General features: G+C 33.1%; 9 protein-coding genes across 17 annotated transcripts in view; 2 read left to right on the top strand and 7 right to left on the bottom strand.

Annotated features, from left to right (window-relative positions):
* Positions 1–838: 838 nt before the first annotated feature.
* Positions 839–2,952, bottom strand: LOC128180691 (uncharacterized). Its single transcript, XM_052848823.1, has 3 exons — positions 2,679–2,952; positions 2,137–2,326; positions 839–1,376 (listed from the first exon to the last, which is right to left on the bottom strand). The coding sequence occupies exons 1-3, from the start codon at positions 2,740–2,742 to the stop codon at positions 1,241–1,243; spliced, it is 390 nt and encodes a 129-aa protein (XP_052704783.1). The 5' UTR covers positions 2,743–2,952; the 3' UTR covers positions 839–1,240.
* Positions 2,953–4,097: 1,145 nt separating this feature from the next.
* LOC128180689 (uncharacterized) lies at positions 4,098–11,450 on the bottom strand. Its single transcript, XM_052848820.1, has 10 exons — positions 11,296–11,450; positions 11,007–11,122; positions 10,743–10,897; positions 10,370–10,519; positions 7,944–8,073; positions 6,343–6,465; positions 6,015–6,129; positions 4,665–4,733; positions 4,474–4,574; positions 4,098–4,276 (listed from the first exon to the last, which is right to left on the bottom strand). Exons 1-10 carry the CDS (start codon positions 11,389–11,391, stop codon positions 4,156–4,158), a joined length of 1,176 nt encoding a protein of 391 aa, XP_052704780.1. The 5' UTR covers positions 11,392–11,450; the 3' UTR covers positions 4,098–4,155.
* Positions 11,451–15,116: 3,666 nt separating this feature from the next.
* LOC128180690 (uncharacterized) lies at positions 15,117–24,837 on the bottom strand. Of its 2 annotated transcripts, none has more exons than XM_052848821.1 (10): positions 24,628–24,835; positions 23,130–23,245; positions 22,866–23,020; positions 19,224–19,373; positions 18,044–18,173; positions 17,463–17,585; positions 17,141–17,255; positions 16,878–16,946; positions 16,682–16,782; positions 15,117–16,289 (listed from the first exon to the last, which is right to left on the bottom strand). In XM_052848821.1, exons 1-10 carry the CDS (start codon positions 24,721–24,723, stop codon positions 16,169–16,171), a joined length of 1,176 nt encoding a protein of 391 aa, XP_052704781.1. In that variant the 5' UTR covers positions 24,724–24,835; the 3' UTR covers positions 15,117–16,168. The 2 variants fall into 2 exon arrangements, with proteins under 2 accessions (XP_052704781.1, XP_052704782.1); XM_052848822.1 differs by lacking the exon at positions 15,117–16,289 and adding an exon at positions 16,329–16,498 and having other exon boundaries at positions 24,628–24,837.
* Positions 24,838–33,537: 8,700 nt separating this feature from the next.
* On the bottom strand, positions 33,538–38,678 carry LOC128182490 (retinol dehydrogenase 11-like). Of its 2 annotated transcripts, none has more exons than XM_052851125.1 (7): positions 38,510–38,678; positions 37,582–37,762; positions 36,975–37,214; positions 36,039–36,128; positions 35,421–35,594; positions 34,897–35,006; positions 33,538–33,780 (listed from the first exon to the last, which is right to left on the bottom strand). In XM_052851125.1, the coding sequence occupies exons 2-7, from the start codon at positions 37,739–37,741 to the stop codon at positions 33,595–33,597; spliced, it is 960 nt and encodes a 319-aa protein (XP_052707085.1). In that variant the 5' UTR covers positions 37,742–37,762; positions 38,510–38,678; the 3' UTR covers positions 33,538–33,594. The 2 variants fall into 2 exon arrangements, with proteins under 2 accessions (XP_052707085.1, XP_052707086.1); XM_052851126.1 differs by lacking the exon at positions 38,510–38,678 and adding an exon at positions 38,116–38,249.
* A 2,436-nt stretch (positions 38,679–41,114) lies between these two features.
* On the bottom strand, positions 41,115–54,251 carry LOC128182489 (retinol dehydrogenase 12-like). Of its 2 annotated transcripts, XM_052851123.1 has the most exons (7): positions 54,132–54,251; positions 45,725–45,897; positions 45,193–45,432; positions 44,653–44,742; positions 42,743–42,919; positions 42,242–42,351; positions 41,115–41,456 (listed from the first exon to the last, which is right to left on the bottom strand). In XM_052851123.1, exons 2-7 carry the CDS (start codon positions 45,882–45,884, stop codon positions 41,271–41,273), a joined length of 963 nt encoding a protein of 320 aa, XP_052707083.1. In that variant the 5' UTR covers positions 45,885–45,897; positions 54,132–54,251; the 3' UTR covers positions 41,115–41,270. The 2 variants fall into 2 exon arrangements, with proteins under 2 accessions (XP_052707083.1, XP_052707084.1); XM_052851124.1 differs by lacking the exon at positions 44,653–44,742.
* Positions 54,252–68,096: 13,845 nt separating this feature from the next.
* Positions 68,097–109,098, bottom strand: LOC128179749 (phosphatidylinositol 3,4,5-trisphosphate 5-phosphatase 2-like). Of its 6 annotated transcripts, XM_052847314.1 has the most exons (30): positions 108,964–109,098; positions 104,243–104,364; positions 93,143–93,322; positions 89,006–89,069; positions 88,232–88,373; positions 86,834–86,920; positions 86,047–86,188; positions 85,420–85,560; positions 85,046–85,145; positions 84,812–84,886; positions 84,194–84,337; positions 82,530–82,659; positions 80,042–80,257; positions 79,724–79,923; positions 79,351–79,468; positions 79,053–79,149; positions 78,063–78,201; positions 77,024–77,123; positions 76,747–76,838; positions 75,296–75,377; positions 74,520–74,665; positions 74,249–74,306; positions 72,859–72,950; positions 72,649–72,739; positions 72,366–72,465; positions 72,102–72,160; positions 71,782–71,993; positions 71,228–71,350; positions 69,961–70,107; positions 68,097–68,741 (listed from the first exon to the last, which is right to left on the bottom strand). In XM_052847314.1, exons 3-30 carry the CDS (start codon positions 93,274–93,276, stop codon positions 68,553–68,555), a joined length of 3,420 nt encoding a protein of 1,139 aa, XP_052703274.1. In that variant the 5' UTR covers positions 93,277–93,322; positions 104,243–104,364; positions 108,964–109,098; the 3' UTR covers positions 68,097–68,552. The 6 variants fall into 6 exon arrangements, with proteins under 6 accessions (XP_052703274.1, XP_052703275.1, XP_052703270.1 ...); XM_052847315.1 differs by lacking the exon at positions 104,243–104,364 and having other exon boundaries at positions 108,964–109,073; XM_052847310.1 differs by lacking the exons at positions 104,243–104,364; positions 108,964–109,098 and adding an exon at positions 100,741–101,186.
* Positions 109,099–109,187: 89 nt separating this feature from the next.
* On the top strand, positions 109,188–123,336 carry LOC128179750 (autophagy-related protein 16-1-like). Its single transcript, XM_052847317.1, has 17 exons — positions 109,188–109,409; positions 109,715–109,829; positions 112,762–112,849; positions 113,011–113,084; positions 113,178–113,268; positions 113,748–113,908; positions 115,439–115,510; positions 115,732–115,810; positions 116,127–116,232; positions 116,654–116,724; positions 117,172–117,243; positions 118,233–118,353; positions 118,958–119,131; positions 119,746–119,830; positions 120,077–120,124; positions 120,832–120,930; positions 121,339–123,336. Exons 1-17 carry the CDS (start codon positions 109,310–109,312, stop codon positions 121,430–121,432), a joined length of 1,650 nt encoding a protein of 549 aa, XP_052703277.1. The 5' UTR covers positions 109,188–109,309; the 3' UTR covers positions 121,433–123,336.
* Positions 123,337–128,019: 4,683 nt separating this feature from the next.
* LOC128180759 (uncharacterized) lies at positions 128,020–139,028 on the top strand. Its single transcript, XM_052848910.1, has 16 exons — positions 128,020–128,299; positions 130,064–130,148; positions 130,247–130,387; positions 130,540–130,791; positions 131,030–131,138; positions 132,189–132,302; positions 132,908–132,951; positions 133,420–133,900; positions 134,050–134,185; positions 134,453–134,598; positions 134,924–135,068; positions 135,220–135,398; positions 135,945–136,409; positions 136,711–136,791; positions 137,152–137,277; positions 138,098–139,028. Exons 2-16 carry the CDS (start codon positions 130,122–130,124, stop codon positions 138,289–138,291), a joined length of 2,640 nt encoding a protein of 879 aa, XP_052704870.1. The 5' UTR covers positions 128,020–128,299; positions 130,064–130,121; the 3' UTR covers positions 138,292–139,028.
* Positions 139,029–143,697: 4,669 nt separating this feature from the next.
* Positions 143,698–144,179, bottom strand: part of LOC128182153 (uncharacterized) — an 8,013-nt gene continuing 7,531 nt past the window's right edge. The window contains exon 12 of the mRNA XM_052850764.1: positions 143,698–143,726. Coding sequence (XP_052706724.1) covers positions 143,698–143,726 — 29 coding nt within the window. The remainder of the gene's footprint in view (positions 143,727–144,179) is intronic.

Genomic DNA, 144,179 nt, shown 5'->3' with positions numbered 1-144,179 from the left:
AAGAATTCTGTACCTTGAACCCGATTGAAAAAAGCTAATTCGCATGTTGTGGAAGTCTTTTATATGGATATCCTAATATCTGTAGCCAGTGGGTAAACCCTTTTGCTCGATCGATAGAATGCAGATAGCTCTTTGCGCGTGTCTGTTGGGGGTTATGGTGTTTATCCACGCATGCTGCTGCAGCTATATTAATATGTCAGAGGACTAACATGGGTTCAAACCCCAGCAGAGGCAATATAGTTGTCCATGTTAAGGTGCGGTCACACGATACAATTTTCCATCGACTTGCTCAGGTAAGTCGACTGAAGTCGATTGTTGAGGAGGTCACACGAAACGATTTTACAATCATTTTTCGATTTATAAAACCAATTCAATATATATTTTTGTTGTACGGGGAATGTCATTGTGAAGTCACGGTTTTTGCCAGAGAGTCGATTGAAAATCGGACGCACTTCAGATTTTCAATCGACTTCAGACTGCGCTTTCGACTTTTGACTTAGGTGGCCACACGGTACGATTTCTAATCGGATGAGAAAATCTGTTGGAAAATCGTATCGTCTGACCGCACCTTTACACCATAAAATTGGTGTCCCTGCGTTCCACTTAAAAAAACAAAAAAAATAGAGATGAATTTTTTTTTCATTTTATATAAAGATATTCATCAATTATCAAGTACAATTACCAATAAATAAAGAAATAATGATGAATATAATAATAAATAGGAACAACTTATAATAATAAATAGGAACAACTTATAATAAATACTGTAGTACAACATCATTAAAATGATGTTTCCCATCTCGCCATGGCCAGTTATTTCCTTTAAATTAAAACTACCCAATTCAATTCAATTTATTTCACTCAAACCATCAACGTGACGGTACATGAAGTACATTTACATGCACACAATTCAAATTGTACAGGTGTATGAACACTTATTATTAAAACTTAAATCTAAAATGGAAGAATAAAATACACATGTAAATACCTAAATTTATACAGTTCTGAGAATTGAAAGATATTTTCGATCGTGTCCTATGCCGTGAAACATTATCATATTGCGCATACTGTCTTTGTGAACATTTCTGTATACACCATTGAAAATACACATCATCAAACGTCAATGGTTACCAGAATGAGTACAATTTTACATATGATCTGTAAATAATGTACACAAACATGAGATAGTTCAACACATTGTTTAAGAAAACACAGACGCTCGTGAACACTCGGGCTTCTTCTATATGGCGTATTTCTTCATCAGCCGTTTCCGGTCCTCGTCCTTCACACAGCACGGACCTCGGCAGCAGCAACAGCATAGGCCGCAACCTGTCAGCACAAAGATGATCGCGATGGCGATCAGTATCGGGGCCCAGCTGAAAAAATAAGAATGAAATCTAAAAGATAAAAAAAAAAAAAAGCAAATGGCGACTCCAGATTTAATGATGTTTTCCACAGGCTCTGTACGTATTCTGAATAAGACAGGTGTTTCTTTAACATTAATAAGCGCAATTCCTCCCCGAACCAATCATTGTCTCAAGTCATGGTCCGGAGTCTGCACAGCTCTCTTCTATATAGATGGGAGAGGATCGGACATACTGGCCGTGGGTTGCGACGATGAGGGTCCATTTACATATATCTTTCTATTCCTTAATAAAGATATTACAGCTAGAACATTCTTAGTCGACATTCAGGGTCAGCCGGTGGAGTAACTTTGCTAACATTGAGATAGGGAGGGGTGGGCGAGAATCGATTTTCACTGTTAACATGTTCACCCACTATTTTCCCACAATACTTGTTTTTGTAATAATAAAAGATCACCCTATACTATATCCTGAAATGTTATTTTTGAAACAATTAAGTGCTTGTACTTTTTTCTTTACTGCCATTTGATCTGGGAAATGGGGGGGGGGGGGGCTTCGGTGGTATCTGCCCCCGTTGTATCTGCAAAGTTTATAAACTGACCTCGCCCTCCATACTAGTAATGTATACAACATTGTTTTCGCCTTTGAGGACAATTTTGTGCTTTCCACAAGTCTTGTTGAAAAATTGGGGCCTGAATTCTTTTTAAAGGGTGTGGGAGGTAAGAGAAGGAATTGAATCCGCCCCTTAATTTGCGATTGTGTGTGTACGTACACATTTTCTGGCGCTGAGAACCATTGTCTGCAGAAACTGGATCTGTTTCCCTCTCCCGCTCTCTTGGCACGGTCATTGCAGCAGTATGGTTGTGTGTCAAAACAACAGTAGTCGCTGCACCACACCGCTTCTTGACTCTCCGACTCGGTGTAGTGGGCCCTACAGCACTCCCCTCCCTCCACCGTGGAAACTACAAACACACAAAAACACGGATATTCTATCGTAAAGACGTAAATCTTTAAAAACGAGCAGAGATTATGAGTCATCTTGAAACTATGTGTTAATACAGAAACATTGGTTTGATTTAGTAGCATGAACTATAAAGTTCTTCGCGGTTGAATTACCGAACTATAGGTATTTGTGAAAGTTAACTTGGTATCAAAGATATTTGAGAAATGCAGTGGTGCGTGAAAGCGACCGAAAATAGGCAGCTTTTCTGAGCTAGCTGTGTGTGTTTACACTTGCCGACTCTATAAATATTCTACATTATTAAGCGTAAACAAGACAGCCAAAAGTTTTAATATCGCTATAATCAAACTTACCAATACATTGAAAGAATATAACAAATCCGAACAAAAACAATGGAGATACGGCACGTAGAGACATTTTTCGTCTTCGCTATTAAAACACAGCGACTGGGAGATCAAAGAGCCATGAATGAATGGCCCGGAGTGTAAAGGTGCGGATCCTAATTGCCTATCCCCGCGAGTAAGTCGTCGTGATAAATGAAGCACAGTACAGGCACGTGCTTAGCGTTTGCAGTAGTGATACAGTAGTGATAGGAACTCCTGTAGGCAGGTGCTCGCTGTCTGAGGTAATCGGTGTTGTCATCGGGCATGAATCTGAAACACTCCCCACCCACGCAAAAAGAGTTCATCGTAAAGGCAGCAGCCGGGTAAAAAATGTGGACTCGTTCTGCTAATACATTACACTAAATATAAGTTTATAAATTAATAACTTCTTTAAATCTAGAGAAGAAATTAATTAACGCTCGTCTCACGTTATATTAAATGTTGTTTGATGCTTTGAGAAAATAACAAACTACAATTAAGACGTTAACCATGAGAGAGAGAGAGAGAGAGAGAGAGAGAGAGAGAGAGAGAGAGAGAGAGAGAGAACTATTCATACGTGTAAATATTGAAATAGATAGAAATATTGTTACAAGTTCAGTGATTGTATTACTCCCCAAATCAAGCATCTTCGCTAGCCAAGGGTGATGATCCGCTCCTCTAGAAGAGCGGATGGTCACCTCTGGCTAGTGAAGAGGATAACACTCTCTTCGAAGTGAAGTGATAGAACAGATCGATACAGATAAGGAACACTAATTAATACTTAATAGAGAGGTTTAGCAAACTAACGTATACGCGTACGTGTAGTTGTAGAAAGGAAAATATGTGCAATACGTTATCAGTTTGTGTAATGACGAATTTCTACACGTATGTACCCGAATGAACATACGTGTATATTGCAAATTACCCGTTAGATCGAACTTGTAGCTTCTGTTTTCCTGTTGGCTATTTATATTAAAAAAATGTTTATTTTTCTTAAACCTGAATATATAATGCGAATACTGATATCAACAAATATGAATTTTCATGAAAAATTTTAAATATGTTATTGAGCTCTTCCTTCAAAACATGCAATGGTCCTGGTATTTTTTTTTCATCTGTGATAAATAAAAATATACATTCATAAACAATGATGAATAATAAAATAAACACATGCAGATTTCTCAGTTTTCGACTGTGACTAAAATTCTCAGCTTAGTAGGAGAGTATATCTAGAATTTCATTAAAACATTTACACGTACATGTACAGGTAAACGTTACAACCGCTAAACAAGAGAAGTAATTGAGCTGGTACGCGTAGTTCTTACTTGTAACCTACACGTACAAGTACACGTGCCCGTTGGTCTGCTAAATCTCATCAATTAATGCTGAGAGAGAAAAAAAACAACAACACCATGCAAGTATTTTTTATTTTCATTTTAATTATCCATGTATTTCCCCCACAAAATGATTAAACATCGTACGATCGAAGGAGTTCGGACAGTTTATCCATTCCTTGTTCAATTTTATCGCGAGGAATGACACTGATGGAGATGCGGATAAAATTCTTGTAGTTTCCACACATCGACGCCCTAGAAATTAAAATATAAAAAATTTATGAAATGAAAACGAGTCCATTTTAACTATGAAGAAACAACAGGACACAACCCGCATGCGCAAATCTAAAGTACAGTTCAGTACCTCCTCCCCTAAAAATTTAGACTTATTATAAAGTTTCACCCCCTCCCTCAAAGAAAATTCTGGATCCGCGCATGTACGCATCACTTACTGTGAACCGGCCATAACCAACAGATTTTCTGCTTTGGCCTTTTCTTGGAATTCCTCCCCATTGATATTTTCTGGAAGTTTTAACCATAAAAAGAAACCACCCTGTAAATAGAAAAAATTTACGCTAGATAAAAGAAAAACGCCCATGATCGATTTATTATGTCATAATAATGAAGAGAAACAAAAACCCACCTTGGGCTCCATGAAAGAAACAGGGGTCTGATTTTCTCGAAGTCGGCGACAGGCTGCTCGGATTTTTTCCTGAAAATTATATGATGCAGCAATTATAACACCCCTTTTAATTAACCCGCCTGCCCACAGGCACATCACTTAGCTGGTACATGCATCTAAATACGTGTTACGTAGGCCTAAGCAGTATAATGCCAGGACGTATAATAATGTATTACATGTATATATAGGCGAACGTCTTATTTCAAAACTGCACGGTATTCGAGCTCGTAAAATAAAATTTAGAGAAAATCGGATGCAGTGAGTTCACCCTTTTCCATATACATGTATAGGGTACCGAAAAATACCTATTATATGCATTATTTACATACAGAAAACATTGAATATGATTTTTAAATGTACAGATACACAGCTAGGGGAAAAAGGAAGACACAACTATATCACCCCTGCGAATGTTATTGTCATTTAAATTTTAGACCACGTGATTTTATTTGACCCTTTCAGTTTCGCAGTTGCCTCGTGTTTATAGTCTATTTCATAGAATCTAGGTACTTGTTTTCAAATATAACATCTAGAGGTTTATTGATTTTAAACGTTATCTTCATTAATTGGTGGATAAAACGTGTTCTAGAAATAAATGCGACAATACAAAAAATAGTTTTTGTCTGCTGTTGCAACAATTATAACATGCATGTAGAGACCCCCCCCCCCCCCCGGAATAATTTTCGATCCGCGCCTGACCTAGTAATAGCATCAATAGTGAAACAGACTATACTATTTTATGCAGAATGTTTTTAGTAATAATCTTGAAAATGGCTCGATATACGAAGTTTTTATGCAAAACAGAACCAATTATTTGTCTAAAAACATGGTATTGCACACCACAAGCATCAAACATGGCTATTATTTTATTAAGCAACCCACTGTTTATATTTTCAACCATTCTTCACGTGGTTGAACACGAACGATAACTCTGTTCTGAATATTATCGTTTAATTCAAATAACCGCTAGATGATGAAATAAGACATACATCTTAAAAGATTTTCATGTTTTAAAATAAATCCATAAATCCAAAGTACTAACGTATTTTGAGAAAAGTATACGAACACTTATACTTCCGCTCGACATTTCACAGGAACTGAACATCTCGATGAAGTCTCGTGAACTTTCATTTGAGCACCTCTGGATTTATTACATATTTAGCAACGATAAAGAAAACATTCCGAACACATTCGCAGGGGTGTATATAGGAGTAACGAGACATGCTGATAGAATAATTATCAAAGTTTGTCAGAAATTCTAAACGCAGACTGAGTATAAGTTGCCTCTGAGTAAATAATCTACTACCATACCCCGTACAACTTCCGCAGCCCGGCTAGATTGGTCTGCACAAGGCCTAGTTCTAATGCTTTCCCGACCACACGGGACACGTAATGGTTAAAGCAAAATCCGCTTGCGGTCGTATAACTGTGTGAAATGGACGCATTAATTGGCCGTTATTGCATGACCATCAAGAGAGGGCATCTTTGAAATGATGTATAATAAAAGCAGTATGAGAAAAAATCCTTTATATTTTCACGTTGTAAATTTTGAGATTAAAAATATGAGGAGTTTTGTATTAACACTACACCAGTAAAATCAAAAGTTACATTATCACAAAACAAATGTATAATTACAAACCAATCTCTCAACATTTGTATGATTCGCGGTGATGTTTCAATCCAACCTAATCGCAGCCCCGGAGAAAAGATCTTGGAGAACGTGCAGTTAGATATTGTGTGACCTCTGTAATCCGGATCCTCTCTATAACAGAAATATCAAGTGAATAAATAGATGAAACAAGGTAGAAACAAGTGAAAAGCTGTCAATGTGACAGCAAACCGGGTTTTCTTTTATGTAAACTGTATCCATAATCCATGTCAACCCTTATCCAGTGAAATGGAGTACCCTACATGTATATGCAACATTTTGCCAAAAAATGACTAAGTTCAAAAGCTAGTATTTTTTTCATAAATTATCGGAAATCAAAATCCTAGCAATATGCACACCTCTGATATATGTACAATTGATCTGCAAAAGAACAACTTCCTATCGAGGAGTTATCCGTTCAATGAGGGTACCCTATATGCAATATTTTGCCAAAAAATGACTAAGTTCAAAAGCTGGTATTTTTTCGATAAATTATCAGAAATCAAAATCCTAGCAATATGCACACCTCTGATATATGTACAATTGATCTGCAAAAGAACAATTTCCTATCTTGAAAACTGTAGGAGGAGTTATCCGTACAATGAGGGTACCCTATATGCAATATTTTGCCAAAAAATGACTAAGTTCAAAAGCTGGTATTTTTTCGATAAATTATCGGAAATCAAAATCCTAGCAATATGCACACCTCTGATATATGTACAATTGATCTACAAAAGAACAACTTCCTATCTTGAAAACTGTAGGAGGAGTTATCCGTACAATGAGGGTACCCTATATGCAATATTTTGCCAAAAAATGACTAAGTTCAAAAGCTGGTATTTTTTCGATAAATTATCGGAAATCAAAATCCTAGCAATATGCACACCTCTGATATATGTACAATTGATCTGCAAAAGAACAACTTCCTATCTTGAAAACTGTAGGAGGAGTTATCCGTACAATGAGGGTACCCTTTTGGCAGCCGCCCGCCCGCCCGCCATCCGCCCGCCCGCCATTTTCACCATTTTAATAACCGGATTTTTCCGTTGGAAAACCCGGTTAAAAATCAATAAATATAAAAATAAATGTAAAATTGTGTCCCTTATGGCATGCGCCTCTCGTACAAATCTATAGTACAAAAGTCCTCACTCCAAAAGCCACTGAACATTGGTGAAAAATATTTTTAAACTGCTCCTTAGTACCAAATGCCTATTTTGAAAACGCAAAGGTAACAAAATGACAATCACCTTATAATATTTTACTCAGTTTTCCATCATGTATAAAATAGCTACAGAAATTTTTATGAAATGCTGTATATATAACAAATATATATGTTTCGCGTGATCTTATTTCCTTGTAAATATATACAGTTCTGTATTCATATCACTTTCGCAATTCGTTAATCAAAAGGTTTTTATGTACTTTAAAGAACAATTCCAATAGAAAAAAAGTTTATAATTGTCTTGAGAGCGAGCAACCCTTAATTAACTTTGTCGTAAAAGCCTTCGGGCTTTATTGGATTTGATCACGCCCCGACCGAAATTATCACCTCATAATACTCAAAGAATGATTCATTATTCCTTGAATATTACTTGTTGTCGTAGGCTAGGAGCCTGAGGGGAGGGACCCCATCCTCTGTGTAGGTCAGTAGATCGTACACATCCTCCCCAAACAGAAGCACATCGTACTTCCGGGCCAGATACACGAGGCGCCGACATTTCTCTGGAATTACATTAGACAGAACATTGATAGGACTGTTTTGGAAAATCAATCTGCGTACAGTTTTATACGAAAGACGAATAGGGCCACACGAAAAATATATTTATCTCGTAATAACGAGAAAAAAATCTCATTATTACAAGTTATTTATCTCGTTATTACGAGAAAAGATCTAGTTATTACGAGTTGATTATCTCGTTTTTACGAGAAAAGATCTCGTCATTACGAGAAAAAATCTCGTAATAATGAGAAAAGATATCGTTATTACGAATTAATTTTCTCGTTATTACGAAAAAAAGATATCTTCATAACGAGAAAAGATCTCGTTAATACGAGGAAAGATCTCGTTATTACGAGTAATTTATCCCGTTATTACGCGAAAAGATCTCGTAATAACGAGGAAAGACCTACATAAAATGGCGCGTTTCATTGTTCTACTTGTACTCTTTGAGTCTTTTTATGTAAAAGGATTAACATATATGTTCATTCAATTATTCATTTAATTAATTAATTCATTCATTTAATTAGTGAAAGAAATTTCAGAAGAAATTTCAAAATTTCAGAAGAAATTTCAAAATTTCAAAGAAGTTTCAGAAAAAGGAGCAAAGCAGATTTATTAATAAATCAATCGACCAATTTATTAAAATGAAGGATAAATTTTTGTCAGACTCCAAAATGTTAATGTACAAAAACAATTATTTTCAATATACATGCATGTAGGTAGTGTATGAATATATAAAACATAATCCATGGTAAATCCCGTAAATCCATGATTGAAACTGTATAGTTATCTTTAAAGGGACTTAGACACGATTTGACTTAAAATTTTTAAATTTTATTTTTCCATTTTCAATGTTTATGATGATAAATATAGAAGTTTATAATGCTATGTCAAAATTTGAAAGTCAAATATCAAGTTATAAGCAAGATACATAATTCATTAGTCTTTGTTTTGTAAACAAAGTTCAAATATTGCCATTTTTACATATGTGTTGTATTGGTGCAAGTTTTGATAAAATGTATCTATCTTATTTTTGATAATAGTATTTATGAAGATATTGAATTAGTTTAAATTGTTTTTTACATGTCATTTTGTCTAAGAAATTTCAATTCTCTACAATACATTTTTTGTCAACAACTACATGTATAAGACTTGAGCTCTGTTTACATAACAACAAATTCTTACCTCTGTATCTCGATTGTAACTTGACTTTAACATTTAATATTTTGGTCAATCATATAAAATGCACCAGTAAACCATTTTATACATAAAAAATGAAAATAAAATTTTTGATCTCAAATCGTGTCCAAGTCCTTTTAAATAATTGAATTCTGGTTGTAACGCGGCATTTGATTGGATAGAAAATTTAGTAAAATTTGTATAGCCTGGTTTGCACGTCACAAGACACATCACAATGCACCAACGCCAAAAATGTACTAATCTGATTTGAATTTTGAACAGATTAATATCATTTTTAATAGTAAAACGGACTCAATTTGTACAGCAAATTACAGAAAATTAAATTGTTAAAGAAATGAACTCAATGTCTACCCAAGTTATACGAGTATAACCTTGTTTGGGGCAATTTACGCTTTTTTATAATCCGCTTCGGGGATTATAAAGCGTAAATTGCCACAACCAAGGTTATACTCGTATAACTTGGGTAGACATTGAGTTCAATTCTTAAATAATCAAAATTGAATTAACGATTTTGAAAAGAAAACATATAGACTGAAAGGGTGAACCAATCGTTTGGGAGCTCTGGATCTGATGAACGAGGAACACTTATCATATATATGTATTTTTTTCACAATAAAAAATCAAATAATAAATACTATATGTATTTTATTATAACAAGATTTTTTTCGTAATTATGAGATAACTCATAATAACGAGATCTTTTCTCGTTATTATGAGATCTTTTCTCGTAATAACGAGATAATTTACATGAATAACTCGTAATAACGAGATCTTTTCTTGTAATTACGAGATAAAAATATTTTTTTGATGTGGCCCTATTCGTCTTTCGTAGTTTTTTTTCCCCATTTTGTTATTGTTGTCTCAAAAAGCCACACATTAATGATTTGCTTCGATATTCAAAAAAATCATATTAAATGAAATGATTTGTTAATATATTTATGCACTTGAACACAACAAAGTATAACAAATTTTTGACGATTTTGTATGATTTGACCATAGAATATCCTTCTCAATATCATGAAAATATAGGTTTAAGTCACTGGATGTATGTATACAATAAAAGTGATAACATGAGACTGAGTTTTCATCTATCCTCACCTGGCGGGAGACAAGACCCCTTGGGATTGTGGTGGACGGTCATCACATACAACATCCGACGGAAGGGGTATTTAGTTTCTGTAGGCGAGGGGGTTTCCTGTAACAGCCTCTCAAAAACATCAAGGTCGATTCCATCGTCATCCGTTTGAACTGAAAAAAAAGAACTTTAACAGGAAACGGAGTTCGTCCCAATAACAAAAGGGAGGATGATTATATAAAAGCACAAGAAAAAGATAACAAAATTATAAAGCATTTTCTTGCAATTGTATTCTTCAAATATAAAAGGAAAGTGCAGTTATATTTAAAAGACCAAAGAGATCTTTTTATTTCATTTCAGTGGTATAAATGAATATGATGATTGAGTTGTACTAACCAGGGATAACTCGGCGTTCATAGTCCCTTTGAAACATCCCATGAGCAATGAAAAATGTTGGATCCTCCACAAATATAGGGGCATCTTTGCTCATAAGTACCGTGGTTGCTAGGTGTATTCCTTGTGTGGCGGCGGCGGTGATGAACAAATTATCGCTGAGATTTAAATATAGATAGTATTAAATAAAAGAACAAATCTCTAAGCATTGGCCCTAAACTTTGATCAACTGGCCGCTCAACCGTTTGATTAGTTGCATTAACTCACCTCTCTACATTATCGTTATACTGAATTTTCAAAAATTCTGCCAACTGGTGCCTGACCTCAGGATCCCCCACTGCAGGTCCATAATCAAACAACGCATGTTCGTCGACATCGTTCGTCTGAAAAGTATCCACTTTTAGAATTAAAAAAAAGCAACGAAAACTAAAGAATATGTGAAATTACGTGCTTCCATACATTGTAATGTACAGAAGCATAACTTACATTCAATTGATTTTTTTTTTAAATTTAGAAACGATAATGTCATTGAAAGTTCGTAGCGTAGTTTACCTACAAGAAGAGCCTGTGTTGCCTGTAAGATGATGTCTTTACAACCTGCCAGCGATTCTTTGCCAGGTCCACCAAACAACAGATCATAAACTTCCGCCATCTTCGAATCAAATAGAACTGACCAGGGGAATATTATTTATCGACGAGAACAGCTGATTTCTGTATTTGGTGAAAAGATAAAAAAAAAGTGTGCTAATGCATGTCGACCTATTCATAATACTACATATATATACATATAGGACGTTCCGTGACCCACTGTACGACACGCTTTTAGTGATAAACGATCCACTCTTCCGAGAGGGGCGGATCGTATATTATTGTTGCACAATATCAATCTCGTTTTGTTTGTAACGAAGAAAAACTATAGGAGCAAGAGATAGAGAAAAAGTAACAAGATGGTTCTAAGACAATTTGCACCAAGCAAACAAAGAGCATGGACTCAGAATGAATTACTTAACCCCCCCCCCCCGGGCCCTTACTCCAAAAAAGAATGTAGAGAGTATCGTGTATCATGTAGATCAACATCGAAAATAAATACATGTAACAATAACATAACACAGATGGAAACAATGAATATTTATTGCCACGCGTTGAGCAAACACTTTATTCTAGTATATTTCGTTATCCACATTCGCCCAGAATTCGTTCCGTTGTTTCCCCCAGTTTTTTTGGCCAGCCCTATGTCATACGCACATTATAGGACCCACATGGTATGGTAATACAGAGTACAGTCCATGTTTCAGTTTCAGTTTATTTATTCCTTCCATGTAGTAGCCCCCGGTCTGTACAGAGGCACCCAGGGCACAGAAAATGCCTAGGACAAGTTGGGTGCCGTCCGCCAGTGACTATACTAAAAAACAAACCCCAAAACATCTTTATGTATTTTGAAAGCATATAAAGTATGCACTTTGTCTTTCCATGCATAATGCATGAAACTTGTTATTGTTGTTACGCAATATCAATCTCGTTTTGTTTGTAATGAAGAAAAGTTATAGGTGCAAGAGATAAAGAAAAAGTAACAAGATGGTTCTAACACAATTTGCACTATGTAAACAAAGAGCATGGACTCAGAATCAATTACTTTACACACACACACCCCCCCCCCCCCCCCCCAACCCCCCGGGCCCTTACTCCAAAAAAGAATGTAGAGAGTATCGTGTATCATGTAGACCAACATCGAAAATAAATACATTTAACAATAACATAACCCAGATGAAAACAATGAATATTTATTGCCACGCGTTGAGCAAACACTTTATTCTAGTATTTCGTTATCTACATTCACCCAGAATTCGTTCCGTTCTTTCCCCTAGTTTTTTGGCCAGCCCTGTGTCAACGCACATTTTTGGACCCACATGGTATGATCATGTAGAACACAGTCCATGTTTCAGTTTCAGTTTATTTATTCCTTCCATGTAGTAGCCCCCGGTCTGTACAGAGGCACCCAGGGCATATGCAGAACATGCCTATGACAGGTTGGGTGCCCTCTGCCAGTGATTATACTAAAAACACAAACCCCAAAATATCTTAATGTATTTTGAAAGCATATAAAATACATGTATGCACTTTGTCTTTCCATGCATAATGCATCAAACTTGTTATAAAAATACATTACTTGTAATTCAGTTATTCACTATCACATTCTCTTACTATGGTGCTCCGTTGGGATTATACATGTATGACGGAAATGCAAGGGTAGAAGAGAGTTTACATTTGTAAGTGAAGGTCATGGTGAAAAGAAAACGAAGAAACGAAATCAGATCCTTGATCCGCTCCCTTTTTTATTGTAGCTAGGAGCGGATCAAGGATCTGATTTTAATTAGATTAGAAAAAAAGTTTTTCTTTATAAAATATTGACATTTAACTAATAGGAAGAACTGCTTGTTGAAGTGAATTCTGTAATAGAATAACGTAAAAAAAAAAATCAAAAATTCACAACATACACTGTTTCTGTTCCTACATGTTATTTAAGTAAGCAATCAAACTAATTGAACCTTTCAGCAATATTTGGTACTAAAATTGCTTATGCTATTGCAAAAAAAATAAATTTGCATAGATGGGAAAAGCGACGTGATGCATAGATGCGGAAGCAAAATTGATACGAATCGTATGCAAGCGTGCGTTACTGTAATAAGCTGTCCTTACTAACTACCATTGGTCGTGTAACTTTGAATTTGAAACTTAAGAATAGCTTCAGATACAGAGTTTGATTTAAACTATCAAGGATGCTTAAAAACTCCCATCTCACTAAAACTTGCTTGATGGATATGTTTGTTCTTAAATAATATAACATGATTCCTATGATATTGTATTGTATAATAATATGATTTGACACAACATTGTATCATATAATAAGATACAAAATCATATGAAACAATACCATGCGATACTAATGATTCTTTCTTTATGACGAGTGTAGGGGGGGGGGTGAAATTCCACCGAAGAAACAAGATTCACCGGCTAGGACGTAGCTCTGCCGAGTCCTAGATCGTGAATCTTAGCCCCGAGGTGGAATTTTACTATCACACACGAGTATATAATGAATGATTATTTTTCTCGCATTATTTTACATTATAAAACAATATATGACAACTTTCTGTTATGACGTTCAAACGGTTACTCTCGGTTTATCCCTCCGCGTGCTTCAAATAACTAGTGCAAGTAAAAAAGAGCGTGCGACAGGTTTTTTTTCATTAAAAATATGGTAAATCGTAATTGATTAAGCAAGCCATTTACTAAATGGATAGTCGCAATCCATCATTTTGCATTTCACTACAGCAGACAACGTTTCTTTACGTTCTAAAGAGGCTTAGTAACACACAAAGTATGACTGAAAAATCTCACACTGCTGTCTCACACTGGACAAACAGATTCCACACCGCTGATAATGCGAGAAAATAATATATTGTATAAAACAATATCATATTATACTATATCGTATCATATAATATTACATTGTAAGATGTTATATGATACAATATGACATTGTATCACTTGTTTTGTACATTATGATACACTATTGTATCATTGCATATGTTCTACGTATGATATTGTATCATATGACATGGTATTGTACAATATGATATTGAATTATACAAGATATCATTGTATCAATCGATATTGTATCATATGATATGTTGTATCAAATTATATTGTAACATATGATACAATTTCATATCGTACATAATACATGCTACAATATCATATCATTCAATACAATAGCATATGATACAATATCATAATTTATAATATCATGCAATTACTTATACTGTGATTTCATTAATATTGAAGGGCAACAATTATCATGAATAAAGTGAAAATCACAGTTTCAAGGATACGTAAATTCGTGGCCAATGATCCAAAATACAATACAAAATGTATATAGAAATGGCATTTCAATGAACATTTAATTTTGTGGATCAACTTATAAACGAAATCTTCGAAAATTGGTATTCAACGAATATAAATGAAACCACAGTATTTGCGTTTTACCCCTTTACCCCTTACTTCAGATATATATTGCATCCAAAAATAAAGTTCCAACTGTAATGTATTTTTTTTTTAATTTGCATAGATTTTCAAGACTGTATTTGTTAACAGAATAAATGATATATTGAATCAGTAATTTCTTTTAAAATTCTAATACAAGAAATCTTTTAAATATGAAATAGAGAAGTATATTTCACGTGTTTGTATTATGTTTACAGTATAGGACTATTTCATATTTGACAAGGAAAATCATGAATTATTTTGTTTATTTTTTTAAATTTATTTAATAAGATAAAATGTCTACACGTTTTTATTTGTTTAGTGTCTATCTTTCTTGTGCATTTCCAAGGATGTTGATGAAACATAAATAGACTGCAAAATTCCCCTAACAGTAGTGCCAGTTCGAAATATTACTACGCTTTCCTGTTTAGGAACAGTTTTCTTTCTAGTTTAGATTCGTTATTATCCTTGACAATTGAATTTTGTAGAAATAAATATTAAAATCAAACAGTTTTGTTTTATTTTGGTATATTTTTTACATACAACAATAAACAACATAACTGAGTAAAAATAAATATGAATAAAACTAAAATACCTTGTATTTAATTTTAAACTTCAGATGATTAATATGAATATACATGTATTTGTTATTAAAAATATTCAATATATAAACTAGCAAAAAATCAAAATACAGTTAAAGATAATTCGCTACCTTAAAGTCTGTAATGTACATGCAGTTGCAGATATAGACAAAGCAATTGCTACATGTATAGTAGAAAAATAAATGTAGCTCTTTGGTGTGGTCTTATAGTAGGAACAGACAATGGATATGCAAATATGATAAGTTACAATACTGTATAATATGATAGAGGAAATATATCAATCATAGTATATTATATCATATACTGTGTTATGACATAAATTTTATTATGTGACATATTATGTATAACACGATACAAAACCGTATAATATCATATGATACTATTTCATATGACATAATATTATATAGTAGAGGATGATATGTTGTATTCTAAAGTAAAGTATTTATAAACATTGTATCATACAATACCATATGGAATTTACATATAATATGATTATTATACAACTTTTTATCATATGATATACGATATTGGGTCAAACCACACTGCAGTATCCATGAATATCCAAGATCATTAACCATGATTTTCAGTATCCATGAATATCCAAGATCATTAACCATGATTTTCAGTATCCATGAATATCCAAGATCATTTACTATAATTTCCCATAAAATATAATAAAGGTGGTCTCATAAAAGTGATGCCTCGTAAAGTTTGTCTCGATGATCTTCGTCATCTAAGATTACTTATATTTTTTTAAATATCCTTGTATTTTCCCTCACAAAATGATTATGCATCGTACGATCGAATGAGTTCGGACAGTTTATCTATTCCTTGTTCAATTTTATCGCGAGGAATGACACTGATGGAGATGCGTAAAAAATTCTTGTAGTTTCCACTCATCGACGCCCTAGAAAAAAAATGTGAAAAGTTTATAAAATATATGACCTCTGAAGAAACAACTGAACATAATCCACATGAGCAATGTGGAGTAAGGGTCTGTACCACCTCCCTATAAACTTCAGATTACTGTATACAGGGTAATTTCCACCCTTACTTATTTTCGCTTTCCTTTACTCGCAAACGCTTTGGCCCCGTCTTAAATTCGCCCAGACATAGCTGTTTTTAAAGAGACAATATAATACATTAGAATTCGCCCAGTCTTAAATTCGCCCGCTGACAATGAGGACGAATGAGGCGAAAATAAAACGGGGACGAATTTTCCCCTGAATACAGTATTTCAGATTTTCACCCTCCCCCTTAAAGAAAATTCTGGATCCCCGCTTATTTTGCACCACTTACCGTGAACCGTTCATAACCAACAAATTCTTTGCTTTAGCATTCTCTTGGAATTTTTCCCCGCTGATGATTTCAGGGAGTTTTAACCATAAAAACAAACCACCCTGTAAAATAGAACAAAGGCTAGATTTAAAAAAAAACCCGTTCATTGTCGATTTATTATGTCAAGATGATGACGGGGAAAAACAATCAAATACACCTTGGGCTCCACGAAACAAACAGGGGTCTGATTTTCTCGAAGTCGGCGACAGGCTGCTCGGATTCTGTCCTAGAATTATATGATACAGTGATCATAACATACTCATACATACATCTTACGTACCGTGTAACATGGACCAATATGCATGCAGAATAGTGCCAGGTAATAACGACTAAAGAGATATGCTGCTAGAATATCAAAGTTTGATAGAAATTCTAAATTCTCAGACTGAGAGTAAGTTGCTAATTGATATACTCTCCTACCCCGTACAACTTCCGCAGCCTAGCTAGATTGGTCTGCACAAGGCCTAGTTCCAATGCTTTCCCGACCAAACGAGACACGAAATGGTTAAAGCAAAACCCGCTCAACGTCGTATAACTGAGTAAAATGGACACATGAATTGCTCATTATAGACCATCAAGAGAAGGCATCTTTGAAATGAAGTATTATAAGAGCAGTGTGAGGAAACATTTTACATATTATCACGTTGTAGATTTTGAAATTAAAATATCTGAAATTTTGTATCAATACCAAACCAGTAAACGAAAGAGTTACAATATCACAATATAAATTTTCATATCAAACCAGTCTCTCAGCATTTGTATGATTCGCGGTGATGTTTCAATCCAACCCAACCGCATCCCCGGAGAAAAGATCTTGGAGAACGTGCAGTTAGATATTGTGTGACCTCTGTAATCCGGATCCTCTCTATAACAGAAATATCAAGTGAGTATATAGAAGCAAGCTTATATAAAGATAACTGAAAAATTGTGTCCCTTAAGACATGCGTCCTTTCGTACAAATCAATTGCAAAAATATTTACTTAAAAATGTTAAATGGCTTCTGAGAACTAAATATTCATTTTGAAAACGCTGTCTTAATAGGAGCGAATAACCCAAAATGAACTTTGTCGTAAAAGCAACCCTCAATATAACTTTATCGATATAAATATTTCATGAATAAAAAATATTAAGAGTATTAAATCATCCTGTATGCTGAAAGTTGATAATCTATATTGATTTCTCAATTTTATAAAAAAAAGAAGAAAAAAGAATTGGCCATTTTGAAAGTCCATTCATATTCCCCTCTTATTTATATAACTTGTTGTCGTAGGCACCTCATAAAAAACCTAGTTCTTTTTTTATTCTCCCATTTATCAATATTACTTGTTGTCGTAGGCCAAGAGCCTGGGTGGCGGGACCCCGTCCTCTGTGTAGGTCAGTAGATTGTACACATCCTCCGCAAACAGAAGCACATCGTACTTCCGGGCTAGGGACACGAGGCGCCGACATTTCTCTAGAATTACGTTAGACTGTTTACAGTAACATTTTTTAAAAGTCAAACTGCGTACACTTTTATTTTTGCCAATTTTTTTTTGTCGCAACAAACCACCTGTCAATGAATTGCGACAGTTATAATTTTAACCCTCCGTAAAAGGCACATTTTCTTTTATTATACTGAATGTCTTAATTAAAAAAACTTTACTGCTTTTATATAGGAATGACGTGAATTCTACAGCGAACCGTACGCGCATTATTTACGCGCATGTAACAATTCGTTTGATTATACTTTCATGTTAAATACTGAAATCTGATTGGTTTATACGCAATTGATAATCTGTTCTATTACCCTCAGCGTTAGCAACACACTTGGCAACGGGTAACACAATGAATTGTTACATGCGCGTAAATTATGCGCCTTCGGTTCGCCGTAGAATAAACGTCATTTGTATATAAAAGAAGTAATAATTTCCCTAAAATAAAGACATTCAGTATAATAAAAAAAAAATTGTGCCTGTTTGGAAGGATAACAGTTGAAATAACAGTTGAAATTGACACCCCTCGAAAAACATTGCCAACCTCCGCTTCGCGTCGGTTGACAATGGTTTTCTCGGGGTGTTAATTTCAACTGTTACCCTCTCAAACAGGCACTTTTTATATAGTGTTATCATTTACCAAGTGTGTTGCTATCGCTGAGGGCAATAGCACGGATTATAAAATGCGTCTAAACCAATCAGATTTCAGTATTTAACAGGAAAATATGATATATATTGTTTTAAACTTAACTGACCCGTTTTCAATTCCTGCACATACTATGAAGGGAAATGTGACAAAATGAAGTTATATGGGAAGAACTCATTAATTTAAATTAGTTTTTGCTGAAATGTACTGTCTACATAGATTTGTAGTTAAACCCAACAAGGTACATGTATAACAGCATTTGACGATTTTACATGTGCAACTGTAGAGAATCCTTCTCTACAATGAAATCATTAATTTATTCAAGTAACCTTTGGGTAAATGCATAAACGTGATAACATGAGACTGTATACTCTTCTATCATCACCTGGCGGGAGACACGACCCCATGGGATTGTGGTGGACGGTCATCACAAACAACATCCGCCGGAAGGGGTATTTAGTTTCTGTAGGCGCGGGGGTTTCCTGTAACAGCCTCTCGAAAACATCAAGGTCGATTCCATCGTCATCCGTCTGAACTGACAAAGGAAACAATTTCAAGAGTATACGATGGATAAGTCACTGTGGCTGTGAAGCTAATCCCAATATATAATCAAAGTACTGAAAGTACTGACACGAGTACATGCTTCAGGAATCAGACATTTATTGCCTATTTTCTGCTCTCAATAAGCAGAACTTGAAATAAATAATTAATAAAGTATATAGATATCTTATACTGGGCCATAGCATATCAAAGATAAAATATCATGAATCGTGAAAGATCATTCTTAAATAAGAAATTATATAGAGGAGCATATCTGAATATTCTTTAAAGGGACTTAGACTGAAAATTTTAAATTTCATCTTTCATTTTTTCATTATGTTCAGAATGGTTAATTTGGGTATTTTTAATGTCTTGCCAAAATTTAAAATCATAATTATATTGAGTTAGAAGCACGATACAGAGTTTTTATTTCTTTGTTTTGTAATCAAAACTCGAGTCTTGTTATTGTTTACATGTGTGTTTTGTTGGTATGAATTTCCGTCAAATGTTGCTGTCCTCTGTTGATAATAATAATATTATTATCATATATAGAGGGATGTTCGGCCATCTTGTACATTTGAGGGTCAGAATGTAAACATATATTGAACTGGATTGTTTTTGCCCAAAACTGACTAAAGCAGTTGTCATAACATAAAAAGGCAATACATATGAGTTTTACTTATTGTTAAGTCTGCAAATTACGCATACAAAACAGAAAAACAGAACAACACCTTTTTTAAAGCTGCGTGGTCCGATTTTATATCAGATTTTGTGTACGCTTTTAAACGACGGTTATGCTAAGTAGGTATATAATAAACAAACATTGCGGTAGTTTTCCCGGTCAATTAAGGACGTCGTTTAGTCAGGGTTTGAGTTCTCATTTTCGGATTGTCAAAAAGTTCAATTTCATGAGTAAAATTTGTTTTAAATACTAAATGTATTTATGAAATGAATTATTATTGGCATACCAATCGATATTTGTACTAAATTATGGAATTAGGCTCTGACAAAGTTTGACTTTTAGCAAAACAGGATGTTTGGACTGAATTTTTAAAATTTTGTTTTCCACTGAAATATTTTGGGTACTACTCTAATATTTAAAGTTAACATTTTATTTGTTAGTCAACATAATTTTGCATATTTTCTGTTGGTTTTCTCTTGCTTTTTCGTTTAGATAATCGTATGGCACACACTTCAAATATATTGAAAAATGCTTAAAAATGATAAAAGACACCATATCTCAAAATTTTGATCATTGACCTCATATAAATTTTATGTCAGCAGAGAAAGGTCAATATACTTAGTTTAATACTATAAATGTTTTGGCAATATCATCATTCAGTTTTTTGTTACATTGCATCAAAAATGGATAGAATTTGAAAATTGATAGAGGAAATTCGAACTAGAATATCTATAAAAATTGTGAATGAAAACTTAATGCTTTGTATCTATTTAATGTCACTACCATTCATAAACTGTATTTCATTTGTTGAAGAGTTAAGCAATTTGTATTATTTTCACAATTAAGAAAATCTCAATCATAGTGTAAATTTCTTATGGATTTTTCGTAAATTTTCAATGGTCTCTTCTTCTGTCATTCCTCAACTTATTATACTTCTTTTCAGAACCTTGTTTCGTTTTTACATTACATTTCAAACCATTTTTACAAAACTATATAGACACAAAATTTTAAAGGGTTTTATATATCGCATGCACGTGACGTTTTAAACCTTTCTCTTTAAAATTCTTGTACTATATATATTATAGTAAAAGGAATTTTTTTTATTTAGAAAATAAGTTTTTAAAAACGTCAGGTGTCTGAGTTATATTTAAACAATAAAATTCTTTCTTTGGTGATTCATGGGGAATATGAAGGTGGCGACATAGCAAAAAAAATGCATTATCCGCGTAATCGCTACCTTCATAACCCACATGAATCATTAAGAAGCATTTTATTGTTTATATTTGCATGTTTTTTAACAAATTAATAAATTGATTGTAAAAAGTAAGTAAAATTCATAAAATTACTGTTTATGTACATCAGTACGTTAGCTAAAAAAAACACCAAAATCGTCTCCATGATTATATTCCGTTCAGTCTGTGATTTTTCTTAGGTCGCTGCATACTGTTTCTGGCCAATCGATAAACGGGGCGTGTAGATTTCAGTCTTGTTGTTTTTATTATATAGCATTTAAAGTTATTCTACATTGATATGTAAATATAATATACATAATACAGAATTCAAATCATTACACCAGAAAGCAAAAAACAAAATGACAAAATTCTACTCATGTCCAAAATGCCATTAACTACAAGCTGCCATTCTGTAGACTAGGTAAAATAGTTTTTTGCCTCTGCTTATCAAATCGTTTGTAAAAAAAAAAAAACCCATAATGTTTATGATATTATTTCTTAATCAACGCTGACTATATATTGCCCCACAGTAACTACCACGCTAATCTATTTTTAATCTATGACGTATATAAACAGGCGCGCAGTTTTTCCGATGTGCATGTTGAAGGGCCACACCGACCTTCAACTCGACGAAAAATCAAATCACATAGACCCCCCCCCCCCCCAGCTCTTGATTATTTTTAAGTGCTTCAACTTTTTGTTTTGTCCCAATAAAATCATTTCACCTTTAATAAAGTGTAAGTAATGAAACGCATTCATGCTCTTAAATTTCAACTCTTGTGTGGGGAAAACGTTAAACGTCCACCACTGAGCTGAGCTCATCTGCATAAAAGCGATTACAGCGCGGATATCACTGAAGTTTCATATACATGCAAATACGTCAAATTTAATAAGCCTATAGCGATATTTTTATCAGTCAATAAAAATGTTCTTGGTTATGAAGAAACACACTTGATATGAACTTTATACAATTAATTGATGGCAACAATAATGTATCCTTAGTATATGAAATGTGTCAGAAGATTTTCCTTGAAACGATATTCTTGTCCGGATTGATATCAATTAACAAAAAGAAAATCATGATTTTCTGTTGATTAAAATACGTTGATAACAAATTTTACAAGAAGTCATTCTTTCATGATTCATATCATTGCATTTTGATAATTGATGTATTAGTCTGACCATCAATACGAATTTCGGAAAATGTGATTTAACCCAGTGATAGGAAACCCTTTTGCAGTGACTATACTGAGTTGATATACATCAACTCGTAAAAAGGAGGATGACCGTCAAACTATTCATAGAAATATATACAAGCAAAAGAGGCCAGCAATATCATGCATTTAATTGTATTCTTTATATTTATAATTCAAATATATTAAGAAGAATGTGTAAATATTTAAAAAAAAAAAAAAAGATATAGTCACCAATTATGATTTTAAAAGGAAAATAAACAAGATTTCTAAAAAAAAAAATTGAATTTTTTTATTCATTCATTTTCCTCTTTAATTCTTTTTTAAATTTTGTAAAATTTTAGTAGTATGCATGTTTATGATATTTGAGTGGTACTAACCAGGGATAACTCGGTGTTCATAGTCCCTTTGAAACATCCCATGAGCAATGAAATATGTTGGATCCTCCACAAATATAGGTGCATCTTTGCTCATAAGTACCGTGGTTGCTAGGTGTATTCCTTGTGTGGCGGCGGCGGTGATGAACAAATTATCGCTGAGATTTAAATATAGATAGTATTAAATAAAAGAGCAATTCTTTAAGCATTAACCCTAAACTTTGTTCAACTGGCCGTTCAACCGTTTGATTAGTCGCATTAACTCACCTGTCTACATTATCTTTATACTCAATTTTTAAAAATTCTGCCAACTGGTGCCTGACCTCAGGATCCCCCACTGTAGGCCCATAATCAAACAGCGCATGTTCGTCGACATCGTTCGTCTGAAAAGTAAACCAATTTTAAGATAAAAAAAAAACAACAACAAAAACTAAAGAATGTGTGTAACTACTTGCTTCAATTAAAAAATGACAATAACAAACCGTGAACCATCTGAAAAATCCATAAAATGAAATATAAATTCAAAGCAGAGCAACACGGACCTCCAAATAGAGGTAGGATCAGGTGCCTAGAAAGAGTGAGCATCCTCTGCTGACCGGTCACACCAGCCGTGTGCTCTTTGTAGTAATCGGGAAAAAAACCCCGGAAAAGTCCGTAGACAATTAGGTGATTAGTTATAGTCCAACAATTAGTATGAAAAACGTCAGTCAACATGCGACCCAGTGGAAGACTGTATTAGCTGACAAGGTCGTTGTATAGAACATACAATAGAACATACGAAAAGATGACTTTAAACGAGACTGTTGATTCCTGTTTTTGTTTGTCAGTGGCTTGCGTCGTCTTAGAAACTGTTCATACGAAGAGTATGCCCTTAAATGCGTATTGAATCAACTGAGAGACAAAAACACCATATGCATGTGGTGAAGATATATTGCTACATAAGTAAAGAAAGTTGACAATAGAAAAATTGAAGTCATCGTGTTTATCATAAAGTTTTGTTGTTAGGTTACCATCAATGTCCATTTCCAGAAAAAATATCCTAATATGAAACAGATGACGCAGACTCTGTGGTATATTTTATTTCAAGTTCACTGGAATATATCGAGTCGACGTAAGTATGGAAATAACAATACGTCGTCGATATACCAAGCATCTTTTTAAAGGGACTTGGACACGATTTGAGATCACCAATTCTAATTTTATTTTTTATATATAGAATGGTTTACTGTTGCATTTTAAATGATTGACCAAAATATTGAATGTTAAAGTCAAGTTACAAGCGAGATACAGAGATAAGAATTAGTTGTTATGTAAACAAAGCTCGAGTCTTATAGTTGTTTACAAAAAATGTAATGTAGAAAATTACCATTTTTAGATAGAATGACTTGTAAAAAGAATTTAAACTAATTCAGTATCTTCATAAATACTATTTTCAACAAAAGAAAGATACATTTGATTGAAACTTATACCAATACAACACATATGTAAAAAATGACAATATTCGAGCTTTGTTTACAAAATAAAGAATTATGAACTCTGTATTTTGCTTATAACTTGATATTTGACTTTCAAATTTTGACATAGCATTCTAAACTTCTATATATTTTCAGTATAAACATTGAAAATGGAAAAATAAAATTTGAAAATTTTAAATCAAATCGTGTCCAAGTCCCTTTAATACATTGCAATGTACAGGAGCATGACTAAATCAATTGATTTTATATTTAGTAATGATAATATCATTACAAGTTTATAGTTTACTTACAAGAAGAGCCTGTGTTGCCTTTAAGATGATGTCTTTACAACCTGCCAGCGATTCTTTGCCAGGTCCACCTAACGACAGCTCATAAACTTCCTCCATCTTCGAATAAAACACAACTGGAGAATATGCGTCTCTATTCTAACGATGACAACAGCTGAATTCTGTATATATTGCAAAGTTCAAGAATAATTGTGCTGAAGTATGCTAACTCATATATCGACTAATTATTTTTTTTAGAAAAATTATACTGTAGTTATTTAGGACTTTCGGTGGCCCGCCCTATTCTAGTGACGACAACAGCTGATATTCTTATTTGGCGCAAGGGTCAAGAAAAAATGTGCTAAATAAAGCTTACTCATATGTCGACTTGTTTATCCAGGAATCTACATTCCGTGACCCACTGTACAAGCTGCTACAGTGATAAATCATTGGGTTTATTAAAAAACTATTGCAGGCACGTAGTATCGGGGGGGGGGGGGCATTTTGCTTGTCAAGATTTTTGTTGGACGAGTCTGCCCTCCCCTTTCAAAACAACGCTACGTGCCTGGAATACTAAATGATATCCCACGCAAGCGCGGAAATTGAGACAATGTTTCATGTCTAGACATTTTCTTTTTGTTGCTGCTGACTGGGAAAAATTACAAACTTTTTAATTTTATTTCAAATCATGGAGTAAGTGTACACTGCGTCGTTTCTTTTTCTAAACTTTGTTCTTAAAGTCAAATCTAAATATAACTTTTATCACTGTCCCAAATATAAGAATTTCCGATATAATACTGTCAGCTCACACCCAAATGCAATTTCCCCATTTTATTGCTTACATCATCTATTCACACAGACGTAGAGTTGTTAAACTTAGACGTTAGACGTAGATTGTTAAATATACTGCTCATAGTTCACACATTAATGCATAAAATATTTTACAATCGATGGAATATATATATATTTTGCCAAACCAATGATGTCAGATCCAATGTGATTAACTCACCCCACACTTTTCGCCATTACGTTTATTAGTCAACCCGCGTTCTTGGTTACCCCGTTCTGGAAAGTTCTACTCACCAAAACTGAAATCATGCGTTCAAGAAACAATTTCGCTCATTTTATTTATTCATCATTTGTCATATCGTAATTCTTATGTATACCCTAAATAAGTTACCAATAAATACAATCACTCTTAACAGAATCATTCAATATTATTTCATTGCAAGGATATACTTTGATGCAAATTCCCACTGACTTGGATCCGCCAAAGCGTGTCCAACGCCTTACTGTCATTTTTAGACGGGTTCACGTGACCCCGTCTGTTAGTTTACTGTCAGCCGAAGTCTCAAACCGGAAGGCATGCACAGAACACATGAATTGAGTCTACGCATAAGAAAATAGTGCAGAAAGTTTTCATGCATTTCAGTCAATATATATTATAAAAACACGCATTTAATCTTTTTAAGTCCTCTTTGTATAAATCAAATTCTATAAAGAAAATACAAATAGTTTTATTGATCAAAATATTCTTGCTCGGATTCAATAGTTGTAACGATTTGTGAAATGAGTTACGTAACTGAATGCACAACGCCGTTGACGTTTTAGTTGGTGGACGAGCTCATTAATAAATAGAAGAGGTTTAAGGTTGAATCGAAAGTAAAGTTCCCAAACGCAATATGCCATATTTTAAAAGTTGTGAATTTCATTTTAACAATATCCCTGAATACTACCGAACTTCATGAGAGAGCCGAAGTTATAATCTGGACGGGTTAAACACAGATGTCTTGCATATCAGGAATTACATAATGTCTTACAAATAGGTGTTTCATTGGCTTCCAGTCTACTTGCTGTATGACTGCTGTTCGTCTCTAAAGGAATTTTGTACATAGAAGATAAAAAAAAATCTGAATTTGCCTTCTCGTTTATTGACTCTTTACTTAATTAAACTGAATTTAAATTTTGAACAATGCATTGTATAAATTTCTATAGATTATACATTTTGGGTGACCAATACATCAAACAATACCTACAATCTTATCGTTTGAAGAACCAAGTTAAATGTTAATGTTCATGTTGTCCGGCTTATTGGAATATATATGTATTTTTTTTAATGTTATAAGATATAAATTTACACTTTTTTCCCTATACTTTACAACGGACAAATTCAGTTACATTCATGATTCTTCATGGATATTTAATGTCTATCATCAAAAACTCAGTTGATCTTTCTTCAATCGGTAAATATCTCACACTAATGTTAGACATATGGATTCAGAGATAATGCATGGTTGTTATGTTTTAAATTTTTAATTTACCGTGTGGTACATGTAATACATGTAAATAGAAATAGTACTTATCTCAATTTTAAGAAGATGCAAACTTATTATGGTAGTTTATATCGTAGTTTTAAAACCTGAATTACAAATCCTTTATTGTAGCTCTTCGAAAAAAAAAATCAAATTAAGGTACCTCACTACACCGTGAAATAGTTTCTCAAATCAGCAGAAAATTACTTGATTATGATGGAAAGCATGATGGATAAGAAGAATATATGTCAAATAGGCGAAAAAATGTGCAATTTTAGATAAAAAATGATGTTTTAAAAAATTTCATTCAGTAAACTTAAACAAAAGCCCCAGGTGGATTCGAACTCATGACCTGCGGTTCACAAGCCTGATACTTTAACCACTGAGCTATGACAATATACATCTGAATCGATTGATACAAACAGTTTAACAAAACATTTAAATCGCCATCTTGTGACGTAGTGTCTTAAAAAGTGTAAGTCTCGGTGTAGTGAAGTACCTTAAATCGCTTTCGAAATTAAGTTCATTTTTTCCAAACCACACACGAAAATTTGCGCTTAATAGACGAGAGTGTATTGAAAGGACGCAGATCCCTGAAATGACAATGTCCTACAACATTTGTTAATTTTTCTAACTTCATGCGCAAGCCGAAGTTAAAATCGGGACGGGTTATACACAGATGTTTTACAAATTAAATAGGTGTTTCAGTGGTTTCCAGTCTACTTGCAGTATGACTGCTGTTCGTCTCTAAAGGAATTTTGTACAAAGAAAATAAAACAAGTCTGAATTTGCCTTCTCGTTCGTTGCCTCTTTAGTTGATTAAACTGAATTTGAATTTTAAACAATGCATTGTAAGCAAAATCTATAATAGATTATACATTTTGGGAGACTTATACATCATATAATATATACAATCTTATCGATTGAAGAACAAAGTTAAATATTAATGTTCATGTTTTCCGGCTTAGTTGGAATCAGGCTTGGGGTGAATTACATTGTAAAATAATGCATTACATTACCATTACTTCATGAATTAGGGCATTAAATTACCATTACCATTACTTAATTTTCTTGAAGTAATGCATTACATTACCATTACACGAGTAAAGTAATGCATTACCATTACAATAAGTTTTAAAAAAGTAATTTAAAAACTAAATAAAGAGTTTTTGTAAATATTTCATAAATAAAACATGCTTAAAATATTGACAGGTTCATGTCCATGTTCACTATCAGGTTCAAATTTAATGATTTATATACAAGATATACAAGATTGCTGTTGCCGTTGTAGTTCTCAAAGTAAGGTTGGTCCCGTAACATTTACACGCTAATGGCGGAGTTGACAATATCTGTTATTTATGTCTCTGATTTTCGGAGTATGATTTTTAATGAAAGGAACGGCTGTATCGTAATTTTTTTATTGTCAAAGTTCTTTGAATCTTATTGTAAAAAAAATATGTCTTCTAACGTCAGGTACCTGGGTTATTGTTATAGTACTTGGAATAATCTTATTGTAAAAAGAAAATATTAATACTTCTAACGTCAGGTGCCTGTATTTGTTATCGGTATACAAATGTTATCTTTGCTCGGTAATTCAGCAGTTTGAGAGTATTGGAGTTTACATAAACGGATACCGTCCGACTTTCCCTTCGATCACAAAATTAAATCAATCGCAACTTCTCGAGCCTTTCCGGCAGGCTAGGAAAAACACTTCGAATGTATTAACATTACCGGATGTTAGAATTTTAAACAAAATGGAGTCGCTTCCCATTAAAATAAGTATCGGCTAGAAAGCCCTATAAGTCGCTTCTGTGTTATATTTTAGGGTAAATCATTTAAATTCTAGCTAAAATCTCAGCAGATCGTAAAATATTTTGTATTTATATCAAGTTTTATAAAAAGGGGGTTGTCATGGACGCCTAGGTAATACATTCGAGGTGTTTTTCCGAGCCTGCCGGAAAGGCCCGAGAAGTTGCAATTGAAAATTAAATAAATCTTATGATTTAAATTATCTACCTTGATATAGTTGTTTTAATTTTCCCGGTTAGTTGTAGTTTTTTTTAAAAATTTCGTTGGGGTCTTATTTCAAATGAAATACCGTTGTGTCAATTTTCTTAAATTACGAAGGACAGTCCCGGCCGGGATTCAGTAAAACTTTGACAAAGTATCAGGCAAGTGCAAAAAGCCGAATTTTAACATAGATTCATATTCGAGGAAAAAGTGGACAGTTACAAATTCAAACTTTCAAGACCCCGTCTTCCAGTACTTTCAGTACTTTGATTGCTGTTTCGGGGTGATTTATCGAAAAAGAAAGTAGGTTTTTAATTTATTTCTCAATAATTACTTACCAAATCAAATTCAACGGTAGCTTACGGACATCAACTCACACGTGATGAAATACTAAAGGTGTAACCAGTTATTCTGGTGCAGGTATTTCGTAGTTTACCGGCAAAATGTCTTAATTTATAAGTATAGAAATTAAATGTTGAAGAATGAAGTCTGATTTACGAAATAGCTATACACTATGACTTAGCCTAATCCTTTCCCATGAAATTACATCTTTATCAACATATTTCCTGTTTTGTGAATTTAAAATCTGATCAGAGTATCGGATATGGTAAGATGATCACACCGTACACAATCATGGTGAACATTTTACATGTAACATCTTTGAAGGTAAACAACATTGGAGAACTACAGTTACGTGTAGATAATTTTTAAGGCAACAGGTGAAACGAATAGAATTAGGATAAGGATAGAATTAGGAGATACAGCTGTGGATTACAACAAGAGATATCATGACATCCCGAGAAAATCAATTTAATTGGTTGCACAATATCCGTATCTTGTTTGTAATAAAGACAAATTATAGGAGCGAGAGAAAGAGAAACAAGAGGCTCTTAAACAGTACATTGCTTGCATGCGCAACATCAGAGACAACCAGCAAACAAATAACATGAACTAATGTGCAACTCAAGCCTTCCAAAACCAGGGCCATGCGCGGTACTAGGACCCCCCCCCCCCCCCTTGCAAAATTAAATTTCTTTAAATTACATTATTAAATTACCAAAAATGTGCCTCGATCCCCCTTAACAAACTCAAATAACTGTCGGAACCACCCCCCCCCCCCCCCCATGCAATTTTTTTGGGGATCCGCGCATGCGAGCTATATGAGGATTTAGAATGTCATCTTTACTAAAGTTACAATGTAAAATCGTATCACATTTTGCTTAATAATTATTGTAGAAATGTACAAAAAAATCTCAAGATTTTATATACTAAGCTTCTTTGAAACACTCTTTAGATTGAGGTTGGAGGATGCTGAAAAAATTAAAATGCACGGGAATTATGCATTGCATCTTGAACATACTCGGAGAATATCGTTGAAAAGTGTTCGTGCCATGCAATGTTCCCATTCAACAACTTACAGCAGTAGACGAGGTTGAAATACTATCGAGGACTTTAATTTAAAATTTAAAACATTTGACAGACGATGGGGTAAAACTAGCAGAAGTAAAAGGATTCGATTAGAGCAGAAATAAACTGGGCGAAGTGTATGGAGGGTAATCGTGTTCAAAAATCCAGACATGTAAACTTGTAAATCCGAATATGCAATCGTGTTGATGTGTGAGCCTGAGCATGAATATGTGTAATTCTGATCGTGTATTAACCTATAAAACTCGGGCATAAACACGTGTAAGACTTGACTAAGTTCCTTCGCATGATGCACAATTCGCAGCTTTATTGCTTTCATCAGTTAATTAAACCTTCAACTTTGCACACTTTCAATCCGTAGTTTCTGCGTTTGTAACTTCAGGCTCGGCAATAGCACATCTGACATGATACAAATTGACAAATGTAAAGTCTACAAGTTTGTCGAATTTTGACATGACCTTATATGGCAACTGCCTTGCTGCGGGAAAAGGCATGCCGTAACCGCCGGACCGGAATGAACGAAAAATAAACATAATATTCAGCTAAACTGTTGCAATAAGCGTTTAATGAACGACACCTTTTCTATCGAAAACACCGGTATTTTTTTAAGAAAAAAAAATTGAGGTATGATTGAAACTGGACCAAACAGGAAGGGGTTCATGTAGGGAAAAAATCGTTGCCGATGTGACGAATGCGCTAATTTCCGTTTTATAATTGTCATGGTATTATATAAGAAAATGCCTAATATCTTATATCTCTAAAAAAATTGACATGTAATTTAAACTGGAATATAAGTAAATGCGTACTCTTTTCTAGAAACGAGACGGATCAAGAAATTTCCTAAGGGGGTAAATATATTTTGAGCGGCATGGGGTTCGAAGACCGCCGTGAGGTCCCATGTAACTCCGTTGCTTCTAAATTCTAACAATTTTGAGAGAGAATTTTTTACCGGGTTTCCGATTATTGAAATAGTAAAAATGGTAGGCGGGCGATTGGCTGTCAAAATGGTACCCTTATTGTACCGCGATAACTCCTCGAACGGTTTTCAGGATAGGAAGTTGTTCTCTTGCAGATCAAATAAACATATATAAGAAGTATGCAAATTGCTAGGATTTTGATTTCTGATAATTTATAAAAAATATCAGCTGTTGAACTTAGTCATTTTTGGGCAAAAGCATTGCATATAGAGTACCCCATTTTTACTCTTGTTATTTTTCTGAATTAGTTAGAATAAACGACCTGCAAGGATTTGGTAATTTTTCGCGGAAAAATTTATGTTACTTTACATGTATTTATACTTTTTGTTGTTGTGTAAGTAAAAGATAAATAATAACACAATCTTCAATAATAATAAAAAAAGCTAGCGCATATTTTTTTGTGCGCCGTAAATTGAAGTTTTACTATGGGAGGCACTGTAGCTCAAAGATCTTCCATCTGTATTTTTAGACAGGGAGCTACAGACCTGCAGCTAGTTCACAAGTGGCTGTAAAGCTGTATTATACTAGCTCTCCAGAAGATTTTTATCAACCAACTTCACAAAAAGAGTCTGTATTGAACCGACATTCAGGACGTCATACTCAATCCCGTAATAATTGCTTAAAATAATTTTTAAGAAATGTCAATTTTTACCTGCATGATAGGCTTTTTTTCCTATATATTGCCGACAATGCAAAGAAACATTTCTTAAAATAATTTATGCACATTTTAATTTCACGACAGTTAACCTTATCTTTGGAATTTTTATTCATTTTATTTTAAAGAGGATGTCGCTTGGGTAATCACAATCTCAAAACCAATGTATTTAAATAGCTTGTTTTTCTTATCGATAACTTTGCAACTCAGCTGACGGATCCCGTGTAATTTTTCGCGTGGGGGGGGGGGGGGTCTTGTCACAACTTTGTGGTAGCGATAAGGATGCTTTTGGCGATATTTTCTTAATTCAGCCGAGGCCTATACTTTAACAATTAGTTGCATGTACTCTAATAACAGTGGCGTCGGAAGCAAATTAAAGGGGGGGGGGGCTAAACTAATCAATAAAAATTATTGACAAGAATACCCATAATCATGAATTTTCTGATCCGTGGGGGAGGGTATACCAATAACTCCAATCTTACCTGCCCAATTCCCCCCCCCCCAAATCATGAAATTCCTAATCCGCGGTGGTGGTGGGGGGGGGGGGTGCTAGTATACCTACTATGACTCTAATTTTCAATATCACTATAAATATTTCATTCTCTTTAAGGTATTTTAAGGAACAATTTTGTTTGTTGCGAGGAAAAAGTAGGGGGGGGGGGGTTGAATCCTCTCTGTTGCTATGTTCCTAATGGTTAGGTCTAACTTGGCAAAAAAGTGGGGGGGGGGCTAAGTCCCCCCCTAGCCCCCCCCCTCCCGGTTCAGACGCCTATTAATAAAAATGCGTATATATCTTCATACACGTGTATTCAAACAAAGTCATTAAATGTAATTTTTTCAGTTCTATGAGGATATCTGAAGCCGATCGAATTCTTTACTCGCATCTTTTATACATTCTCTTGATAAAATGTACACCAATCTCATAATTTAATTTTCCGAAAAATAATACTCTATGAAATGTTGTTATCCAGAGATAATATGATTATAGGCTTACCTAATATTTTTTTTTTATTTATTCCGTCCCTATTCCGGCGATTACGGCATGCCCTTACCTGCAGCTAGCCTTTTTCTATCAGTGACGTCATTGTTTCCATATAAGGTCATGTCAAAATTCGACAAGCTTGTAGACTTTACATTTGTCAATTTGTATCATGTCAGATGTGCTATTGCCGAGACTGAAGTTACAAACGCAGAAACTACGGATTGAAAGTGTGCAAAGTTGAAGGTTTAATCAACTAATGTAAACAATAAAGTTGCAAAATGTGCATCATGCGAAGGAACTGAGTCAAATCTTACACGTGTTTATGCCCGAGTTTTATAGGTTACACGATCAGAATTACACATATTCATGCTCAGGCTCACACATCAACACGATTGCATATTCGGATTTACAAGTTTACGTGTCTTGATTTTTGAGCACGATTACCCTCCATAGAAGTGGTAAAAGACGGTAAGGGTAAATGAGGTGGAATGTACACAAGGCTTGGGGTTGGAAAAAAAATCAGAAAGACCATCAAAAATCAGTAACATCGGAAAATATAACAATAACACAGTATCAGATGAAAATTATGAATATTTATTGCCACGCGCTGTGCAAACACTAGTAATTTAGTTATCCACATTCGCTCAGGATTCGTTCCGTTGTTTCCCACAGTTTTTTGGCCAGTCCTGTGTCATATGCACATTTTGGGACCCACATGGTATGATCATACAGAGTACAGTCCATGTAGTAGCCCCCCGTCTGGACAGAGTCATCCAGGGCACAAAACAAGACAGGCTGGGCGCCCTCTGCCGGTGACTATAATAAATAGAATTGTTTTTAGGTAACGTGTTTCAAATGTAGATAAAACATAAGTTTTGTCTTTCCACGCACAACTTGTCAAAAACACTTTCCCAGCACTTCAGTTATGCACTATCACTTTATGTATGGCACTCCAAATTCACAAAATTGAGCCAAACATAGTTTCCCGGTTGATAGATTTTGTTTATCGACTGTAAAATATAGTTTACGAAGCGTTAACCATAGTTATTGATTCGTTAACTATAGTTTTCATCTGTAAAACTATATACCGGTATAACGGTTGTATACTTTAATCGAATAGATATCTAAATTTATCTGCCAGCAAATAACGTTAACAATATATTTAGATGATAAATACTACCTGTTAACCATAATTTACATTCGTTAACTATAATTAGGGGTTGTTAATCATAAAACTATATTTATCTGATGAATTGGGCTTTGCAATCGCGAATGGTTTTTTACACTCCTAATTATAGTTTAACACTTTTGAAACTTAGATGACCGTTTTAATATTATTTGAAATATAGATTAACGTTATAAACTGTAGTTTCTGTTAGTTAACTATAGTTTACAACCGTGCAACCCAGCCCATCGACTGTGGCACTGTGGTTAGTTTTTAGTGAATTTGGCGTGCCATACTTATGGGAAATTCGCTTACTTTGGTGTTCCATCAACATATTCACATGTGTGATGAAAGTGCAGAAAGTTTAAGAACTAACTGAAACAACTGCTTGTCACAAAAAATTCCGTTATAGACTTTTGTTAAAAACAAAAAAAAAAACAAAAAAAAAAACAAACTTGTCTTTTGCTCCTGCGTGTGATTTCATAAGCAATCAAACTGAATCTTGCAGCAATACTTATTGTATACTAAAATGTTGCCTATGCGGTTGCGACAAAGAAAAAGTGCAAAGATTGGAAAAAGCGACGTGATGCATAAATGCAGCAGCAAAATTGACACGAATAGAATGCAAGCGTGCGTTATTGTAATACGTGACGAGAAAAAAAGAGAGGGAATGACCCAACGGAACATCAACAAATATTTTGCAAAACAGTCAAGCTTGATATGAGGCTTTTTATATCAAGAACGTTCTGGTGTAGTAGAGTTCATACTTTAGTCAGTACTCTAAACACTGTGGAGACAAGAATTTTGACTGGCAGTGGCATGTGACGAAATACGTCTGTTCTGACGGTGCCTGGATGCACACAACAAACCAACACATCTACAAGATCAAATTTAAAAAACTTGAAAATAAAAAGTCATCAAAGAAAGTATTAATTATATAGCGTAAGCATCCGGGTTTTTTTTTTATCACAAATTGCTTGAATTTATAACACAGGAACGCCTAATTTGATTATACCCACTATATGCCATGTATCTATTCGGTTATCTTTAATTTATGACGCGAATTGTAACCGCAGCTTAGAATGCTTAATGCCAGTGTTTATGATTCCAAAGAGCCCAAATGGGTGCATGTTTAACCATAACTTTGAATGTAGGAAAATTCAAAATAATCATTTCCCAATTCCTGGAAGCCAAACAAAAATAATTTGACATCTTGCATCATCGGTAACAATTCCGAATGGTTGAGTACATGCTGGAAGAAGGGATTTTAAAGTAACGAAAAATTAACCACCTGGTTCCCTCCTGGCCAACTCCTTGGTAAACAGTAAGTTTGCTGCCTTTGAGTTGTGGTACTGGAGCTGGCTGAATTCTTTCTCCGCCCTCAGATTATCACAGTCAACTTTTCCTATCACGCTGGCAGCAGAGCCTACATTAACAATCCGTCCTCTAGACCTCTTTATCATATCTGTAGAAATAGTAGGAAACATTAACCAATGAATACAAAAAAATAACTTATCAAGTTTAACTTGTAACTGTAACATGCAAGTTGATTGTTTTAAGTAACACTGTTTAAGTATCAAAACGTCCAAGAAACGTTTACATGACAACAACGTAAGCAAAAGTCGAAATTAAGAACCCAGATGCAATAGTTGATAATAGTTTATAATTCTATAATCATGAATATTTTGTCTTAATCTGTAGCTTGCGCTAGTTTATTTTTATTTTTTGATTTTGCCTTACATTTGTGTCAAAACCCGTTTCTTTGTAATTTTTTTACGAAAAAAAAGCCATTATTTCACTTTTAATCATTATGATTCCTTTATTTTGTTTCCAGAGAAATTAACGGCGCCCTATGGAAAGCAATACATGTGTATCATCCTCCTTTGAATATACAAGGAACACAGCCTACCTATTAGTAGAGTCGTCAGAAGAAAAGGTCCAAAATGGTTTGTTGCGAAAGTCAACTCAAGTCCCTCTTCCGTAAATATCCTTTCTAAGGCTAATCAAAATTACAAAGTAGAAAGTGTATCAACATGTAAAAAATATAATTCAAAGTAGAGTTTGATAGCTCTGGAAATTGTTTTATCCAGTTTATCTTCTATCTATAAAACATACACTGACGATTTGGAATCTTTAAATATGTTTTAATATACTTAGAATATGTTGATAAAAACTTTTGTATCAAAACCTCCAAATTATTTTTAGAACTTCAATGGCTTTACTTTTATAAAGTGGGTCTGTGCTCTATATATTTGTCATAGTCTTAATCAGGTGTGATGGTTAACAAACTGATTACAAATAACAAAACAATAAAAATAAAATGGAGAGGTGACCCACAATACATTAAAAATAACATGTTGTATCTCAACAATTGAACTTTTTAGAAAATTTATGCAAGTCCGTGAATTCGTGTCTAAAGTCGTATGTAGCCTTTAAAATCAAACACTTTGTTACCGAAATAGCTTTTGTTATAGAACCAGACATTTGGTTCCCTCAAAGAAGTAGGCGTTTTAGGTTGTGGGCAACATACCACCAAAACTAAAGGAATATTTTTCTTGTTGTTAGAATATTCAAAGCTGAATATAGTTATTGCTTTTACAAAATTGTATGATATCATTTATATAACAATTTTAACTGATGAAAAAAATAAATTTAAATTTGTATTTTACGACTGTACGAATTACCAAATGTGCATTTGTGCTATCTTATTCCCCATCATCTTTACACTTCTTGTATACAATGTGTTTAAGAACCAATAATTTTTTTTTTTTAAATAATTTTAAAAAAAGATAGGACACTTTCCTTTAATGTGTATAAAATCAACTATAGACATTATTATACGTACTCACGACTCCTGCATTGTTGATCAGAATGTCGACTGTTCCTTCTTCTTTTTTGATGACGTCAACAAACTTTCTAATTGATGACATTACACTAAGGTCAACCTGTCTGCATACAACCTCAGTATTTCCTGTCAATTGGACAATCTTGTTCCTAGCTGCCTCGCCTCTCTCCAATTTTCGACATGCAAGAATTACCCTTCCGTTTCTCTTGGCAAGATTTAAAGCCGTTTCAAACCCAATTCCTGAAAAAATGAAAAATATGGTCCTAAATTGTGCAACAAATGTTTACCTTTTCATTGGTTTCAGCATTTTCCTTATAGTGAGAAGCGATGCGGATCAAAAATTAAATTGTTTTTGTTTGTTTATCTACCATCCTCTTTCTTAAGTTCCCAAGATCATAAAAACGGGGGTGGGGATGTTAGAGGAGTCTCGGATTATTTGTTGTTATTGAATGTTCATCAATATTTTTGATTAAAAATGCCGTGTAACTGTGTGGTTTGTATAGTGTGGCAAATGTATTTCAGTACAATCTTGTGTGAAAACTATCTAAAGACTTAACAAATCCCATAAAAATATGTAGCAAATGTAAATATCAAAGCAATAAATTACCTGAGTTTGCGCCGGTAACGATGATCGTTTTTCCTTCCAGAGTTTTCTTGCTGTGACATTTTCCCTTGTGGAGCTTAACATACAAGTACATACAGGCGTACAGTCCGAGACCCACACACAGTGCGGTTGTCTCCGTAGTCCTAGAGAGGACCAGTCCCATCTCTGCCTAGGTCTAATCAGTCTGAAAATAGTGTGTTGTTTAACGTCATTCGAGAAAATTTCATTTGATCATTTTAAGCTATAAGCAATACCACTGAGGTACAAACCCTTCTCCTTTAGGGATTTGAATGGTTTCTATTCGTTTTGATTGAAGAAAACATTTTAAAATTAATATTTTCCATTCATTATCCGACCACTCGAATAGAGTTTGTTTTAATTTAAAAGTATTTGAATGTTGATTAAAGTTTTGAACAGTTTCCGCTGTTCAAAACCCACTCGAACTGTGTTCGTTTATACATTTTAACGTGTATTTTTTCTTGTAAAGTATTACTGTGATATAATATTATGCATTGCTGTGCTAAGCTTTGAACTTACGTTAATATCGTTAAATCGTTTTCCTACTTCTAGATCTATCACATATGTATACATCATGATACAAATAGGCTTTACTATATTCTTCCTAAATGACCATTATTGTAGCATTAACTAAGGGCTGGTTTGAATTTGATACAGGTTTTAATTCTCTTGAGCTATAAGCGGCCAAATCGTTGGACTATGACCTATTTAACCCTTATCTGTGGTTTTTATTTCCTGTGCCTTCCGGTAATATTAGATAACATTCTAAACCGAGAGAAAATCTGTATGTATCAACAATAGATTGAGCTTGTTATCTTCAATCAGCATTGAATTTATGGGCCATGTAATTTATTTACCTACTATAAATAGGTCAATCCAAAACATCGAAGCATACAAGTTATTGTATACATACCTTTAAGTCAATTTGTCCTTTTTTACATTTTCAAGTAATGACCAAGCGATGCTGTTTGTTGACTATCCATTTTCTATTGTGTTGTTTTATAATAGAGAGAAAAATAACTAGCAGGTTTGATCATCTTTCTTAGTCAATGGTTGCTGATCCGCTCCTTTCATCATGTGACTTGAGAAGAAGATTAAAGGTTCATTGGATAAGAGGGATAAATCTAGCAGGTTTATGGTACATTATTTCTAAGTTAAGAGAGATAACTTACACCTTAGATTTCTGTTTATTGTGTTTTACATGGCTTAACAGTTAAAATCAATCCCAACTGTAATGCGCTACTCCCACCAAATAAAATGAATAAAAACATTAAAAACCATGAGTAATCATAATGTACAAATGAAGCTTACCGTGACAAAGATCGCCTTTACAAGATTACCGTATGTAATGATCGATATAAAATATCTTATTATATATTAATATATATTATATCATCATAATGATATGAAACAATATTGTATTATTATATGTTGCAATATCATATCATTACACACAGAATTGTATCATATTACATGAAACAATATTGCTTCATATATTATACGATATAGAATCATATGATACAATAGCGCAGCATGATACAATATCATATCATACAATTGCATATCATAAAATAAGGTATCGTTTAAAATCATATTGTATCGTATGATAATGTATCATCTTATACGATATTGTATCAGTTGATACAACACTCATGATACGGTACCGATAATGATGATCTTATTTTGGCTTCTCTCTGGATCATTTTTACATCGCCAAATATTCAATACGCAAAAATTAAATCCGGTATTGTTTGCTTTAAGAAATTCGCGAACACCCCCCCCCCGTTATAGATTATTTTTGATATGATGTTGCATGATGTGAAACAATCCTGTATCATTTAATATCGTATCTTATCATATGGTAGGTTTGGAAATATTTCTTAATGGCCTAGAATATAAAATAAACTTGTTTGTAATTTTACTGCTGAAAAATACAAAAAAGACAAAGTTTGAGAAATGTTCACATGTATTTCTACTAGTAAATTATCACAAAGTGAAGAGACATGCAAACAATACAACATACAGTGCCTTGTACTGTCAAAAACAATGGAAAATAAACAAGTCTTGGTCAAAATACTGTTATAACAAAGGACTATATATAGTTTGAGCCTAAAATGGCCCCCTAAAATGAACATTGTCATTTTACTGTAATTCTTTGTTTTATTTGTACAAATATACATTTGAAGTTTTTTCATAATTTTCATTTTGATTTTTAGTGCCCACAATTTAAAAATATGACATCATAAACTTAACCTTTTCCCGCCATTTTCTCATTTTTAGCATAAAAAGGCTTGTTTTGAGGCAGTTTTCCTTTAAGGAAACATTGAGCGACTACTTGAACAAACAAAATATTTTCACCGAAGATGTATCTTTACAATACTTATAAGTGACAAAAAGTTCGTTCTTGTTCAAAGAGTCGCTCTATATTTCCCATTCGAAAAAAGATAAGAAAAATGTCAATTTTTGGTTGATTTTGATTGAATTATAAAAATAGCGTCACTTCTGACGTCATATACTGCCAGTGAGTGCATATAAATCAAATAAATGGGTGAAAAACATATTTCATGTCACCTCTTTTATAAAATAACACAAGAAGTGAATGTACCTGAATTATTTTAAAAATAGCGAATTTTGGGGGCCAAATTTGACTAATATCATATATAGTTCTTTGAGTTACAAAAGGATATACCTGCAGAATAAAATAATAGCATCAAATGACTCTACTTTTTAAAAATACATACCTGATGACAACATGTATTGCAGTCAATATTCTATTCGCAGTCGGTAAAAAACAATAAACTATCCTCCCCCCCCCCCCCCGCCCCCGCCCTATACTGTTTGCACAGAATCAATCTCTTGTTTGTATATAAAAATTAATTATTGGAGCGAGAGATAGAGAATTGGAAACAAGACGCTCAAAGACGGTTTGCAACATCAGAGACACAGAGAGACAAAGAACATGGACTGAGATGCAACTCAAGCCTCAAAGACCTATATGGGGAAATAAAACGTAATCTTTATCGAAGTTCCAATGTAAATTCGCATCACATTCATTCAATATTTGCAAATATCTCATTTTTTAAAACGATAATCATTCAAATGTATGAAAAAATCTCAAGATTTTTATGTACCTTGAAACACCTTTCATATTAAGGAGGATGCTGAATATAAGAAAAAAACAACGGGGATTTTCCATTGTCAACAACTTGAACATACTCGCAGGATGAATGTGCCAATATTTCCCATAAACAACTTACATTAGTAGATGAAGTTTAAATGCTACCTAAAGCTTTTATTTAAACTTTAAAACATTTGACAGACATTCAAGTCAAACAAGAAGAAGTGAAAGGACTCGGTTAAACAGAAATAAACTGGGCGAAGTGGTTCAAGAGGGTAAAGGTAAATGACGTCACGTGGACAAAGACGGAACAGTGATTCAATTCTAACAAGGATTTGGTAAAACTAAAATCAGAAAGATGTAACACCGGAGATAAATAGCAATAACACTGTATCAGATGGTAATGAATATTTATTGTTGTGTTGAACATATTTTATTGACTAATGCCAAAAGGATTGGACACAAGTTCCAAAAACTTAAAATGTCCTCTCCTTGTACATAATATATTACATATTTATTGTTACGCGATGAGCAAACACTTTAGTCTAGTGTTTCGTTATCCACATTCGCTCAGAATTCGTTCCGTTGTTTCCCACAGTTTTTTGGCTAGCCCTGTGTCATACACACACTTGGGGACCCACATGGTATGATCATACTGAGCACAGTCGATGTAGTAGCCCCCCGTCTGGACAGAGTCATCCAGGGCACAAAACAAGACAGGCTGGGCGCCCTCTTCCGGTGACTGAAATAAATAATTTAAAAAAAAACTACTTAGTTTATATCAAATAGAGATAAAACTTTGGATTTGTCTTTCCACGCATTATACAGTTATGCACTGTCATATTGTGGGGAAATTCTCTTACAATTGTGTTCCCTAGGGACTATTTACATGCGCGGATCTAGAGGGGGGGGTCGGGGGGGTCCCGACCCCCCCTGGAAAATGAAAATTTATTAAATTTACATAGTAAAATTATCGCGAAAATATGCCTCGGACCCCCCCTGGCAAACACAATTATCCTTCGGACCCCCCCCCCCCCCTGGAAAAATTTTCTGGATCCGCGCATGATTTACATGCATGAACGGTAGAAGAGATATAAAGAGATTAGATAAAGATAAAAAGGCAGCGCAACAAGATGATATATTGATATTTTAACTAATTGAAAAAACTGATTTTTAAAGTAACTTCTGTAATAGATCTATGTTTTAAAAAAATCCATAGACTGTTTTTAGTTTGTTCCTGTTTGTTATTTCATTTAGTAGTCAATTTAATTGACCCTTTCAGCAATATTGGATACTAAAAAGTTGCTTATGCGGTTGCAAAAAAAAAAAAAAGTACAAACATGATTAAAACGGCGCAATGCAAATATAAGACAGCAAAACTGATAGAAAATAATCGAAAGTAAGCGTGCATTATTGTCAAAAACTACGAAAAAAAGTGAAATGGAACATCAAATAGTTTGCAATACAGTCAAGCTTGATAAGAGGTTTTATAACATCAAGAACTTTTTGGTGAAGTATGGCCCATACTTTAGTCAGTACTCTAAACACTGTGTAGGCAAGGATTTTGAATAGCAGTGGCATGTTGCGAAAAGCGTCTGTCCTGACGACACCCGGATGTACATAACAAACTAACACATCTACAATATCAAAACAAATAAAGAAAAACAGTCATCATTGATTATTCTTCTATAACTTAAGCATCCAGTTTATGTATCTTGAATTGCTTGAATTTATAAAACAATTTGATTATGCTCACTGTAGTCATATGCACTTATTCGGTTGCTTCCATATGCAAATTGTAAACGCAGCTTGAAATGCTTCATGCCAATGTTAAAGATCATCAAAAAAGCTTAAATGTACGCAATGAAAAAAAATTTACAGTAGAAAAACTCAAAATTATCATTATCTCAATTCTCGGAAGCCGAACAAATATGATTTCACATCGTGCATCATCAAATGGTAATTAACATTCCGAACGGTTGGGTACATGCAGGAAGAAGGGATATTAAACAAATGAACAAAACTCACCGCCTGGTTCCCTTCTGGCCAGCTCCTTGGTAAACAGTAAGTTTGCTGTCTTTGAGCTGTGGTACTGGAGCTGGCTGAATTCTTTCTCCGCCCTCAAATTATCACAGTCAACTTTTCCTATCACGCTGGCGCTGGAGCCCACGTTAACGACTCGACCTCTAGACCTCTTTAACAAATCTGTAGAAATACAGTAAAGTGAAAGTTCTGTAAACCGGCAGGCTGCCGGTGTAACAAAGAATTTTGACTTAAGCTGAAAATTGACCCGGGGTCAACGTTGGTTATTGACCCCTTTAAAGGTGTTGAATAATGACCCTGGTCCGTTGAAAATTGACCCGCACCGTTGAATTTTGATATTGAAACCGTTCAACAGCAAATCAGCACAAAATAAAGATTGGTTTCTATCTTTACAAAAAGCATATCGATTTCAGTGCCACTTCCTGATTGTAGTACATACACAGTAAACTCTTAGGTTCTAGTTCTCATATTGTATAGCGATTAAAAAAAAAGAAGTTTAACAGTTGTTGTCTGAGCAGTATGAGTAATATTAAACTGAACTTTTTTCCGTATTAACAGCTGTATTCTTTGTATAAGGGGACACACTTGATGCCGGGATGGCAAGGGACGGAAAAAATTAAAGTGACCCACCCCATTTTTTTCTTATCTATAAACTTTCCTCCTGCATTTTTGGAATAACATTTCACCAATGCCCACGTCCTTTGCAAATAACGAATTGCACATACTTTGCAGAACTTCCTCCACAATTGTACCATTTTCTATGGATGTTCTCGATAGGCAAACGCAGCAGTTTTTGACCAGCATGATTCTTTTTTCGTGGCACTTGTTTCGAGTAACAAATAGTGAATGATTCTTGTCCTCGAACAAAGAGTACTTACACTAAGGTATAGTTACAATTGATCGCTTTCAGTTCAATACTAACGGATTATTTTTTCAAAGAGAAAAATACATGCCAACTGGGGGAATCGAATCAGTATACAAAAAAATCTTCAGATATGCGGTAAGTGACAGCGGTGAAACCAACTGCGCTATTCAAACCTTCAGGTATACCACGTAAATACAAACCAGTATTATACAGATAAGATTTATAATTTTTTTTTTAGTTTTTTTTGGGGGTTTTCTAGGGGTAGATGGATCCTGATGGATTTTAAGGCCAAAATTTATGCAGAAATAGACAGTTTTATTGCAAAAATGATGTTTCAGCCAACTTTGAAGGTGAATTTAAGAATAACAAGCGCAATATGCTTAGTTCTAAGTGAAAATTCGAAAAATTTAAAAATATGCACAGTAGAAAATATCAAATGAACTTTGTTTCTTAACAGTGACGTTAACGTTAAAATTGAATCTCTGATAAAATATCCAACTTTTTAAACATTTCTCTGAAATGAAATAAAAAAAAAATTGTGTGAATGTAAAATATAGATATAGAATATAATCAAGAATTTGTTATCTATAAGCATTAATGCCCCTTGTATCATCGACGTTTGAATTAATCTTTACTCGGTGACGTGTAGTAGGACTATAAATAGAGTACAATTAATAAACGGGGATCAGTGAATAAAAAAATAAAACAAGAATAAACACACAAAAAACAATGTAAACAAAAATCGTAACTAAGTACCCAGACGCAATAGTTGATTTATAACTAAATAGTCATAATCATTCACCCGCTTTTGAATTTATTTTCAATGTTGTTTTCTTTAATTTTGCTTTACGTTTGAGTCAAAACGCAACTTTTCGTAGATTTTTTTTTTGTGCGTGAAATAGAGAATATTTCTCTTTTTATAATTTCGATAACTTTATTTTTTTTTTCGAAGTGGTATTAAACAGCAATGTAAGGAAAGCCCTGTATACCCTCCGCATGCTCCTTTGATTATACAAGGAACAAAGCCTACCTAATAGTAGAGTTGTCAGAAGAAAAGGGCCAAAATGGTTTGTTGCGAAAGTCAATTCAAGTCCCTCTTCCGTGAATATCTTCTCAAAGGCTAATCAAAATTACGAAATAAAACTAAGATTTGGAGGTAAACATTGCAATTAAACATTACAAAAACAATTTTTGTTAACTTTTTTATACTTGATTATTCAGTGTATCAACATGATAAAAATAAAATCCAAAGTACTGTATGATAACTGCATATATTGTTTACTTAATCCACTTCATCTTCTTTATACAAAATATAAGCCGTCCATTCTGTAAACCAATTTTTATTTTTTGACGACTTTATCTAAAACTTTATTGCAGTGAATAAGCAATATTTGGTAATATAAATATATCAGGAAAGACATTTCAAATTAATAATTTCGTGGCCAAAAAATTCGCGAAACGACACTTTTGCGATTTTGTGCGAAACACCTTTGCACGCAAAAAAGTTGTTTGCATATCATTTATTATCATTCATTTGTAATAAATCAAAAACAAATATTGTTATACGTACTCAAAACTCCTGCATTGTTGATCAGAATGTCAACATTTCCTTCTTCTTCTTTGATGACGTCAACAAACTTTCTAATTGATGACATTACACTAAGGTCCACCCGTCTGCATACAACATCGGTATTCCCTGACAATTGGACAATTTTGTTCCTAGCTGCCTCGCCTCTCTCCAAATTTCGACATGCAAGAATTACCCTTCCGTTTCTTTTGGCGAGATCTAGGGCCGTTTCAAAGCCAATGCCTACAAAATGAAAAATATGGTCCTAAATTGTGCACAGAATTTGACTTTTTTATTGGTTCAGCTATATCATTCTCTTTCTCAAGTTCGCCATATTATAAAAACTGTGATGGAGGTCAGAGGAGTCTTGGATTATACAATGTTCATCACTAAATTTTAAAAAAAAAATATTGTAACTGTATGGTTTGTATAATATGGCAAATGTATTTCACTGTAGTCTTATACTTGCGGGAACTAAGACAAAAAAAATCATAAAAAATATGTAGCAAATGTAAATATCAAAGCTATTGATTACCTGAGTTTGCGCCAGTAACGATGATCGTTTTTCCTTCCAGATTTTTCTTGTTGTGACATTTTCCCTTGTTAAGCTTAACATACAAGTACATACAGGCGTACAGTCCGAGACCCACACACAGTGCGGTTGTCTCCGTAGTCCTAGAGAGGATCAGCCCCATCTTTTTAGATTATCTATAATGGTTGGATAGAGAGGCATTCAAAGTGAAATTGAAGTGTGAATCACTGATTGTGGTGACAAAAACATACACAGATAATCTTATGCATTGCCTCAACTCATGTTCTCATTCAAAAAAATGAAAGTTTTGAGGTAATTTCACAAATTTCATACAATAAAGGTATGTAATTTTCATTCGTAAGGGAGACAATTTGAAGACATTTATATTAATGAGAACAGTGTCACGTGGCATTTAGCTCATGAATAAAGTGTACGTGATTTCTCCATAAGATCAGTCTGAAAATATATTATTCTGTTTAACGTATTTTACGAATATTTCACTCTATCATTATAAGCTATAACGCCATCAGCTGGGGGTAAAGAACCTTCTGCTTTTGAGAATTTGAATGTTTGCTCTGACTGAAGAAAACATTTTAAAATTAATATTTTCCTTTCATTAAACGACCACTCGTATAGATTTTGATTAAAAGATATTTGAATGTTGATTGAAGTTTTGAACAGTTCTCCCTTTAAAGAGAGCCCACCCGAACTCTGTAACATGAAAATCAGATACTTTTTACAAGGAACTGATATTACATTTACAGTATATACTCATAAAATGTTAAACTCATTTTCTTGCATCGTCGGAACCCTCGACTCTGCTACCCGCTACACTACCTTCAACCCGGTAACAGCTGGGAGCATTGTAACGGACTTTCTACCCGTGGGTTCGACAATTATGTGCTGAAGATTTTTGAAAAAGTATAAAAAATTTATCGAAAATTATAAAAGTAAAAAGTAACATTTTGTTTGCTTCCGATTACGATCAGAAGTGACAGAAAAATTATTGATACGTATTCATGCGCAAATTCATGATAAGGTCTTTGATAAAGCAAAGTTTGGTAGCTCTGTAGCAACCTCTAATGATACAACGTCCACTAATGATATAATGTTTCATTAGTGGTCAGGATGTTGACCACTAATGATATAATTTTATCATTAACGAACAACCTAACCGTCCGCTAATGATATAATTTCAGATTTGTATCATTAGCGGTCAAAAACCGTAACCTCTAATGATATGGAAAAAAACTGAGAAATAAGTACTACCTTGACCACTAATGATACACATTTGCACACATTTTCAATTGCATTAGTGGATGGATTTGAAACCTTTAATGATATAACATGATAAAAGATTATATATATATATATATATATATATATATATATATATATATATATATATATATATATATATATATATATATATATATGGGTTTGTTAATTATAGATTAGAACAACAAGGAATATCAATTAAAGTTGGTTGAATTAAAACTACTTAAACAATATGGATCATGTCGTTGTAACAAAGAATATTAGCCCAAGTTAAAAATTGGCCCGCGTTTCATTTTTCAACATTGATTATTGATTCGGGGAGGGGTGGGGTGGGGGTGGGGGGCTTTTTTAACGTTGAAAACTGAGACCAAAAGTCGTGAAATGTATACCCGGATTTCATTTTTCAACATTAATTATTGATTTGGGATATTGGGGGCGGGGGGGGGGGGGCGGGGGCTTTTCTAACGTTAAAACTGCGACCAAACGTCATTTTTCAACAGCTCAAAAAAGTTTTTTTTTTCTAATCTCTGATGACCTCACGTTGAAAATTGACCAACTACAGGTTTTTGAACTGTCTCTGAAATGGAACTTGCTCTACCCTAATTATTTTGTATCTGATAAAAAATTTCAGCTCCATGTTTTTATTCCTAATATTGTCCGATATTCATGCCGATATGGATTTTTGTTTTTGTTTGTTTTTGTTTGGTTTTTTTTTCCCGATAGCAACAGTTTGTTATTAAGACTAAGAACTCTGTCTCTTGTTGTTAAACTGTGTAGATAGAGCTTAAAGGAATATATGTCAAACAACATCGTCTCAAGCCATGGTCCGGTGTCCGTTTATATATATATCTCTCTCCACCATGATCGTTCATGTTGACCGTGGTTTGCTAAGATTGTCAAACCAATACCGGCCGTTTATGTTATATTTCCGGTAAATCGCTTCAACTTTAATTTATTTTGAGAAGTCATGATAATTAACTGACAGCACAATAATGAGCAGTTTTTATATTTTTATCAGACAAGTCGCGATCAGTGATTTTTTAATTAATTCAACTTAACAATAACTTTTCTTAAACTTGCAAGATTAACAAAATTATGATTAATAAGCTACTTATCTTGATTTGACAGAAAAAAATATTGTGTTCAATACAGATACAAACACTACACAGAAACTTTTTCGTGTGTGTGTTTAGGGAGTATTGGACATTTATGACGCATTCGCCGGCGTAACGAGGAATCTTGACCCGGGTTGAAATTTGACCCGGATATCATTTTTCAACGTTGAAAAATTGATACCAAAAGTCGTGAAATTATACCTGGGGTCAGTTTTCAACAGCTTGAAAAATATTTTTCAAACTTCTAAGGACATCGACACGTTTAAAACTGACCCTGTTGAAAATTGACTCCGACTTCAGAGATTTGAACTGTCTTTGAACAGAAGTGTAACTTCCTCTTCACAGTTTAATTGTACATGTGTGTACTTAAAAGTTTCGGTTTCAAAACTTTAACTCTTTCATACTATCCGCTATATTTGCCGTCTTGGGTAATTTGACATTTCAAAGGTTGATTTTTCTGACTTCAATCATTTAATATTTCATTTGACTGAAAACGTGGTATGTAGCAACCTCTTTTATTATACTTTCATGTTAAATACTGAAATCTGATTGGTTTAGACGCAGTTGATAATTTGTTCTATTACCCTCAGCGTTAGCAACACACTTGGCAACGGGTAACACAACGAATTGTTACATGCGCGTAAATTATGCGCGTACACTTCGCCGTAGAATTCACGTCATTTCTATACAAAAACAGAAAAATTTCTTTAAAATTAAGACATTCAGTAAATTAAAATAAATAGTGCCTATTTGGGAGGATAACAGTTGAAATTGACACCCCTCGAAAACCATTGTCAACCTCCGCTTCGCGTCGGTTGACAATGGTTCTCTCGGGGTGTCAATTTCAACTGTTACCCTCCCAAACAGGCACTATTTATATAATGATACACTGTCCACTAACGATATAATGTTGCATTAGTGGACAGAATGTTGACCACTAATGATATAATTTTATCAAACCCGGGTCAATTTTCAACCCGGGTTAACATTTTTTGTTACACCGACATAATCACCATTGTTGAAGTAGTTTTAATTCAACAAACATTATTTCATATTCTCTCTTGTTCTAAGGTATAATTAACAAACCCACATATTCAACTTAACAATAAATTAGTGATTCAATTGTGCTACAGACCATAATAGCAAACAGTCTTGTGTTGTCTATGGTTTAATTTTAAAATTCTTCAGAAATATTTTTTTTACAAGCTAACCACTTTGAGATTAATATACCCGGTAATCATTTTTGGTACAAGTTAACTATATCTGGTCAATCACTCACTTCCTGTCAGCCTTACTGACCAGTCCGGTCTCACTTTGTCAATCGTCTTCAATCTTGTTAGATGCGTGCTTCGAACCACTAAGTAAGTCTTTTTTATTGAAGTAATTGCTCAAATTTGTTAGTATTAAATTGTATTTTTGAAGTATAGTTACAGATGGAAATTTATTTTACAGATAAAACATTCTTAAAAGTATGGCACACCATTATGGTCTTTAAAGTAATTTACATATTTTCCGTTGTAGTTTTTTACCAATATTATTCATGACGGCAACGTTTCCACACAAAATAAAATATGAAACCCGTGTGACTTTTGTTTGCGTTGTGCAAGGTTAGCTATCTGCCTGCACCAGGCAAAATAAGTCTTATGAATTGGACCTTTTTCATGTCAATAAAATCCCGCTAAAAGTTTATCAATAATGTTTTAATATCGTAAAATTGCTTTTCTTCAAACTTTCTTCAACTAAAAATATTTAGCACAACTCCTTTTTGATTAATGATAATCAATTTGGATCTTCAAGTAAACAGACGAAGTCATAAATGGTATGTATTTTGTCTGTATGCGACTATCAGTTCAAGTAAAAAGGCAAAATATCAGGGTAATGTCAGAATGGTGTATTTTAAAGGACAAAATACATGTATATGATCAAATAACGCCCCCCCCCCCCCCCCACCAAAAAAAAATAAAAATTAACCAATTCTTATGCAGTATCGTATGAAAATCAAATCAAATATATATATATAATCTTATATTAAATTATATCATATTATATCATTAAAGGTTGCAAATCCATCCACTAATGCAATTAAAAATGTGTGCAAATGTGTATCATTAGTGGTCAAGGTAGTCCTTATTTCTAATTTTTTTTCCATATCATTAGAGGTTACGGTTTTTGACCGCTAATGATATAAATCTAAAATTATATCATTAGCGGACGGTTAGGTTGTTCGTTAATGATAAAATTATATCATTAGTGGTCAACATCCTGACCACTAATGCAACATTATATCATTAGTGGACGTTGTATCATTAGAGGTTGCTACATAGCTCAATCACTTGCTGTTTTTAAGATCTCGTGCGTACAAAATCAGAAAAGAAAGATATCAATGAACTAGAGACGAGCTCGTTGCAAGCAACGATTAGGTCTTCTGTCGTAGCTGCGTCAACCTTGTGACGTAATGTAAAATATTGATACCTCACCATGGTACAATATTTAATTTTAGATGTGTAAACACTTAGTAAGAGAAACAAAGTACTATACTACATGTATATAAACAAATACAGATCTTTAAAAGTTGTCTATAGTTTGATTCGCCGCGTGTTGTTTTTTGCATGTGCATTTTATTTTGAGAAACTTATTAAATCATCATAATTGACTAAAAATAGACAGAATATGGACTACGATTATATTTACACAGTGGGTATGCCCGGCATGAGGGTAAAAAGACCAAACATTTTACACGCATTTTTTATCTAACGCAAGCGCCAATTAATCTTTTAGTATATATGCGGAGATCCTGAAAATTTTACAGGGGGTTTTGAATTTAATTTTTTTTTTTTTAGGAGAGGGAGCATGCACGGATCAGAGAATTTTTCCGGGGGTGGGGATTGAGGGTCTAACGGTTATTTGAGTTTGCCAGGGGATGTCCAAGGCATATTTTTGGTAATTTTATAATGTCCATGTAATTGAAAGAAATGTTGGAGGGAGGGGGGGGGGTCTGGAACCCTCCCCCTTCCCTTCTAGATCCGCGCATGGGGAAGACCGATGCAGGTAATTTAACCGGTAATCTTAACCATTTTTATTATATAAATCATTTTCAAAATTATCGGAATGCCAATATTACCTTAAAACTTAAAATACGAAACATTTAGTCTCGGTGAGTATTCGGCCAACATGCGTCCGTGTACGAAAGAAATGGCGATATTTAAGGAAATTCGGATGGACGATCTGGGTCCCAGGTCATCCATCCGATTCTTTTTCAGACTAAGAGCTACAGACCTGCTGTTAGAGATTGTCTAACTCATACTGATAATGTCAATCTATTTTGTCTCAAAGAATTAGGTTTTTTTTTAATCAATAAAGTTTTAACTTAAAAAGAAAGAAAGAAATCGGGCACAATTTTCAATGTTAGCATTTTACAATTTAATGGTCTAATAAAATTTGTATGAAGTTTCCAGATACTACTCTTCATTGCTTTATCCGACATATTGCATGGAAAAAAGATTTACATCGCATTTTTTTAAATTACCAAAGGATATGAAAAATGAACTTCGATTAACCGCTAACAAACAAGCATAAAGAGAGACTGAGAACTAATTTCTTCTTTTTTTACATCAAAAGAAATTCAAGAAAAAATCAAAATATTTTTTTCTTTATATGCGTTAATGAAAACGTTGATCAGCAAGGGATTCTATGTCGTGCAAGCACTTTCTTAATGGATTGTTACACAGATGTACAACGATGACAAATATCGAAAAGGCAATATTGTGGGTTGAGGATGATATTTGAGTTTATTTTTGATAATTGATTATCTGAATCAATTTTGTTTGTTGGTTTGTTTTGTATATTGAAAAAGGGAATAAAGAAAATGAGTAATTTCCGATATGAAGTCCAGCATATATTTTCATATTATCATTGACTTAAAGCATGTTGAAAAAAAAGAAATATTGTATCAAGCAGTTATTCATCCTCACAATGTCAGGGGCCCTGAGTCCACTCGTGTCCGTGGTCCCACGGACACGAGTGGACTCAGGACCCCTGACATTGTGAGGATGGCAGTTATTATGCGCAGATCATGCATTCCTCAATGTTTTTCACAATTACATGTATCAGCTACTACACGTACTTACTTACGGAGAAATACATATCCAAAGAGATGATATCGGTAACTTATAGTTAACAGTTAAGTTCCAGCTTGTCTTCTGCCACATGCAAGCACGTGTGTAGTCCTGATTTTAATAAAAAGGTATCATGGCCGGGGGGGGGGGGGTGTCATCGCAACAAGTGTGTACTTGTGTACTAGCGTACTAGAGTGTACATTGTTAATCAATAATTGATGTTGAATTATAATTAACAAACAAAATCAAAAACAAAAATAAAATTATAACATGCAGTCTGGAAAGTTAAGAGGAAGAACTAAAATGCCAGGGAGGTTTGCTTTCTCTATCCGCTGGACGATTTCATTCCTCTTAAATCAATAGGGTGTAATACACATGCTAACACGTCAACCGATTAAAAATGACTGTAATTTGGATTTATAAATCGTTCTAAAACATTCGATCTGATATATAGTTGTTTTGAACGATTAAATTGGTTTTTATACCTACCCCGACCCTCACGGAAGAATCCATTCGGACCAATGGAAATTTCATTCACGAGACTCCGCGCCAGAATGTTTCATTCATTAATTTTTTCGCAGTTATAGTGGACGAGTCAAAAATAGGAACTTTTGAGACACATCATACAATGTGAACACGTACCGTGAATGCAGTTTACTTTGCGTCTATTTTCTTTTTTGAGAGTCCTTTTTATCATTGCTTGAAAATGACAAAAAGGCCTTGAATATTGTTATCTTTATGTCATATAACATGTGAAGCTGTTTCATTCCACCCACAGGCTTGAAATGAAAAAAAAATATAAATAGACGTCATATATCCTATATCAAACGACATATTACCCACTTGAATCTGCGCGTCTTTTTAATGAATTTATGAACAGCGGCAAATTCTCAAATGTAATTTTAAAAGGAATGTTAGCTGCAAGTCTGTAGACCTTGTATAAAAAATTTCGGATGGTAGTCAATTTTGCAGACATATGCAGCTAAGGTAACTAATAATGCTTCCGATAAAATACTTTGTTTAGTAATGCAAGCTTTTAAGAAAACAATACTTATTTGTTTAAAAAATAACACCCCAATACTTCGTCTTACATTCGTTATTTGTAGAACAAGCAGAACCAGTACCAGTCCGATCCTCACCATATACATTGTACAAATTTAATAGCCCTTGCATTGCATTGCTTTGCATGTACACAATATCTTTTAAAAATTCAACACTTGAATGTTTATCTATATGGCTATTAATCTATATGTACACATTGCGTACTCACATGATTCAAAATACCCCAAACGGAAAACGGTAAAAAATTCAGTCATTGAGTCTACGTACATCTTCTAGAATTTGCAAAAAAACACATTGTGTGTCTGAATGTTTGTTAATGTGTCAATCTATCAATATACATTTTGTTAATTATTTTGGATTGCTAAGGCTAAAGCGTATTTGATGAACATTGAACAACATTTTTTCCATGCAATTTTTTCCACGGAAGATAGCGAGTACAATTATAAGGCACAATTTATTTCATTACCTCTTTAAAATTATGTATGTAATAAATAATTTACAGATTGCTGCTAAGGTTGTTCGATATTTTCGTTTGTATATGTTTTGCAAAATAATAAAACACGCAAAACGCGGGGCAAGTCATAATTAATATCCCTAATAACCGTAACTTAAAATAAGCGGCTTTCGATTCAAATATTATCGTATACGAATATTAAGTTTAGTTTTTGAAATCATCTCCACGAAGATAATATCATCTTCATCGTAAATGAGTATTTTGTTTTGCTCTATCGGAAGCAATCCCGTGTTCGTTTAAATTGCCAGCGTCCATTTTTCATGTCAGTAATATACATTACGCGTTACATGACGACCGTGTATTTTAGAAGAGTAGAGTTCAATTACCATGCATTGGAACCATCTTATTGACACATCCCCCAGTACTGAAACAATTCCAGATGTCTTCGTTACAGTAAAACAGTGGAGCGTTAAACATGTGTACGTCCAGCTCTAAAAGCACTTGCACCGTCGTCTGGGCGACGGCCTGAATACAGCTAGCGACTCTGCTATTGATCGATTACCTGAGTCTCTTAATGCATCTAAATATAGTGAGGAGCACAGTTTTCAAACAAACAACAAAAATAAGGTCAAAGAGGTTCATTAATAAAAACATTTAGGAATTTCATATGGAACCATCTTTACGCGCTGCATGTATCAGTTAGTGCATTGCAAGACTTCCTAAACGTGCACACACCCACAAAAATGGACCGAACTGACAAAAATTGTTTCTGTAAATACTGACTATAAATACGAAACCATCAAATTGAAGAATTTGGAAATAATTTCTTTACAAATTTGCTTCAACAATGCATTAAAACTTTTCATTCCTTTACAAGTTATTGAACAAAAAACTTTTGACGCCTCTAACTTCCTAATTATAGGGGCCAGACCCTTTTTCTTTATACCGAATGAAGGGTCTCGGTAAGACCAAAAACTTTTATAACTTTTATCGGGTAGGAAACTAAAACGGAAAATACGTGAAATTTTTTGCATTCTTTCTTTTTTTAACCTTTGTTTTAACACCTATACCACTCCTTTTATTTGCATTTAAATAACGAATGAAATAAGTCGTGCACAAGTTCAATGTATCAGCTTTCAAACCAGCCTTTCTTTGAGACTCTGCCAGTCGTTAAAGCTAAACCCACCTGACAAAAGAAGTCGTTAAATTTTACTAAAAGGGGAATAATTCAAAACCGGATTTGGATTTTTATCAAGTAAAATATGAAACGACAACATTGCGCGGCATTTGATCAGACCTGAAAATTTCAAAACAATCGGTGAACAAACGAACGAGATATTAGGATCAAAGTTGAGGTCTAGAAGAAAACAAGAAATTGGAAGAAATCTGGAAATTTTTCAGAATAATAGTAGGAAGCGGAAGACCTTAATTAGCACGATATAGAAAATCGTTTGAATGATTTTTTTTTAATTGTTTGTACGAATGATTGTTATCAAAAATTCTTGCTATAAAATCTTTACAATGACAGATTCTTTAATTTTATCCTCTACTTTTCTTTATACATGTACAATCATATTTACATTAAGTGTATATTTCACCATAAGTTTGTATTGGAAATCTGCGACGTTCAATTTTCTATTATTACACTTTGCTAATTCGTGCGCCATAAGTACAAATATAAACGTCACCTCGTGTTTTGAGCATATTTATTTTTTTTTTAAAGATTAAATGAAACATTCAACCTTACATAACCAATTTGATACTTTTGAAAAATAATCATTAACTTATATTTACTCCTTCACTAAATAACATCAAATCAAATCACATCCAAAATATAAGCAATCAATGTAAAAACATCATCCTAATAGATTTACAGCGGTGTTTTCAAATGCCTCACTCTATATTCTTCCAAATTTAAGCGTTACAGCATGTGTTTATAACTGCGATTTACAAGGGGGAGTTTAACATGTTTATGTTTATAATTTTCTTACAAAATTAGCCGCAAAATCATGTATACTACTCAAGAAACATTCACAAACCATATTTAACGTTACAATTCTCTATGCACAGTGATATAAGTCGTGTTTACAAATGTTATAACTGTGTCTATTTATGATTTGAACTCGATTCGTTTCATTAGAAGTGAATTTTCCAAACAAAATATAATATTTTTATTATATCATACTGCTTTTGTAAAAGTAATCAATATTTTTTCATCAAATTATAATCTGCCAAGCGGGGGGGGGGGGGGGGGGGGGGGGGGGGTAGCTTCAATCTATACTTCACTTATTAGGTATTGTGAATGAGAATATTGGTGTATATAAAATTGAAATCATTCAAAATTTGTACACATCAAGTTGATATTAGAGTATTTTGGTATACTTAATGACCATTGCCCATTGTACAATCAAGCACATACAAAATACAAACAGTTGATAAATATATGTTGCATAAAGTACTAGTACTTCTACAATTACATCATTTTTTATTAATCCACCAAAGTCCCTACTTACTTGAAATGTATTGAGAAAAAATATGTGGTTTTATTAAGATATGAATGAAATCATTGGAAATATTTTTTTTTCATTTTATAATGTGATTCATTTCATTAGGTTCTTCTCAACCTGGTAATCCCAACATCGGTTGGTGGTATCCCTATACGGTCAAGTCTATATGAAGACCATGATTACCTCTCCTTGCCAGTAAGTCACCAATAACTGTTACATATAAAGTCTTCACTGACATCTTGTTTGTCAATCAATAATATAATGGTAATTTGTTTCATACATTCTCAGTTGGTATTATCATATTTTACAGAATAATGCTGAACCCCCTTGCTCCTCGGCCTGTTCCATCAATATTAACCAGGGAAGAAATGAAACTAAAGACAACTATCAGGTTCATTTCAATTGGAATTACTTGTATATTTCAAAATACATGTACTGTAATAAACAGTGTATGTATAAATTGTAATCCCTCCTTACAAGTACGTAATTTGGATACTAGTATAGAAATATTACATTTTTCAGTATTATTCTGTGAAATATGATAATAGCAACTGAGAACATCGTCTGAACCAAGGGGTATTCATAATTATCGAATAATGTAAGTTGTACCATAGCTTGGCGAGTTTTCTATTGTTAAAAGTGTGGGTTATACGTACATGTATACCCCACACTTTTTTTTTTGACTCCGCCCACTTACTCGAGTAAAAAACAACATCAACAAAGTTGTTTTTAGCGCTTCCATAATACTCCACAGTAAGAGCTTCCTCCATATCCAAAATTCCAAAACTCAACACGGATAGATGACTCGACTAACTTAGTTCTTCGAATAAATCTCATTTTTAACTCGAGACAAAACAACATCGGCAATGGCTTTGTCAGAAAGACTCTATATTAATATTCCTCTCCATGTGTGCGGACAAGTAGAGAAACACCTGTTAAATGAAATAGGGGTATCCTGTTTGAAGGTTTTATAGAAATTCAATCACGTGATAGGAACGCGTTTGAATAGAAAACTTGTTTTGTGGACAGAGTGATTAGCGGTAGCCAATCGAATTTGACAATAACAATTCAAGGCTTCGCGACATGCATTTCTTAAATAATATTTTTATTTGCTCATTGATTGATTTTGTTCAATATATACATATCTATGTACATGTTTTTTCAGCCACCTTTAAAAAACATGTATGTATATTATTAATACAGAGTATCAAATAAGATTTTAAAAACTAATTACCTTCATCAATTTAAATTTAATTTCAATTGTTTAAACAGAAGCAATGCACAATTTAGGGTTCGGCACAATATAGGGTTTGTACATATGAAATAGTGTTAATAAGTTTATTTCTAAGCAGCAAATATCGATACTATAAGTCGGAAAATGAATGAATATGAAATAAAAATATGACAATGAAAAGTCGATCTATTCTTAGGGTTATATTTTTTTTTTAAATGAATAATAATTAATCTTTGTCGGGGATAGAAAGTCATTTTAGAAATTCACGCAGTACAATGTGCATATATAAAGTCAAACGCATTGGCTCCGTATTGTTTAGAGCCAAGTGCACTCCCGATATTACTATAATAATTGTACCATAGCTTGGCGAGTTTTCTTTTGTTAAAAGTGTGGGTTATATTTACATATCCAACAATATTATATGGGGTAACTACTACGAAATGTGCGGCAAAGACTTATAGTTATTGTCAAGTCGTACATAAAATTTCTGTTCAAAATTGTGTTATTTTAACGATATATTAAAAAGTACTCAACTAATTAACTTGAAAATTACCAGGCTTTGTCCTTTTACAATGCCAAAGAAGTGCACAAAGTTTGATAAATATACGTGCAAGGGTTTTCTTTTAATCTTGCTTCCAAACTGAACACACACACACACACACACACATACACACACGCACAGCAGCGATGCTATATCCCCTTCGCAACAAGTTGCGCGAGGGGATAATAAAGTGTGAGAAAGCATCCCGACCAATTCTTTGTAGAGCATAGAAATATGAATAAATAACGTCGCAGGTGTGCGGCAACTGTCCTTACCTTAAGCTCTATGTAATATGTTGTCTTCAGAAGTCAATATCGTTTTGCATAAAAATTTTCAGATCTCAATAAATATATGTAAATATTTTACAGTTTGAGTTTTTATTATCTTATAACAAATGTAAAACTGCTTGTGGACCAACCCTCGTATCAATTCTACAGTTTAGTGTGTTTGGTGATTTGTGAAGCGTAAATGTCTCATAGCCGAATGTATCCATGTGAACGTCTCATTCAACGTCAAGGTTGAATTATGAAGAGATTACTATGAGCATATACTTTATATGCGATTATTTACAACCAAAGATAATTGAGTAACTATCGAAATTCCCGCATGACGCGATTTCAAAGGTCGTTTTATGCATCAATTTATTTTTCATCCTATTGAAAACATTCACACAACCTCCTTTAAAAGATAAAGAATGTGGTATTTTACATCATTTTCATATAGGATCATAATTCTGATGATTCAATTTTCACAAAAGCCGTGTCCACAATGAAAAAATGACAATAACAAAAATATAAAACGAAACGAAATACAAATTCAAAGCAGAGCAACACGGATAGATAGAGGTAGCATCAGGTGCCTAGGAGGAGTGAGAATCCTCTGCTGACAATGCATTAAAATCAAAGCGGGTATTATTTTCCTAAAAGCTCATTCGGTTTAAACATGATACTTTAAAATTTATGAAACAAATCTGTATCAACAAGAAGAACACATTCATTTGCTTTAATCAGAAGCAATGTTTTTGCAATATTTTTTATGTGAACTTATTTATTTCAAAACGATTGACAAGCAAGTTCTTAATATATTATACAATTATTTAATGCTTGAGAAGTCAATAGATCCGAATATTTTTCCCGAGTTGCGGGGAACAGCTCAGTATGATCTATTGCCCGAGGCCAACGGCCGAGGGCTATAGATCATACTGAGCTGTTCCTTGCACCAAGGGAAAAAAATTCGGGTCCATTGACTGTTCAGGAATTTGATAATTGATTTAATACCTAATTTCTTTTATAGTATTTAGTGCTTACAATTCTAAATTACAGAAGGTTATACCATTATGCATTCAGGTCATTGTTAATCAATACCAAGACGATATAAAAGACAAATTTTAAGAACAATATAGTAAAATAAACATAATAAAGTTATCTTTTAATCTTGTAGCAATTAAACTTTTTCCAAAATACGTTGCCAGTCCATTAGATCGCAGTCTATTGACCGGCGGTCCAATAGATCGCAGTCTATTGACCAGCTGTTCAACAGATCACTCTCAAACCTGAATACATATACAAAATAGACAAAAATATTTAATCTGTAATAAAACAACAAAATCCCTTTGATTAGGTAATAATAATGTCTATCGATGGTACGGATGTTTTACGCTATGTGAACCATAATATGGTAAAGACGTTGATCATTCCGTCAGTGTATATACGTCCTTTTACAACTAATTTCTTTGGAGATGATACATTTGATTTCGAAAAGTGTCATTGGTGTAAGAAATGCAAATTATTTTTAAAAAAATGAAATCTAAGCAGTTGTTTCGATGCTGAAATGTAGTCCTACATCTTGAAAACAGAATCAAATTATAGAATATTAATTGTCAGTTAATAATTTTAAAATTAGTATCGCTTGTTGGGTCTCCTGTTTTGTTCACAAGCTCCTGATGTTATATATTTTTCTCATAATAAAAATAACATCTACTTAAAAAAGCAATGTACCCATCGCTGCTATATTTTATTTATTGAACACAATCAATTTGGCCTGGATTGTTGCTTATAAATAAGCCTCATTTTTTTCTGCTTATTGCCCGCGTTCTATTGATCACCCAACACCTTAGCTTACTACCGATTCAACTAAAAAAAATAATACCTCATTTAAAAATAAAAATCTCTCTACATTCTGCTTCTGATTTTCTAAAAACTGCTAAAGAAAGTTTACAATATTTGGAGTATCCCTTCTTTTTGATTGGTGAATATTTCTGTTCTTCTAATCTAAACCCCTTTATATTTATAACATGAAACAAAACCACAGGCACCTAACGTTATTGCAATGTTGTTGAAAAAGGTACAGAATTCAGTTTTCATAAATATATGATCTATAAACCTTCCTCCTGCATTTTTTGGCCTAAAATGTTACAAATGCACAGGTTCTTTGCAAAAACAAAAACAAATGAACACGTTCTTTGCAAAAACAAAAAAACAAATGCACACGTTCTTTGCAAAAACAAAAAACAAAAACAAAACAAAACGAACTGCATCTTCTTTGCAGTACTTCTCTCACAATTGTACTATTTTCTACAGATGTTCTGGAGAGACAAACGCAACAGTTTTTGCTCGGCATGATTTTTTTCACGCGGCACCTGGTTTCGAGTAACATAGATTGAATGATTCTTACATGTTCTCAAACAAAGGGTGCTTACACAAGGTACAGCTACGGTTGCTTGCTTTCAGTTCAGTACAAACTTTTTCATACATGACTTCATTTTAAAGAGCAATGTGCATTAAAGGAAGAAAATCTGCAATGCAAAGGTGCGTCTAAATAAATCTTATGTTAATTTATTCTTGTTTAAATTAAAACATCAAAATATCTTTTGAAGGGGCACGCCTGCCCTGATGGATTTCAATAGTCTGTCCCAAGATATTTATGCAGCGCTTTTGGACGATTTTTAGTAAAAATACACTTACCTGTGAAAGAAGTGCAATTGAAATAGTTGAAATGGATATTTTCCAAGATAATTTCATTGACACATTATCATCTTTCACTCACAAAAAATCACAGGAACGAAAACACATTCCTTTCGGAGATTTATAATGGGGAATGTTTATATCTTTTCTCCATTCGGAATACACTCGGAATACATCGCGCAATATCTCAACGTTATCATCCGGGCTTGCTGCAATACAAAATCTCCGTAGACATCACATTTTTTAGCATTGTATTGAAACCTGATAAGCTAACAGGGGCGTTTTGACTAAGAAATCTTGGAAATTTTTCATACTTTTGAATGAACATCGTTTGAATCCTGAGGTATTTATAAATATCAAGCAATTGAGCCAAATGTGAATCCAAAATATCTTGGGACAGAGTATACGCCAAAATTCATGCAGAAATAGACCTTTCTACTGCAATGAACCCTCTTCATATTTTTTTAGATTTCTAGATCATTAAAATAGGTCTGTAGCAGCGCAGTTCAGCAGTTATTTTTAGGGATTAAATAGGCCTTGTCATGTTCTTGTATGCATAATTTGCATTTGTACATTTGAAGATAAAAATGTAATCATTTCTTGAACTGGCTTGTTTATGTCCAATCTGTCTGTCTAAAACTGTTGTCAAAAGATAAAAATCAATAAATATGAGGTTCTCCATGTTGTTGTATATAAAGCAAATTATGCATACAAGAGCAAAACAATACCTTTTTTATCACATAGAACTGCGCAGCTACAGCTTTAAATTCAAGATTCAAAAATCTTAAAAACCATGAAAGGATGTCATAAGTGACAATCATTTGTTGAGGAAAAGGTCTTAACTTGATTATTTAAGTTGTAACTATGTCTCAAAAGAGGGTACCCTATTTTTAAAATCAGTAAAACACACATTAACGAAAATGAAGTTGTCGCTGCTCTAAAAAAAATGAAGAATGGAAAAGCTCAAGGCTTCGATGGAATTGTAACAGAACACATCAAGATCACTCAAGATATCTTACTTATCCATCTAGTAAAATTGTTTAATGCAATTATGGATGCAGAATGTTATCCACAACAATTCAAAAGAGGAGTTACCAAAACACTCTTCAAAGGAGGCAATAAAGACAAACTAGATATGAACAGCTATCGCGACATAACTCTTATGTCCATCCTGCAGAAACTCTTTGAAAATATATTGTACACTAGATTGCAGAACTACAGCAGTGAAATAGCATTTCCGCACCCTCTACAGCAAGGGTTTAGACCAGGGTGTGGCAGTATAAATGCAGCGTTTGTCTTATCTGAAACTGTTAATCATTATCTAAAAAGAGACTCGGATGTTTATGTAGCTTTTTTAGATAACGAAAAAGCTTTTAACAGTGTGTGGCACGCCGGCTTATTCTACAAACTGTTTCATATTGGGATAAATGGAAAAGGATGGCACTTGCTTGTTGACTCATTTCAGAATATGACTTCCTGTATTTTTTACGAGGGGAAAATGTCAAGCAATTATACCAAGAGACAAGGAGTTGGACAAGGCAGGGTTCTTTCCTCTTGGTTCTTTCTCTTAATGATAGATGCCCTCATTCTTGGGCTAGATTGTCTCAACATTGGTCCACATATTTGCGATCTACATGTTCCTTGTGTTATTCTCGCCGATGACACATCACTTATCTCAAATACTCAAACTACAATGCAAAAGCAACTAAATGTCGTAGTTGATTATGCGTCAAAATGGCGGTTGAAATATAACCCTTTGAAAAGCTGCATTATATATTTTACGTCCAAACGCAACCGTAGAAAACCTGCTACTGAAAACATATTCCTCTTAGGGAACAAAAACTCGCCTATTAATATCACAGACGAAAACATTTACGCCGGGGTGACAATTACTAACAAACTTTTATGTGCAAGTGCCATTTCGCGTTCATGCTGTAAAGGGCGAAAAATAATGAACTCTCTTATAAACATAGGAGTGCACAAGCATGGCATGAACCCGATCCTGAGCTGCAAAATGTGGAAAACTGTTGTTGCACCAGCAGTCCTTTATGGCTGTGAATTATGGACAGATATATCTAAAAAATCTTTGGAAAACCTTGAAATCTTACAAAGATTTGCAGCACGCAGGATTCAAGGTTTTGATCAGCAATCTCCCTCTGCGTGCACTATTTACTCACTAGGTCTTATCAAAATGGAAAAATGGAAAAGATGGTTCAAAAACTTCAACTACTCTTCTGGAATCGGCTCTGCAGATCTAATTACTCGTTGTTTTTTTAAAAAATTGTTCATTGCAAGATTGTGTACATACTCGGTAGGCACGCCCCAAAAGAAACGTGGGTTCGTTAATTGTATCTATAGAACCATGAAAAACTATAAAATTGATTACTTCTTTAATGATTATCTCCGTAACAGGGAAACACCTTCAAAGTCAAGTTGGAACCAATACATCGACACTCTCATTCGTATTTCTTCTCAGGACGAATGGAGAGAATCTTTGAAAAGTCGACCAGAACTTAGCCGTTTTGCCGAAGTGCATAAATATATTGAACCCCATCCACTCTGGTCATTGAGCCTTCAGCATCCGGATTACACCTGGAAATTATTTGAATTAATCAACTTTTCTTTTACATATAAAACAGAGGAAGTGTCGTGTAAGCTCTGTAAAAGAAAAGTAAACGATATAGTACAGCATTTTATTCTAGACTGTCCTGTCCTATATAAAAGTCGCGAGTATCTTATGCATCTTATAGTAAATTCGTTGACTGTAAATTCATATGTCAAGTTGTCATACAACTCGGACAGCGTAATAGTTGGTACTATTCTCGGATCGAAGGACGACGACGTCATTCCAGAGGAGGAGTGGGCAAGCTATATGCTTTCAGTTTCGGAAGGCATCACAGTGATGATAAAGGACATGCGAGCACTCTTGTAACGTTATTTTGTTTAAAATATGTGCGATTCAAGATGAACACTACATGATATTTGAACATTGATTGTGTTATGTATATAAGTAATTGTATATATGTGTTCGTGATAATTTTATGCTTGAAATTTCAGCACTATTTATTGTAAACACATTGCACCAAACACTTGTTTGATGGATTTAATCTCTAACTTATAGAGGAAATAAAGAATGTCTGTCTGTCTGTCTGTCTGTCTGTCTGAGGTTCTCCATGTTGTTGTATAAGCAAATTATGCATACAAGAGCAAAACAATACCTTTTTTATCACATAGAACTGCGCAGCTACAGCTTTAAATTCAAGATTCAAAAATCTTAAAAACCATGAAAGGATGTCATAAGTGACAATCATTTGTTGAGGAAAAGGTCTTAACTTGATTATTTAAGTTGTAACTATGTCTCAAAAGAGGGTACCCTATTTTTAAAATGGGTCTCGAAAACAATCAATTCCTACTAGATATTTTGTCTGTGTCTATGGGAGTAGATTGAAGTTATATTTTTATTGAAAAATATATGTATAGTTTTCTTTTACTTAAGACACTACTTCTAAAAAGAATTAAATTTTATTCATACTTATCAAACTGAAAAAAAAAACCATTTTTTTTCTAAAAATATGTTAAGTCAATGTGTCTCCATAGACACAGGAGCTCAAAGTATTGTCTGGATTTTTCTTGTTCTAAAAATAGATCCCATGCCGACTGATAAAAAAAGGGTACCCTGTAATGCAATAATGTGCAAGATTCAACCTTTTTCTCATCAACAAATGGTTGTAGAGAGGACACCAATAAACCCCTTTCTATTTTTTCCAGGTTTTTAGACATTCAAATTACGTCTGCATATGCGCATCTTCGGAATCCACGGGTTTTCTATCCGTTACGTACACTGCTTTGAAAGCAACCCGTGGGATCCGATGATGGCAGCTGCGCAGTTCTACAGATGTTCTAAGTGATTAATTTTTATTCAGAAATGTACAATATGGCCACACATCCCCCTTAGTGACTAAATATTTCGTTAATTTTTCATTACTGTTCAGTAATAAAGGTAGAAATAAAGAGTGATAAAGGGGGAATAATAAAGGTGCGTGCCACTGTTCATATCAGGGGTGCAATAAACCTTTATTTTATACCAAGTTTATAATAAATTGTGATATTGTAAAAGATACTGCAATATCGTATTATTCCATACAATATTGTATCATATCGTATGATAAAATATCATATTATACAATATCATATATCATTAAAAGATATATTGTATCATATCATATTGTAAGATGATATGAAAAGGTATCATTTATCATGATATCGTATCAAATGATACAATATTGTATCATACTATACGATACGATAATATATTTTTTATACAATTTTGAATGATGTGATACAAAACTTTATTGTATGATATTGTATCATATCATATGGTAGGGCTGGAAAATATTTCCTAATGGTAAAAATATCAAACAACTTGTTTGTAATTAAACTCATTCTTTATTTTCGAGTGCAAGATTTTACTGCAAATAATACAAAAGTTTCACAAATATTCACATGTAGTGCTACTAGTGAATTTCATAACAAAGTGAAGATACAAACAAAAGTAAAGTACCTGTTATTTCATGTCAAAACAATAAAAAAAAAATCAAGTCTTGGTCAAAAGACATAACAAAACAAATGATGTGTTGCAAAATTACATGTTCTTACATAAGGATATAACTGATTTAATAATAAAAGAATCAAGTGTCAGACTTTACTTTCTTGAAATACATGTCTATTTATACAGACAACATGTATTGCAGTCAGTATTCATTTGTGATTTCCAATCAGATGAAAAATAATATACTATCTTCTCTCCCCCCCCCCCTTTTTTTTACCCTTATACGTAGACTGCATGTAGATACATGATGATAAACAGATATAGAAAACTTATGATTTCACATATGTACTAATGCAATATAAGTACATATGTGAAATCATATTAATGACCCCCCCCCCCCCCAACAAAACAAAACAGTAAAATTCATCATAATGATTGATCGAATACAGCCATCTTTGTTCATGATGGCTCAGTGTTCTTAACAGCTAGTGCATGCAGCATTAATAAAATAAACTCAATCAAACGAATACTGTCTCAGTAATTATATAGTAGATTTGGTGGATGCCCGCCTGCGGCTTACTGTAGCTTCATCAATATCAAATGAACACTAGTTTTCGAGAATTTCTTCGGTGTCAAGGATGTTCATCGAAGTCTAATTAGAAACATTATGGTTGCATCTGTGAGAACCATTGTCCATAAATTTACACATCATTGAAGCTGTGAATTTATTTTATTAGATCATTGAAATGGATCCCATGTGAATGTCAACAAAACTGCAGTACCTTTGAATTTACACTTATACAACGATATATTTAAAAAGAAGATATTAAGGGTTTTTTTTTAGGTTCAGTAAGAACTATATGGAGCACATTTCTAAGAAATTAGATAAAATAATGCATAAAAACTAAGTTTGATACTTTGGCAAGGGTTTGGATTTCCATTTCCAGTCATAAAAACTTAGACACATAAAATGATATTTCCCTAACTACCTACAATAAAATAAATTTCACTTCCTAAAAAGAGGGGAGTATTTGTTGATCATAATTTGATGAGAAAAGAAATAACACAGCATAATTAATACGTACAGGAATTTCTAAATGTCTACATATCACAGAAAATTGGTGACATTATAAAAAATGTTTGGCATAATAAAATAAAAACCAAAGAAAAATGAAAAAGTGAGTCACATCCTAAAACTCCAAGTCCATCGGAGACAGTTTTAAACAAGGGTCAAATACTAATAAGTAATCTCAGATTCTGACTGAACTATTAAAACTTACAGACTTGAACAAATATTGTAAATATTGTAAAACAAGAAAAAGATTCAGCAGTGTTCATGCATGTATATTTGATAGCTAGGACCCGGAATGGAAAAAGACAGCTCATCATCCTCCCCTTATGTTTCTTTTAATTTGTAAAGTTTAATGAATTAATGTGTGATGAACAATTAAGAATCAGATGCAAGATTATATGTACATGGTTGTGTATGTAATAACAAAACAACTGACATCATTACATGTACATGGTTGTATATGTAATTACGATTCAACTAACATCATTACATGTACATGGTTGTATATGTAATTACGAATCAACTGACATCATTACATGTACATGGTTGTAAATGTAATTATGAATCAATTGACATCATTACATGTACATGGTTGTATATGTAATTACGAAACAACTGTCATCATTACATGTTTTTGGTAGCATCAACTGACATTACATGAGCAAGTACACATAATTTTAAATGACATAATGACTTGTACAAGTATTTTTGATTGTTGCATGAAACCTTAATTTGTACAAGTAAACAAAGCCTTGTTTGGGGCACAGATCCTGCTGTACTTATACGACATATATATGTACTGCACATGCAAAACAAAGGAGCCATTTATTTAAAAGGCCACACAGGTGACAAGTAGGTACATTTTACCTAAATATTGACATAATATTGAAAAAAAAAAAAACCCAGTAATGAATTGAAATGAACAGGAAACAGTAGACAAAGAAAATACCATACATGAAATGATGTATGTTGAATACTTTTCTGTACAACAGATACTTAAATATTCCCAAGTATATAAAAGAGTTACAATGTAAGTTTAATGTGTGTTGTTCATAAAAAACAATGAAATAAGCACCAAAATACCAGCCTGACTGAAGTATAAGGATCGACTTTATGAAAGAGAATTTCATGCATTGACGTAAAAATTGATAAACGTGATAAAAAAAATAATAGATCGATCCTTTTTATCACATTCAACACTCGGCCAGACAAGGAGACAAAACACGAAAATTTGATAAAACTAGTCAGTCAAAGCACAGTTTGGCCTTATAGGATTGCATAGATATTTGCTCCACAAATTACTATTCATTTTTAAATAATGTTTCTACAGGTATAGAAAAGTTCCATAAACTTGGAACAGCACTTAATACAAAATGCATCCTTTCATTTGTTTGATACCACACTTTTTGGCACATTTCATGCATGATAATCGTCATGCACTTATTTCGTGTAACAAAACATAAAAAGTGAGAAAGGTTTTCTGCAAAACCTTCAAGGAACTTCTCCTTTTGAATGAAATTGCAGCAGAAAATCACAATGTCCAAGACAATTCTATAAAAAATTCAATCATATACAATATTATCCGAGGATTTAAACTGAGCAAGTCTTGTTGATTTAATTCAGAATCCAATCCGTGACTTTGTTGTTTTATTTGCAGATCAATCCTCTTCAACATAATTGCTGATGCTTAATTTCATTAAGTCTACGTCATTGACCGATTCATTACCGTTTGTATTTATCTATAAATCACAATCGGAAACGCCAAATTCCATTACGTCCGAATCACTGACTGATTCCATCATCAAGTGTCTATAAAAATCACATGCTCTTGCCTTTATCAACAATATATATAATAGTTTGCTGATGCCTATATCAAACTTTGATGGTCAAGTTCAACATCATGTGTCTAAATGAATCACACCTAGCGGGATCAAGTCTGAATCACTGACTGATTCGTTTGAGACTTTCCAACATCATGTCTATATGAATCACATTGCTGATGCCGATCTCCTTTAGGTCTCGCTTTGACATGTTCTTGAGATTCAGTAAAACATCAAATCCGTTTTTGAGGAAGTTATCTTGATACTGAGGCAGGTTTATACTTTTCAGCCATTCTCCAACGGGATGTGCCTGTTAGTAAATATCAAAAATAAAACGAATGAATAAAAGAATGAAAATATATAAAATATTTCTGTTAAATATTTTAGTATACGAAAAAAAACGAAAATACGAAATTCACTTAAACAAAAAATAACTTTTAATGGGAGTTAATGCAGGTGAATGTTGTAAAAAAAATACATAATCCATGTCAGGTTTCGGTACTATATACGTGTAACAAAGTTATATAGCGAAGCACAAGGGATGAGCTATATTGATTTGTTTTAAACGCAATTCATTTCATCCAATAAGTTTCTAATACAATTCTAAGACAAGAATAGAGTTCCAGGGTCCCCCGCCGGTCAAGCAGTATACTAGTATCGAGTCTATCGACCAAGGCTGATTTAGGAACTTGACCAAGGTATTAGTGGTATAAACATTTGGTATAGATTTAATGAAAATCCGTCAAAATTTGTAGGCATGAGAGCGCTTACAAGGTCAATTTTTGGATAAAACGGAGTCATTATTGTGGTCAAAGTCCCATAATGCCAACAAAAAGTATCGACTAACGCTGATTTTCGAACTTGACCAAGGTAATAGTGGTATAAACATTTGGTATAAATTTAATGAAAATCCGTCAAAATTTGTAGGCATGAGAGTGCTTACAAGGTCAATTTTTGGATAAAACGGAGTCATGATTGTGGTCAAAGTCCCATAATGCCAACAAAAAGTATCGACTAATGCTGATTTTCGAACTTGACCAAGGTAATAGTGGTATAAACATTTGGTATAAATATAATGAAAATCCGTCAAAATTTGTAGGCATGAGAGCGCTTACAAGGTCAATTTTTGGATAAAACGGAGTCATTACTGCGGTCAAAGTCCCATAACTCCAACAAAAAGGATCGACCAATGCTGATTTTCGAACTTGACCAAGGTTATAGTGGTATAAACATTTGGTATAAATATAATGAAAATCCGTCAAAATTTGTAGGCATGAGAGCGCTTACAAAAAAGTGTGACGGACGGATGCACGGACACACGGACGCACGGACCCACAGACACACGGACCCATGGACACACGGACGGACGGACGCCCGGCATTTCTATGTCCCCGCTCCGCGTTGCGGCGGGGGACAAATTAGGGAAATGAAACTGAGTTTGCTGTAAATTTGAATTCGATAAAAGCTTGTTTGCCATCATTGAGTTCTACTGACAACTGTACGTTAATATTGATACTGAGTATACTCACTTTAGTTATGTTGACATAGCTGGGCTGTTTCTTGGGGAGGGGTGGTGGGGGTTTGTTGGGGGGCTCTGTGACCGTGCCCCCTGAGGGCCCCACCCTGATGGAGCTCTGCATCCCAGGCAGAGGGTGACTCTTCATGCGAGAGGTATTCTAAAGAAATAAGATCTGAATTAGATTCACATTCCAAACTGGTATGAAAAAGACAAACATAGTACTTAATTAATATTAGTTCACTTCAGTTTCAACAACGACAAAATATTTGCAGTACTTATTAGTTTTTTTTAAAATCTGTACATTTATCTTGATTTGAATTCCACTGAATCTTCATGGTGACTTGCACTATGACAGAATGATATTCATCAATTTCCATTTTATTCTTTTTTTACAACGTAGTATTGCAACTTTATCCAAAATAGATATATTCTTACATAAGGTATTACAAAAAAGCTTAATCATTTAAATATTAAACGAAAATTGTGTGCATTTGTCCTTCAAATAATCTAATGCAAAATGACTTTGCTTGTTGGTTGTTTTTGTGGGTGGATTTTTTTGTTACAGCAATCCAATCATTGATATTTAAGAAATACTGTTCAGAGATAGCAAAAACAAAGTTGGGAACTTTCAGCTGACATTTATTTGGTAAAATAAACACATGTATATTACTAGTAACTGAAATTCAACAACTAAGAAATAGATGATAATTGTGAAAATAAAGAACAAAAAATTCAGGTATTGTTTATATTTACATACTGTATACAGGGAAATATTTGCCTGTTTTGATTCGCCCCCTTGCACCCTTATTGTCATTATTTTCATATTTACCGGTAACTAAGTCTGAGTAAATTCAAGACAGGGCAGAACTGTTTGCAAGTGTACAAGTGTGAAAAAAAAACACTGAGGGAAAAAAACAGAAGTAAATTGTTAGTAAACGGCCAGCTGTAAAGGGGATGAAAGCGTGGCTAGAGAATGGAGGCTTTACCATTTCTCAGCATTTATAATTATCAAGTTCTTTCACCATGGGAAAAGGAAACCATCAGCAAGTAAGCAAAAATAGATTTTCTAAAATATGTAGCTTTGCAAATGGCTTCAAGTCGGGTAAATAAAGCATATTTTTTTTTAGTTTTCATCATAAAAATTTTTTGGTTGAAATTATTCAGTATTTCCAAAAAAAATAAGCTGATCGTTATAGAAGTTGTATGGCATATGGCTGTGATAAGGCGTAAGAAACATACACCAAACTAGCAGAGCGGAAAATGGTTTCAGATCATACCAAATCACATTGTTCCGTTTGTTTTTCAAACAAATCATACTGCTCCATTTGTTTTTTAAACAAATCACAATGCTCTATTTGTTTCATAAACAAATGACTTGAAGCAACATCTCCATACTTGTACTGTCAAAATATTTACAAACCTTAAACTTCAAGTACATGTTAACGTCCAAGTGTGTCATGTCAAAAAAATATAATTTGATTATGTAATTTGATTGACATCCAAAAGAGCCATACCTTTGATTTATGCATATGGTATTTATAAAAAGCATAACATTGCAAGTATTTATATATTAAGTGTTCATGAAACTACTGACAATTATGTAACAGTAACTACATCTATCTCAATGTACATGTATATATTTATATCTACATCATGAATTTTTTGTATATCCTAATATACACAAATAATGCATTGATATTAAGAAATGTGCAGTTTTAGTAAACTGAGTTTCCACATTGTGGAATCCACAAATATTAATGACTCCACAGAACTCTTTCCATGAGTCCACAGAACTCTTGTGATTATATATAAATTCAAAACATGTTCTTACCGGTAAATCGTCAGCGGCGGGCCGAGATATCGGAATGCCTTGTCTCTCTGACATCACTGTGGGCATGCTCTGGACATGGGTGAGGGTTGCATGTGGGTTGCTGATCAGAGTCCCGGTTGGGACAGGAGGCTGGCAATCCGGAGGTGGAATGTTGGGAGAATCTGCATGCATCAGTTCTGGATCAATATACTCTGTATCCAAGGCAACCAATTCTACAAAAAATTATTTCCCAATATCAAACATCTACTTGTACTGAAAAAACTGTACTGTTTAAAAGTATTTCCTCAATGCATTTATTGATAAATTCTGAAATATAGTACCATAGGACTTCTTTGAACTTCTAGGAGCAAATGTTCCTGTTAGAGCATGTACTTGGCCACTGAAAGTTGAACACTGAATGTTAATTATGAGTAAGTTATGATGAAAACAAATTCAAAATCTCTAAATGCTTTGCATGATACTGCAGGGTTTCTCTATAATATTATGCGTAAAACAGCTAGCATTTTTCCAAATAAGTATGACCTTACTTATATGATATCATTTGACAGTCAATGCAACACTGCTAAAATATATGGCTTCCTGACCTGAGTTTCCCAGTGACTTCCCCTTGATGAAGCAGCTGAATCTCAAACGACTGGGGTTTGTTTACGTTGATTTTTCCCTTCAGTTCCACCACACACTCCCCTTAAAAACAACAAGAATTCAACATTCAAAATTTCTTATTTTAAAGATACATGTATTTCAAACAAGACCCTTTAATTAACAATGACATTGATACATCAGGGTATTGACAGAATTTTGGGTAAACTGGGTTCTCTTTATTTAGTCAAATTAAGGTGCAGTTGCAAAATAAAATTAAAGTCTCACCATAGCACTCGTTGTCGCTATCTCTGGACCGAACAGCAATCAGAATGTGTTGTTCTCCTAAGTATTCTTCATCCCCAAACAGAGGCCTCAGCTACAAGTGAGGAGGCAAATCTATGTTAAAGTGTGCATGTCTATCTCTTGTCATACAAAATGTGAAAGAAAGCTATTAGTATAGTAAATTGGAATTCTAAAAGGAAGAAATAAACCTGCCTCTGGAATTTGCTTCTTGTCCCACACTGGACATGTATAGAAACCTGTTTTGTGCTGCTGGAATGATGTGTTTGCTTGACTGGAAACAACATCTGAAAATGATACAAAACGGCTAGCTAGGTTATGGATACTACTGGTGTTCATGCACTGTATTTTTTTGTTAATATTCGTGGGCTCAAGTTTCCATGGATTTTGTAAAATTTTCAGTTTTGAGGATATAAGAGTCCATCCTATACAATCAATATCACTTTTCAAATATCCATGGAAAAACTCGTGTACAACAAATAATGAAAACACAATAGTAGGGTGAGTTAACCATGCATCGGACACCTATGAGTTTTTCCCTTTGTTCACGCATCAAATATCGTCCAAATATAAATAAAACTTGTTTTAAAAGTAACAGGTTTTCACCTTGCTTAATTACTGGAGAAATAATTGTGAAATTGTTAAAAATGTAAAAAATGAAGCAAGTTAATGAAGTGTTGAACTATTTCACCATGGATCAGACAATATTTACCAAGCATCGGACGACTATCAGTAGAGATTAAAAAAAACAAAATTTTCTGGTTTTAATGCAAAAATACAAAGGTCAAAAAAAAATAAATTCATTCAATTGCTATTCAGATTACTTTTAACATTTTATTGTAAATCCTCAAATCTACATATAGGAATTTAGATAAGTGTTTCTGTTTAAAGGAATATTTATCATGAAGGGTTCTTTATCGTGCCAGCTCCTACAGGAACTTAAAAGGCTGTGTCTGTAAAACTAGAATTTTAAGTGGTCTGAGAAAAATGTTTGTATCAAATATTTTTTAAATATTTATTTTACTTCACATTTAAAGTATATTACAAGGAATCAACACATAATCTCCTTATTATTAGAAGAAACCATGCTTCGGCCTTGGGCAACAGTTTGCGAGCCGGTCCGACAGATCAACTGTTGCCCTCGACCCCAGTCAACAACTGCCTGCTGTTCAATCCCAATCAAATGCACAACATTCAAATAATGCTTTAGTGTAAAATCTTCAAAACTAAATTTTCAATGATTGCGTATTTGAAGTCATTTTACGATGCCTATATTGCTATTTCTTTGACAATATGTCTGTCAGTTTCTTAATAATGATAAAGTTCATTAGTTCTAATTCTGGAATATACGAAACAACACATGAGTGCATGCACATTTATTTGTATATTTATAACCAAAATTGTCCGATCCAAGATATGTGTCCCATGCATGGTTAACTCATCTTATACTAGCAATTATGATTCAAAATCATATGAATTTGATATTTGACACTTTTGCAGAAATTAAAATCATTGAAAATAAAAAAAATAGAGTTTAGCTTCATGAACCATTACATTCTTGGACTTGAGTATATAAAATAGTTACCTGCCAAACATGTGGAATGGAATTCAAGATAAAAATACTGCTTACAACATGTCTTAACCTGTAAAGGAAAAAACATAATAAATTTATGTTATCTTTAAAAATAAATGAGAGAGAGAGAGAGAGAGAGAGATCCATAAATAACCATTTCATTTGTATGCATATTTAAATGAAAAATCTAGTGAGTTGTGGTGAGTGATCCACTATTTTTAAAACTACATGTTTTTTTTAAATGTATCTCAGCAATTTCAGTCAATGTTGCATCAATTCGTACCTGAGCAACAACCTGGTAGAAGACGATCTTGATCAGTGATTCACTGGACAGGGAATTTCTGTTCATAACAAAATCAGAAGTGACCCCCACATTGAAGGATGAGAACACAGGCCTGTGGTCACTTCCAAGCACCTTGTCCGCACAACCTGCAGAGCAAGATTATACAGTCAGTAAGTACCAGCTAGTAATGAAAAAGTAATAAAACTTCTCTACTAGCTCCTTGTCAGCACAACCTGGATACAGAGAAAGATACCATCACAGTGAATACCAGCTTGTAATGACATGGTCACTTCTATACAAGCTCCTTGTCACTACTATACAGAAAGGTATGGTCACATTGATGAATACCAGCTTGTTTAGACACACAGCACAATCATCCTTTGTCATAATGAAAACTCAAGAACTTTTAAGTGCGTTTGAATTTGACAATTTATCAATGCGCACAATAGGAGAAAAACAGAACACTGCTTGTGCAAATAATTGCATGCATAGGAAAATGATTAAATCTACCCTAAAGTTAGACTCTAATTACTTAATTGAAAATTACGCAAATGATTTTTGCCTTTAAAAAACCCCTTTATTTCATGGTTATTTCAGTTATGTTAACCCCGTTATCTTTAAACATTCTTGACTCTGTAGGTGAGAAAGACTATACTTTACCATAAGCTAGATTTGCTATGTAGGTCCCAGGGTAAAATCTGACCTAGACTACACTTAATATAAGCTAGAATTTTTATGAATGTCCCAGAGTAAGATCTGACTCGGAAAACACTTACCATAAGCTAGATTTTCTATGTAGGTCCCTGGGTAAGATCTCCATAACACTCTGTCACACCAAGAAGGGGCATTAATCCTCTCCTGAAATCATTATTTTCACTACATAGAGCACTTTTTTTCACCCTTCAAATTATGTTCTGGCCAAAGAATTGGATGTGATTTTTTTATGGTTTTGGTAAAACAAAATATTAATTCCTGAAATTAATTTCTTATCCATCTAAATTCATGATAGCCACTTGAATTCTGTCAGTAATAGACTTAACTAAACAACATTGAGATAATGACCATCTCAAGGGACCCCACTTAAAAAATGGACAATAGGATAAAAAGAATTTCAGAGAATTTTGCTTTGACCTTGACCAATAACTTAAAAATATTTCCAGCTAGCATAGAACTTTCACTTAAACCTCATAACTCCTTACATACAGACATTTTTGTTCAATCTGACCAAGATTAAGCACCTGGAAACTAATCTATGGTCTAAAACTGATTATAAAGAGATCTGCTATGACCTTCACATTGACTTGGTTCAAAATCACTGCATCCAATTAACCAAAAAGCTCTGTTAAGGTACAGTATTTGCCAAAAAGGGCTAAGTGGAGAGTATGTATATATGCTCTTATCATGGATTTCTGTGTGATCTGATATGACCTTGACCTAAAAACATCACTCTAGGCCACTGCATATCCTTTGATCACATGATCAAATTTTGTGTGATCTGATATGACCTTGACCTAAAAACATCATTCCAGGCTACTGCATATCCTTTGATCAAATGATCAAATGCACCATGTGAGTGAAGTATGAGCCAGATTGGATCAAAGGGAGAAAAGATGTTATTTGGAAAAGGATTTTTCATATAATTCTGCTATGACCTTCACAGTTGACTTTGAAAAGTGGTTCAAGGTCACTACACACCCCACTACACACCCCTTACTCAAAAACTCTGTTTATGTGTGGTATTAGCCAAATAGGGCTAAGTTGAATGTATAAAATGCTCTGTGAATAGGATTTTTACATGGTCCAATATTACCTTGACCTTCAATCTTTACCTACAAACTTCATTCAAGGTCACTGCACACCCTTTGACCATAGACACTCTGTGAATGAAGTAAGGGCCAGATTGAATCAAGGGAAAAGAAGATATTCCCCGGACAAGGATTTTATATATAAATCTGCTATGACCTTAACCTTAGACCTAGAACACTGCACAACCTTTTCCCAAAGGCACTCTGTGGGTGAGGTATGAGCCAGATTGGGCCAAGGGGAGAGAAGCTATGCTCCAGACAAGTGATCTTGAATGGATAGATGGACGGAAAGACAAACAGATCACCATTGGGTGCCTGCAGAGCAAGGCCCTATTTGTGCATACTACCATTATTAAAAACATTGCTAATGTACATCTACAAGGTTATGAATAGTTTAAGCATGTGTCTGGCTGGATACATACCCCTGTTTTCTTCTGTTTTCTCCAGTCGTACTTATACTCTATCTGAGATCGAGGTAACCTGTAGGTTGGCATAAATGAAATCTCTTCCTCACCTATTTTAAAAAAAAAACCCAAACAAACTTGATAAAAAAACCCCATTTTTTAGAAAAAGCTGGAAATGGAAATTAAAGTAAAAGTTGAAAGTTAAAATGGTTTTGGGTGAGAGTAAGTATTCAACAAAAATCTAGTTTTTTTAATCTAAAGTTAAGGTTTATTTTGATCTCCTCTTTGAGCTTACTGAAGCCACAGAAGCCCTTCTTTTCTCGCTGAGATTTCTTTAATTGGTCCTTTGTCAGTAGATAATCAATGTCCCTGTTCTCCAACTTTTCAAGGATTGTCTGAAATGAAGAGTGTTAAGCATTTAAAATCATTAGTATCTCAATGAAAACAAAAACGTTCACCTTTTCGAAAGAAATAGAAAATAAGCTTCAGACAAACTGTACCTCTAATCTAATCCAAATCTTTGGAAACATACCTATAGAATATTTCCTTCTACATTGTAAAACTGTTGTTGACAAATATATGAAAATACATGTAATTGTAAAAGTATACTGTAAAAGTGGTTATTTACATTGGTGGTTAAGTTTGTGTTTTTTTATCATCGAACAATACAGGTGGGTATTAAATCTATTTTAGTTACCACATAGCTAATGTAAATTTCCCCCACTCCTAAATAACCACTTTCAAATACTTGCATGGCTTAGTCTCTATGATACTTATTGTCTCAGTCTAAATGGTTATTGTCTCAGTCTCTGAGATACTTAGTGACTCATTCTATGAGATAACCATTGTCTCAGTCTCTGAGATACTTAGTGACTCATTCTATGAGATAACCATTCTCTCAGTCTCTGAGATACTTAGTGACTCATTCTATGAGATAATTATTGTCTCAGTCTCTGAAATACTTGTGAACTTATTCTATGAGATAATTATTGTCTCAGTCTGAGATACTTAGTGACTCATAATTCTCTGAGGTAATTATTGACTCAGACTCTAAGATAGTTATTTCTCATTTTTTGAGAAACTAAATGTCTCAGTTTCTGATATGTAATTATTGATCCCTGCTCTGAGATACTTATTGTCTCAGTCTATGAGATACTTAGAGATCTCCTACCCTTTTCTCACCATCTTAAATAATGAAAATAATACTATCCAGTATCCTTCACTTGGTATTTAGGATAGTCAGACATTGTTAACTTTGATTCTATCTCTCAGATACAGCAGTGCCATGGTTTACATTGTAATTCTGTATCTGAGACAATCCTTGAGACACTTACACCAATGTTGTCCTCCACGCGGTAGTTGAGATCGCCGAGCCAGAACAGGTGGTTAAACTGGTTGAGAACGTCAAACAGCCCCAGGTGTTTCTGGCCCAGGGACAGGCCCTTTATTATGTCTCGGTAGTTCTGGTTTCTCCTAAAATGCGGTAGAAATTTTACATTAAGATAATTTTCTTCAAAATACCATTTCCACTTTTTCCTTCATTACAAAAATGTATGGTAACTGTGGTTCTTCATGGCTTTGTAATGTTTCTTTAAGGTCTTATGCAAGGAAATAGCCAATCAAACTGAACTTAGAAGTTCCATATATATAGAGACAATTTCTTTTCTTTCTTCCTTTTTTGTCACCTTATTTTAGGCCTATAGTATTGATTTTAGACTCAGTGGCTAGGAGAATTATTACTTTAGTGGAATTCTCACACTAATTTCAAGGTCTTACGCAAGGAAATAGCCAATCAAACTGAACTTAGTAGTTCCATATATATAGAGACAATTTCTTTTCTTTCTTCCTTTTTTGGCACCTTATTTTAGGCCTATAGTATTGATTTTAGACTCAGTGGCTAGGAGAATTATTTCTTTAGTGGAATTGTCACACTAATTTCAATGGAACTATTTTTTAAGATGCGCATGATGCAACTTCCTGGATGGTGCTGAGCCTGTTTGTCATCATGTGGAACCCATGTGTACTTGGGGGTAGGTATGTTTACTCTCAATCAGAAGCCGCATAAGACTTATTTTTCAGATTTTTTCTTGAAGCATTTTACTAAAATTTCTATTTCATGAATTATAGGCTGAGAGTATAGTTAATTAATTAACTGAATTAAAGGTATATAGTAACATATAATGAAATTAATTCCTTGTGTGAGACCTTAAGAATATTGTACTTAAAATTGTTTTATTATTTCATGATTTGTGTTTTATCTATAAAAATCTCACTAATTAGAGAATACATTTCAGAATGCATAAGAATATGAGGAAAATGCTTACCTTTCATTTCTCTCATCTCCTGATGTTAGGTGACAATTGACAAAACAAAATGAAGTTCCTTTGAAATAAAATGAGATCCCCACTGCTCCTTTATTGCCTACAAATAAGACAGTGGGTGTCGTGCTAATTGGTTGGTTATACATGTAGATACATTCAATTCATATGATAAATTGATAAATAATACATTGTATCAGACTACGTTTAATAAATTCAGCAAAGATACATTTATTTTCCAACTTCTTTGCTCTTATCCTACATGTTAATCATGCATGCCATTGCCCTCCATTTTGGTTTTTACCTAATGTGTTAGCAATGCCAGTCCTAACTGTGGAATGTTGTATTCTGTTGATATACTGGTGTAATTGTTTCTTGACCAGCACCACTAACCGAATTCCCCACAATGTACACACCTCCACCTAACATTACCAAAACAAAATTTATGTTTTAGGAAAGACTTTTCAATCAAAAATTTCCTCAGACCCAATTTCAATCATGCTTAGTTAAAAAGTATCAAATTAACTTCCAAAAAAATAAAATAAAATTTATGAGTTGATTTCAAACCAAATTTCCCCCACATGCACTCACAGATTTTTAGCTTTAAATTGTTTCGTTCCAAAATTATAAAAAAAAAAAGAAAAAATTCTCTGTCAGTTTGAATTATCTCCCTTTACCATTTCCACGTCTGCCCTGAGACAGGATTTGATGTGGTTTTTGACAAAGTTGACCCAGTCTTTCTCTGTCAGTGCACTCTCTTGTGTACCGATGACGTACATGTCATGTGGGATTACACCCAGTACCTGGGGGTCTCTTAATTTACCCGTCCCATTACATCGTAACCAGCTATTGATTGACGACATAGGTTGACTGTCACCTGCATGAAGAAAACACTAGTCAACAATTTAATAATATAATATGTATATGTTGTGGAATAATTTAAGAACACGTTACATGTTCTTATATTGTATCAATATCAAGTGATATTTTTTTACCCATATTCCAGGTCCCGACGAACACAGAAATTTGATCGACGTCAACCGCAGATGAGTGCATGTTCTTCATCTGCATGATCTGCTGACAGAACGTCTCGCGTACGTGGACAGACGTGAAGGCGAATGTGAACTTGGTCTGTTTTTTCTTTTTCTCCTCGTCCAGAACCAGCATGTCAAGCCTAGTGTTATCTTTTGTACTCTTCACAAGCTGGGTAACTGGAAAGGTAAACATCCTCGTTTAAAATAAGGTTTTTACATAGAGTAATTTACAGTGCAGACTGTGTATCCATTAAGCAGTATATAACAGTTCAATTTGTCAGTGATCATTTCTTTTATGAAGAAAAGTCTCCAAATGTTTGATAATCCATTTGAAGATTATGTTCTACTACATACAAACAACAGACAAAGATGGTTTTTCCTCAATGTTCAATATTGGTGTTAAATAATATTTTGGTGTAAAATACAAGTAAACAGACATGTTCTTACTTTCATGCACGCAAACAATGATTAAAAAGACGTCAGTTAAAAACTGGATTAAATAAAAGTTGTATCAATTATACTTCATGTGTCACAATATTTAAGGAACAAATTTACTCTATGTTGGAATTTGATCATGGATAAGTATAAAATACACCAATTTTAGATATGTTCAAGTGATCATAGCAAAAAAATATATAACAAGAGGTTAATAGCAATGGCATGGGCTGTATAGCAATTGTTCAGTCATTAAACCATGCCACTTGTTGTCATTACAATTAGGAAGCAATTCTAACATCGATGGCAATTTCTGTCATATCCACTTGATTTAAGGTCAGAAAGCAAGGAAACAGATTTTTAAAAAAATCCAAATTTGATACTTGAACAGCTGGAAATGCAGAGATTTTCCAGGGAAAATTGACCAGGAAATTAATCTAAAAAGGATCACTTAATGAATGTACTCAAAAATCTTTTTGTAATGTCTGTATAGATACTAAGGATGAATGTGTCTGTATAGATACTAAGGATGAATGTGTCTGTATAGATACAACGGCTGAGAGTGTGTCTGTAAGGATACTAAGGATGTATGTGTCTGTAAGGATACTAAGGATGGGTGTATCTCTATGGATACTAAGGATGGGTGTGTCTGTATGGATGCTAAGGATGGGTGTATCTCTATGGATACTAAGGATGGGTGTGTCTGTATGGATACTAAGGATGGGTGTGTCTGTATGGATACTATTGATGTGTGTCTGTATGGTTACTAACAATGAATGTGTCTGTCTGGAGACTAAGGATGTATGTGTCTGTATAGATACTAAGGATGTATGTGTTTATATGGTTACTAAGAATGTATGTGTCTGTATGGATACTAAGGCTGATAGTGTTTGTATGGATACTATGGCTGGAAGTATGTCTGTAAGGATAGTAAGGGTGTAAGTGTCTGTAAAGATACTAAGGATGTATGTGTCTGTATGGATACTATAGGTGTGTGTGTCTGTATGGATACTACAGGTGTATGTGTCTGTATGGATGCTATAGGTGTGTGTGTCTGTATGGATACTAAGGCTGATAGTGTTTGTATGGATACTATGGCTGGAAGTATGTCTGTAAGGATAGTAAGGGTGTAAGTGTCTGTAAAGATACTAAGGATGTATGTGTCTGTATGGATACTACAGGTGTGTGTGTCTGTATGGATACTACAGGTGTATGTGTCTGTATGGATGCTATAGGTGTGTGTGTCTGTATGGATACTAAGGATGTATGTGTCTGTATGGATACTATAGGTGTGTGTGTCTGTATGGATACTATAGGTGTGTGTGTCTGTATGGATACTATAGGTGTGTGTGTCTGTATGGATACTATAGGTGTGTGTGTCTGTATGGATACTACAGGTGTATGTGTCTGTATGGATACTATAGGTGTGTGTGTCTGTATGGATACTATAGGTGTGTGTGTCTGTATGGATACTATAGGTGTGTGTGTCTGTATGGATACTAAGGATGTATGTGTCTGTATGGATACTAAGGATGTATGTGTCTGTATGGATACTATAGGTGTGTGTGTCTGTATGGATACTAAGAATGGGTGTATAACTGAATGGTTACTATGACTGGGAGTGTGTCTGCAAGGATACTAAGGATGTAAGTGTCAATATAGATACTAAAACTGGTTGTGTGTCTGTCTGGATACTAAGGATGGGTGTGTGTCTGTATGGATGCTAAGGATGGTTGTGTGTCTGTATGGATACTAAGGATGGTTGTGTGTCTGCATGGATGCTTAGGTTTTCTGTGCCTGTATGGATACTAAGGATGTATTTGTTTGAATGGATACTAAGGGTGTTTGTGTCTGTAGGAATACTAAGGAAGTTTTTTTACATGTCGATTTGGATCCTTATGATGTGTGTCTTTATGGATACTAGGGATGAAACCATGTGTCTGTATTGATACTTAGGATACTAAGGATGGTTGTGTGTCTTTAAGTATATATAACAATGCTGTATATGTCATACTTCTCTCATGAGTGAAGATGTTATTGCTATCCAGGGATTCCTTGGATGGCTTCACAGCATACAGCCGACCATGGGGTATATCAACAGAGAGCGTCATTTTGGACTGCTTCCCTGTGCGTATCACCTTGACCTTTGAGCAGAAAAAAAAGAAAATCATTTGAACACCAATGTGGTTCATGTTTATTCATAATCCATACACCTGATGATGTCTGTTAATTTCAAACAGATTCCCTGCAAAGGTAACAGGAATATGCCTGACATTGTTTGGTTACAACATCACAATCTTAGTTTGTTTTCAAACATCAATTTATACGTACATTGTTTGTCATCTGAACAGGTATTAAAAAAGTGTTTTGCAAGGCAATGGTAACTTGCAATGGACATTACATGTATCACCAGTATTTTCAAACAACTTTGGACAGCAATGCATCAAGGTGCACACTACCTGATTTTGCATTCTGCAGCTACTCATATTGATTCCATTTTGTCACTGAATTCTACATATTTTTTATTTTTGTTGGATATCATATTAGTTCTATAACATGCAAGGTTGTGCACTTATTGGACTGATAAATATTTTATGTGTATTATGGATGTCACATTTCTGCAATGCAAACAAAAGGGAAACATTTCATAAAAAAAATCGACCTAGAGAGGGGTCCGCGTCAGGACCAAAAAATATAACCAAAAATAGATTATATCCCTTGCCCCTTGGACACCTCTTTGGAAAATTTTCTGGATTGTTCTACATAAGTACTGAGTGTAACTATAATGATAAATCTGGAAAAACAAACTAAAATATTTTACTATCAATTTACGGGTCTTCACTCAAGTAGAGTACTTTGAGAGGTGTTCAATCCATGTGAAGAGATCTCTGATGACCAAATTACATCATATCATTGGAATTTTTTAAGAGCATCAGTGAAACTGATTATAAAGTCTTATACATGTATTTCCTTGTTTCCTTGATTTTTTTTACTCTGCCTAAAAATAAAGTTTGAGTGGAGTAAAAATTGTGTGTGGTACATGTTGTCTGGGTTCAACAATAATTAGTACATTGTGTACGAAACAGAAACTGTCAAAGTGCAATTACGAACTCATAGTACTAATTGTCCTACAAAGTCTCGACAGACTTTTGTAGCATGACTGTTTTGGACTCAAGCATGGAAAGCATTGATGAAAGCTTTGTTGTTTTGAGTATAAAGGTCCTGAGCACTTTCATTTCCCTCTTCCTGCACGATTCTAATGTGTATGACACATCCTTTGCATCAATTATATTCAGACACATTTTTTTTTTCTGACAGTGCGCAATGAGAGTCATTATTTTTATTTTCATTTACAGTGGTCTCATTAATATTTGTTGAAAAACCAAATTTCAAGGATTTAAATGTTGAGTTGATACACTAAATTAATGTTTACTGAAGTGCAATTTCTTACAATATATTGTATATATAGGACCATTGACCAGGAATTTACGTTTACTTCAAACTGTGATTTAAATTACCCTTAAATCCATAAGAACTGAAGCCCAAAAATCTTATGAAACCACAGTATCATCTAAATACATTGTACTAGTAGTTAAGCAACTTTCCCTAAAAACATTTGCATGCCACAACCCTATAAAATATACAATGTGATAATAAATAGCCTAATAGTCAGCATACCTCAAAATCACTTCTGGGAATGTGTGGTTTTCCGAGGGAGGAGAGAAGGGGCGTGCACGACTCGGGCAGAGGGTCCGATTCCTGGGTCTCAAAGGGCAGACTGTCGTAAAGAGAGACGGAGAAATAACGCAGCGTCTCCTGGACCTGTACAGAAAGAATATGATTTGTGATAATAATAATTTCGGTACTTTAAATTCAATCGTCTGCAAACCTACGGTACCAAAATTTATTAAGCAATCACAACTGAGATATTGGCACAGTAAAATACACGTAAATCACTTTTACCTTGTCTAATTATTGATTTTATATCACATATCATACATAGTTATATTTCGATAAACTTTTAAAATCTTCTTTGTCAAGAGGTATTGAAATACTATTAAATGGCCACAATCATCTAGCCTCCTTAAAGACACCTTGATTGTTGAGATTTCAGAGATTTCATCCTTATTTTGCCACTTTATCCATACTGTCTCTTTGAATTCATACTTGCCCAAGATAATACATCCCTTCATATTTTCTTACTATTATCCAAAGAAACAAGATTGCTTACTTTATCATCCAAAGAAACAAGATCACTTACCGTACTTTATCATCCAACAAAACAAGATTACTTACTTTATTATCCAAAGACACAAGATTGCTTCTACATTTGTTCATTTTTTCCAACATGGATGGAATACTGGATCCACTCTAATGATAAAAAAAAAGAAAAAAAAAAGGAAGTCATATCAAAAGCCAATTGAATTTTAATTAGTAAACAACAATTCCCCACTCCCTATATAAGAGTCAGCGCTATACAAATACATGTATATACATATGTATTAATTAATATATACATTCGTCTGATACCTTATCTACCATGGAGGGTGAGCGGGACAATGAAGAGGTTTCTGGGACGGTCAGGAGGTCGTTAATTGTCCGCACCTTCTTGATGAACTTGTCCAACTCCCTGTTATGACACAATGGGATACGTCATTAATGCTTAAGTTCGGGGATAAGAAACAATACATCCACAGAACAGCTACCACAATAATAGCACAAGTTGTCCATTATAATTAAAACACACAACTCTATTGCTATCACAACCTTGCCACTACTCCAAAAAATTTTGCCAAATTTGGCAAGAGATTAAAATAAGGATTCAATAAGACATGTAACTTTAAAATTCTTTGAAGAAGCAAAGTATGTGCATAAGTAAACTGACTGTCTTCACATCTACATACTTCTGTAAATTTTTGGCTGCAAACTCCAGAAGTTTTTGAAATTCTGGAAGATTTGAGTCCCCTGCTTTCACAGCCGTTACATCTGTTTCAATACCCTTCTCAAAGTAATTCCTCAAGGTATCGAAGAAATCTGAGTCTATGCTGTAAGGAGAAGACATGATTTTATCGTTAACGTCTATCAGTATCACTCTAATGGTTTGGATTGGTTTTATCAGTGTGGTGCAGGATCAATGCATGTTTCCTTAATGATGGTTTATATGCCCAAGCCAGATTAATCATTGGTGCAAATTTCGAATAAAACACTTTTACACAAGTACATTGTACATGTTTGTATGATAAATGTTATCTCATTTCAATGTAAGTATTTGCATTTATATATTAAAGGTATGTTCCAATGAACCTTACACTCGTGGAAAAAAAAATTAAAAGCAGGAAAGAATAGAATAATCCAATACATGTGTCAACAATTTCAAAAACGCAAAAGTTAAGTGCTTGGTTTGTAGTACTATCAGTTCAATTTATAGTAGAAATTTAGTTCAAACTGGTATTCAATTTTGTCTTAATTATGTGATTGCAATACATCAGAGACAGAGACGTTATGACAGACATCAATGCTACAAATTATACCTGTTTCTGTCGATTTTGGTAAAGTTATTCAGCAGCGTAGTTTTGATCTTTTGCTCCTCTGGATTGGGGTCGAAGCCGTTACTGCCGAAATTTTGTGGAGGGGGTGGGACGACATTCGGGTTGTCCTGGTAATCGTCGTCATCTACATAAAGAAGAAAAAATGTCCCTTGTGATGTGACGGTATTTTCAGCTTTAATTTGTTTATTCTATACATATATGGGCAATGCATATAATAACAATGGTTGAAAAATATAATATGATTAAATAGTCTTAACTTCTTAGTCAAATATGCAATATTTATCATATCAAATTCAATCAATAATTGGAAATTTCAAGCGTGTAAAGGAATATTTTCATCACCATAATTTTAACCCCCAAAAAAAGAAATTGGAAAAAGGTAAACTGATTGATGATAGAAAATTATATAAATACATGTAAATGCTTCCCAAAACCAGTACATATATGTAGGTGTTCAAGATTTACAGGGCATATAGTTGTACCATACACCAGGGTTCTAAAATTCAAATTTTTCTCCTTTTTCCTAGTAATAATTAAAAGCCTGTATCCAGGAAATCATGCATGACAAGCTCCTTTGAGTTTTAAATGTTATCGATTTGGTGAACTCTCAAGGGAAATATACAGGAAGTAAATAAACAACAAGAGATGCAATACCATGCAAATTAGTAATAAAACATGCACAGGAGACCAGTGTAATATAGGATATGTTAATGAAATCTGCTGAATTAGAGAGTCAAAGTAAAAGGTTTGTTGACGTGGGTTATGTCACCTCGAAACAGTGGAAACTGGGAGTGTTGGTTAGACAGTAATGGGGACTCGTCGCCGCAATATATCCAGACTGGGGAACTCTCCGGCTCTATTGGTTAATCCAGAGAGTTACATACATAAGTCATGCTTGTCTTTATTTCTTTTTCAGATATAATAAATATATGCATTCTAATGACAAATTATTTAAGAAAATAATTTGGAATTTGAAATCACATAAAACTGTACTAGATAGCAATGTTAAATAGTAATTGCATACTGTTAGGTACATAAGTTCATGTACAATGGTTTTAGATATATATTAGATATATGTTTGAATTTATAAACTAACTCACTGCCAGAACTGGCTGACATTTAGTTCAGTAAAATGCTGTTAACACACATTACAAAGAGCCTTCTGTCATCTTCTATCCTATTTTGAGTCTCTTTGATGTAGGATCAAACACGTCTTTTGATCTAACATCAAAGAGACTCGAAATAGATGACTTTAGTTTACACTACATGGCTATAGACTGTATGTGGTATTTAAATGTGATTATTTAAATTGTTTTTAATAGAAGGCATGAAAATTTTCAGGAATTGAAAATTCATATTTATCATTTCCACAATCAATCAATGATTGATTGATTTATTTGATCAATCAATCACCTGTAGCTGAAAGTTTGTATTTTTGCAAATGTATTAACTGATTACAGCTGTTAGATATTTACACATCACAATCATGCCATATGTTATTATAATATTTCTGTTATGAATATCAAAACACACTTCCATCAAATTCTAATACAATATAGCACATCAGAATTCTTAACAGAACAGAAATTGTGGATTTCATACATAACCCTTTACCCTAAAATTTTAAAAATCCTTACAAATACTAACAAACTATATTCATGCACACACTTAAATTTTCAATACACTCAAACAAATCTATTCATGAAATTCTGGACTGTGTCAAAACAATCTTGTAAACAAGCAATCCACAAAAACTGGTCCGTTGATTCCACAGTATGCACATGCATGAGTAACAATGTTTGAAAACTATAACATACAAATGTATATAATTTTATGCTATCTAAAAATTATTCTTTTTCATTATGATACTGATTATCTGTTGAGGTTGTCATAATGTAAAAAGACTGATATTAGCAACGTTTTTATTTCATGATTTAATAAGTATTGTAACAAACTTCCCTGTAACTAATTTTTTCTATAAAGAACCTCTTTTATTAACTATAATACATGAGTCATTCAAGGGCTGGATTTCGGGCAAGAAGTAATTTTGACTTTCCATGAAAATAAAAAAAATCTGCTTTACAGTATTACAGTACGGTATATACATGTATAATCTTGCTGCAGGAATGCTGCTATAGATTGCTTTATTTGGCTCACAAATACACACCTGAGTCCACTTCTTCCCCTCTGTCTGGGGGGACCGGAAACTTCAGTCCAAACGCTAGCCCATTTTTATCTCCCTTTTTCATGTAGTCTGCTACCAGGGAATTCAGATCTGAATATTTTGGCTCTGGAGCCCCGCCTTCTGCCTGCAATGGGAAACAGATAATTCATCAACAGGATAATACACCAACACCTCTTTATCTCCAACTCGACCAGACCAACTTCAAGACATCAGAAGATCGATTTAAGAAATACGTACAGGATAAAATACATTTTAAAAAACCAGTGATTGGGAACTATGAATTCACTTAAAACATATTCACAATATTCTCCATATCAATGTTCAGACATTCTTGTCTCACATGCAAAATTTCAGTGAATGTGTGTATGAGATTAATTCAATGAAATACTGTAAACTTCATACATTTGGCTTTGTATTCTTTACAGCATTTTTTTTTTTGCGGAAAGCCGGTTCCCCTAAATCGAGTACATTGCTAAATGCTATTCATATGTGTAAGAACCTGCATATTCAGAAATACGCTAAATAAATTGAAACCCATGTTTGATAAAGAAATAATTTCCACAATATCATTAACACTATAATAACATGTTTACAGTATACACCAGCTTGACTGCTGAATATTCTAAAGGCACCAAAAGAATTAAGACATAGATATCATAAATTATATATTTAGTATACACAGATTTATAATTATCATTTATAAAATGATCTATGTAGAACTCTTGAAAAAATGATTTTGTTTTTCAATATAATTACCTGAATGGACAATTGGTTGTCGTGACCGGGGAGAACTCTGTACTGGTGCACCCTGGACTGGTACCTGTTTCAAAGAGCAGAAAAATTTGCAACATTAAATTGATTCCATGTCCATAAATATATCTTGTTGCCACACATCCATAACACATGAATTTATGAAAATGTATGGCTTTTGTGCAATTAGGCACAATGAAAACCTAACAACCATATTATAAGAACCTGGACTGAAATCGACTAGAAGGGTATCTATTTAGGGGTTAGGGGCAACATTCCATGGAAGAAAAATTATTGATGTTATTTGTTATATCTGCAAAGATTATACATGTCATAAGATTTAAGACTTGGAGAAATAAAAATCATTTCTCTGTAAGAGTTCTTTATATAGTACATTTTTCATTATATCAGTCATTAGTTATTTAAGAAATGAACTCAATGTCTACCCAAGTTATACTCGTATAACCTGGGTTGGGGCAATTTACGCTTTATAATCTGCGAAGCAGATTATAAAAAGGCGTAAATTGCTCCAACCCAGGTTATACGAGTATAACTTGGGTAGATATTGAGTTCATTCCTTATAATTTAATTTCCTGTAATTTGCTGTACAAATTGAGTCCGTTTTACTTTTAAAAATGATATTAATCTGTTCAAAATTCAAACGTAACGTCAAGCGGATTAGTACGTTTTTGACGTTGGTGCATTGTGACGTGTCTTGTGACATGCAAAGCAGGTTATACAAATTTAACTTAATTTTTCTATCCAATCAAATGCCGCGTTACAACCAGAATTAAATTATACTCATTTACCTTTTCAAAAATTCACAACTGAGTTATGTGGAATTTGAACTTGAATTTGGACTATTAAATTGCATTCAAATATAAATATATCAAAAGTTGTTACCGATATCGAATTGCTATGTTCATGACTATATGTGTATTAAATTTCAGGATGTGTGAAGTATTTTAAACAACCTGACACAGTTAGGTATGATAACTGACAACAGGAGAAGAGAAAAAAATGCGCACATCCAATAATATCACCTCCCAACGAGATAATTCAGCAGGCTATTTAGGTTAGACAAAAAAACTTAGGAGAGAAATATTGCTAAAATGTTGATTACAATCGTTTGGTTGAAACTATTTTTAAACAAATAATACCATTTGTTGATCAACAAAAATTACTCAATAAAAATTCTCATAATTATTTGAAATAATTTCAGTTTGTTAGCTACAATTAGCACAAAATTCTTGCAATAATGATTCAAACTCATGGCTTAAATTTAACCACCATCAGATATGATGGGAACCCCCCACCCCTCTCGCTTTCTTCTAGCTAGCAGTTGACTGAAACCGTCAATTGCAGTCTTAAAACATACAAGAAAGCAAAAATGATATGTTCAGTAAATCGTTGCTGGATAATTAAAGACATTATCAAGGAAGACAGTTGATTAGTGCTAAATGTTTTATCTTTGGATCTCCTCCGTCCCACCCAGTGTAGATATATCCATGATTTGGAAGACATTAACCAATTTCTGGGATACACATTACTGACAAGTGGCAGCTTCAGTTTTCTGCTTTATGTCTGCATCATTAGGCTTTAATACACAAATTACTTTACACCCATACAACACTTCATCAGGAATTACAAAATGTCAAACCAATCTGCTGCATTACACATTATACACAGTTCAAAGTGTTTACACTCGCTGCCCCTTTATTTTGTACTCTAGATAGAACCTACTTCTACAAACTGGGTTCATACATGTACACATATGTACTAATTGTAATGTTTTAAGAAATTTTAGAGTAGCCTCCTAAAATTTTAATCACTTTGAAACTTTATAAACGTTATAAGTTTAGTCCTGAACATGTTAGAGAGATAATTTGATCTGTTTCCATAAAGTTCTGCAAAAAATGATTGGCATATATGAGCAAAATGCCGAAAAACTTCTCCTAGCTGCCACTAAAAACCCCCCACAATATGGTACATTATGACAGTTGTATAAAGATACATAATACATACATTATAACACTAATCATTTGTTCTATAATATAAGCTAGTTCATCTTGCTAATAAATGTTCTGAAATCACAAATTCCCCTTTTTTTCAATTGAGAGAATAAGAGTGGTTTTCAAAGTCAATAAATGAATTTGTTTTTGTATCCAGAACTTCAACAGGAACAAGGCACCACAGTTCAAGAGTCAAAGATGCCATGATAAACATAAAAGATCCAGGATAAAAAACCTTTCCAATTCACCATCTTATCAAAAACACCAACATGTAAAACAGCTGTTTCAACATCAGCTGATCTAGATATAGCAGTGGTTGAACATCCTCACTTGCTTATCTCCCCTTCCGCATCTGGATAAAAAAAACTATTTATCGGAACTAAAAGCTCCAAGGGAGACAATTTCACACAAAACTGAATAAATCTCTGATTATCTCCCCTGTACTTTCTATTTCTCCCATGAAATGTAGACATTTATTGATTCCACATCTTGTTTCTTACAAGAAAGGATACAGAAAAGAGATGACACGTTTTGATATTTAATATTTGATAACCACACAGACAGATCTAAATACCAAATCTACAGAGAACACTACCTTGTGGCATTTATTTCATTACATTGATGGGTGCAACTATTTTTCTTAAAATCATATCTTCATTTTTTTAATTTGATAACCCCTAAAAAAGTCATATTCAACGTTAAAAGGTACCAGAACTTCTTTTGCTAGAGATTGTAGGAAATATAAAGCTTCATTTTAAATTCATGTCAGCTAGCTATGATGAGAGAGAGAGAGAGAGATAGAGAGAGAGAGAGAGAGAGTGAGAGAGAGCCAGTCTAAAATTACCAGCACTTTAGATAATCTCTAAATATTTCAAATGCTGCACTTAAAATTCATTCATGATTTTGGTCACAAGTCTAACTGTTGAATGCGTTGACATTCTGCTATAATTGTAAGGCCTAGATAAATGAAATGTGTGTTTCCTAGCTACTTTTCTTACAAAATATGATTTGTAAGTTGGAAAACATTTTCATTTTACTTTAACAGGATAAAAGACTTAAGTTCACTCTTTAAAAGAACCTGTACCAGGTACATGTTTGCTCATCCTATTCTGACTGTCCGAAAAGTACCCAACTCTCTATATTTCACCAGCAGTCTGAGCAATCAGAGCATGATCCTCATTTCTTTCCAATGATGTTGTTTGCAGATATTTTTTTTCTCTTATCAAATTATTGCAACATTGTAAAAAAATCTTACAGACCCAAAGTTTAAACACTAAATCTGAGGAGATTGCAAACTAACAATTTTTCAAACATATGGCCTGTAACAATGAAATTTTCTAAATATGTAAACCCAAAAAATGAACCAATAAAAACTCTTAGGTCACCTTAAAAAAAAATCCAAAAGGTCAGTTATTATGGAACCTGAAACTCGATATTTATTTATTTGGCCTCAGTTTTTTCAAATTGAGCAGAATTTATAGGTTCAATAATAAGCCAGGCAGGTTTAAACATTTGTCCAGATTTTTCTGTGGCAGCAAATGGGAACAGAAAAATGGACTAGCTAACATGAATCAAGACCTCAGGCCTGCTAATTAAGTCACGCAAATACTTATACTTAGTCACACAATTCATCAGTATAGTACTCTTACATCAAATGCCAAGCATACTTATGCTGGAGTGTGTGTGGATGTTTAATGTACCAAATGTACCAAAATACATACTCTCGTAGGTTTTAAACCAAGGGTGCCTGTCTACTTTGAATTGTCTGATAAAATGTATCAATGCTACAGCACCCTCTTCCCCAGTTTTAAAAAGTGGTAGTCATTGGTGTACATTGCATTTTTTTTTTGGGCTGTGTGGTTATTTATATGTTTTTGTCTTGTTGGTGTTTTTTTTTTTGTACGTGTTTTGAATAAATCAAAATTTTATTATACTTCCTCATTTGCTACTTAAATTTTAAACACAAAAAACAACAACAGCAGCATGTGTTTACACATGTAGGCTAAGTCTAAATATATTGTTCAATGTTCATGTGTGAGCACAAAGATTTACATGTTTATAAAACATATATGGTGTGTCTTGTCACACGACTATGAGTAACCTGTGACGATAACACATGTGCAGTACTTACAACAAACATAAGACATATGCCCCCTGCAATGTCTCGCTGTCTCGGACAAGAAAACATCCATCTTCTCCGGCCGACAAAAGCAGCTCCTCGGCTCTTAGGCGGGAAATTCCCCGATGGAAGTAGTTTCCAGACATCTTGGTGTGGATTTGTCTCAGTGTAGGCTTGTTGGCTCGGGACCACCTTAAAATTAAAAAAAAAATCAATGCGTATTACATATAAAATTTGATAATAAGGCCTAAACAAAAAAGTTGTGTGTTTAGGGTAACCCGACCTAACCTACAAAAATGCCCCTACCGTACTATTTTTAGATGTCTGTTTTTATCCGATTGTGAATTTTATATTATTTCTATTAAAAAATCCGTTTTTAAATATGACACAAACAAACATTGTTAGGATTCATGCAGAAAAAAATATGATAAAATTAAAAAAAAATCCCTACCTACCTAACCTAATTTTCTCATCAGTGTTACCCTAAACACACAATTTTTTTTTTTATAGGCCTAACTTGTTCAAATATTATCAGGTAGAGTACCTGAGAAATTCCTTGTGTGAGAAGATATGTTGAACAGAAAATTTTGATATAAATAAACAATAACATTGTTACCTGCCACCAAAAAACAGGACATTTTTAGATTCATTTGCGTATTTAGTTAACAGTTGAAACTTTTATATAGATATGCTATTTCCCTTTTGTTAAACTGAGACCATTAGGAAATAAAATATTATGTTCTATGACCCACATATTTAACGAAACATATATACTTTTGTCCATAGGGAAAGGTTTCACCCAGGCAAAAATGTAATTGAAAAAAACAAGATTGAAATATTTTATCCAAACAAGAGTATTTCCCAAAACAAATAAGATATAACCTTGGATCTTTATTATTATTTCTGAAAAATGCAACCCAAGAGATTCAAGCACATAGATTATTGCTTAATTTTGTTCAACAAGCCGAACAGCCTTCAAGTATTTTCAAATTCATTCATATCACAGTATGATAGGATGTTTTCATCAAAGCCACACTCCATGTAGGCGCGAGCAGATTAGACACCAGCAAAGCCAAAAAAAAAAACCCCAAAACATGACCCCATGTATTACAATTAAAAGAGCTCATTATAGATTTAGAAGGAGCCAATGATTCAGAATGTGAAACTCAGGATCTCAAACCTCTGGTAGTATTTACTGTTAGGTATAGATCAAGATAGATAGTCAACTTGGTATTTTTTTAATGTGATTTATAGATGTTGGAACATCTCTTGCATCTGTTTGCCATCAGGGGGTATAGATCCTACACTGGGTCTATACTCTCAGACCGGTGATCCTATCTCACATAATTCTTCACTTCCTACTTTTCTTTTCAGACAAAACAATGATGTTCTTAGGATAAGATCTCGCGATAAGATACCACTTATAATACGCAAATACACTGTACAGTGCAACTGCACATTTTTTAAAGATGCATACTTGACAAGCATATCAAATTAATTGACTGATAGAGTTAAGAGTTTTAAAAAGATAGAATATTTTGATATTTTTCAACTAATTAAGGAACACCAAAATCCTCCTACGATTCACAACTTGCTAATTTGTAATCTATATATGAATTCATAATAAAAGATAAATCTTTCTTTCGAATTAATCTTACATACAGATTAAAAGGTGTTTTTAAAGACTTACTGCTCATATTCTCCATTATACATATACATAATATACATGAAGCTAGATTTTTGTTGGATCCGTACATATATTTCTTATATTACATGTATATATATTTGCACCAATATCATATGTTCATAAACTTAAAGGGCCTTAATAAGGCAAAATGGAGCATCATATATTACCAGCCTCTGTGATTCTGATTATCATATTTAACTCCACAATAATTCAATCCTACACACATGCTTTCTGGACCAGCCTGTAGGTCTATACTGATAAATCTACAGACATATAATGTAATTCTGACCAAAGCAAATAAAAAACTTTTCTACAGACAGAGTTCCTATCTAACAAAGGACAATAAAAAACATCAAGTTGTGGGCTTACACATCATCAATTTTGCATATCCAAATATTCTAACACATTATCTTTATCTTAACATGCAGCATGCATTCTTTTCATCCAATTTCTAGGTCTTATCATGCATTTGAAGGTAAAAGTTACCAGAGCTTATCATGTCTTGTATATTTTATAGATTGAGGATAAAGCTCATATTTTCAGCTAGTTATTTTTCTTCTTCTTAAAAACACTTCAACCAAAAATTGAAAATCCTGTTTTCTTCCATATGATCTTTCAATGATAAAATTTTTTAGAAACATAAAAAATCATTTAGCCTCCGGATCTTCTCTTCTTTAGTGCAATACGTGCACCAACCCAATGCACTGAAAACTAGATGACTCTAAAGTTCTGCTCCATCTCATAAAATCTCTTAAAACTAAAACTATTATTATTCAACCCAATTATAGAACATAGCAATTAGCAAAACCTATGATTAAATTTAAATACGTTTTTGTGTACATTTTATTAATCTAATCCATTTTTTTTAAAATCTGACCTTGACCTTTCTGTTCTTGATTAACCTTGACCTTAATTCATGGTTAATCAAAATTTAAAAAAAAAAATGTTGACAATTGACAGTATTTAATTAAATTTTCTACACTAAGCAATCAATGAGTGGAAATGTATTATTGCACTCAAAGTACTCATTACTTTTGGTTTATCAATTAGACAAAATTAATGCAATTATTATAATGATAGTAGTACGGTATTAAAACATTAATCACTGTCAATATTTTTGTAAAGTTTAAACAGTAACATTGCAAAATAAATATGGTGTGTAGATAATTGACTTATTTGACTTTATACTTTACAAAAATACTGAGAGAATTAAATGTGTCTTTCAACTTAACAATTATCGGAGTGAGTGAAGCTTTAAAAATTCACTTACAGACCCATTTATATGAGTGCATATGATTACCAAATCAATTAGATTTGAATTAGAATTAGAATAACATCGAATTCTATATTCTAATATTCTAGTACCACCTACATAGTTTTATTTTTAATTAAAAACAGCAAAACCTAATTCGTTGAATTGTTTAACAGATAGTTGTCGAGATAGCAATACTAAATGGCAGTTCCAAGTAGCTTTATTATAGGTTTGTCTAATTACAAAACATATAAACAAAGAAACCAGAAGTATAATATACCCCACTGCTTACATTAAACAACAATAAAGAAGCATTTCTGCAGTACAAATTGCCATGCCTTAGGAGAATGATTATCCAAACATCTGGCAATAAACACATTTTTATGACAATATCAATCATTGAAGGTAAATAAATATATGAGAACAATTTATATACCTGTTATCCCATGGCCAAATATTGTCTGCAAATCCACACAAAAACATTGCTACCAGAAAATAATACACTGCATTCACAATAAATTTGCAAGCACTTAGAGACAGTATTTAGAGATCCATCAAAATTACTTCAGTTTTGGAATTATTCCTTCAATATCAAGGTATGAAAATCAATGCGAAGTTACGGTATAAACATTTTCCAGGCTACATTTCTCTCAATGCCGTAACCTTTGTAATCAGTGTTAGACAGATAAACATAATTAAAGTATCCAGGGTAATCACACTGGCTAATCAGGGATGAGCTTACTGATCAACTCCCACAATTCTCCTGGCCTTCTCGACCATCAGCAAAAATATATAGAGTGGGGAGGGGAAGGGGGGGTCCTTGTTTCAAGAGCGAGCCTATACAGGAATAACTGTCACATACTGCATGACCCAGTATATAATAAACCTCAGGGCCAATAACACTCACAACTGTGAAATCTTCAAATCAGTAGCACACACATGCCTAACAGTTGTATTATCTCTCAGAAACACTGGACAGAGGGCAAAACCATTAAAACACAGGATTCCAAAAGTCACACATGTCAAACGTTTTTTTTTCCTTTTGGCAGTGAGCTGTAAAATCATATCATTGTGCAGATCCAAAGAAAACGAAGAAGGCAGTTGGAACAATTAAGAAGACGACAGAAATCCAATATCATTTTTTTTTTCTTCGATCATGATGGGTGAACATTTTGAGTCAGAGTCTGGATTAACGGTCTTTCACTCTCGATCACTAAATCGGATAAAGAATGAAGAAAGCTGCATACTCAGCTGATCCATGATATTCAAATGAATCAAATTCTTCGCAATTCAGGAGGCATGACATTGTTACAAATTTATCCTTAATGCCTGCCTTGCAAGAGCAATCAGTCTCTGGTTTGAATTTCTTTGAAGTTGCAGTCAGTGGTGAGAATGATTTGCAGGAATTAATGTTTGCTTAGCATTAAATCAATGCAAGTGATTTCTCAGCTTGTGTTTATTGTAATAAAGCATGACTAAACCTGCTGAAGTATTCACCCCTTCATACGGACTCTGATTTACTGGCAAAGGAGAGAGAGTAAAGTTACCCTGTTTATCATTAGCAATTAAGATAACAGACACCATTTATTATCGTTTGATGTATTTTTCATCTGCAGAGAAAGATTCAAAAATCACAAAATTTGTGATATTTTTCGGTAAAAAAGTTATTTCTACTCTCCTCTTAATTGGTTCTAGGTTTGTTAGCAGAAAATTTACGATTAAAATCCTCGCAAACTGGGAAGCTAGGGTACTAGTTTATCTTCTGATATTGACAGTCGTTTAACTGCTTCAATATTGACTTGTGACTTTTAATGGAATGTCTGATAACAGGTATAAATCACCATTTCATTTTGCTTGGTCAGCACACAGGAAGTGGAAAAGGAAAAGATAACTGATGGATTCAAAACCTTAATTTGCTTTAATTGTACACATATATCATACCATCAAAATTAAGGAGAGGGCTCAAATAGGCAGATTGCCTGCTGCCCAATCCTATTATGTAATATTTTTTACATAATAAAATATTGTTTAAATAAATACCATCAAAATACCTATGATTATTTAATAAACATTAGCATTGAAGTTGAAAAGCATGAATAATTACGACCGTAGAAAAACCCATTTTGAATCATGCAATGCACTATATATGATAATAAAGAACTTATCACTGATTCATATGCACTGGGTGGTATAATTGAACAGTACATATTGTTTTTAATACTGAAAGCAGCAATCTGGCAAACACTCTCACACACACATACTTTTCAATATTAAGGGTTTTGAAGGTTTTAAATGGTCTCCTTAACACTCATCCACTCAATTGATATTATGGGTTTTACCATCAATTCAATTGCAAATTGGGATGAAACATCGATGATTCAGACATCCATTTTGACTTGACAATAAACTGAATATACCAAAGCCTTGCTCTAATGACAAAAGTTTTTCATTGTATCTGTATCTTTGTAAATTCTTGAATGATGATCATTTTCTAAAAATACAAATGTACATGATTTATGCATCATAATCTTGTGGGTCATTTGATTCGACAGATATCACCTTTTAATTTGACAATATAGGATGGTTTGAACATATTTTATTGTATATATAATATACAAAGGGTTCCAACACAAGTTCTTGCAACTTACTAGGTTCTCATGAAAGTTTTTTTTACAGAAGCAGCAAGATCGATGTATAGTTTTTTAATGGTCAATAAATCTAAGGGGTTGAGACCTATAGCTACTATAAATATAAAACCTCTTTCATTTGTTGCTAACTTTTTCATTGTTGGTTAAAACTTTTTTAAGTCAGCAATAATCTTAACATTTATATCAACCCAAAAATTAAAATGTTTTGCTATATATTCTAGCTGTCAAAATTGTTGCCTTATCTAATTGCATTACCCCAATCCCTGGCTGGTGCCATTACCTTGTTTTACATCCTTCAAGATCATGCAGTAACTGCATTGTAAATCTTGGAGGATTGGAAATGGTTAAAGAATATAAGGAAATAATTTGTAGTTACCAACAAACAAATTTTTTTTTAACTAATTAACACTTTACAGAAATGTTAAAGAAAATGTTTGGCAAATTGCTAGCATCTTCCATGAATAAATATATGATTTTTTTCAAAACAGATGAGAATTTCAATAAAATGAATATAAAACGATATATATAAAGCCTGTTTTCAACTTAAATCTTAGCTATTAATCTACAGAGTTCAAAGCTTGGCAATTTTTTGCCTCGTACTGTAAGTCATGATAAGACTTAAAAGTTTCCTTCAAGAAATTAATGTTATGATTCTTTCTACACGATTCAGGGAAATTATACTGCTGTTTGCGGCAAAACTGGAAATTTCCCAAGTGAAAGAGAGAGTGTGTCTCCTTTGTTCTAGGAAAAAAAATCATCTTCTTACAGTTGTACTGAAACCTTTATTAAAAAAATATTGTTTAAAATCTTAACATTCTCATACAGACCAACAAAAGCATTTGCATTTGAGTTTGCAGTGCTGTACACCGTGTTCTTAGATGTATTGGTAAATTAAGTTCAATTTAGTATCAAATGTGAAATATTAAGAACTCTTTTATGGGGGGTGTTAAAGAAAATAGGCATTTCAAATTGACATGGAACCTTTTAGAAACAACACTATAAAATGGCAAGGAATATGTGGGACAGAGGTTATTGCAAAGAAGCTCATGCATGTAAATTTACACATTGAAGGAAAATTAATAAAACTTAGTTTCTACTTCAATCTAATTATCGTGCCAAGTACAAAATGCACCATGTTTTCATTTCGTGTATTGAAATGAAAATTTTAAAGCAGGCAGATTGATAAATAAGAGGGGATTTCCACACACTCCAGAAAAACAACATTCAGAAGAGCTGACATCTTCAGTTAGAAAACTTCCTTAATCGTTAAAATTCTTTTCACAGGTGATGGTTCACAGATTCAGAGAAAAAAAAATGAATACCATTTGTCAATCATTGCTACAAACTCATTTCTAATTTCTCTGTACAAGTAAACATGGGCTATCTCCAGAAAACACGAGGAACCCCGGCCTCCTACACATGGGAACCTGTCAAACATTGCCCATCCAGATCCACCTCCACACAGCAATGGTCAGTAAATCACTAACAGATGAGTTCTATCAGTACTCTTAATGAGATTTCTAATAGTACTGATAAAATCTTAACCAATATCTCTCTTGTTTTTCTATGAACATATAATACAGATTGATATATAAACACTGAGACATGAACGTCATGGGGAGTAAGATGAAAACACTGGGGCTGTATGATTATCTACAATTGTAAGGTACATATATGTATTAAGTCATCATGAAAATGAAGCAGTTTTATGGTTATATCAAACAGGTAGCTTGAGAACCATTGAGCACACTGCAAGGTTTAAATGTTAAATTAATTGTGTCATCTTTCAACCATCAGGAGGGGGTTTTAATGTGAATTAATGCACCTTGTCTATAACATTACATAATAGATATACAGCTATCACTATTGAGATTAATAGCTTGCATCATGTCATATCAATTACATTATTATTATTATAGATCTAAAATCCTTGAGATGTATGTTACACACATTCTTCTCCATTTTTACTGATCTGCATTCATCTTGAAATTTTCCTATACTCAGTGAAATAATTTATGCTTACTTCCTCGAGCTCCGGACATCGGGGGACTTGGGCTTCCCCCTCGGTGCAGCTCCGGCAAAAACGGGGTAAAACATCCCTTAATGGACACCTATCCTTGGAAAACTGTTTCACAGGTTACATACACCACAGATTTAATGAATCACAGAGTTATTTGACTTACACCTCCATCCTTGTAAAACCATAATTGCGGTACAATGTACTAATATTACCGGTATTTCAAAGTCACAGAAAATCCAGTTTGCTACGAAATTTACTTTCACTCTACTGCAGAAACATTAGCAGATATGATACTAAACAATGTCAATGTACATCGATCATTGTGTACCTCCGAATGTAAAATCTTGTGATTTGACAGATATTAATATTTCCCCAGTAATATAACACATGAAGTGCGTACTTCATTGGTGTGTAAACATATATTTGTTGTGGTCCATGACAAATTCACATTGAGTCTTAATCTGAATGTGTGTGTGTGCCTTCCTTCCTGTTGATTGTAATAAGCAGAAAAGGAAGTGGCATGGGGATGAAGTACTTAAAGAAATATGTCAACCTCTAGGTTTTCACTCATCATGTGATGGTGGTCAAACATGATGATGGTGGTAGAACCCCCACCTTTTATTCTTTTCTTTTGGTGATACATGTATATTATACCTTTTGTTGACTCCAGATGGTCATTGTCATGGAATCGAATTTTTAGCCGTGATATATTTCCCTTATACGGTATCAAAGTCGGTCTAACGTACATGTTTGACTAAGTGAATGCGGATGACTGTTTTATGCTGATAACAAGATAATGCATCTATTTCTAGACACACTTCTTTTAGAACTTTTTAAAAATCAAAATATGATAAATTTTTACACAAACAGTAACACACTTAGCTACAGTTAACTCGTGTTTAAAAGTTACATAATGGAGAATGGCAAGGTGGGAAGGGGGTTTATTATAAAAGACTTTTAAAAATTCACAGAGATTGACTTAATTATACGCAAATTTGGAAATGAAAGCTCCCGTTTACTTTCAGGTCTTTTGAGCTAGCTGTGCAAGAAAAAGAATTTAAAATTTTCAGATTGGTATATATAAGAATGAATTTGGGAGCATATTGAATTGTTGGGAGGGTGGTTTAATTAAATAACAAGTCTTAATTAAATACCAATATACATTTACTTAGAGGTTTCAAAAATTGTATCAGGAAATTTTGGATCCTCTCACATTTCAAGTTTTTTAGTCACAGAAAAAAGGCCATTCAAAATATACATGTAATTGTGGAGAAATATCCTACCTTCTTAACATAATTCTATTCATTGAGATACAATTCATGTTTTATTAGCCGTGCCTCCCTGGATTAATTTCTAAACAAATTATTTATATAGCAAAAGATCAAGGTCAATTCGAAATATCATTCGATCCCTGCTTTTATTAAACAACTGCTGTGAAGAATTTGGAAATTACCTTTAAATTAAGAGGAGCTGGGGTATATCTAGTACATAAAATAATATAAAGATCATTTGATGCCTTTTTTGTTGGCAGGGGCAAAGGGAGGTAAATCCTGTTGTTTTTTTTTTTATATATTAGGAAGTACATATTATGGGCAACATAAATTACTTCTTCTAACTACTGTAAATAATTTTCTTTGTATAGATTGGGTAGTATTTATACACATTCATAAAAAAAAAATGCAATGCACTTAAAGTTTTCAGAAATTCATAATATCCCAATTGCAGACAAAAATGTGCATATTAAATTTTTTGGTTTTAAAATTATATGATGATAAAACAGTGAACATTTATTTCAGACATATGTGGGCTTAGCTAAAACTCAAAAAAATGGCTGCCTACAAGCATCAGTTATACAAACAATCTACCGGTACCCAGTACCATGAAGAAGTAGTCCACTCATTGACGAGTACATTGTATGCCTGTATCGGTACAAGTTTAAGTATATAAATACTTATACCAACAACTCATAGCATCTTTAAGTTTGTGCAATGTTTACATCATTTATATCAATGAGAGAAAAAGAACATAAAACTTTACTTATAATATGTCATTCTGCATAGAAGAACAAATATAACTTTTGATTATATAACGCTATATGCTTTTGTTTATAGGAAACTGAAATTAAGGAGAACCAAGCATTGAGCATAATATGGAGAAAATAACCACAGTATGCTGTTGGCTGCTTGCATGTATATATGTCAAAAAGTTAGTTTCCCAGAGAGCTTTTTATGCTAACTTTTGTAATAATATTAAATCATAAAAACATGAATATATAAAAATATATTAAGTATATCTTAGTCTAGTAAATACAAAAGTAAATTAAAACTTTATAAACATGCAAGCAAACTTGTTTTATTTTTTATTCCCTTACTCTCCCCCCTCCCTATACCCTTTACTAGCTCACACTGCAGTAAGATGCTGCCCATTAAACTTTTCTAATACAGAAATAATCAAAGTACTGAAAGTATGTAAATGTACAAATTTATACATTTTTACTGTATATCAAATACTTTGGAACAAAAAACCACCTCTACTTTAAGTCTTAATTTGGAAAGTTTGATGACGCAATGAGTTTTCCTATATATTTAAATTTATTTTTGAAGTAGGACATTAATGGTTAATGTGTTATATTTAAAATCACTGTCTTGCATTTTAGACAGCCTTAATAGATCAACTGAACTATCTTCAGAGCTGAATAAAGGCAGCAAAAGACTTCTTCTGCCAAAAATAACTATACATTTCTTAACTTCAAAATTTGCACATAAAAAAAGTCAAAAATTTGCCACAAATCAACAATTCAATAAATAACTTCCCTGTAATACAATCACAGGAAGCGATCAAAATAAAGAATCCAATTAAAGATATAAGTAACTTTGTTTATAAATTTCACTAGGCTATACTCTGTTCCGAGTTTTTGCTTCTACCACTTTTTGCTTGATAATCAAAAATACCTTTGTGCTCAAACTACATTTATCCAGTAATAAATATGAAAACTGTCCAGATTATCTGTTTTGAAATGCCCCCTCTATCGCTTCAAGTTTCAATAAACATTCAAAAATAGAAAGTCTAAGGGGATTTTGCATTGCATCTGCCATTATTAGGCCCGGATGATAACGTTGAGAAATTGCGCAAGGTATCCTGAGTACTTCCAAATGGAGAAAAAAGATGTAAACATTTCCCATTATAAATCTCCGTAAGAAATTTGTTTTCGTTCCTGTGAACTTTTATGAGAGAAAAATTATAATTGTTCAATGAAGATATCTCGAATATATTCCCTTTGATCGATTTCAACTGTATTTCTTTCACAGGTATGTGTATTTTTTTTAAAAAATCATCAAAAAGTGATGGAAGCAATAACTTGGGACAGACTATAACAGACACCATATGATGAAGTTGAAGGCAGGAATGAATAAAATCCTTTTTTCACATAAAATCATTACTTAATCATCCTTTCTACTCTGTGATATAAACAATGAAATGAATATGAATGAACAATAATTGTTACCTGAATTTATGGTCAGCATTAAGAATTTATTCCTTCTCATTTGACAAATCAATTTGTGATTATATGTGCAAGTCCAAGGAAATTTTTTAGTAAGAGTGATGATCCTCAAGGCATGACTTCCCCTATGTAAAAATAGATAGCAAAGTATTTCCCGGTGTTCAAACATCCATATAAGTCAGCACGCATATGTGATTTGAAAATTGATTATCAGGAAACTCCCTCTTCACAGTATGAAACTTTTTGCATCTGCATGCAAAAAAATATTAGATTATAATTTAGCTGCAAAAAAAAAAACAAACAGCTGCATATATAAAATTAGACCTTTTTCCAGATTGACACATAAAATGAAACCAAAATAGCATCAGAAAATCATAGCTCATCATTTTGTTGTAGATTTTTTTCTTCTACTTGACGTTTATATCATGTTTTGGAAAACGATCTAAAGGACAAATAAGTGATGTTTGAATTGTAGTCATCAGTTCAGAAATGGCAAAAACTTTAAAGGGGCATGGTCACGATTTTGCTCAAACATTTTTTTTTCCAATTTAAATGTTTTTAATGCTTATATAAGTAAGGAATTTTTAATATGCAACCCAAATTTGAGTGTCATTCGTTGAGGTATATTTTAGCAATTAGTTACAGAGCTTACAATTCTTTGCTAATTGTAAATAAAGCTTTTGTTTACATTTTGAATGTTGAAGTGAATAGTCCAATTTTAGACCTTAAATGAATGTGTTTAGGAACTGTTTATTTTTGCTTAAAATGAATAAGACGATAGAAAAATCAGCTTGAAAAAGATTTTTTTACTGGTATATTAAACCTATGTAAACAAAAACAGGGCATGAGCCTTGTTTACATAATAAAGAATTGTGAGCTCTGTTTTTTGCATATTACTTAATGACTGACTCTCAAATTTCATTTTATTATTAGAAATGCATTTCTAAAGCATTGTAGATAATAAAAACAGAAAAGTAGAATTTGACCAAATGCCCCTTTAAATAACAAATTTAGTATATAATGTACCTGTTTTGGAAAACAAAGCGCAAATATTTACACTGGCTTAAAAAATACAGGTAAATAAGTTCTTGATCTGAGATAAAGCAGCCTCCGCGTTCTCAAAGCAATTATTAAACCAGACTTGATCACCATTAGGTTCGTTTCCCTAGTATCTTATCGAATCTATTTGTGATATATACTACATGGTATGAGTCAAAAAATGCTCCTAGTTTATATTTGACAGTATACCGTACTTAGGAAATGCAAAAGGAAATTTTATGCCGAACAAATTTAGAAAACTCATCCTTTTGACCCATAGCCAGCACTGTTAGATCTGTCATATGATAGTGCTGGGCTCTATAAATGGCATCAGAGAGAGGAAGAGGATACAGGGGAACAATTAGAATTTATACACAATGTCCTACATAATTATACAGTGTGACATGGATCAATTGATCATGCCAGTGTGCATTTAGCTAGGACCCACTGAACGTACTAATTAATACCAAGCTATTTGTAGTACGGTACCTACTATAAAGTGTAATAAAACGGAACGTCGGTGCGGTGTTTGATGTGAACAGTTTTTACAGTACTTAATAGTAGTGCTATATTTTTGATGTCTTCACTATTGCTGTCATAAATTTGGCATATCAAACTGATTCAAACGTAGTCCCCCATCTCCTAATTATTATAATATTATAATATAAGATTGTTGGTTTTACTCTGAAAAAATCTTAATTTAATGCATCACTAGTACTGTTTTTAAAAAAAAACAGATTAGCTGGCGCAATTACATTAGAAATACATGTATATGACTGTATCTCAGTCAGATCTTTTTTTTAAAATTAAATTGACATATACCCGATATATGGCCAGCTGATGTAACTCATGTTTGCACATACAAAATTTATACAGGCAGCTGGGCTGAATATATGGATTGGATAAAATGTTATTATAATGATCGATATTATAAATAAACCATGATCAGCCTGGTTTCTGTATGTTATCTAAATATGACTAGAACCATTTCAACAAGGCCTTGGACTTTCAGTAGGATGTAACTATCTATTTAGTTAAAATAATGCTGGTTTCAAGCAATACATACAGGCCGATTGCACAGTCTTAGCTCAAATCTTGTTGATTTCAAATAAAGCCATGGCTGAATGGCCAGCAATCAAATAGACAGGCCTAAGTTACAATGCTGTTTGACACAACTACCCAAAATCCAAGCTCTGGTTAAAATAGTTCTATTACAGGGGTTCCATTATTCATATACGGTACTTGTACTTATAAATATAAACTTAACAGTATAATACTCTCTATTGTACTCACTTGTGTGAAAATAAAAAAACCCTTCAAAATATTTCACAAGTTAACAATTATGGCCATAAAAAAACAAAACCATTTTGTTTAAAATACATCAGGCAACTTTTAGAGTGTTAATATTACTTAACATTATAATTGATTTCCCTTTCGAAAAAAATTTACATATTGCAATTAGTGAAATATCATCAATTGCAAACACCATATATAACCACATTAACATTAACTTGCATAATCATTAATCATTCAAAATTCATCAAGGCTTGCTTTAATTGTTTGGAGCAAATATGTCTCCCCTATACTAAAGAGCTATACACATACATGTAAATATAAAGAGGACATCTAAATGATTTTTTTCCCCAACATTTAATAGTGCCCTTTTATGCCTCGCAAATCTAATGGAAATGGGGGGAACAAATTAATCTGATGGGTATATATTTAAGGCAATCCAAACTGTCTGACTTCTATGGATTCACTAATAATTATTGCTTTTGAAAGGAATTGAAAATACTCCTTTTAAAAGTATTTTTCAACAATTCAATTTTTTTATTTTTCTTATGGTTTTTGTTTACATTATTTACACCAGTAAACTCCAACAGGGAAATAAAGTAATTATCCAAAAACTGCATACATGTACCAAAATAAAAAACAAAACAAAAGGAAAAAAAACAATACAGAAACGAACAATTAACACCTCTCCCTCTAAAAAAGCAGAAAAAAAACCAACTAAACAAAATGGCATTTGCACTTTAAAGTTTGCACATAAATCTGATCTTACCATTTACAGCCTTGAGATAATGCGGATATACACAATTGTCTTTCTAGACTCTATATGCTCAATACACGTCAATGCAGTGTATGTATATATACACAGTGTAACTGGGGGTCCCGTCTGTCTGACTTTAAATAAACAGCTGGTTTTTATGTCCTAGCATCTTCCTGGTTTAGATAGTCTTATATAGCCTGTATGCAAGTCTAGGAAGCAAATTACATACATCTATTGTAGGTATATATATAAGCGTTAGGCTGTTAAATCTCGTGTAGCAACAACAATGCCATTTAAATGTGAAAGCGTTTTGTATTCAAGTGTATTTGCTGAGGTAACTGTGAATAATTGTGTTTTCTATGGGAAAAAAGTGTTATCTAGTACAGCAAATGTGAATGTGTTTCTAAATTATGCTTAATTACATTGCATCAATGAATAAATATAGATACATGCAGCTGCATGTTACACACAGAGGGATAATATTGTTGTAAAGTTCAAAGTTGATCTAACAACATTCTAAATGATCTATATGCTTTAAAGAAAAGTGTGCATTAATCAAACAAACAGACATCAAAGAGCATAAAATACCAGGTAACCATCTACACATATTACCTCCGTATACCTAGTACTTAGGAACAATGATACATGTATAACTTAACATGACCTTAGTCGGACTTAATTAATTGTCAAACAACCATTAGAAGTTCACAAACATATATAGACAAAATAATACATATAATGTTTAGAACTGTTGAGCATTTTGGGGAGATTATGATAAAAAGGGTTTAAAAAAAAATTATTCCAAAGAAAATCTTACAATGACTTTCAATGCTTTTAATTTGCTAAAACCTAAAAGCAGGGCCATTGTTTGTTTTTTTTTTTAAATAAAATTAACAAGAAACTTTTGAGAAAAAAAAGAGTACTTTAATTGTTTCCTATAAATTCTTTGACAGTTTCCAATTTAAAATTTTTTTTAAATACAAGCCTTGTGTGCCCTGATGATATTTGAGATCGAGTATAAAGTCAAACAATTTTAAAAATACTCTTAATATGAAGTACTACACATATGCCAATTAAAGTACCTGTCCCTTGGTTGATAAAATGCAATTTTTCTCATAAAAAGGATTAAGTGAATTGAATAATAAAATTTTACTCCACCTTAAATTTATGTATATAATGGTAGGTAAAATAAGTGTACCAATTAAATAGGCAACATATACAACTAACTAAATAAGGCCAATATCATGTTAGCAACCTTCAGAGACTCAAGAGATTCAAAGAATTCAATTGATCATTTATTTTTGACATCATGTCCTGATCCATTTACATGATGATAAGTAATACTTATTGGCACCGATTAATTCAAATAACGTTTTAATATTATAAACAAGGAGGCGGTAATTAACTAGATTTACAAAATAATAAGAAGCATACATTTACAAGATCGGTAAGAAGAATACTTTGACATGACTGTTCTATTTAAAAACAAACTTTTAAAGCCTTTACAAGTAGGCCTACTTTTGTTGCTTTACAGAATCTGAAAGGAAACTGTCACAATCATGTGAAGGAGATTTCGCAAGAAGTTGTCAGAGTGAGGAAAACAAAAGTTGCTTTCAGCCCACTTGTTTGTACTTACGTGCTTTTGGAACTTTCTGTTTAAATAAGCGATTGTTCTTTGTTATTCATGAAGGCGTCCTCACCAATAAGGAAGTAGAACAGATATCCATAGTCGGTAGTATGTTATGGATGTATAAATATCTTATTTTTACTTTCACTTTCGGTTTGTACTTTTGTTGGAGTTTGTCATAAAAGCGCATCATTATGCATTGAAATTTTGAGACATCGAAAGAAGTGGACAAAAAAGAGTATTTAATTGTTTTTAAATATTAATTTCGTATTTTTTGAGGCAGTACAGAAAAAAATATTTAGATACGAAACAGTGGCTTTACCAATATTATTTTCCCTTTGGATCCTGTAGCAGGATGGATCCAAAGGATCTTCATTGGAAACATTCGCTGTTAGAGCAGCTTAGACAGCGGGACAAGAAGGAAAAGGAGCCGTTTGAGTCATTGATATCTTCACGTATGTTTTCCTTTTCAAGAAACTTAATCTAAATACTAATTGTGAAAATGTCTGCATCATTGTGAAATTTCAATATTTGGAGATTTTCTGGTTTGCAGCACAGCCAACTCCATTTTTACATATGTTACAAAAACGTGTCAGTGAATGCCAAGTTAAGAAAACATGAATTTGAGCATTTTTCATTGGTTCTTCCGAATTTCCTCTTCCTTCATTCATGTAACAGAAGAAGGCATATCAAGTAAATAAACATAAAGTATGTATATGACTTTGAATCTTGCTACAGTAAACAGGGTGTTACATTACAGACTGGAAACATTTTGAAGCTTCACAGTCACTGAAGTCAAAAAATACACAACTCACATGGGAAGCAGAAAAACTTAAGGAAGAAAATCTTGGTTTGCAAATCAAAGTTGAGCAAGGGTAAGTCAGGTAAAGCAGAGACATAAATAATAGAGATTGACAACTGATCGAAATCTCGAAGTCCCTATTAAAAAGTATTCCCAGTTTAAATCGGTATATCTTTCTAATAAACAAATATATTGAAATATAAACAGCTAAATCTAGCTATTACCAAAACATTCAAGATATTATATTTTCATGAGTTTATGTCTTACAAAGAATATTAAAAGAGGAGTTTTAGGAGGTAGTTGGCTAACTGTTATATGAGATTTTGTTGATGATTTATAGGTGGCCAATATATTTTCTATATATTTATCTTATTTTACATTTTTTTGTTTCAAAAACATCTAAATCCTAAGCACATGTTTCATAAAAGCAATAAACTTTTGCTTTAAGATCAATATATCAATTTATATAGTTCTCAAATTAAGGTTGGTACTGTAACATTTTTCAACAACAAAACACGCTGATAGCGGAGTTACCAATCTCTGTTATTTATGTCTTTGGTCAATGTAATTATTTCAGAAACAGAAATAAAATAGCAAAATACTTTGAATAAATTTGTGTCCAGTTAGGGTTTACTTTGGATCAACTCAGGGTTTACTTTGGGTTTACTCGGTGTTTGCTTTTGGGGTCCTCTTTAAACATTAAAATGTGAGGCAGACCTGTCTTTTATCTAATTATCTAACTGCCTGTAATTCCCACCCCTTGTATATTACAATTACACATGTAGCATCTGCCTCAGGGGTATACTTCTGAATGGGTTTACTCTCTGGGTTTACTTGGGGTTTACTCTGGGTTTGCTCTAGTAAACCCAGAGTAAACCCCGAAAGTAAACCCAGGGTTTAGTCTGGGTTTACTTTCTGTTAGGTTGGGTCTGTTCGGTACTGTAACTTTGAATTTAAAACGATACTGACGTGCAACTATAATTCTTGCCAAATACCATTTCTCCCCAGTGCATTGTTAACGTCATTATACCCCCACTCCGACGGAGAGGGGGTATACTGTTTTACCCTTGTGTGTCTGTCTGTCTGTCTGTCCGTCCGTCCGTCTGTCTGTCTGTCCATCTGTCTGTCCGTCCGTAACAAAAATTTCTGTCGCATTTATCTCAGCAACTATTTATCGCAGATGCTTGAAATTTTTACACAATATTTGTATAGGCATGCCATATCGTGGGATATATTTTTGTACCAATGGGACGTCAACTTCCTGTTAAATGACGACTTTGCTTATTTTTTAACCAAACTTTTCATACAAATTTTCGTCAAAGATTTCTCAGCAACTATTCATCACAGATGCTTGATATTTTTACACAATATTTGTATAGGCATGCCATATCGTGGGATATATTTTTGTACCAATCGGACGTCAACTTCCTGTTAAATGACGACTTTGTTTATTTTTAGCAAAAATTTTCAAACAAATTTTTGTCAAAGAATTCTCAGCAACTGTTTATCGCAGATGCTTGAAATTTTTACACAGTATTTGTATAGGCATGCCATATCGTGGGATATATTTTTGTACCAATCAGACGTCAACTTCCTGTAAATGACGACTTTGTTTATATTTAGCCCAAATTTTCAAACAAATTCTTGTCAAAGAATTCTCAGCAACTGTTTATCGCAGATGCTTGAAATTTTTACACAGTATTTGTATAGGCATGCCATATCTTGGGATGTATTTTTGTATTAATCGGACGCCAACTTCCTGTTTAATGAGTACTTTGTTTATTTTTAGCCAAAATTTTCAAAGAAATTTCCGTCAATGATTTCTCAGCAACTGTTTATCGCAGATGCTTGAAATTTTAACACAGTATTTGTATAGGCATGCCATATTGTGGGATAAATTTTTGTACCAATCGGACGTCAACTTCCTGTTAAATAATGACTTTGTTTATATTTAGCCAAAATTTTCAAACAAATTTTTGTCAAAGATTTTTTCAGCAGCTATTTATTGCAGATGCTTGAAATTTTAAAACACTATTTGTTTAGGCATACCATATTGTGGGATATATTTCTGTACCAATCGGATGCCAGCTTTCTGTTAAATGTCGACTTTGCTTATTTTGCATATTCACATCAGAGCGGGGGTATCACTAGTGAGCATTGGCTCACAGATATCTTATTTTATCAGCATATTAAACTACATACGAAAAATGGCACAACAATATACTGGCGAGAAATGGTCCTTGGCAAGAAAAGGTCTTAAGCCACAAATGTAAAATGAAAGCAATTGCCTTAGAACTGAAATACTAATATAATTAACACATGGGAAATCTTAATGATATGCAAAATATACTAAAGTATTGGATCTAGCTTCTACATTTGAAAACATTTTTAGCATGACATTATTGTCATGAAATTATTCTCAAAATTGTGTTAGACTTTCAAAATACCTTATATATAAATTTAGATATTGAAAAGGTAATTTTTTTACATTCATATTAAAGTCAATCTTTCTTATAGTGGCATTTGACATTTACTGTTAGTAACAATTATAAATAAAACGAGTGATGTTTTATCCTTCTCTGAGCCTCGGGGGTCGATCAGCCCAGTTCATATCCCTGCATGGTTTCCATGGTGCTAAGTGGATGAGAGTCATTGACTCCCCCTGGATGGGAGACGAGTCCATTGAGGTTAACTCCCAGCAGCCAGTAACCTGAGTTGAGTGGACTGAGACAATGAAGATAAAGTGCCTTGTCTAGGGGAACAACATACAACATCAAGTCATTCAAGTGACCACAGCAGGGCTTGAACCAGCGACCTTTGGCTTACTGGCCTAGTGACTGCAATCACTGAGCCATATGCTCAACCCAGTTACTCAAACTCTTAACTATAAATTGTTAATTTATGAAAGATATTCTATACATCTAAACAGGAGCTTGTCCATTGTAGAATGAGCTTGCTAAAAATATGGTATTGAATATATTGGTAACATTTATGTTGTGTTTCAGTGGAGGCAGTGGAAACAGTCAGGCTCTGGAACAGAAACTCTTCAAGCTCCAAGAGGAGGTTACAGAACTCCACCGGAGGAGAGGGGAGGTAACCCATTAGCTACGCAATTATTAGCATATCTGCATGTATTTGCAATCTGTATACTAATCAACAACTTTGTTATCCTTTTCAATGTTGATGTTAGCAAGGTTTTGTAAAAAGGAGTTTCCTTTACATTATTATGAAAAAGTGATTTTGTCTCCCTATAGAACACACAGCAAATAATTGACTTGAACAATGCACTGCAAGACAAAGAAAAAGAATTACAGGGAAGGGATGCCAGGTAATTAGTGATCCACAGCTATTTTTTTTTCAAACTCAATTGTTTTATGTATACAAGTATAAACATTTATATTTGTATGTTTTAATTTTACAGACTGAATGATTTACTTGCCAATGAACTGGCTTTGAAAATGGAAATTAAAAATCTAGAAAGTACCATTATGGAGTTGGAAGCTACGAATCAGGTACCAACATTTGATATACTTGTATTATAAAAAGTTCGAAATGTATTTTTTTATGCTCAACCAATTCAAGATCCTTCTAGAGTTCCAATGCTGATAAAAGGCAAATTAACATTTGGACAGGTATAGAATATGAAGAAAGTCCTGGAAAAAAGAGCTAGGTTTCTGTTTTTCTTGCATGACAACAAGCTGCACAGCCATAAAAACTCGATAGATGAGCTCACTTTTGATCTTTGTTCCACTTTTCCACTACATGTTCCTTTTGTAGTGGGAGATTGAGATCAAGGGTGAGCTTTTCTAAGTTTTATGACCCTGCATGGAGCCAGCAAGATGTCTCAGACAGATTGTGGATTGAATCAGTTGTTGTTTTCTTTTTCTGTTTGTTGCTGTTGTTTTCTCCTGTCAATTTATCCTTTTTGAGCTATATGTTAATATATTTTTTTCCATTTGTCTGTGATATTGTTTTCTCCCTTTCTTTGTAGATGTTGAAGGATGAGCACCAGGCCCTACAGCTGACGTACACGGGTCTGGAGGAGAAATACAGGAAAGTGGAACAGGACAATCAACAGCTGCTGGAGCGCTGGATCAAGCAACAGGCCAAGATGGCTGACCAGCTGAACGCTGAGAATGACCAGTTCATGGCGTAAGTCAGGATCAACACAAACACATTCTGTGCTTGTTTTATTGAAAGAAATTATGATAAATTCTTGTGTTATGATATCTAGTAAGATGATAACTTGTGTTGTACATGTACAGTGGAGCCTCGGATATCCGGACGCCAGATAACCGGACGCTTCACTTACCGGTCGATTTTTATTGGGAACGGAATTTTTACACAATAATTTGTCTCGTTTATCCGGAATTCCGCGTTCCGGATCCGGACGGTCAAATTTTACCACATAATACAGTTTTCCTTTAAATTTTACCTCATTTAACCGGACGGTCACATTTAAGTGTTCGGGGGCACAAAAGTTTGTTATGCGCAAGTGCAAATTGGTGTAAAAACATCTGACACTGGTTGTTGGTTTTAAACAATGCCTTCGTCCGGTAATCGGGGTCACCTGTGTCACGCTATGTACTCGCCCGAGGATATTACGATAACCATGGATGCGACATGTTTAATTGTCGCCATTTAACTTATGAACTGTTATTGTTTGATTAAAATGTCATGAAAATTGTTTAATTTGTGTTTTAAAAAGTCATCTATTGATTGAATTAAAATTCTATTAATCGTAGTATGATTAGATCGTTCGTACGCCTATTCATTTTAAAACGTAATTGAAATGAAATATTTGATAATTTGAGTTCTGTTTACGATAGTTATTAAGACCGCTTGGGATGTTCAGGGTATCGACATTAATTTTATAGCGTGTGTTCAATAAACAGTGTAATAATAATTTATGCCAAACATGGCGTGGATGAGTGTTCAAGCTACTTGTAAAAATCGCTTGGGTGCAATTAACTCTATAGAAAGATGGATACGTAAAATTAGCTTGGGTAAGTTCTGTCAATGAAAAAATAGCTTGGACAATTATCAATAAGGGAATATATACAGATTTTCACCCATTTTCAATCATCAAATGTTGAGCAGCTTCAAACATGTCAACACCACCGGCCAAGAGAGCGAGAGTTACTATCACCGCTAGCTTCAAGAAAAAGATTTGTCAGTAAAGTGGAACACCGCCTTTCTTCTCTTCGCTTTGTTATGCGAATGTAATTAAAATATCGGTTTAATATAGTTATTCTTATGTACATGTACATGTACATGTGTTGCATTGAAGAATGTAGTGCTAAGTTTTCCTGTGGAAAAAACATACCTTTAATAATGTTTTTAACAATATTTTGTTTTGTTAATTAAAAAAAAATCTAAACTTTTTTTGTAGTGCTTATGGCTATCAAAATAAAATATTTAATTGTATAATTAATTTATGAGTTATGTTTCCGTAAATATTAAAGGTAAATATCACAATTCAGATATCCGGACGCTTCACCTATCCGGACGATTTGGCCTGGGGACAAAAGTGTCCGGATAAGTGAGGCTCCACTGTACTTCAGATTTGTTACATATAGATTTGTGCATCTTGCTCGTAACTGTTGTTTAGTGATTGATTAAATGAATTTTTGCTGAAAAAAGATGTGTTTATTGATGGTTGACTTCCTATTGTCTTTTCAGAGTTCGGCAACAGAAACTTAGACAGGATTTAGAAGATGCAGCAAGAGAAAATATTCAAATTTTACCTGAAAAGTATGAATAGAAACTTGTTCATATGTACTGTAGTTACATATTGGACTAGCTCATCATGAAATGGTCATATGTCTTCACTTGTATACATACCTATATACTTTGATGAAAGCTACTGCTGTGATATTGAAAGATAAAACTAAGATATTTTTTATCATGGAAACAATATAGCAAATATCAACAGGGATAAATATTATTAACATTTTTTATTTCACTTGTTACAGCCAGGCAGGAGTGTATGTTCCTACGTCAATTCCTATCTGTTTAAGTGCCTCCCTTCCTACCAAAGCCCAGTACAAATTCGTAAGTTGATTTAAGATTCACTTAATGCAAGAAATTTTTCTGCATAACTTATCCAGAGATACGCATGGAAAACATTTATACATCTGCAAATGTGTTGTACACATAGATGAGGATGAAGATTTGAAGTTCAAAAACTCATTTATGGTTATTTTCAATGCAGTTGATTTGCTTTGCTTTTTTTCAAGATATTTATTTTCATATAAGAGGCAATTTAGATTTGATGTTGAATGGGTTAAAAGGCTGATATCTAGGTATAACATGAACATGAACATGTACATATGTATCTGCATGTATTCATTTGATTGTTACATGGTAGGATGCCCATGATGGCGATGTAAATGCAGTGCGATGGAGTCCTTCAGGGTCTTTGTTTGCCACAGGAGGAGCTGACAGAAAGATCAAACTGTGGGAAGTTATAAATGGTAGGTACACTTTTGCTGCATGTGTACAGGCATTAATTACCATGATCTTAATTGTCACACAATAAAAAATTATAATATAAAATCTGTTTGAATTTCATTCATTATATCACGTGAGTTTACAATGTACCAGTACAGTAAAACTCATTTAGTACGAACACAGATATTGCGAATTTACGGATATAGCGAAGTCATCTTGGATCCCCAGCTATGTAAATTTAATGAATTTCTTATAGGGTTATAACGAATTACGGATATAGCGAAGTAATTTCTTAGGTCCCAGTGACTTCGTTATAACCGAGTTTTGCTGTATTTCATTTGAGGCGTATTTCTAGAGCTTTTTTCCAAGAACTTATGCTAACAATTTCATGACTGGTTCTGTTAGTCGAGTTTATCGAAAGAAATCATTTATTTTTTTTTTTAGGTAAATGTGAGTGTAAAGGAATCTTGACAGGCAGCAATGCCGGCATTATGGCTCTGGACTTTGATCTAGAGGTAAGGTTTCAACCAGAGGTAGGGATCATACTTTTAATTGACCATATAACAAAATATTGATGTAAATATATATATACATTATAAAATCAAGAAAATGTGTGAATCTACATATATATATATAAAAGAGGTTAATCTTGTACATCCAAGAAGATTTTTCAGGTTCTGTAATGATACTTTTTAATACAAAGATCCTTTGCTGTTTACTGGCTTAAATAAAAGTTCCCAAACATTATTGAATGGTTAATTAAGGAAGGTTCTGACATGTTAGATATTAGTAAACATTTCTAAAGGGAATGGATTATGAAATAATACAACAAAGTTTTCTGAACACAAGATGCCTTTAAAAAAAATAACCATCATCTCACGTAATTGATGAATGCATGTAAACCATGGTAGAGTATATTGTGAACTGGGGTGCAGTTTTGATTATTTTTTTGTGTTTTTCAGGAAAATACAATTCTAGGAGCTTCAAATGATTTTGCCAGCAGGGTATGGTCTCTCACTGACCACAGAGTCAGGGTAGGTACCAAGATGACTTCTTTACTCAGTGAAATCTACAAACTCTTTATCATTGAAAACAATTCTTAGCTTACCAAGATAAAGTCGGGGGAGTTTATGCTATACCTCCAGCGTTGGTGTCCAGACCTAGTTAAAGTTTTTTGGAGCAGGTTTTATAACAAAGTTATTCTTTGTTCTATCTTCAAACTTGCATGGATGGTGCATCTGGACCTACTTATGAACTTGAAAGACTTGGATGCTGAATCTGGGCCATGAATTTCAGATGCTGGATTAAGTTAAGGTTAAGGTTTTTGGAGCTGGTGCCTCTGATAGCCGTATCTAAGTTACTACTGGCCCTATATTCACTAAACTTTCATGAATAAAGCATCTTATGATACTTATGTACTGCACAGGCTTAAATGCTGAATTTGATCCATAGCTTTCAGATCATTCGTAATTGTTTTATAAAACCCTAACAACTGTTCTTGTGAGAGTCAGTTCAATGTAATGAGCATTTGCAACTTTGTGCATGTCAACGTACTTGACAATTCAAGTCTTCAATATTTCCATTGAAGTGATTCAATTCTTTAAAAAATATTAACTTATTGTCATATCATATAATACAATATGATATTGTATCATGATATTATACAATATTATGCTGTAAAATATATCATATGCCACTATGTTATATTTTATCATATGAACAGTATTGTATTGTATAGTAGTGTGTTGATAAATATTGTATCATACAATACAGTATGAAATTCATGTACAATATGTTACAATATTTTATCATATGATCTGATATGATATTGTGTCAAACCACACTACAATATACAATATTTTAAAGATTTTAGCTAAGATTTACATATTATATGATAAAGTGGTCTCTTAATTAAAAGGTGATATGCCTTGTCTTGCAGAGCTTTGTAATCTTTAATTACCTATGTTTTAAATGAAAAGAGCGCTTTGACAGCTTTCATTAATTATTAATCTGCAATTTACAGCATACACTGACTGGTCACAGTGGGAAAGTCCTGGCAGCCAAATTCCTGGGTGACAGCTTTAAAGTGGTCTCAGGAAGTCATGACAGGACCCTCAAAATCTGGGACCTGCACAGCAGATCCTGTAAGTGATTCAAGGGTGTAATCAGGAAAAAACTACAAGAGGAAACCCTATAGTTGATATATATATTAGGTTTTTTATTTGATCTAAGTCAGAAATGATTTTTTTTAAAATCTAAGTCATAAACATTTTGTCAGATTTGAAGTTGAAGGTCACTTAAATTAAGTTCAGGTTTAAATTTACAAGTGTCTTGCTGTAAACATATTACATTTGGCAAAAAACAGCTTTCACTATGTAAATGTGAAAAAAAACCAATGGCGAATGTCATACAGAAACATACAGTTATACAAACATACTCTCAAAGGTGCACTAATTCAAATCTTTGCTAAGTCATTGCAAAAATGCTTCTCCGTTAAAAGCTGTACGTGGAATATACAATCATGTGATATGTTGATAGTATAATAAATAGTGCATTGGTTTAGAAAAAAAACATCAAAAGAAAGAAAAAAAAGATAGAATTCAATTAATCTGAAAAATAAGATATGGAAAGCAAATATTATTGCAATATTTTGGTACATCTTTACCAACCAATGTAAAATTAACAGATTTATTAACGGTATGTATAATTATAATGCCCATTCATGGATTAATTGTTTTCCTTTTGTAGGTGTAAAAACTATATTTGCTGGTTCAAGTTGTAACGATCTTGTGACTATTCATGGAACCAACATAGTCAGTGGTCATTTTGACAAAAGAGTCCGGTTCTGGGACAGCCGTGTGGACAGCAACACCAATGAAATACTGCTCCAGGGACGACTTACATCTCTAGATCTCTCTCCTGGTACGATTGGCTTGCTTCATGTATATCATTTAGTTGGTTGAATCTTTGTTCTATACTCTAGCTGTTGCAGATTTTCACTTCTGTCTCTTAGAGTTATAATTTTGATTTACACACCCTTACACTCTCACAAAAAAAACCCATATATAATAAATACCTTGTACAACATATTACAGTTTAACTTTGTTATCTCAAATTAGATTGGACTATTTTTAAACTTTGAGATATCCAAGTATTAAAGATATTAAGGGTAAAATACTTAACAAATAAGAGGTTGGGATTTACAAATCGCTTCGACATATCCATTGTATTCAAGATATCAGTGTTTGAGATATCAAAGTTCAACAGTACTTTGAAGTGTTCTGAGAACATCTATATGGACAAAAGATGTCAGACTTTTCCATCATAAATTTCTGTAAGAAATTTGTTTCTTTCTTGTGTTTATATTTTCCACAACAAAGAGAGGACACGTCATGATGAAATCTTTGATTTTTTTCCCTTTATCAATTTCAATTATTCTTAAATGATATTAAAAAAATCTTCAAAGAGTATTATGGATGCATATTAAAATGATAAATGCAGATAATGGTTGTAATTGTAATGCAATTTGTTTTTAGATAAAATGAGTTTACTATGCTGTACACGAGACGATACCTTAAAGGTGTTGGACTTAAGAATGAACCAAATATCTACGACACTAGCGTGAGTATACTATAACTGCAGTCAGCGAGTCGTATCTGACAGTCTAATGAAAATCAATGCAGCATAACTCTGTGTAAAAGTCAGATTGAGATCAACAAGATACATAAATAACATTCACAGATATCTCACAAAATATATTTATTTATTTATATGTACATATTTACAGTAATACACAGTCTTTCATAAATATGTTAAATTATTTCTACATACGGTATTGATCATAGATGTGTCAATTTTTTGTTCCAGTCATGACGATTTTAAGGTTGGCTGTGATTGGTCAAGAGCTGTTTTTAGGTAAGTTCTAGTTACCTGGATGCATAATTAGACTCCAAATATATTGAATTATCGTACTAGTTTTGTCTCTTCTTACAGTCCAGATCCTTACAGTGTTCCTTTTCTCTTTGTTCAGCCGAGATAGTTCTTTGCATTGTGATAATAGTTTTGTTTTTTTGTACAGTCTAGATACTTTCTATGCATTACTCTGGTATTTTTATATCCCTGTTCCAAAAGAGAGAGTGGGTTTACTGTTTTACCCATGTGTGTGTGTCTGTTTGTCTGTCCTAACAAATTTTTGTCACAGATTTCTCAGCAACTATTAAACGCAGAGGCATGAAATTTAGCACACTCTTTGTTTAGGTATGCCATATGATGGGATTCATTTTTGAACAAATCAAACATCAACCTTCTGTTTAATGACACCTTTGTTTATCTTTAGCCTAAATTTTGAAACAAATTTTCATCACAGATTTCTCAGCAACTATTAATTGCAGATGATTGAAATTTTATCACAATCTTTTTTTAGGCATGCCATATGGTGGGATTTATCATTAAACAAATTTGGTGTGAACTGTCTGTTAAATGTTGACTTTGCTTATTTTTTAAATTTACATCAGAGCGGGGGTATCACAAGTGAGCATTGGCTCACAGATATCTTGTTTTGTCCCATTTTACAGTCCATTATTTCCTATACATTATCCTAATATTTTAGTGTCTTTTTACAGTCCAGATACTTCCTATGCAGTAGCAGGGTCAAGCGATGGTGCAATATATATCTGGAATATCAAAAAAGGAAAAGTTGAAAAAATCCTTAAAGAACATGCGTAAGTATAAAGTTTAAGTGCTTGTTCATATTAAAAATTATGTTATAATTTAAGATCATACGAGTATTCAGTTTAACAGCACTGAACAAAAAGCTGTGATATAATTATGTTTTTAATGAAAACCCATTGTTTACATGTTATTAGTTGAAACAATTTCAATATGTCATTTGTTTAAACTGACTTTATGGATGGTTCTAGTCAACTGTTTCTTGGCAATTGGTTTGTGCTTAATATGGTTCAAGTCAGTGATTTTCAGCTAACCTTTCTTAATGTATATCCTGCAGTATATTATTATCTTGTATTTATTAATGTTAACCGGTCCGTCGAATTAACGACATTGAATTTCATTTCACTGGAAAGCTTATACTGATTTACATCATAGTAACTTGATGTTATTTCTTATTGTAGGCATTCTGTGATAGCCTGTTCTTGGCATCCAGTCGGATCCTACGTATTGAGCTGCGAGAAGCAACGCAAAACTGTGTTATGGTCCGATATCTGAGTGTAGCATTACCGGTACATAGCATTGATGGTCAGCAGTTACTGGATCAGTGGACTAATTCATAGAGCAAGAGTTGCTCAGTGTTTCTATAGTCCTACAGCGAGAATCAACTGCTCTAAAAAACCCATCAAATAAACCTTTGTATATCTATGTTATCAAATACAGCAGTAACTGTGATGTACATTTTTACATTCTCACAAAGTCAGTGTCTCAGTATTGCACAACAAAAACAAAAATTGACACAAAGCCATGTGGGGCTTCCCTGCTTTATTTACCAGTGATTGCTTTTAATTTAATGATTTGATTGTTATGATTGGGTAATGTTCAAGGCAAGCCGAAAATAGAACATTTATATTGGTAGTAATATTTGGTATTTTTGAAAGATTTATCGTATTATTCAATTGTTAGGTTAAAAAAAGAACAGACTTATACCGATTTGTCATTGAGACTAAAACAATATTCAAAATGCAGAACAATATTTTCTTTATATAAAAAGAAACTTACACATTACATGTAATTTACTTGATCAGATGTGCAGGTAAACGAAAATTAAAAAAAAAAATTCAGTCGTACTCGGTTAAATTACTAAATTTTAACCTTATAAGTGACATCCTTGCACAGATCTTTTCCTTTATGAATTTGTTTGAAATTATTGTCATATCTTCTGTGGTATAGGCAACAAAATTACATGTAAGCTATGAAAATTCTCACACTAATACTGTTCTGTAATAAGTGTAATCTGTAATACACAAACGCTAATATGTCTGCAATAAACATGTTTTTCAGGGTCTTTTCAAAAGATGACAGTATAATGCATAAGCAATTCAAGTATTGTAGAGTCTACAGAATTTTGGGGGGATTCAAAAACTGCTGAATTAAATCAACAGTATTTTTATTTTCTAAGATAAACATTTGCTTTTGTAGTTTTTATAGTACATTGAATTCAGTTAGGTTGACATATTGATTTTTATATTTTGTCAAATTGACAATTTTGTTTGTACCCCTAGATTTGCGAATAGATCAGAATCATTTTGTTTTTAATAATCATGATTATAATGATGGAAGTTTTAATATTCAGATGTTATATGAATTGATGAAATGGTTGAAACACTGTAAGAAAATGAAATATACTGCAATTCCAACTACAATCTGAATGTTCCATGCAGCTTCAAAAACGAAACATGACTATTATGAAATTAATGAGATTGATCATCGCAAGCTCTCTTTTCATGCATACACTTTAAGAATTCCATGAGGTTTGTGTTTTAATGAGTGTGAGAGTTCTTTAACAGACTATTTGTACAGTGTGTGTGTGGCGATGATTGCATGAATGTTGTTTTATTTGTGACATTTTGGGTTTTTTAATTTCAAGTAATGTGCTATTTATTAGTGCTAGATGCATATATTTCTGTCTTGGAGATAAATAGTTTTTACCATGGACATCTACAACATACTATGATATCAACTTAATGGTGTAAAATTTAGCAGCATATGGCTACCTGTCTACCACAAGTAATGTAGCCATATGGTGTAATATTTTTATCAACTTTATTTGAGATTTTAACTATTGATGCATTTTTGGATATATACTCTTTTATCATTTCTAAGATGGTGAAACTATAATTAATTCCAGTGTAATGTAGATCATTTAAGGTTTAGATATGGAAGTTTTAAGTACATTTCAAGATTTAATAGGTGTGTGCTAGAGTGATCTTTTTTTTGTAAAGAAAAAGTTTAAGTATGGTTTGATTACCTGTATAATTGTGTGAAAATCAGAAAACTTCCACCTGTGATTTTGTGTACTTGCATAATGTGAAATTGATTGCAAACAAAGGTCTGTGTGAATAAATATTAATCTGTTGTTGAGTTAAATATTTATATCAATAAATTTATATGTAGCCCTATAGAGTTTGTTTTTTTTCATTCTCTGACTCAGATTATAGTTGAGACATATCTATTTGATAATACACTGCTCAACAATATTCATGTACCCTTTCATGTAATGGAAATTATATCTTTTGAAGATCATGACTTGTGTTATTACATCACATTGAGACAAAATATGAAAGATTCAGAACCTTAACTACTCATAAATCATAATGATTTATCTTTCGATGTGATGGACGGGTCTTAATACATCGCCCCATGAATGTTTTGGAGTGCGTTCCAATGTATATGAAGACAACTTGTCCAATATACTCTTTCATAAAAAACAAATGGAGTATTTATGAAATATCTCAATGGACTGTCCTGATTAATAGCGACAAGAATTTAACCCCAGTACTCAATTTATTAATCTTTCAAACGATTTTCTACATTTGTATATTCTTGTATACAACTCATCATACAGACATAATTTTGGTCTGTTTCTAACATTGGAAATATTGTGTTTCAAGCGACACAAGAAATCATATTGACGCAAGCGTCAAATGGGCCGCAAAAAATATAATTGTATAAATCATTGGTTGTTTACATAAAAACACACCACAAAGAAGAAAATAAGAGTTGGTTGTACTAATTTGTATGGTAAATTTTAATATACTTTCAGCAACTTGTTTTGAAGTTTAACATTTTACTATTATCATAAAGAATCGATTTTGTTACTGTAAGCATTTTTAACGGAAATTGTATGATCATTGCCATTGTATGAAGTAAAGGAGAACACATTGATTTTTACATTACTCTAATAAAAAGTTCAACTTATCATTTTTCTCTTGGAGATTATGTATTTCAAACCATTTTTTTTTGTTGCATTGTATTGAATGAAAACTTAATGCATTTTATAGTCATTTTATTTGACACGGCACATAGAAATTCAAATGTATCATTTATATAAAATTTAATGACATTCAGGTCTTTCGTATTTCAGTTCTATACCTCATCCTGATGCATTGTTTTGAAAGAATGAAGAATTCCGAAATTTTCCGAATAGATTATAGTTTCGATAAAAACGCGCCAAATACGACAATCTACTAAGTATGGCCTACCTTTAATTTACGAGTAAAACAAAAAATATGTGATATTTTCTAAAAGGCATAAAACATATTTCTACATGCAAATTTACGTTTAATTCATAAAAATAAGCATAGTATTATTAAAAAAGAACTATCCCGCAGAAACGCAGTAACAATATTTAAATGTGTATCAAATAACGGACCGCCTTCCGGCGGCCCGTAATAAATGGGTTTCATATTTCCCGTTTACAGTAGTTTATATTTTATCAAAGTACTAAAAGAACTGAAAGCTGGAATAAGGGTATTAGGTAGACCGTTTTGAACAAGTGCTTGGACTTTGGTAGTTGTATCAAACAGCAATGTGACGTAGGCCTGTCTATTTGACTGTTGGCCACTCAGCCTTGCCTCTTTAAATTTAAAGGTTTGCATGACGTTTGAGCTAAGATTACGCAATCTATGCATATTTCACACAAAACTAGCGTCATTTTTAACTTGCTTTGATACAAAAAATATTAATTACGTCCTACCGAAACTCCAATGTCTTGTTAAATTTTTTCTAATTGTGTTGCAGAAGTGCTTAAACTTGCGGGTTTTTTTCTGGATTTCATAATTTATTTCTACTCGACATGTATAAAAGTTATACCTTGACGTATTAATGTTACCATTATTTGCGATACTGTCAACGTTAAGAAAAACTCTTCAAGAAAAAATCCTATTTTACATTAAACTTTTACATAACTATAACAGCTGTTTCATCATTATATAGCCACTCAACTAATGGTCCTCTTCGAACATGAACAGTGTTAAATATTATAATGATTAAGGATTTGACTGGGGGGGGGGGGGTTCGGTCTTCTACGGCTATGATCTTCCCAGTTATTGATGTAACAAGGCTGTTTCCAAGGGACTGTCGAAATTTAAAGAGGTTATGTAATCTTGGTGATTTAGAAATTGAATTCCATTTTATTTATTCATGATATGTTAAAGATACAAAGTAAAAATAAATGAAGCCGCTTTTAGAGATGGTCCATCCATTTAAGTAACAATAAATCTTCACAATTTCAATGTAAAAAAAAATCTGTGACTTTCAAGAAAAAGGCAATTTTATCAATCTTTGGCTGATAAAAGGGAAAACGATGTAATTAATACTGACACACGATATTGTGAAGTGAATTCCAAATCTCTGAGATTGCGAAACGCATACTGATAACTTACAACTCGAATAAGAAATCTTATTCTTTAGATGTTCTTTTTTCCTCTCATTTTGTTCAATATCGACTAAGTGTGTCTGTTGTTGTTTGTAAAAAATAATTGTAAAAAAGTAATTGTGCATGGTTGTAAGAAAAAAATAATCACGGATTAGAAGCGTATACCGGTATTTTAGTATAAGCTAATAGAACCCTAAGTTGTTTAATGTTTTTGTTTCGAATTTTTTAGGGTGGAAATATCTGTTACCCTAGATTTGAGTTTTTTTCTTGAGGAGAAAACGAATTTTCTTTAATTGTCGAATCCTACATAGTTAGGTTTTGGCGACAAATCTTTTGTATAACTACTATAGTCTGTCCCAAGTTATTGCTTCCATCACTTTTTGATGATTCTTAATAAAAAAAATACACATACCTGTGAAAGAAATACAATTGAAATCGATGAAAGGGAATATATCCAAGATATCTTCATTGAACAATTATCCCTTTTCACTCATAAAATTTAACAGGAACGAAAACAATTTTCTTACGGATATTTGTAATGGGAAATGTTTACATCTTTTCTCCATTCGGAATACACTCGGAATACATCGCGCAATTTTTTAACATTATCATCCGGGCTTGTTAATGGCTGATGCAATGCAAAATCTCCGTAGACTTTCAATTTTGTGTATTGAAACCTGAAGCGGTAGAGGGGGCGTTTCAAAACAGATAATCTGGACATTTTTCATATTAGTGGATGAACGTAGTTTGAGCACAAAGGTATTTACTATGATTGAAATATCAAGCAAAAAGTGGTGGAAGCAAAAACTCGGGACATAGTATAGTGCTTTTCTTGTTCAAACCATTCACAAATATTAAAGAAGCAAGTGGCAGTATAGGGGTTGAATGGTAATCCGATGAGACAAATTTTTGTGAAAACAAATAATAGGCCTATATCTCAGATCTTAATTCTTAAAGGGGCATGGTCACGATTTTGGTCAAATTTTATTTTTCTGTTTTTATTATTTGCAATGCTTTAGGAATGCATTTTTAATGATCAAATGAAATTTGAATGCCAGTCGTTGAGTTTTAAGCAAGATACGGGGCTCACAATTCTTCGTCATGTAAACAAGGCTCGTGCCCTGTATTTGTTTACATAGGTTCAATATACCAGTAAAAAATCTTTTTTAAGGTGGTTTGTCTATCTTATTATTCATTTAAAGCATAAATAAACAGTTCCAAACGATTAAACATTTATTTTAGGTCTAAAACTGGAGTTTTCCCTTCAACATTCGAAATGTACAAACAAACGCTTTGTTTACATAGCGAAGAATTGTAAGCTCTGTAACTCGCTTATAACTCATCAAATGACACTCAAATTTTGGTTGCCTTTTAAAAATGCCTTACTAAAGCATTGTAAACATTAAAATCTTAAGGTAGTCCTATACTCGTCACTTTAGAAATGGGCTCAATCATTAAATGCTTAGCTTTATATGATAAATATACATTCTAGCAATACATATACAAAAGAAAATATTTATGTTTACATGCTAGTTTGTTTGTTATCACCTCTCAGACGGGTTTACCCCCTTGTGAAAATTATTGACAATTATGAAATTTGACAGACGTCCGTTTTTCCTAAAAATAATTACCAATTTTGGGAAAATTAGAACTGAACATACAAAATAGAGTATAAATATTTATTTACGTCATATCTCATCAATAATTTTGCGCAAATTTTTGTAAGTAAGTACGCTTTATGGACCTGGCTCCACCGTCACCAAAATTTTCAAATCCCTCAACTCATTCCTCAACTCAAATCCTTTAAAGAAAAGTACATAAATTTGAGGTCAAACCTCAGATTTGAGGCTGAGTATTGACTTGAGGAAAGTTGGTGACGGTGGGGCCTGATGTATCAAAATAGAATACAAAAAATGCAATGCTATTATCGCGTTTGGTAATTTTTTTACTATTTTATGGACTCAAACTTAAATTAATGGTGTTTATTCTATAGATTGACATCTTAGAAAAAAGATTTGGTAAAATAATTAATATGTTGACGGATTACTTTTCACGCTATAAGCTCTAAACCAAGTAGACCCTGACGAAAATATTCGTAAAAATCATGTTTTGCTACAGTCTTCTACCTAGATCTGTCAACAATGTTAGATATCATTTAAACATTAATTAATTGACGATTGATTAAATTCGAAATAGCTTCTGTCTCTAAATTTAAACCGGTTTTAGTAAAAGAAAAAGAAAAATTCGGGGGGGGGGGGGGGTCAAAACAAAGAAGATGTAAGCATACCTGAGATCCTGGTTAATCAGAAACTTCGTTTTTCATTTTACTTTAACATAATCGAGTTTCTCAACAGTAATCATTTCTATATCTCAAATAATACATATATTACCGTTCTAATTGCTTATTATTGCCATTGTTTGAGGTATTATAGTAGTGTAATCTACTATCTTAGCACCAGCCTTAGCACCATCTTCATTGCGCATGCGCCAAATTCTGTTTACTTTCCGCTTTCATTTTACGTTAACCTTACTAGACATCCTGTGTATTAATGCCATAAATTCACCGCTGATATATATACTTATAATTAAGCGTATATTTTTTTTTTATTGAAAAGGAAGGTATTGGTGTATCTGTGTATCTCAGTTTGACATGTCGGTTTCACCTGGAAATGTTGCAAGCAGAACAAAAATGATTTGTAACTAAGGTATATATACAGGTAAAATATTTCGTATACTATGAATGAAATATTTTTAGATTAGGCCTACTACATGGCAAATTTTATATCGCATCCTATGTTAGCCCGAGGTTGCTGTATATCATTAAATCATCATACCAGCCCTCGATCTTGACGTCTCGGGGGGAGGGGGGTATATGGCACGCCAAATTAATAAAAATAAGCTAATCATAGTTTCACAGTCGATAAACTAGGTTTAACGGTTATGAATTTATTATAGTTTATGGACAGAAAACTATTATTAACGACAAAACCTGTATTTCACATCTGTAAACCGGATCATCTATGTTTCAGAGGGGTTATATAAATTATTAGATAAAAAAAGTAAGCTAATATTATAGTTTCACAGTCGATAAACTATAGGTTTAACGGTTATAAATTATAGTTTACGGACAGAAAACTATTATTAATGACGAAAATTTGTAATTCACATCTGTAAACCATATAGTTATAACGGGATCATCTATGTTTCAGAGGGGTTATATATATATTATATAAACTTACAGTATAACACTGGAAACAGCCATTTGTGATTGCAAAACATGGTTTATCTGATAAGTGTAAAACTATGATTAACAACTCTTAACAAATGCAAATTATAGTTTACAGATGTGAATCTCTATATTTATCAGCAAAATATATATCGTTAACGTTATTTGCAGACAGATATACTTAGATTTTTCATTCGAAACTAGCTAAGTTTACAACCGTTAAATATGGTTTTGCAGATGAAAACTACAGTAAGCGAATCGTTAACTATAGTTAATGAATCATTAACTATATAATAGTTAATGAATCGTTAACTATAATTAACGGTTCGTAAACTATAGTTAACAGTCAAATATTGTTAACGATAGTTAGCATCCTTAAACTAAACTTAACAGTCAATAAATCTAGTTTATCATCTTTGAAACTTTATTTAACGCAGTTAATCTATATTAATTCACATCTGTTAACCATAGTTAACGCTATTACCGGTATCTATGTTTCAGAAGTGTAAAACTATAATTAAGACTGAAAACAACCATTTGCTATATTGCAAAACATAATTTATCTGATAAATATAGTTTCACGATTGTGAAACTATGACTAACAACTCTTAACTATAGTTAACAAATGTAAATTATAGTTTACAGACGTGCATGAATCTATATTTATCAGCAAAATCTATTGTAATCGTTAAATATAGATTTACAGATGAATACTATAGTTATCAAATTGTTAACTATTAGTTTGCTGCTCATAACACTATAGTTACCAGTCAATAAACCAAATTTATCAAATGTGAAACTATGTTTAGCTTGGTTTTGTTAATTTGGCATGCAATAGATATAATCTCAATATTCAGTGATTAAGGGTGTATATTTTAAGCATTAAATTATCATTTTGGAATGAAAATAATATATTGGATGCGATGTAAATAATGCCATGTCATTTTTTTTTGCAGATTCTAGAATATGTAATTTTTAAATTTTTATCCATGATTTATATTACTTATATCAGCTATAATAGTAGATCACACATGTGTAATTTACATACTGCATGTTCATATTAAAGAGATTTATAATTTTAAATCTGCAAGATATATGCTTCTCGTGATTTTACTTAGATGTGAACCCCTTGCCTTTAATTAGGCATCTACAAATATATGAATTTTACATTTTATCCATGATAATATAATATATATCACTTAGATCAATAAATCACAAATTTACGTACTGTTAATTTACACAGAAGAATTTGCAGACTTGTCAAGTCTTCAATCCCGTATGTAGAATCTCCAAAATCTAAAATGGATCCTAAAGATGTTAAAAAAAAGGTATGTATTTTTTTTTAATCCTGGAGGTACAGTGTATTTAAAAATTATCTGTATTTATATGTTATTTATATCATATACTTTAATTTTCTTTAAAACAGAGGGTTCAACCTACAGTGGAAAACTGGAGGAAAAGATTCATTGTACAGGGAGAATGTGGATTGGACTTTTCCAAACTTCCAACCAAGAGACGTCCCTGGAAACCCTCAAGTGCCTCAACCAAAATTAAATCAAGAAAAGCTGTAATTAGCTTTTTATTTCATTAGATAAATTTCTTACTTTATACAGTACATGCATTTACGATATGGACTTGTAATTTAAAGATTGAATAAAAGAATTATGAGTTTTTCCCTTATATAGTTATTTAAAGGGGATTTTATATTCTCATTTTTAGGAAACTGCGTCTTCTACTGACAGGCCGCCATCAAGTTATCACCGAAGTGAAAATTCTACTGCAAGTTCTGAAATTCATCAAAATATCCAGCCTCTGAGTGGTGATGTCTTTTTGGAAATCGGTGGGGAAAGCTCAGAGGACTGCAGATTATATTTATTTTCTATATTTCAAGGCAGGGGATGTGTTTTTTTGGATAAAAATATTGAAGTGTGTGCCTTAATGGATTGGAATTCAACTGACAAAACACTCAGTGTAAAGACTTTATTACATTCACTTATTTTTCTTGTTTTCTTAACTTAATTAATTGTTATATAATTAATCTAGTTTTGTATTTCCTAAATTTTCAATGAAAATATTAAATTCAATCTGTTCGTTATATATATTTACACAGACTAATGACAACCAGTTTGTTCTCTATATTGATTGCTGCATGCAGATTGAATATGTTTTTTATCAATTAAGTTAAGGAGTATTTAAATTTCAATTTTAGAACGTCAAACCTATAATTGTGCAAAAAATGCCACAGTTGGGATACGCCTGCTCTTGTGACTCAGATCGGCATTATTTCATGAACAAAGTTCGATCTTGCACCTCTGAAGGTATGAGTCCAATTAACTCCATAATTTTAAAATTATAATTACATGTTTTTATTTTCAAAAAATCATAATCATGAAAATTTATGTTTTAAATATTATATATTATAGTCAAAGTAATTTTCAAAGTAAATTTCATCTTTTAATTGAAATACAAAGTTGAATAGAAATGTTCAAAATCATGATGTCATTTCAGCTACATGAATTATTAGGACCCCGCTCAGCAGGCACCCTTTAGTAATCAGTCCGTCTGTCTGTCCATCCCTCTGTCTGTCCTCGTTTGAAGCATATTTTTCTCTCCTTTGCTAAATTTGTCTCATACTTCACACACACCCATCTATAACCATGCAATTAAGTTTTATGGTTTAAAGTTATAAGGTTATAGCAGAATTATATGAAAAATCCTTTTCTGGATTATATATCATTTAATTCCCCTAGGTCCAATATGAATCATTCTTCACCAACAGAGTGCCCTTGGTAAAAGGGTGTGTATTAACCTTGAAGAGAGTTCTAAGTCAAGAGTCAAGGTCACATTGGGTAAAATTAAAAAAAAATTCAGATCATATTCATGTACTTTTCCCCTTAGCCATATTGGCACTAATTTTACATGAACATAATTTATAGGTAATGGGTTTATATGGACTTTGAACAATACTTTTGGTCAAATGTGAAGGTCATACCTGATATACTGTGGAATCATTAAATTTCGTGGGGGCCAATTTTTGTGGATTGCTAAAATTTTATAGGTTCGTGGGATCGACATAATTTCGTGTATTCTCTAAAATCTACAAAGGAAATATGACTTTATTACCCTAATTTAATTAATTCTTGGAGGATGTTGATTCGTGGATGAGAGGTACCCATGCACTTATTCCACGGAAATTGAGCCACCACATTCTTTCTCATTAGCCCAATCTTGCACAGATGCATGCCTATTAAGATTAAAGCAAGTCTTTTTAAATGCTTTTTATTCTAATATCTTTTGTTTATAAGCAAGCTAGGTCCTTTGAGATGGTCACCATCTCAATGATGATTATATGTATTTTTCCATTTCAGATGTAGAGGAATTGTATGCAGGATGTATACATGTTGAAGCTGCTAAAGAGCTTTGTAGAAAATTTAAGAATCTTTACAGTGTTGAAGAGAATTCTGAGGAGATTACTGTTTCAGGTAATGGTTCATTCATGGCTACATGCATCTATGAAAGACCTGTAAGGAAACTTTTAACACCAAAGAAGATTGCTTAATATGAAATTTTGATTAATATCTACAGACTACAATGTACTTCATTTTTGATATTGGGTATCTGATATATATATTCATGCAAAGACAATGAAAATGAATTATGATAAACTTTTGAAAGATTATAGTCTCATAACTGAATTATACTGTGTATCATACAAACTGATTAAAAAAATTTTGTGTTAAAAATTATGATTCAATTCTTTTGTATTTTTTTAAACTTCTTGCCTTTTCTGCAAATGTGATTATGCCCCCAAAATACTGTATAAGGATAAGTTCAAATTAATGGAAGAGCCACGGTAATTGCCATGCACAAGCATGAATTTTAGCTTTCACTTTTGACTATGCACTTAAAATAACATTGTTCAACCTTTGTATAATAATAAAACTCATCATTTAATCTTAGAATACCCTGCATATTGGTCCATGTCATGGTGTTATATCTACAATTAAGCTTTCTACATATACTTTACATACAAAAACTTTGTGGAATATAGATTTATGTGTTAGTTCTTTAATGTGTCTGATTGTAGAGGATCATCGTTACAGTGAAGAAAATTCCTGTACACAAGAAAAGGTATATGTTATAAGCTATGTATTGATATTTAAATATCATTTGGGGGGGGGGGGGGGGGGGGGTTCGGGTGGAGTTCCAGTCAATATGATATGATTTATCCACCTTGAAGTACAATACATATATTCACCTTAATGCCATTAATGACACATGTAAAAGTAGCAATACCTGGTAGTTGTTGTATTATATGAAAATATGTGCTTCTAAAATATATACACATATAAGTTAACTTAACCATATCCTATACCAGTCACACTGATTTTTGTTTACTGTTACAGTTGCATCCTTTTATACAGATATACATAAAACTTAAATTCCTTTGAATATGCCTATTTATGATTATGTAATATTTGGAAATTGCTAATATATGTGTGTTTAAAGTAGTGGTATGGTTTCTTGATAGTAATTACTTATTATATTCTTTGAAGAACTGTTCTTTGTAGATGAACTAAAAATTTTATCTTTTATCAGACACTTTGTCAGAAGTTGAACTGGGGGATGGAGAACACCTATGCCATCAGGACTGACAATCATTGCCATCCATTTGCCATCATCGGGTTCTCCTATGGAAAACTTAAATGCCTTTCTTGTCAGAGAAGATGCGAACACCTGCAGGATTTAGAAAAATTATTAGAAAATCCAGACTTCTATGACAACTCTGATTTGTTTGAACTGTTTACAGCAATGGCAAAAACACCAGAGGCATCTAATATCTATTCCCTAAAAACCCTGTCAACAGCTGCAATTCCTTTTAATCTAACAGCAATACAAAAGGAAAATCTTTGTAAAAACATCACAGATGTTTTAATTGAAGAAGATGGAATACTTAAAATTATTCCAACAGATAACTCTTCTTGTCAAAACTGTGGTGTTTCATCTAATGAAGAAAACTTAGTTGCCCTTAAAGAGATGTCATGGATTGTCACCAGATATGGATTCAGGGAAGCTCAATGTTAGTTTTTTGGACTTTACGTCTTATCCAATAATAGTGATATATTAAACATGCATCAATTGATGATAAAATGAATGCAAATTTATTTCATTGATTACATACACAAATAATGTTACTATAAATAGTTTTTTCTTTGCTTTACTTTGCAGGCTATCATAAATGTTGTTCTCTTTGTGGAAATCTTTTGCCTTATGATGGACTTGATGATTGCTTACTGAACATGGGAAGATTTCTTGTCCATTATGAAGTACTTAGAGACTACATGTTCCAGTTCTTTCATTCAGGGTATATTTCAAGAATTTATGGGGATTTGGGAAAGGATAAAAATGAATACATGTGTATCTGAATTAAAATATACCCCTTATAACACACATATAGCTGTATGAATGCCTACATTATGCATGATTGTGTTTGGGGGTAATTCTGTGTGTGCATATACAGAGCAGGATTAATTTGTTTCGGAATAGAAAATAATTAAGCTATGCATGGTATATATGAAATTATTTGATACTTTTATTTGATTATTTTTTTTTTATAAAATTTATTATGCAGGTCTACTCTCTCAGCATTTTATAAAACAATGTCTTGTCATCACGAAGATGCTGGAAATCAGAATTTTACCACTTCATTTATGTACTCCCATTTTCGATGGAGTTGGTATTGCTTCATGAGATTACTTGACATTGATTATAGTGGAGGTAATTTTCATATTAATAATTTATAACTTAAAGAAATTTTTTGAACTTCTAAGAATTTTGCTGACATCATAGAAATGCCGGTATTGAGGAATGTTGATCTGAATTTTTAATTTGCTATCAATTGGAAGACAACTATAATTGTACTACATGAACATATATGATTGTATAATCATGATTTGATATTGATTGATTAATAGAATAAATTTTGTTGTCTTTTTTTACAAAACAAATTCTTTAATTGTCGATCATTATAAGCTAGATTGATTAGTTTAATAAATCTATTATAGAACAAATTCACAATACATGAACTATTTATTTCTTTTAGCATTTGTGTGCAAGGCTCCATCTTGTGGGAAGCAGCCAAAGATATTGCTCTTCGATGGAACATCTTTGGCCTTTCAAAGAGCGTCTTTGCCTGTTGTTTTTGGATCTGATGTGGACAATGATGAGCCAGTTTTCAAAATAAAAAGATAAGTATCACAAAGTAAATTAATTGCTTATCATAGGGCTAGTTAAGCTTTATTTTTCATATTCGTAATTTAAGGCATTTTTGTATATGTTTTACAAAAGAATGAAATTAATGATTTGTTGTTTAATAATAATTTGTTTTTATTCTTATACTAGATACAATGACCGGATGCTTATCCCAGACAAGACAACAAGGTCTTACCTCAGATCCTTTGCCAAAAGTGAATATGGCATATCAAGAGAAGAACTGGTAGTTCTGAGGCAAAAGGTTATTGATGTGTCACCTTGTCTCCTTCCTCTTCTTCCTGATGCAGAAATACATGAAATGGAAGGTAAAGTACAAAATTATTAAATTAAATACTATTTTATTGAAATAAGTTATTTACTAATGTTTTCCCTTGTATATATTAAACATTGTTTAAGGAAAAAATATATAATTGCCTTACATGTACCTACTACATGTGTGTTGTTATTTATAGTCATCTTGAATTTTTTTTTTCTTCATTTATGAATAAAAAAGTTTTTCATATCCCATATTAGTCAAACTATGTTCCAAACACACAATTATTTCCTGCATAATATAATTATATTATATTAGGCATATTTTAGGCATCAGTTTGTCTTGTTTCTTCATGCATGCATTGCTTTTATCATTTTTACATTAGGATGCCAAAATTATTTGGTATTAATGTAAATGCAAAATATATTCTATGCCTGTTGGGCTTTAGATTATAATATAATGAAATATAATTCATGAAATTTTCTATATATTATAGTCTATTTATTCTTTAGTTTTATCTTTGAAGTCTAGAAAGGGAATTTGATTTGAAAAAGTGATGATGTTAATATTCATTTGTTAATTTTTCATTATTTCTTAGATGAAAGATTCACCTGCAACCCAGAGTTTAAAGAATTTCTCATCCTACTGTCCTGTGACTCACCATTGTGTGCCACATTCCATTTTTCCAATCTTCATTTAATTGCTGAAATTCTAAAACTTAGTCCAGATTCTGAATTACCATCATCTTTATTGAATCAGCTACAGCAAAACATTCCTATCTTTTTTGAGATTTTCACCAAAATTGGATACATCCCAAAGTCATTCTTTCCTATTTTGGATATTATTCAAAAGTGTGTTGAGGCTACATTTACTGGAGATGTGCAGTCATCACAAGTTTCAGATCAAGAGTCTTTGCCTTTGGCTTGTTACCCTTCTATGCCTGCTGTCTGCAAGAGGGGTAGATATGAAGCTGATTGCAGAAAACCAGTTGGATCATGTAAAAAAACTGGGGCACGACATCCCTCATTGTTGCCAGGGATTTTTACAGTATTTTGTCCTCATGGTATGACCTATGGCTTTGGATTTAAACAACTCTTAATTAATAATATCAAGAAAAAGTTAAAACATCTAAGGATTCAAAATTTTGAAGTTACAATATGTGAAGTAAAAGGGTATGATACTTATAAGTAATTGTAACATATCCATTGTACATGTATTTGAGATATCATTGTTACAAATATAGAGTTTGACTGTATTTGTGCATCATGCAGGCAATGCTCATGCACTCTTTATTATGAATGAATGTTATGTGAGTATACTGTAGCTCTAAATGATTATTTAATGTAAATATTTTATTGAATTAGGGGTATGCTATGGTTTTGAAGTAATGGTGACAGCTGAGTCTCCGAACGTCCCGTTTACCTTCTTGAAGACAAGATTTGAACGCAAGTATCTTCCAATTATGAAAGTCAACAGATCAATGCATTGCAACTAAGGGAAACCAGACAAAGATATATTAAGATATATTAAGAATTTAAGGACATGATAAAATTTAAGTGACATTCAGGATGGTTATCAAATAGATATTACGTACTCTAAAATCATTTCAATTGGTGAAGGTCAATGTTTGTGGACAGCCAAATCTTTACTGGTTCATGTTATCCTTGAAATGGTATGCCGCAAGCAGTAATTTAATTCACAGTATGCTGAATAAAACAAATTGATAAATATATATATATTATGCATTAACTTTTCAAATATATTTGAAGTTTCATATATCAGTTTGTAGATTTTTTTAATTTCAGAACCTCCTGAAATTGTCATTTATGACAATGCATGCAACCTTTTTCAATATGCCTTGAATCGGGATCCTGCATATTTCAAGGAAACACGATTCCTCATTGACAGTCTGCATTGGCCAAATCACAAAAGTATGTGCAATTTATTTATTTCATTGTAATTAAGCTTGACATAATAATAAAGGTTAATAACAACAAAAAATAAGTGTGGAGATTATGAAAATGTAATACAGTTATGATAACTTGTATTTATGAGAGAAAAAATGTTTCTCATAAGTTGTGAGTGGTATTATGTTTTTGACTGGTCCCTAAGTCAGTCAGTCCTACTTTTTTTATTTAGCCAACTCCTGTTACACTGCTGCAAGGATTTTTTAGACACTTTGTAGGTGTTTACACAATGTGTTGGAAATTTCGATTCCTTAATTTTTCAAGGAATTTTGGTCCCTTGAACTTGAAATTTTGGCCATATATTGAAATAGTATTGAACAGTTTGTAATTGCTGCTCCTTTTTGAATGCTTTAACAAAGAATTTTTAGAAACTTTTTAGGTATTTTGGCAACAATGTGCATATTACCATGGAATTCAAATTTCCCTATTTAACTGATAATTTTGTCCCTTTTAAACTTAAAATTTTGGTCTTATATTGAATGTTGTTATGAACACTTTGTAAGCGCAATTTCTCTTTAACAGGTGCAAGGAAATTGTTGAAACTTTGTAGGTTTAGAAAAAGATGTATGTGCAAATTTGAAGGAATTTTTTTGCGATTTATGCCCTTCATCAAATTATTTTGTGCATTTATTACACACTATGTCATTAATTATGTGTAGCATTGTCAAGTAATTGGGGAGCGTGCAGGGTATGTCAGCTTGTTCACATTTCCTTTCATTTGTATGAAAAAGTACTTGTGGTAATTAAGATATATTTGACATACAGATTTTACTTTTTTTTTCAGAATGTGCAGCAGGCTATGAGGCTCGCAGCTACTCAAAATTGAGGGGTATAAATACTCAAATTGTTGAGCAAAGCAATGCAAAAATCAGAAAATTAAAGAGCTCTCTCTCATACATGAAACCTGAAAATTTTATTGATACATTAAAATTATTCCTGTGGTACAGCAATGAACAAATGAACAAGAAATTTGACTAAGGTGGCCAACTTAAATTGGTGTTCATCATACATGTTTTTGAGCAATCTTGTAAAATACAGTGTATTTAATTTTGCCATCTTAGGATCTTTTTTTTTTTTCGAAAGAATGCACAATACACAAATTTATACAAAAAAGTTTTTAAAGATATTTTAAGGAATTTCTTTACCCAGTTTTCCATCATTATGTAGGTGCCTTTGTGCTTTTATGATATTATGAAATTATGAAGCTTAAGGAGTGCGTCTTTAGAAATAAGATAAAAGTGTATAAATGTTTGGAAATTGAACACACAGAATTGCTATATTACAATTTGAGGGAAAATCGCTATGATCGTTGCATCCTATGTATTTATAATGATACAAATTTTTTATATTATATATATACTCATATTTATGTAGATATTTTATGCAGAGAAAACAGAAACAGAGACTATGAAAAAGTGTGTAAACATATGTCTTGCTAAAAATGTGGCATGCTGTAGCCATTATGTTATTCATTCAATCATTTACATGTATTATTATTATTATTATTATTGTTATTTCTTTGAAATATTGTCTGCCACTTTACTTGCCATCTTGACTGAATGCCAACTAGTGGTATCAATAAGTTTAATTACTTTTAAGTAGTTTGAAAAGATGACATTATACGTGTACGTACGTTTGTTTTACTGAATGAAAGACTGTAGAAAGACTTATATAATACTTATAATACTCAATAAATGCAATCCTGATTTCCACAATCTCTTGTGCATATATTTCAAAACCAGTTTTTGAAAATGAGATAAAGAATTAAAATTAAATGCACCAGGTTAATGTGAACCTGTGAAACACTAGCACCAAATGGATTCTTATATACATGTAGAGGATATACAAGGGTTATTGTCCCTAAATAGCGTAGACAAGTGGCATTCAGTAAATCAAAGACACAGGGAGTTGTTTGTGCCACAATTGCAAAGGATTCAAATAATTTACATTAAATTCAATCTTTTATTTCAAATTCTGTATGAAATTAAAATATACTTGTTCATAATTTCGACATGTACAGCGAAATGTCAAAATGATAAAGTAAAATCAACATACTATTGAAATAAAAATCCCAAGGAAGAGGACTTCTCAAATATAAAAAAAAATTCAAATAAAAATGCATTTGGATTTTCATAAACTTTTTTATTATATATTAACACAAAAAATGATTTGGTTACAGCGAGAATTTTAAATAAAATCATGCATAGTGCGCATGTCGTTTTGGGACAAGATGAAATTTGAACTCAAAGTAAAATGATGCCAGTGTTTTCAAGAGCCGCGCATCAATAAGTACCGTGCCTTAATACCACTAGCACCATACATATACTGCCTTATTAACACTAGCACCACACATATACAGCCTTAATACCACTAGCACCACACATATACTGCCTTAAAAACTCTAGCACCATACATATACTGCCTTAAAAACTCTAGCACCATACTTATACAGCCTTAATATCACTAGCACCACACATATACTGCCTTAAAAACTCTAGCACCATACATATACAGCCTTAAAAACACTAGCACCATACATATACAGCCTTAATACCACTAGCACCACACATATACAGCCTTAATATCACAACACCACACATATACAGCCTTAAAAACTCTAGCACCATACATATACAGCCTTAAAAACACTAGCACCATACATATACAGCCTTAATACCACTAGCACCACACATATACAGCCTTAATATCACAACACCACACATATACAGCCTTAATACCACTAGCACCACACATATACTGCCTTAAAAACTCTAGCAGCACACATATACTGCCTTAAAAACTCTAGCACCATACATATACAGCCTTAATACCACTAGCACCACACATATACAGCCTTAAAAACTCTAGCACCACACATATACAGCCTTAATATCACTAGCACCATACATATACAGCCTTAAAAACTCTAGTACCATACATTACAGCCTTAAAAACTCTAGCACCATACTTATACAGCCTTAATATCACTAGCACCACACATATACTGCCTTAAAAACTCTAGCACCATACATATACTGCCTTAAAAACACTTGCACCATACATATACAGCCTTAATACCACTAGCACCACATATATACTGCCTTAAAAACTCTAGCACCACACATATACTGCCTTAAAAACTCTAGCACCATACATATACAGCCTTAATACCACTAGCACCACACATATACAGCCTTAAAAACTCTAGCACCACACATATACAGCCTTAATATCACTAGCACCATACATATACAGCCTTAAAAACTCTAGTACCATACATATACAGCCTTAATACCACTAGCACCACACATATACTGCCTTAAAAACTCTAGCACCATACATATACTGCCTTAAAAACTCTAGCACCATACATATACAGCCTTAATATCACTAGCACCATACATATACCGCCTTAGAAACTCTAGTACCATACATATACAGCCTTAATTCCACAAGCACCACACAAATACAGCCTTAATACCACTAGCACCATACATATACTGCCTTAATATCACTAGCACCATACATATACAGACTCAATAACACTAGCACCATACATATACTGCCTTAATATCACTAGCACCATGCATACATATACAGCCTTAATACCACTAGCACCATACATATACAGACTCAATAACACTAGCACCACACATATACAGCCTTAATACCACTTGAACCATACATATACTGCCTTATTAACACTAGCACCACACATATACAGCCTTAATACCACTAGCACCACACATATACTGCCTTAAAAACTCTAGCACCATACATATACAGCCTTAATATCACTAGCACCACACATATACAGCCTTAATATCACTAGCACCACACATATACTGCCTTAAAAACTCTAGCACCATACATATACAGCCTTAATAACACTAGCACCACACATATACAGCCTTAAAACTCTAGCACCACACATATACAGCCTTAAAAACTCTAGCACCACACATATACAGCCTTAATATCACTAGCACCATACATATACTGCCTTAATATCACTAGCACCACACATATACAGCCTTAATAACACTAGCACCACACATATACAGCCTTAAAAACTCTAGCACCACACAGATACTGCCTTAATATCACTAGCACCACACATATACAGCCTTAATAACACTAGCACCACACATATACAGCCTTAAAAACTCTAGCACCACACATATACAGCCTTAATAACACTAGCACCACACATACACTGCCTTAAAATAACTAGCACCACACATATACTGCCTTAATACCACTATCACCATACATATACTGCCTTAATATCACTAGCATAACACATATACAGCCTTAATAACACTAGCACCACACATATACTGCCTTAAAAACTCTAGCACCACACAGATACTGCCTTAATATCACTAGCACCACACATATACAGCCTTAATACCACTAGCACCATACATATACTGCCTTATTAACACTAGCACCACACATATACTGCCTTAATACCACTAGCACCACACATATACTGCCTTAAAAACTCTAGCACCATACATATACAGCCTTAATATCACTAGCACCACACATATACTGCCTTAAAAACTCTAGCACCATACATATACAGCCTTAATAACACTAGCACCACACATATACTGCCTTAAAACTCTAGCACCACACATATACAGCCTTAAAAACACACTGCCTTAAAAACTCTAGCACCATACATATACAGCCTTAATACCACTAGCACCACACATATACAGCCTTAAAAACTCTAGCACCATACATATACAGCCTTAATATCACTAGCACCACACATATACAGCCTTAAAAACTCTAGCACCACACATATACAGCTTTAATATCACTAGCACCACACATATACTGCCTTAAAAACTCTAGCACCACACATATACAGCCTTAATATCACTAGCACCATACATATACAGACTCAATAACACAAGCACCATACATATACAGCCTCAATATCACTAGCACCATACATATACAGCCTTAATACCACTAGCACCATACATATACTGCCTTAATATCACTAGCACCACACATATACAGCCTTAATAACACTAGCAGCACACATATACTGCCTTAAAAACTCTAGCACCACACATATACAGCCTTAATAACACTAGCACCACACATATACAGCCTTAAAAACTCTAGCACCACACATATACAGCCTCAATATTACTAGCACCATGCATATACAGCCTCAATATCACTAGCACCATACATATACAGCCTTAATATCACTAGCACCATACATATACAGCCTTAATATCACTAGCACCATACATATACAGCCTTATTAACACTAGCACCATACATGTACAGTCTAAATATTACTAGCACCATACGGTCCATTGTTATTCAATTATTTCGTCGGACAAGGATAATATTAATTGCGACTGCATGACTTGAGTCAGTCCATTGTAATAAAAAATGTAGAAACAAGCATCTTATATAATTTCAAACTACACGTAACTTGAAGTACTTATGGGTACAAGTGAAATATTTGGATTATGACAAAATAAAATGATATTTTTGTACCGCAACTGCTTAATTTGTTAAAACTATAACAATAACGCTTGATTAAATGGAAAAAAAATGCAATTTAATACTAGTAGATCTAAAAGTGCCGTTGTTAGTAATGTTAGTAATAGCTCATTGTATTAGTGTCGTACTTTTGTAATCACATAACGTACATTTTGACCTAAAGTGGCTGCTTAAAATGTATACTCTATTCAGCAACCCAGAAAGCTATTGAAAACTTTACTGGTATTCTGTATTTCGCTGTAACACCCTTTTCAGCGTCATTTAAGCACTTTCCCATCGCTTTCGAAAAAACTATCTAACATACCCTTAATTCGGTTGAAAATTTAGATGGCTCACTACATCTTGAAATTCTTTCTCAAATGCGAAGCCTCGTCAAATATACAATATACCGATATAGTGGTAGATAGTAAAAAAGCTCATTCGACCTAAGATTATATGCATGTTCAGTTTGAAAATATGATTGAATTTAATCTAACATAGTTTGTGGTGCTCAATCATTTATAATCTTGTATAATATAATTAGTTTATGTTTTATCCCTTCGAGATTGTAAGGTTTCCAAATTAAGCTCACAATATTAAATGATTTTAGAAGAATTAATTCTGATCCCTGTCACTGTCCTGGTTGCTTCAATTTGTACATGTTTAAGCAATTCGGATTTTCCCTTGATACAGCTGCTCAACACATCACTATATTCCAATCTACGTCTGATAAAGCCAAGTTTTATCTATCAATGTATGCTTGAGTAATCTTAATATATTCAACTTTTTGCATGTCTTTTCATATAAACCATTAATTAATGTAATTAGATCAACCATCCTCCGACTGTATATTTAGATGCAAACCTACTTTTTTAAATTGTTGGTGTCCTCATCTACAAAATATAAATATCTCAAATAATGCAATTTTCTTTCTAGGAGTAATGAATTATTTTGAAACAATTTTACCATTACATTTAAAATTTCATATTTTACTCTACAAGTGTTAATTTACAATGTTGACAATTCATAATTCTTAAGTTAGAACTTTCTTTGCACTTTAAACATTGCATCATTATCATTTAAGTCAATAACAAGCACTATTTTCTGTCATAAACATGATAAATCCTCAATTCTTTCAATTATTTGAGAGAAGATATATAAATTGCAGCGCCTCCTTGATGGAGGAAAAAAGAAATATTTCAGCAATGATCAAGATCCTGCGATCCAGGTGTCTTCCTCTCAAATTGTGCAAATCTTAATAATTTAACCTCCACATATACAGGTTAAACTCTAGCATATGCAGAGTTGAGGTTTTACTTTTAAACTGATGATTCTGTAATATGACT

The sequence above is a fragment of the Crassostrea angulata genome, chromosome 4 (assembly GCF_025612915.1).
Source record: "Crassostrea angulata isolate pt1a10 chromosome 4, ASM2561291v2, whole genome shotgun sequence".
Lineage (NCBI taxonomy): Eukaryota > Metazoa > Mollusca > Bivalvia > Ostreida > Ostreidae > Magallana > Magallana angulata.
Note: the sequence above shows the minus strand (reverse complement) of the source record. Positions and strands in the feature narration are given on the sequence as shown.

Excerpts from the sequence above, each read along its gene's own strand:
- LOC128180691 (XM_052848823.1), bottom strand. The coding sequence starts at position 2,742 with ATGTCTCTACGTGCCGTATCTCCATTGTTTTTGTTCGGATTTGTTATA. Across the intron at positions 2,327-2,678 it reads TATATTCTTTCAATGTATTG|TTTCCACGGTGGAGGGAGGG; the intron begins GTAAGTTTGATT and ends GTGTGTTTGTAG. Across the intron at positions 1,377-2,136 it reads TTCTCAGCGCCAGAAAATGT|CTGGGCCCCGATACTGATCG; the intron begins GTACGTACACAC and ends TTATTTTTTCAG.
- LOC128180689 (XM_052848820.1), bottom strand. The coding sequence starts at position 11,391 with ATGGCGGAAGTTTATGATCTGTTGTTTGGTGGACCTGGCAAAGAATCG. Across the intron at positions 8,074-10,369 it reads GGGGTCTTGTCTCCCGCCAG|AGAAATGTCGGCGCCTCGTG; the intron begins GTGAGGATAGAT and ends ATGTAATTCCAG. Across the intron at positions 4,734-6,014 it reads GGCTGCGGAAGTTGTACGGG|GAAAAAATCCGAGCAGCCTG; the intron begins GTATGGTAGTAG and ends TATAATTTTCAG.
- LOC128180690 (XM_052848821.1), bottom strand. The coding sequence starts at position 24,723 with ATGGAGGAAGTTTATGAGCTGTCGTTAGGTGGACCTGGCAAAGAATCG. Across the intron at positions 16,947-17,140 it reads GGCTGCGGAAGTTGTACGGG|GACAGAATCCGAGCAGCCTG; the intron begins GTAGGAGAGTAT and ends ATATAATTCTAG. Across the intron at positions 16,783-16,877 it reads TTTGTTTCGTGGAGCCCAAG|GGTGGTTTGTTTTTATGGTT; the intron begins GTGTATTTGATT and ends TCTATTTTACAG.
- LOC128182490 (XM_052851125.1), bottom strand. The coding sequence starts at position 37,741 with ATGGGACTGGTCCTCTCTAGGACTACGGAGACAACCGCACTGTGTGTG. Across the intron at positions 36,129-36,974 it reads CAACAATGCAGGAGTCGTGA|CCTTAGAAAGGATATTTACG; the intron begins GTACGTATAATA and ends AATTTTGATTAG. Across the intron at positions 35,007-35,420 it reads GTTGGCCAGGAGGGAACCAG|ATGTGTTGGTTTGTTGTGTG; the intron begins GTGGTTAATTTT and ends TTGATCTTGTAG.
- LOC128182489 (XM_052851123.1), bottom strand. The coding sequence starts at position 45,884 with ATGGGGCTGATCCTCTCTAGGACTACGGAGACAACCGCACTGTGTGTG. Across the intron at positions 44,743-45,192 it reads CAACAATGCAGGAGTTTTGA|CCTTTGAGAAGATATTCACG; the intron begins GTACGTATAACA and ends AATTTTGATTAG. Across the intron at positions 42,920-44,652 it reads TCTGACAACTCTACTATTAG|ATTTGTTAAAGAGGTCTAGA; the intron begins GTAGGCTTTGTT and ends GTATTTCTACAG.
- LOC128179749 (XM_052847310.1), bottom strand. The coding sequence starts at position 100,814 with ATGTTTTACCCCGTTTTTGCCGGAGCTGCACCGAGGGGGAAGCCCAAG. Across the intron at positions 88,374-89,005 it reads ACAACCAATTGTCCATTCAG|GCAGAAGGCGGGGCTCCAGA; the intron begins GTAATTATATTG and ends TTCCCATTGCAG. Across the intron at positions 79,469-79,723 it reads TCAGGGCAGACGTGGAAATG|GTGGAGGTGTGTACATTGTG; the intron begins GTAAAGGGAGAT and ends TGGTAATGTTAG.
- LOC128179750 (XM_052847317.1), top strand. The coding sequence starts at position 109,310 with ATGGATCCAAAGGATCTTCATTGGAAACATTCGCTGTTAGAGCAGCTT. Across the intron at positions 109,830-112,761 it reads CAAATCAAAGTTGAGCAAGG|TGGAGGCAGTGGAAACAGTC; the intron begins GTAAGTCAGGTA and ends GTTGTGTTTCAG. Across the intron at positions 119,831-120,076 it reads CAAATATCTACGACACTAGC|TCATGACGATTTTAAGGTTG; the intron begins GTGAGTATACTA and ends TTTTTGTTCCAG.
- LOC128180759 (XM_052848910.1), top strand. The coding sequence starts at position 130,122 with ATGGATCCTAAAGATGTTAAAAAAAAG. Across the intron at positions 131,139-132,188 it reads TCGATCTTGCACCTCTGAAG|ATGTAGAGGAATTGTATGCA; the intron begins GTATGAGTCCAA and ends TTTCCATTTCAG. Across the intron at positions 135,069-135,219 it reads CCAGTTTTCAAAATAAAAAG|TAGATACAATGACCGGATGC; the intron begins ATAAGTATCACA and ends TTATTCTTATAC.